Below are 143,703 nucleotides of genomic sequence, written 5' to 3' on the forward strand. Positions count from 1 at the left end.
CACACAGCATCCACCCAAAAGAGATTTCTTAAGTTTGGCCGGGCTGGGGGTGGGGGGGGGTGCAAATTAAGCTATATTAAGCTGCTAGCTGAAGCGAGAGTTACATACGCTTAGATTACTTAGTGAATCACTTCCCACATTCACTGCAGGTGAACGGCCACTCCCCAGTGTGAACTCGCTGATGCACATTTTCGTTGATTTGGCTGAGAGAAACTTTTCCCAAAGACTGACCAGTTGATCGGCCTCTACTCGGTGTGAACTCGCTGGTGTCTCTGTAGTTGAGATGACCGAGTGAATCCCTTCCCACAGTCTGAGCAGGTGAATGGCCGCTCCCCGGTGTGAACTGACTTGTGTACCAGTTGTTCGTGTGACAGAATGAATCCCTTCCCACAGTCTGAGCACGTGAATGACCTCTCCCCAGTGTGAACTCGCTGGTGTATCAGTAGATCAGATGACCGAGCGAATCCCCTCCCACATTCACAGCAGGTGACCGGCCTCTCCCCAGTGTGAACTCGCTGGTGTGCCAGCAGATCACATGACCGAATGAATCCCTTCCCACAGTCTGAGCAAATGAATGGCCATACTCCAGTGTGAACTGACTGGTGGGCCAATAGGGAGGATGACTGAGTGAATCCCTTCCCACAGTCTGAGCAGGTGAATGGCCTCTCTTCAGTGTGAACTCGCTGATGTTCCTTCAGTTTAGATGACTGAATGAATCCCTTCCCACAGTCGGAGCAGGTGAACGGCCGCTCCCCGGTGTGAACTCGCTGGTGTGCCATTCGGTCAGATATGGCCTAGTGAATCCTTCCCGACAATTTCAGCAGATGACCAGCCTCTGCCCAATGTGAACTAACTGGTGTGCCCACAGCTGGAAAGATCGTCTGAATCCCTTCTCACACACAGAACAAGTGAATAGCCTTGTCCCAGTGTGAACTTGCTGACGTACCTTTAGTTGAGATTAACGAGTGATTCCATTCCCAGTCTGAACAGGTGAATGTTACCTGTGTAAAATAACGGGCGTGCCAGTCGGTCAGATGATAGAGTGAATCCCTTCCCACAGTCTGAGCAGGAAGGATGATTGAGGGAATCCCTTGCTCCACTTCTTAAATATCTGGACAGAGACAGTAAAACTGGTGTGTTTTGTTTGAATTCCCATAGCCAATTTCCTTGTCATTTTTAACCTGTAAAAAGATTTACAAAATCCATCAATGGGTGTAGGACAACATTTCAGATGAGATCACGTTAGTTACCAAGGTGTGATCTGGCATCACACTGTTACAGTGAGGTTCAACCCAAGTTGCAGAAAGAAACCATCTTGTAACTGGGCACATGGTTGGTGTCTGGAATGACCATCAAATTCTCTGATACTCTTCCAGTCTCTATAAGAATGGAGCATTTCTGGCATCTCCAATCTGTGAATTGGCTCAGTTTGACTCTCTCCATTGGGGTTATTCCCTGTTCCCACTGAGCTGCATGGGAGCCTGGCCCCACAGGAACTGAAACACTCTCACACAAATACCCTTTGTTGACGTGCAGCTGGGATTTTCTTTTATGTACTGTTAACTTAAAGTGCCACAGTTTTAATGCCATGTAGATATTTCCTACCCAGATGTATGGTTGGTCTGCACAGCTGTTAAAATGAATTAGAGTGAATATTAGTATTGTTTAAGATTCTTGTCACAGTCATAGAAAGATTCAGACACATTGGCCCATCTAGTTGGTGCCAAGCTATTTACGCTTTCCACTCCCATACCCCTACCATCCAGGTACCTATACCGACCTCTAACATGTTGCAATCGTGCAACCACAACATGGCCTCTGGTTGTGGTCCCACCCCATCTCAGTGGAAAAACCCAGCTTGCATTTACCCCATCTATGTCCCTCAAAACTGTGGTATACCTCCATCAGATCTCCCCTCACTCTTCTACTTTCCAAGGAATAAAGTCCAGTCCAGTTCAATGTTTCCTTCTAACCCAAGTCCTCCAGACCTGACAACATCCTTGTGAATTTTCTCTGAACTCTTTCGACCTCTTTTACATCTTTCCTGTAGGTTGGTGACCAAAACTGCACACAATACTCCAAATTAGGCTTCACCAATGTCGTGTACAACGTCAACATAACATCCGTCTATTGTTGACAGTACTTGAGTTTATGAAGGCCAATGGGCCAAAATCTTTCTCTCTGTACCTTTTGAACTGTGACACCACTTTCAGTGAAATAGAGACCTGTATTCCCCGATCCTTTCCTCTACAAGACTCCTCAGTGCCCAACCAGTCACTGTGTGAGAGCTACCCTGGTAGGTCCTACCAAAGTGCAACACCTCACACTTGTCTGCATTAAATTCCATTTTCCATTTCTCAAGCCATCTTTCCAGCTGGTCCAGTTCGCACTGCAAGCCATGATAGCCTGCTCACAGTCCGCTAAACTCCCAGACTTGGTGTGATCCACGTATTTGCTGATTCAGCTAACCACACTATCATCCAGATTACTGATATAGATGACAAACAACAACAGATCCCACACTGATCCCTATGGCACACCACTAGTCACAGGCCTCCGGTCAGATAGGCGACCATCTGCAACCACATTCTGGCTTCTCCCAAAGACAGTGTCTCATCCAATTTACTATCTCATCTTGAAGGCTGAGTGACTGAACCTTCTTGACCAACCTCCAATGTGAGACTTTGCCAAGTGTCTTGCTAAAGTCCATGTAGACAACATCAGCAGCCTTGCTTTCATCCACTTCCCTGACAACTTCCTCGAGAGACTCTATAAGATTGGTTAGACATGACCTACCATGCACAAAGCTATGCTATCTATCCTTAATCAGTCCACATCTATCCAAAAACTTGTATATCCAGTTCCTGCACTTACGTTCCATTAACTTTCCCACCACTGATGACAAGCTCACCAATGTACAATTTTTTAGTTTAAGTTTAGAGGCTTTCTTGAACAGCAGAACAACATTGGCTGTCCTCCAATCCTCCAGTCCCTCACCTGTCACTAAGGATGATTTAAATATCTGTGCTTGGGCTCTGACAATTTCTGCAATTCCAGAGTCCCAGGGAACAACTTGTCAGGCCCTGGGGATTGATCCACCCCAATTTGCCTTAAGACAGCAAACACCTCCACCTCTGTCATCTGTACAGGGTCCATGAAGTTGATGCTGCTTTGCCTCACTTCTGCAGACTCTGTGTCCATCTCCTGAGGAAATACGGATGTAAAACTACTATTTAAAACCTCCCCCATCTACTTTGTCTCCCGTATAGATTACCATTCTGATCACCCAGAGTGGACATGTTTCTGCAGTTGCTGGAAAAAGAGGAATGCAAACACACACAATGCTGGAGGAACTCTGCAGTTCAGGCGGCAACTAAGCAGAGGAGTACACAGTCCAGGCATGCTGAAGGGGCTCGGCTAAAATGCTGTCTATTTATTCCTCTCCACATTTGCTGCCTGATCTGCTGATTACAGGCAATATTTTGTAGAAATTAACCAATTTGTTTTTTCAATTAACCAGTTTCCAAATGTTTCTCATCTTTTATTCATAGCCAGATCCTGCTGGTCTGATTCCTCTTCCCTCCTCCTGCTCAAAACCTCCAGACCCCATCTTTTTCTGGAGCCCCAAAGCCCCGACTGCTGCTGGCAACTCTTTGGATTCTGACTCTGCTCCATCGAAGATTCATTCGCTAGTCTGCTGTCAGACTTGAGAGATGCATTGCAAAAACGCAGCTGTCTGAGGCCTAGTCCTTTGAAATGAGTGAAAATAGTTTAAGGTGCTTGAAATGGTAGAGGCAGATACAATAGGGTCTGTTAAGAGAATCTTAAGAGAATTCATGGAACTTAGAAAATTAGAGGGCTCTGCGGTAGGGTAATTCTAGGCAGCTTCTAGAGTAGGGTACATGGTCGGCACAACATTGTGGGCCGAAGGGCCTGTAATTTGCTGCAGATTTCTATGATTCTATGAAATTCAAGGGAATTCTGTTCTCCCACAGAGTAGTGACTATTTGCAACAGGGAGTGTGAGAGATAAACGGCGGAGATACACTTTAAAATAGTGATATGGAACAGAAACATGGGCTGGGACCAGATGGATTGAGTGGCCTCTCGAGTGTACATTGTGAGCGTAGTAGAGAGTGAGGGTAATATTAAACAGCAGTCTAGTTTAAGGCTAACATCAGCAGAAAAGACTCCTCCAATGCTCAGTGACCAGGGTTCAGTCCTGGGCTGCAATGAGCAGCCGCAAGAACTGTAGAATCCGACAGTAACAGTCCCTCATGAACCTGCAGCTGCCTTCAGTGACCGTGAAGGTTAAACATTTAACACAGAGCTGATTTGAACTTCCTCCCTGATGTGAATTTGCTGGCGTTGCAGCATCTGGGATGATTGAGTAAAACTCTCTGCTCACTCCGGACAGAAATGTGGCCTCTATTTATTGTGAACTCACCGGAGCAACACAAGGTGGGTTAACTGAATGAGTCCCTTCGCACACACGGAGCAGGTGAACGGCCGCCTCCCAGTGCGGAGCTGTTGGTGTATCGGCGATGACCGATTGAATCCCTTCCAAAATGAGAGCCAGTGAATGACGTCACACTGCTATCAACGCCATGGCATATTTCAGGCTTTTTCACTTATTGATTTCAGCGTGCTGTGTGTGTCGGAATGCCTGTATCTATTCAGTAAATCTAATTTGCATGTTTATCCTGTGATATTATATCCGGACAGGATCATGTATCGCCCTATCTCTAATAACGGGTCGGTAGCAATGCAACTGTTTGACTCCGACTCTAAAACTGGATCAGGCTTGTATTGATTGTCATCGATAGTATCTTTCATGATCGTCTCTTAAAGCAGGACTTTGGTGAATGACGCTTGCCACTTGATGGCGCCTGTGTAAGCAATCAAACGGCATGTTCTGCTTTAGAGCCCCGAGAGAGGCACAACACTTCGTCTTGAGTTTGTGACTCTTTTAATGTGCATTTTTGTTATTTCTGTGTCAACCGCCTGGTCCTGTGTTGACACAAGGAACCACGCAGTTTCTGGCAAGAGGTCTCCAGCTTTGAGCCTGACGTTGGACGCTTTCCTCCTTTGCTCACATCGTGGGGATCCCATCCATGGACGATTATGCTCACCTATTGGCTAAATCCTTCTTCTATAGCAGTGTTTCCCAGCCTATTTTAGCCCCAGTGCCGCGAGTCAAGGCGAAATGCCGAGCACCCTCGTTGCTAATCCCCAACGACGTCCGTTAGGTTGGTAAGGTCGGACGAGATCGCCAAGTGTCAGACCCGTTGTGACGATGGATGCTCAAGGCCTGCAGTGCGATGCTTCTTCCTGTGTCCCAGTGCCACATCCTTTTTGGAAGTGCCTGCTCTACTAACGGTCGATCAGGTCTGTTGCCACAAGTTAGAGGCAGCTTATTGCCCCGCCAGGAATCTCGAATGCCCCCCACCCCCGGCGAGTGTTATTTGCTCCTAAAGCCATCTTAGGACACGTAACTGCCCCCAGAGGGAATCACTGTTCCATTGTGATAATTCCTTCATCTTTCTGGGTTGAGCTTTCATTTCAGTTCAGAACGGCACACGCTCACAGCGTGTTGAATCCTGCTTTTGTTGATGCAAATACATCCTTAGAAGAGTTACTGTGAGTGGGACAGAGGAAATGCAACTCCCTCAACACTTGAGTGTGTGCAGCTCCCTCAACATCTTGCTCCTCCCTCTCTCCATAGTGCGCTCACCAGATCTGTCACTCCCTTTCTCCCTATCGCCCACCCTCCTCTCAATCCTCAGCACACATTCCTCTCAGCTTCTCTCCTCTGTCTCCTCTCACTCTCCTCCTCTCCGCTCTTATCTTAATAAACCCTCTCCCACTTCCTCACCTCCCTCTCTTACTCTGCTCACCCCAACTTCCTCTCACTCTCACTTCCCTTCTCCACATTATGTCTGCAAACCACACCCCACCCCGCCTTTACAGACTGACCCTGAACCTCGGCCCATGCTCACTCCATGATAGCACCTTTCAATGTGCGATGGTGACATCGACAGGATAAGTAGCCTTGGTGACATCGGAACATACTGCCGTTTGGAGTTGGATGAAGCAGAGGAGGGAGAGAAAGAGACAGAGAGATAGAGGAAGAGGGAGGAGGAGAGAAGGGGAAGTGGGAGGGAGAGATAGAGAGAGTGGGGGAGAGAGAGGAGAGAGAAAAGAGGAGAAAAGAGGAAGAGACAGGGATCGAAAAGGGCCACTCCTTTTAAATGGAGACACATGGAATTTTCTAAAATTCTAAATCTTCCATGTAAGTTCCTTTAGGATCAATGAAGTGTCTATCTATCTGAGTGTAGGCGGGTGGCTGGGTACATTTGAGCTGGAGATACAGGGGGATGGGCACAGAAGCATAGATCAGACACGGCCATGCTGAATAAACATTATATCATAAGACTTCCTCCTCATCTGAATTGATTTCCCTGTAGTCTGAGGATGTACCCCTGGACCTGGGCTCCGCATTATGTGAAACATGCTCTCCATATTGTCTTTACAGTATTCGGGAAACACGCCTCACCCCAACTCCACACCCCGCCCATAATTCTAAACTCCAGCGGGAACAGCACAGAGACATCAAATACCATGAGCTGGTGTCTTGTTCAGCAGCTTCAGGTGCAGCACCTTGTTCAAAACCATCTGAAAATCCAAACAAACAACACCCACCTCCTTTCGTATTTCAACAAAGAATTCCAACAGATCTGTCTGGGAAGATTTCTCCTGAGGCCGACTTTGGCCGTACAGGGGAGGATTTGAAAGTACTGTCGTGGAACAGAATCACTGGCAGGGTCCAGCCGGCCTGAGTTGACTCTACTGTGCACTAGGTGTGTTATAAATTCACTAAGTACCGGAGACAGAGTTTAAAATAGAACTGATTTACTTGTCTCAGATCCAGAATATTAAACTCCAGTCCCATTAAAGGTGAATGTGCAGCAGAAGAAACTCCTCCTGTGCCCAGTGACCAGGGTGCAGACCTGGGTGTGGTGAGCAGCAGCAATAATTGCAGAGTTCAGCACCGACAGTCACTCTCGAAATTGCATTCAGCAACGGTGATGGACAAATATCCAGCATGCAGCTCATTGAAACTTTCTCTTCAGTGTGAACAGTATGTCACAAGTGTAACATGCTCTAAGGTTTCACTGCTAATGTAATGGCCTCTCTGTAATGTTTCACAGCTGAGGTAATGGTTTCTCTGTAGCAGCAATGTTTATGTTACGACCAGAGATACGGGTTATGGAGTGCGGGGCTATCCGATGATAGAAATGTTCTTTCTTGTGAGTCTAGAAGAGAGATTTTCGTGGTCTTTTGCTGGGGGAGATGAAAAGATGCAAATGGAGACAGTGGGTCCTTTTTCTTCTTTTTTTGTTTAACTTTACTAACCCTATAGTCAAAGTAAGAATTATAAAGCTCAATAGTTTAATCAGATATTGTGTACTGTTTGTTATTTCAGGGAACTGATTTGTAACAGGGAACACATCACACACCATCCACCCAAACAAGATTTCTCAAGTTTGGGCGGGCTGGGGGGCTATCACCCCCTATATTAAGCTGCTAGCCGAAGCGAGAGTTACATAAGCCGAGATGACTGAGTGAATCGCTTCCCACAATCACAGCAGGTGAATGGCTACTCTCCAGTGTGAACTAGCTGATGCATTTGATGGATATGGCTGAGAGAAACTCTTCCCAATGTCTGAGCAGGTAAACGGCCTCTACCCAGTGTGAACTCGCTGGTGTCTCTGTAGTTGAGATGACCGAGTGAATCCCTTCCCGCAGTCCGAGCAGGTGAACGGCCTCTCTCCAGTGTGAACTCGCTGATGTACCTTCAGTTTAGATGACCGAGTGAATCCCTTTCCACAGTCTGAGCAGGTGAACGGCCGCTCTCCAGTGTGAACTCGCTGAGGTACCTTAAGGTTAGATGAACAAATGAATCCCTCCCCGCAGTTCGAGCAGGTGAATGGCTGCTCCCTTGTGTGAACTCGATGGTGAGCCATTAGGTCAGACGACCGAATGAATCCCTTCCCACAGTCTGAGCAGGTGAATGGCCTCTCTCCAGTGTGAACTCGCTGATGTACCTTCAGGTTAGATGAGCAAGTGAATCCCTTCCCACAGTCTGAGCAGGTGAATGGCCTCTCTCCAGTGTGAACTCACTGATGTGTCTTCAGGTTAGATAACTGAGTGAATCCCTTCCCACAGTCTGAGCAGGTGAATGGCCTCTCTCCAGTGTGAACTGACTTCTGTACCAGTCGTTTAGATGACTGAGTGAATCCCTTCCCACAGTCTGAACAGGTGAACGGCCTCTCCCCCGTGTGAACACGCTGGTGTACCTTCAGGTTAGCTGACCGAGTGAAACCCTTCCCGCAGTCCAAGCAGGTGATCGGCCTCCCTCCAGTGTGAACTCGCTGGAGTACCTTCAGGTTAGATGAGCAAGTGGATCCTTTCCCACAGTCCGAGCAGGTGAACGGCCACTCCCTGGTGTGAACTCGTTGGTGAGCCATTATGTCAGATGACCGAATGAATCTTTCCTTACAAATACAGCACATGACCTACTTCTGCCCAGTGTGAACTGACTGGTGTGGCCACAGGTGGGAAGACCGACCAAATCCCTTCTCACACACAGAACAGGTGAATGGACTTGTCCCAGTGTAAACTTGCTGATGTACATTCAGTTGAAATGATCGAGTGAATCCCTCCCCACAGTCTGAGCAGGAAGGATGATCGAGTGAATCCCTCCCCACAGTCTGAGCAGGAAGGATGATCGAGTGAATCCCTCCCCACAGTCTGAGCAGGAAGGATGATCGAGTGAATCCCTCCCCACAGTCTGAGCAGGAAGGATGATCGAGTGAGTCCCTCCCCACAGTCTGAGCAGGAAGGATGATCGAGTGAATCCCTCCCCACAGTCTGAGCAGGAAGGATGATCGAGTGAATTCCTCCCCACAGTCTGAGCAGGAAGGATGATCGAGTGAATCCCTCCCCACAGACTGAGCAGGAAGGATGATCGAGTGAATCCCTCCCCACAGTCTGAGCAGGAAGGATGATCGAGTGAATCCCTCCCCACAGTCTGAGCAGGAAGGATGATCGAGTGAATCCCTCCCCACAGTCTGAGCAGGAAGGATGATCGAGTGAATCCCTCCCCACAGTCTGAGCAGGAAGGATGATAGAGTGAGTCCCTCCCCACAGTCTGAGCAGGAAGGATGGTCGAGTGAATCCTTCCCCACAGTCTGAGCAGGAAGGATGATCGAGTGAATCCCTCCCCACAGTCTGAGCAGGAAGGATGGTCGAGTGAATCCCTTGCTCCACTTCTTCAATATCTGGATGGAGACAGCAAAACTGGTGTGCTGTGTTCGAGATTCCCGTAGACAAATTCCTTGTCATTTTTAACTTGTAAAAAGATTTACAGAATCAATCAATGGGTGTCGGACAACATTTCAGATGAGATCACTTGAGTTGTCAAGGTGTGATCTGGCAACACACTGTTACAGTGAAGTTCAACCCAAGTTGGAGAGAGAAATCACCTTCTAACTGGGCACAGTGCTGGCATCTGGAATGACCCTCAAACTCTCTGATGCTCTTCCTGTCTCTATAAGAATGGGGCATTTCTGCCATCTCCAATCTGTGACTTCGCTCAGTTTCACTCTCTCCATTGGTATTATTCCCTGTTCGCACTGAGCTGCATGGTTTCCTGTTCCCACAGTAACTGAAACACTCTCACACAAAAAGCCAGCAATGCATTCCATGCACCCACCATCCTCTGTGTAAAAAAAGTTACCCCTGACATCCCCTCAGTATCAATTTTCAAGCACCTTAAAACTCTGCTCTCTTGTGCTAGCCATTTCAGCCCTGGGAAAATAACCTCTGGCTATGCACACGATCAATGCCCCTCATCATCTTATACAACTAAAAAAGCTCTTAACATAAACAAGGACATTTTACACATTATACGTTATCGAGTTCATCTGCACTCTCACACAACCTATGTAGCAGGCCTGTAACGGGTAATGAAGGATTTTCTCACCAGAGCTTTTGTACATTGTCCATATGTGGTTTGCTTGCTAAACTACGCTTTAAAAAGTCAGATTTCCAAATATCACTCCACTTCTTCCCACTTGCAAATTCTCCAGCAACTTTTGCATCGCCACAATACACACAGGTAACAGCAGTTTCTATATTGGACATAAATATTTCCCTTGAACCCAGCTGAGGAATTGAGGATATATAAAAAAATCATTTTGAACCTATGTAACCTCTGGCTAAAAGAATAATTGGGACTGAATAGGAATTTTGAACTGAAGTGAACTCCGTTTTCAGCATTTAGCTAAGACAGGCTCATAACCAGTTCTCTGTGGCTTGCAGAGAGACACACTGAGAGCTGATGACATTATACATTGTACTCTCATTAGCTGATAACATTATACACTGTACTCTTGTTTGAGTAAGTGGAGGAGGACTCACTGATAAGGACAGGAATGAACTTCTGTTTGTAATTAAATCAGGGCCTTGCAAAGGGAATAACTGACAAGGATTGGACTGTACATCCATCTGTAATTAAAACCTTGATTTAGTGAACTCTCAATTCTAAGTAATTAAGTTTTGCACCAACAGACTTGGGTGTACCAGTTCAAACAACATATTGCAATTGTAATGTAAGGGCTTACTATGTACAGGTATACGGCTGTAACCTGACTAAGTCAGTCCACTTGTCAAATGGTGGCAGTGCTTACATGCCTTCCCTTTGACAACTGGGTCTCAAACTCCTGCAGGAGAATGCGCAATAAACTGTGGTGATGATAAGAAACCGGACTCCCGAGTTTTAACTGGATTCAACTTTTAACATTTGTCACCACGAACACGATCCCAATACAGGGAGTGCCAAGCAGACGGGCTGAGCAAGTGGCTGGACCACTCTGGGGACTGCGGAGAGTGACCGGGTGCCCAATAGGTATTTTACCTTTTGTCACTCTCCGTTAGTTCATTTGGAGGTACGGTCCCTCGCCCAAGGCTGATTGCTTAGCTTGACGGGATCAGGAAAGAATCTGTCGAGAGGCTCGTATAAGGCAAAATTTTGCTAAGTGGGCAGGAGGCGGTACCAGGTAAATTTTACTAAGTGGGCAGGAGGCTTACATGCCAGGTAATTTCATTAATTGAGCAGGAGGTGCCAGCCGGGTAAATGACAAAGAGAACCTGGGTCAATTGCAGTCGATTGAGACAAGGAAAAAGATTTTCAAATGTTGAGTGCAGCGCTGAATAAGAAATTGGGGAACAAAATGTGGCCACGGACGGGGGAGGGTGCAGGAGCCTGGGATATTACATCATGAGAACAAGCAGTAAATTTGATATGGAAAAAGAACTGTGGAAAGAAGTGGAAATTGTTGAAAAGGGAATGGAAGGAAAAGCAGATATGAAGTGGAACAGTATATTATCAGCAAGTTGGAGGAATAATGCATGTGACAACAGGATAGAGGTATGTAATGCAAAGGTTGGGAGATGCTAAAAGTGAAGAGTGAATGGGTGGATGGATGCCGAAAATGAGAGCAGGAAGAACAACGTAAGCAAACCAAGGCCGGCCCAGATAGGAGAGAAGGGCAGGAACGTCAGACAGACATACTTTATTGACCCCGAGGGAAATTGGGTTTCGTTACATACTGATAGGGAAACGAGGGATCCCAAACCCATGTCTGTCATACCGACCCTGTTTGAGGACAGTGACCGTGATGAGGAGTGGGCACCCACCGTACCTCTCCTACCTTACCAGGGGCCAAGTTCACCCAGTGATCCCAAACCCCAACGGTGGCCGCTCGGGTAAAACAGCGGGACAGGGAAGGGGGGGGGGGTGTCACTTTACCATGTGATCCTGAAAGGGAATACAGAGGTTTATTCCGAGACAGGGAGGGAAGAATCCAATAAAACCCCAGTTAATGGCTCCACAAAGACAATTCCCACCTGAATGCTGCCCAATCCACGAGCAGGAGGAGGGACGGCCCTCAGTGATTCCTGTGTCTGCACCCCGGGAGCCTCAAGAAACGATAATGATCATGAATCAGGCCCCAGATAGAAAAGAAAATCCAGCACAGTGTGTCCGCAATACAAAAATGTTTAATGCAACTCCACAAGATTTATTCAGTCTCTGCTGCATGATTCTCTCAGCTGCTGAGGGGAGGAAATGGAAGGCAGATTTGAAATACCAAACCTATCAGGAGTTACAAGCGGGAAAACATAATGAGAATGAACAGACAGACCAGATTATTCAAGCCTTGGAAAGGGCTCTCCAGCAACCTGTAAACATCACTAAAGTAGTTGAATGCAAACCTAACCCTGGGGAATCGGGACCAGACTATTGGGAGTGATTTGTGGCCTGCTATGGCACTTTCGCAGGAGACCAAGCCTTTAATAATGGGAATCTGTCCCCCCAGTTTAATGCCCTTCTGTTCTGTCGCTTACCAATATAGATAGCCAACAGGATTAAAAATAATATGGATTGGCCTGACAATGACCGAAATGGAATACGTTGAGCTTTGACATATCATTGCGACCCAACTTTCGAATCCCGATCGACCCTGAAGGGAACTAATATTAAAGGAGAATATGTTCAGTGGAAAGAAGGATGCGAGCGGGCTATATCTGGGGATCAGAAATGGGAACAGAAGAACAGAAAGCTGCCACGGGACAGGTGGGGAAAACAAGCCGTTTAGAAATGGACAAGCAAGGATGCTTCCTACTGTGATTTCCGCCCCTCAGGAAGAGCCCAATGTAATATTGCAAGTTGCTGGAATTCCAGTTCCGTTTATGATTGATATGGGGGCAACCACAACCACTCTCGATCAGGAAACAGTATCAGAAAAGGGATTCCATCTATCAGACGCTACAATCACTGTGTCTGGCTTTGAGGGCATAGGATGTACGTATTCACATAACCAGCCACTGCAGGTGGAATTCCAGGGGAACCAGTGTGAGGTTTCATTCACAGTCACCACCAGTCGGGGGTGTAATCTAGCAGGGAGAGACTTGCTCTGTCTGTTGGAAGTCGAGATCCTCTGCAGAGACAATGGTATCACCCTGCAACTAGCGAACAACCGACAGCTTCCCCAATTTCTGCACCCCCCCCCCCCCAGTGGTGGGCACTTAATCCGGACTCCACTGAGTTTGAACCCCTTCTGCCAGCGGCCGACTCTCATGTGACTCTGTACTTTGACCCTACGGGGTGCTCAACTGAGGAAAGCCATATTTACGCAGCCCTCGAGGGACAGAAGTTCCCATTCACGGTGATTGGACAGGTTAAAGGAAGAGAGGGCAGTTCATTACTGTCTGAAGTTCTGGATTCCCTTTGGCGACAGACAGGACTGGTGGCTGCCCATACCAGCATCAGGGTTTGCCCTGGGTTCCCTGCCTACACCCTGACAAAACAAGCCTCCAGCACGAAAGGAGACTGGCAAGATTTCCTGTGGGCCAACTCTGATACTGGAAGGAGTCGGAAGTGAAGACGGGACATCTGGTAAAACTCTCTTTTAATGTTGACAAAACCCAAGATGTTGCACCACATCTCTGGGCAATTTCAGGCCATGAAGTCGGCCGCACCAACTGCCCCCTGTCTGGATCACAGTGAAAGAAGGACAGACTCTCCCATCCATTCTGCAATACCCCCTCAAGCCTGAGGTAACTTTTTACGAGGATGGAAGCTCTTTTGTGGATCCATCAGGAAAACGATATCCTGGCTATGCGATAGTGACGGACAGTGAAGTAATTGAGCAGGCCTCTTTTGAAGCAGCTGTCTCCGCCCAGAAGGCTGAGCTGTTTGCTCTGACTCGTGTCCGTATCCCAGCAACAGACAGAAATGGGAACGTTTACACAGACTCCCGTTATGCGTTTGGAATGGTACATGACTACGGGGCTCTCTGGGAACATGGGGATTCCTGACTTCCTCTGGCCACCCCATTAGTAATGCCACCTTTGTAGACAACTTACTCACCGCTCTACAGCTACCTCGAGTTTCGGCTATTATTAAGTGTGCAGCCCACGTCCGCATGTCTAACCTGGTCACTACGGGCAATGCTTTAGCAGATGAGACAGCGAAAAGTGCGGCACAATCCTCGGTAGTTGTAGTCCGCTCGGGTTCCCGTCAAGCAATCCTCCATGACTCAAGCAGAACGGGTTTGCCAGACATGCGGGAGGTACGTACTTTCCAGGGGGACGTCTCTGAGGATGAGCGCAAACTGTGGTCCCAGATGGGATGCCAGAAAGACCCCGACCTAGGTTTTTGGATCACCCAGTGGGACAGGTTTGTGTTCCTACACAGTCTTTACTAACATTGGTCAATTATGTACATAACTGTACACACTTGGAAAAGGAGGGAATGGTTGGTAACCTGTACCCTGCACACCGGGTACGACTCCCTTGACAGGTGAAACTTTTTCGTGTCTACAAGTTGATTTCATTGAATTGCCTCGAGTACATTGCTATAGATACTGCTTAGTTATTATGGACGTGTTTAGTAGATGGGTTGAAGCTTTTCCAACTACCATTAATACTGCTGACTGTTGTGAAGGTATTATTACGGGAAATAATTCCCAGGTACGGCCTGCCAGAGATGCTGAGCTCTGACAATGGCCCACACTTTGTGGTGAAAGCAAACGAAGGGGTACGTAACAAACTAGCTATCAAGCAACAATTCCACTGTGTACACCACTCACGGGCCACCGGTATAGTGGAAAGAGCCAATGCAACTCTGAAGAGTAAACTGGCCAAACTAACAGCGGAGACTGAACTCACTTGGTTGAAGGTCCGACCATTAGCCCGATTCCACATGACGGTTACCCCACAGGGGAAAACAGGGTTGTCACCAGCTGAAATCATTTCTGGACGCCCCATGAGGACACCCTGGGAACAAAGTCTCAGGATTAAAGGCTAAATGAATATGAATAAGGAACCTTGGTTCTCGAGGGAACTCTGATAAAGAAAACAAGAGATATATGACATGTATAAGAAACAGGGAGCAAATAAGGTACTAGAGGAGTATAAAAAGAGTAAGAAAATACTTAAGAAAGAAATCAGGAGGGCTAAAAGAAGACATGAGGTTGCTTTGGCAGTCAGGGTGAAGGATAATCCAAAGAGCTACATCAGGTATGTTAAGAGCAAAAGGATAGTAAGGGATAAAATTGGTCCTCTTGAAGATCAGAGTGGTCGGCTATGTATGGAACTGAAAGAAATGGGGGAGATCTTAAATGTTTTTTTTGCGTCTGTATTTACTAAGGAAACTGGCATGGAGTCAATGGAAATAAGGCAAACAAGTATTGAGGTCATGGAACCTATACAGATAGAAGAGCAGGAGATGCTTGCTATCTTGAGGCGAGTAGATAAATATCCAGGACCTGACAGGGTATTCCCTCAGACCTTGAAGGAGACTAGTGTTGAAATTGCAGGGGCCCTGGCAGATATATTTAAATGTCGTTATCTACGGGTGAGGTGCCAGGGATTTGGAGGATAGCTCATGTTGTTCCGTTGTTTAAAGCAGGCTCTAAAAGTAATTCTCGAAATTATAGGCTGGTATGTTTGATGTCGGTAGTGGGTAAAATATTGGAGGAGTACTAAGAGACAGGATCGACAATTATTTAGATAGACAGGGTCTTATTAGGGAGAGTCAACATGGCTTTGTGTGTGGTAGGTCATGTTTAACAAATATATTAGAGTGTTTTGAGGAGGTTACAAGGAAAGTGGATGAAAGCAAGGCAGTGGATGTTGTCTACATGGACTTCAGTAAGGCCTTTGACAAAGTCCCGCATGGGAGGTTAGGTAGGAAGATTCAGTCGCTAGGTATAGCTGGTAAGGTAGTAAATTGGACTAGACATTGGCTCAATGGGAGAAGCCAGAGATTGGTAGTGGAGGATTGTTTCTCTGAGTGGAGGCCTGTGACTAGTGGTGTGCCACAGGGATCAGTGCTGGGTCCATTGTTATTTGTCATCTATATCAATGATCTGGATAATAATTTGGTAAATTGGATCAGCAAATTTGCTGATGATACAAAGATCGGAGGTATAGTGGACAGTGAGGAAGGTTTTCAAAGCTTGCAAAGGGATCTGGACCAGCTAGAAAAATGGGCTGAAAAATGGCAAATGGAGTTTAATACAGACAAGTGTGAGGTATTGCACTTCAGAAGGAAAAACCAATGTAGAACAGATAAGGTAAATGGTGGGGCACTGAGGAGTGCAGTAGAAGAGGGATCTAGGAATACTGATACAAAATTCCCTAAAAGTGGCGTCACGGGTAGATAGGGTAGTAAAGAGAGCTTTTGGTACATTGGCCTTTATGAATCAAAGTATTGAGTATAAGAATTGGAATGTTATGGTGAGGTTGTATAAGACATTGGTGAGGCCGAATTTGGAGTATCATGTGCAGCTCTGGTCACAGGAAGGATATTAATAAGGTTGAAAGAGTGCAGAGAAGGTTTACGAGGATGTTGCCGGGACTTGAGAAACTGAGTTACAGAGAAAGGTAGAATAGTTTAGGACTTTATTCCTTGGAGCGTAGAAGAATGAGCGGAGACTTCATAGAGGTATATAAAATTATGATGGGTATAGATAGAGTGAATGCAAGCAGGCTTTATCCACTGAGGCTAGGGGAGAAAAAAACCAGAGGACACGGGTTAAGGGTGAAGGGCAAAAAGTTTAAAGGGAACATTGGGGTGGGGGCTTCTTCACAACTGGTTCTGACAGAGGCATAACTGGTTCTTCTGGGCACATTCTGTCTCACTCCCAACTATTCCCTACCTTCCTTTGTGCAGGTACATAATGTCTAAAGGACCAGTGTTTGAGTAAACGAGACTCACCAAACTTTCTCCTGACTGAATCAATGGAAATCCTGAGTCAGATGGGTTCTCTCTAGTTGGTGCTCTCAGTCCTCGGGCTGGTTCACTTGTTGCTGTTCCCTCGTCTTCAGTCGTGGTTTTTCTTCCAATAAATCTCTCACTGCAGGTCTAACTTTAACATGAAAGATAATGAAGCACATTAACATTACAAAGGAGGACCAAACATTTCTGCTTAATGTTACCAGGAACAAAACTCACTGAAATTTAAATGTTGAAGGCAAATATAATGATCTCAGTGAACAATCTTTTATTGTCCCTCATATGTCACAAAACGATATGGGATAAGAAGGAGCCATCATTCAGTCATGGTAAGACATAAGACGAAGGAACAGAATTAGATGATTCGATCCATCTGGTCTGCCACACCACTCAACCAGGGCTGATTTTTATTCCAACACCATATTCCTGCCTTCCTCCTGTAACCCTGAAGCTACTTAGCAATCATGAATATATTAATCTCTGTCATAAATATACCCAAATGGCAGCCTCAATCAGATTCCGTGGCAACAAATTCCATAGATCAGACATATTTTGGCAAAAAAAAAATTCTCAACTGAATTTTAACAGGAAGCATCTTTATTCTGAGACTCTCCGTCCAATGGAAACATCCTCTCCATGTCCACTGTATCCAGGCTTTTCAGCATTCGGTAAGTTTACTTAACCATACATCCTTCCACCACCCTCACCGTCCCTCTGAACTCCATCGAGCACAGGTCCAGAACCATCAAATGCTCCTCATACATAACGCCGATCATTCCTGAGATTATTCATGTAAACCTTGTTAGCAACAACTGTACTGAACACATTTCCAGGAATAACAGACAAATTGGTACCAGGATAATTTAAAGGCAAACGTTGTGCTTTCTTTACTATTCTACTATCACATGTGCTGGCGCGTGGCCAAGTGGTTAAGGCGTTGGTCTAGTGATTTGAAGGTTGCTAGTTCGAGCCTTGGCAGAGGCTGCGTGTGTGTCCTTGAGCGACGACACCGGTGCCAAGCTGTATGGGACCTAATGCCCTTCCCTTGGACAACATCGCTGGCGTGGAGAGGGGAGACTTGCAGAGACTCTAACGGAGGCCTACAAACTATCACAGCCATTTTCATTTCCAGGTTAAAACAGGTCCATTTCAGGAAATATAAACCAAGAAATAAAAAGAAACTGGAAGTACCAGAAACACTCAGCAGGTAAGGAACAGCTTACAATACAATTCAATTAATAACATTTCATCAGATTGAGTTCAAACATTTTCAGTTTTTAGTGCAGATCTCCAGCACAGCTGCCTGATTTCCACTCTGTGACAGTGGGGGGGGGGTGGGATTTCCAAACACAGTTTGAACACCAGACTCAGGGTCTATTTCTACTGTTGTAAACAGGGAACAGCCCATTTACTCACAGCCTCTCCCTGTGAGGATGAAATGGGAACTCATCCTCTCTCAGATTGGCAGTCATTGCTTCCAAAGGAACTCCAGAAACAAACATCTGATCCCAGACCAGAAATACTCGATCAACACCTCACAAGCCCAAACAGCTCAATCCCGGGTCCACTTTACCTGGATCAAAAACCGTGATCTCCCAGGACCCAACCTCACAGACTCACACAGCTGAATCTGCCACTCACCGACCCTAAGAGTCTCACACATCGTCCCCACATCTCACACTGGGTAGTGCAATCTAAGATTTCACCACAACCAATGTCCAGCTGCTCAAAATTTCTGCTTCATTGCAGGATCTGTATCTTACAGCCCCATCTGTAGAAGCTCAAACCAAAGTTAAAGCCAAAACACCAATAGTTCCATTTGCCTGGAACGCTGATCACAGGATTAGAGCCCAAGCACCAACTCTCCCAGTACTCTTTGCTGCCAGTAAAATGCTGCAGAGTGTCAGCCCGTCACTGTTCATAAACTAGCACCTCCACACCAGTGCACAACAGAACTGGGACCTGATGACCCTCCGAAATTCCAACTAACAATAACCGATTCTGGAAATGACTCAGCGAGGCCAAAGGGACAAAAGAACACTTCACAATGAAGACAAGGGTTGGAAGAAAGTTTGCTGATATATAACATTGAGGAGGTGGGATACAAGGCGGACTGAGGATGACCCAGATGGTTGATGTATATCACTGAAACGGTGTGAGGAGACTGGACAAAGGTTGAACAAGATGAGCAGATGGAACCAGGTGGGAGAAGGGATCAAGGACGATCACCGATGGTCCTCCAGCAACACATAGGTACTGAATGAATAGTACATACTATTGTACAAAAGACTCTAAAATGACAGAATTAGCAAAAATAACAAGAACTTTGCCAGATATACTTTGACCCTCACCAAAATTTTTATCAACACAACATAGAAAGTTTCCCATCCGGACACTTCACGTTTTGCATGGTAACTGCTCTGCCCGTGACTGCGAGGAACTGCAGGGACCTTTGGATCCAGATCAGCACATCACAGAAACCATTCTCCCCCCTAGACTTCCCAGTCCCTCGGTAAAGCAGGCAGTGAAATCAAAGATCCCCACAACCTGGGACGTTCTCCTTTCTCACCCACCCCAGTCCGGGAGAAGACACAACAGCCATAAAGCTCCAGGACAAATGTGAGGAGCCTCAGGAAGCGAGGTGAGTTGGGGGAAGTTAACGGGACTCCGTGGCCAACATCAGATTTCCCAACACAACATGGAGGATGCATGACCACCAATCTGGAGATTGTGAACATGCACAAAGAGATCGTTACATCTGCGGTTAAATGGGAGGGACAATTGGGATCACGTGACCGGTGGGGTCTAACACCCCAGGCATAGTCTCCAGCTTCCCAGCACTCTGTGGAAATAAACAAACTTGCCCCTCACATCTCCTCTCACCTTAAATGTGTCAGACATTTCAAACCCCAGGTAAAACATAACGTCTGTCCACTCTACCTATTCCTCTCGTAATCTTGTAAACGTCCGTCCAGCCTCACCCCAGCCTGCGCCGCTCTGGAGAAAACAACACAAGTTTGTCCAGCCTCTCGTTATAGCTCATGCCCTCTAATCCAGGCAGGGTTCTGGTAAACCTCTTCTGCGCCCTCTCCAAAGCCCCGACATCCTTCCGAGAATGGGGGTGACCAGAACTGTATGAAACACTCCAGATGAGGGCTAACAAGTTTTACAAAGCTGCAACACAACTTCCCGACTTTTGATCTAATTCACCTAATAAAGACAACCACGCCATTTGCCTTCTTAACCACCCGATCAATCTGTGCAGTCTCTTTCAGGGAGCGATGAACTTGGAGTCTGAGATCCCTCTGATCATCGACACTGTTCAGGGTTTTGCATTTAACACTGTACTGTCTCATACATTCAGGGGTGCAGTGCTACCAGAGCTCACCGGAGAGCCGCTCCGACACCTCAGTAAAAAAGTCAAAATAAACAAGCACGGAATTTAACAGCGGCCGCATATTAAATAGAGGGAATTTTACCGAAGAGGGGGTTGGGAAGAGGGGGTGTTGGCTGGTGGGGAAAAATACCACTAATAACATTAGGATATTTGATTGTTTTTTGTGAAATCCTGGAGCTGTGACTGTTTTTTATTTAGGTATTTGTGAAATTCCTTCTCGCTCGACCCGTTGTCCTAGGAAGCTGGGAAATACCTGCACACAAGTGCAAGCATTTTTCCGCTCTTTCCAATGGGTACCATTGGATTCCAGGAAGGAGCTATATTAAGCAAGGAATGAACACAGAAACCCAAGTTTAAAAGTTGAAAACAATGAAAGAAAAATTCACTGCTCGCTCATCTTCTTCCTGATTTTGATCAAATACACAAGCTAATCATCCAAAATCCTCTTCTACACCCGGATAAATTTAGTTTTGTTTTACAAGCTAAATGGAAAAAAAGCATTTCTGGGCTATAAGCTAGTTTTACGTCATTTCAACTATCATTAATAGCGAATCAACCCCTTGGCCTTGCTCCACCAATTGTAGCTGATGGGAAAGAGGCTCTTTTTCTCTTTGTGTTGATAGGAAAAAGAGTAATTTAGGGAGGCAATGAACGAGATGAAATGCATTTCCAAAACTCCCAAATGGTTGCTGTCCTCCCCTGTTAACATTTGTCACCTGCAAACTACGATATTTTCTATTTGTATAAATGCGATAATAATTCATGTAAAGATTCAAGCTTCTTTAACTTTTTATATATTTAAAGACTAAACAGAATCTGTAAAGATCGAACCACGTAACATCCGACGTGTGAGAATATTGTGAGTATCGACACTCACAGGTACACTTCCCATCCAACCATTTCTGTGAGAGAAACAGTACGAGGCAGAGTTGCCAACCTACCACTTTTGAGACTAATATTCAGCAATATTCCTGGCTTTAGCAATAGTTGCTCAGACGTTCTTTTTTCATATTTGATTACTTGGTTCCAATTTAGGTGGCTAAAAGTGTAAAAAAAATGAATGGCTTTATTTCTGTTATTTTTATACCTCTGAGGAACACTGCTAAGTGCTGCGGGCCCTGCCGTCTGCTCCGACTCAGTCGTATTAGTAAGGCTACATCTGTGGTGGTCCGTGGATTACTCGCTAATCCTAAAGTAAATTTTTCTCACTAACAACCCTTTGGCTTCTAAGCAAACAAAGTTATTTTACTTGCTTGATAATTATATTTTATGATAATCAGTTAAGTGCAACCGTGCAATACTTTGTCATATTATTAAGTATTATATGTTTAATTGTACCAGTTATACACTGAAATGTAGTGAGAGGCTGTAATCTTGTTAATGTCTTAGCTATCACTATATTTCTGTGGAGCTCTGGAATTCACATATTTCTTTCATCTTGGTTTACTGCTTGACATTATAAGAAGCCCTATATATGTCACACCCAATTTGTGTACCTGCTCATTACACGAATGGGGCAAGGAAGTTGCCCAGTACATGAAATGAACAGGTAGACAAATTGGGTGTCACACACGAAAGGTGATTGATAACTTCGTGGCCTAAGGTGGAACGAGTCAATTTTACAAAACCGAGCAATTTTGAATGATCTGGAACAGAAATAGCACAAAAGTTATTAATTTCAAACTGTGAGAGCTGAAGCCATAAATTAAGATGTGCGTTTCTGAAAGAGGTTGGGGGGGGTCGGTGCAGTAAACAAATGTGATTTAATTATGTCTGATAAGCAGGAATGCAGAAGCCCTGACGAGATTAATTGCTTGTGGAATCATTGAAGTCCTGAGATATGGACTATTGTTTTACAGAAATGTGTAAAAAAACAACTCCAAATATGGAATGGGATAAGACTATGTACCTCCCGAGTCAGGGAGGGGAGGAGTAATGAAGAAGGATAAAACCTGTTGCCCTGTAAGGTTCGGGGTTCCCTTCTCTGAGGGAACCCAGCTCTGCAGAACTGTTAACAAACTTTGTTTCCTTGAATTTGTCTTGAAGCCATTATTCGGGAGCGTGGCTCGTTTCTGACAAAACTTTATGCATAATCACTCAAAGAGTTGAACCACGTGCTGGTACCGAGAGTTGTATAACTTTAAGCCTGCTAACTTAGGCCACGAACTTATCAACCACCCCCACGCCCCCCCCCCCCCCCGTACAGCTCCGGCACCTAAAAAATTGCCACTGCACCCCTGCTCCAGCCGTCCGGCAGAGCTCGGGCCCGGCCCTTTCCCAATGATGCAACCGACCCACATTTACACAATTTCGGGATCAACCCCGACTCACCCTCGCTCGAATCGGAGAACCGCCAACAGCTGCAGAGAGCACTGCGCATGCGTATAGCAGATGTTTCTCCGCAGCGCCACCCGTGGCCGGAGGCCCGCACAGCGCTACCTGTGGCCGGAGGTCCATGCAGCGCCACCAGTCTCTGGAGGTCCATGCAGCGCCACCTGTGGCCGGAGGCCCGCACAGCGCCACCTGTGGCCGGAGGTCCATGCAGCGCCCCCAGTCTCTGGAGGTCCATGCAGCGCCACCAGTATCTGGAGGTCCATGCAGCGCCCCCAGTCTCTGGAGGTCCATGCAGAGCCACTAGTGGCTGGAGGCGGGAGGGACAACGGAGAGGTAAATCACAAACACCACAAAGTCTGCAGATGCTGGAAATTCAGAGCAACACAAACAAAATGCTGGCGGAACTCAGCAGGCCGGGCAGCATCTATCGAAAAGAGTTTCAGTTGAACCCTCCTTCAGGACTGAGATGCGATGGGAGAAATATCTGAATAAAATCTCGGCGGGTGAGGAAATGTCTCGCTGGAAGGTGATAAGTGAAGCCAGGTTGGTGGGAAAGCTCAAGAGCTGAAGAAAATAGAGTCTAATAGGAGAGGGGAGTGGAGAATAGGAGAAAGATATGGAGCAGTGGACCCAGAGAGAAGTGATACGCAGGTGAGAGGACGTGAAAAGTCAGAGAGGAAGAGAGGGAGTGGGAGGGAGGGGTGTGAGGGAAATTTGTTCACCGGAAGGAGAAATCGATATTCATGCCATCAGGTTGTGGGGGTGGGGGTACATACACGGAATATGAGGTGCTGATCCTGGACCCTGAAGGTAGCCGCATCTTGGCACAAGAGGAGGCGATGGGTTGACACGTCGGAACGAGAATGGGAATCGGAATGAAAATGTTTGGACACCGGGAACTCCCGCTCGGAGCGGATAGTTCAAAGTTTAATTTATTATAAAGCAGGTATCCATAAACAACTCTGAGTTTTTTTTGTTCTTCTCCGGAGAACCACGAAACAAAGAAAGAGCATGAAAGTCGCTCAGGGAGAAAAATCAAACACCCACCCCACCCCCCGCATAAAACAGAACGTCATCCTGATCATCAACCCCCAAACCCACCCCTCCAGACAAAAGGGAACTATAATATTGATGCTCCCCCCAAAAAAAAACAACACTACCCCACATAACTGCGGAGGAGCCAGTGTCACCAGTATCGAGGCGGCCGCATCGGGAGCAGCGGACACAACAGGCGACCCCGGAAGATTCACAGGTGAAGTGTCGCCTCACCTGGAAGGATGTTTGGACAACGGAGAGAGTTCGGCCGTCCGGCCCTTTCACTGTGACACCCCGAACTCCACATCAAATCCGTCCAAACGAATCTGGGTGAACTTTAATGACCAATAAATATAATGCCTCTCAGCGATCAGCTGTCTGAGTGATCCCCTGACTCTGAGAGGAAGGGGTGTCTATGGTCCACACTGTCAGGGTGTTGAGTTTACCAGGAGACAAAGACTGCGGGGACGAGAGGTTTTCTGTTGACCAATACACTGTGTGTGGACCCCGCTGGCAATTCTGGTGTTGCGACCCGAATCGAGACAAACACCACGCTGCCCACTCCACCAACAACACGGCACAGCCGGACACATAACAGGGGACTTTACATCCCACAACACTGGATTCAGTGATGAAACCCGTCATTAATGTTGTTGTCCCACTGAAAGGTCCATTAAATGCCAGCGCTCCCCCACAGGTGACGTCACACAGCTCCTCCCCCCACGCGCCTGACGTCACACACGGGCTCCCGACACCGGGATCTGCCCTCACGTGCGCGGTGTCTCACGTCACCCACGCGCTGCTGCGCTCGAGCTTTATCGGTTGAACGGCTGGGCGAATAATCACGTGACCAGCCCCTCCCGCACCGCTGTCAACAGAGGATTCAGGAGCTGCGCTACTCCCATTGGTGCGAAGCGATGACAATCACCGGTTAGAACCAGTCGCGGAGGCGGACAGGCCGAGTGGGCGTTACCCCGCTGAGTCCGTCTCCCGCTCGGAGAAAAGCTCAAAGTAAATGTCCGCTTTCTGATTTATTTCCATTTCCCTCCGAGGGAAGTTGGGGCGTTTGTGAAGCGTCTCCCGCGGCCGGAGTCCGATGTATCGCCGGGAGGTAGGAGGAGACCGCTCGGCCCGTCGGTTTGATGCCGGCTCCCCGGGGAGGGGGGGGATTTTATTGAGAGGGTGAAGATGGTGAGAGAGGGGGCGGACAGGATGTTTGTCCCGGGGGGGACAGGAGGGGCTCATCTGTGGAAATGTCTGAGCCCACGGTGGTGTCGAGCGGAGGGATTCACCACATTGGGGGGCAAACACCGGCAGACTGTTGCCCTGCAAGCGGGGCAGAGTGACAATTATTTGTGTTTTGTTGGGATTGTACCAGGAGGAGGGTGGAAAAAAAACTAAATGTATCAGGGATGGGGTAAGAAGGGGAGGAGGGTCATTAACTGAAGTTAGAGAATTCAATGTTCATGCCATCAGGTTGGAGGCTACCCAGCCGGTATATGTTATTGTTCCTCCAACCTGAGTGTGGCTTCATCTTGATAGTAGAGGAGGCCATGGATAGACATATCAGAATGGGAATGGGACGTGGAATTAAAATGTGTGGCCACTGGGAGATCCTGCTTTCCTTGGCAGACCGAGCGTAGGTGTTCAGCGAAATGGTCTCCCAGTCTGCGTCGGGTCTCACCAAAGGCCACACCGGGAGCACCGGACACATTATACCACTCCAGCCGACTCACAGGTGAAGTGTCGCCTCACCTGGAAGGACTGTCTGGGGCCCTGAATGGTGGTGAGGAAGGAAGTGTAAGGGCAGGTGTAGCACTTGTTCTGCTTACAAGGATAAGTGCCAGGAGGGAGATCGGTGGGGAGGGATGGGGGGACAAGGGAGTCGCATAGGGAGCGATCCCTGCGGAAAGCAGAAAGGGAATGTGGAGGGAAAGATGTGCTTGGTAGTGGGATCCCGTCGGAGGTGGCGGAAGTTACGGAGAATTATACGTTGGACCCGGAGGCTGGTGGGGTGGTAGGTGAGGACAAGGGGAACCCTATCCCGAGTCGGGTGGTGGACAGATGGGGTGAGGGCAGATGTGCGGGAAATGGGAGAGATGCATTTCAGAGCAGAGGTGATGACAGACAGACATACTTTATTGACCCCGAGGGAAACTGGGTTTCGTTACAGATGCACCACCAAGAATAGTGAAGAAATATTGCAATATAAAACCATAAATAATCAAATAATAATAAGTTAATCATGCCAAGTGGAAATAAGTCCAGGGCCCGCCTATTGGCTCAGGGTGTCTGACACTCTGAGGGAGGAGTTGTAAAGTTTGATGGCCACAGGTAGGAATGACTTCCTATGACGCTCAGTGTTACATCTCGGTGGAATGAGTCTCTGGCTGAATGTAATCCTGTACATTATGGACTGGATGGAAGTCATTGTCCAAGATGGCATGCAACTTGGACAGCATCCTCTTTTCCGACACCACCGTCAGAGCCCCTTTGTTAAAAAAGGAAGACATCTCCTTCGTCCTGGAATGAAAAGCCTCATCCTGAGAGCAGATGCGGTGTAGATGGAGGAATTGTGAGAAGGGACATTTTTGCAAGAGACAGGGTGGGAAGAATAATAGTCCAGGTAGCTGTGAGAGTCTGTCGGCTTATAGTAGATATCAGTAGATAAACCGTCTCCAGAGATGGAGACAGAAAGATCAAGAAAGGGGAGGGAGGTGTCGGAAATGGACCAGGTAAATTTGAGGGCAGGGTGAAAGTTAATGAAGTCAACGAGCTCAGCATGCGTGCAGGAGGCAGACCCAATGCAGTCATCGAAGTAGCGAAGGAAAAGAGGGACACGGAAACCCGTATAGACTTGGAACATGGACTGTTCCACATAACCAACAAAAAGGCAGGCATAACTGGGACCCATGCGGGTGCCCATGGCTACCCCCTTGGTTTGGAGGAAGTGGGAGGAGACAAAGGATAAATTATTGAGAGTAAGAACTAATTCCGCTAGACGGAGGAGAGTGGTTGTAGAGGGGAATTGTTTAGGACTGGAATCCAAAAAGAAGCGGAGAGCTTTGAGACCTTCCTGGTCGGGGGTGGAGGTATATAGGGACTGGACATCCATGGAGAAAATAAGGCGGTGGGGGCGAGGGAACTTAAAATCATTGAAAAAATGCAAAGCGTGAGAAGTGTCACGAACATAGGTGGGAAGGGATTGAGCACGGCGGGGGGGGGGGGAGTGATGGATAAGACAGTATCAAGGTATGCAGAAATGAGTTCGGTGGATATATATCCGCCCACTTACCTGGTGACGCGCATGCTCGGTGGGGCAGGAGCAATCTGAGACAATGGGTCCACCTGGACAGGCAGGTTCAAGGTATCCACTACTTCTGGTAGGCTTTTTCTGTACATTGGTGTTTCCATTCTAGGTCTTGATGCAACCAGTCAATATACTCTTCACCTCACATCTATAGGAGTTTTTCAAAGTTTTAGATACCAATTCTTTGCAAACTTCCAAGGAAGTGGAGGCATTTCTTTGTACTTTGTAATGGCACTGCATGCTATGCTGGACCCAGAACAGATCCTCTGAAATGATAACACTAAGGAATTTGAAGTTGCTGACCCTCTTCACCTCTGATCCTCCAATGAGGACAGGCTCTTGGACATCGGTTTCCTCAGCTCCCTGGTCTTGCTGACGTTGAATGAGAGTTGTTGTTGTGGGCACCAGTCAGCTGTGTCTAATCTCCCTCCTATATGCTGCTTTGCCCAAGGACAGTGGTGTCATCAGCAAACTTAAATCTGGCATTGAAGCTTTACTTGGCCTCCCAGTATAAAGTGAGTAGGGCAGGGAACTAATCATACAGCCTTGAGGTGCACCAGTGTTGATGGTGATTGTGGAGGAGATGTTGCCAATCTGAACTGACTAGGGTCTGCAAGTGAGGAAATTGAGGATTCGATTCAAGTCAAGTCAACTTTTATTGTCATTTCAACCATAACTGCTGGTACAGTGCATAGTAAAAATCAGACAATGTTTGAAGTTAGGGAGAACACTTCTAATGAGGGAAAATATCATAGCTACATAAAGGGAGAGCGACACGAGGCATCATCTACAGAGTCTGTGTGGGTAACAGAACCAGGAATGGAGCAATCATCCTTTTGCAAGTATTCCATAGGTCCCCCAGTAGACACTAAGGAGCAGGTTGGTAGGCAAATTTTAGAAAGATATAAAATTAACAGGGAAAAGTCGTGGGAGAAATCAGATTCCCTCATTTTGATTGGCACTTCTGTTGTAAGAGATGTAGGAGGGGCAGAATTTGTTGGGTATGCCCAGGAAAGTGTTGTGATATGTGGACAGGCCAACTAGAGGAGAGGCCATACTGGATCTAGACTAGGCAGTGAACCTGGTCAGGTGACGACTCTCTTGATGGGTGAGGATTTCAGGAGTGATCACAGCTCTATGACCTTTAGCTGGCCTTGGACAAGAATAGGAGCAGACAGTATGGGAAAGTATTTCATGGGGGAGGGTTGATTACAATGGTATTAAGCAGGTACTTGAGAGCATAAATTGAGAACAGATGTTCTCAAGCAAATGTATATTGAAAATTTGAATATTTTTTAGGGAGCACTTGCGTAGGGTTCTAGATAGGTTTGTCCTTATGAGGCAGGTAAAGGGTGATAAGATGAAAGAATCATGGTTGACAAGAGAAATGAAGCATTTAGTCAAGGAAGAAGGAAGAGTACTTGAGGTTTAGAAAACAAAGATCAGCTAAGATAGCTAAGAAGGAGCTTAAGAAGGGATTTAACAGTGCTAGGAGGGGACTTGAAGGCTTAGGATTAAGGAAAGACTTCAGCTCGAAAGAGGCGTTGGCTCTGGGTAAGCTTCTGTTAAGGTTCCCTTTTTTCCCCTCACTGTACATAGTGTAGTAAATGGCTGTTGTGTGTTCCTGTTAGGTGTTGGAGTCCTGAGAGACTCGATCTCCCAAGGAGCTACTTCTGCATGAAGTGCATCCAGCTGCAGCTCCTTGAAGACCATGCTAGGGATCTGGAACAGCAGCTGGATGACTTGCTTGTATGGGAGAGTGAGAAGATAATCGATCAGATTTGCAGGGAAGTAGTCATTCCAAAGTTGCAGAAGGCAAGTAGTTGGGTGACTATCAGGAGAAATGGAAAAGTGAATAGGCAGTTAGCGCCGAGCACCCCTGTGGCCATTCCTCTCAATGAGTAACACACTTTGGATACTGTTGTGGGGTATGACCTCCAAGGGGAATGCCACAGAAACCAGACTGCTAGCACTGAGCATAGATCTGTGGTGCAGAAGGGAAAGAGGGAGAAGAGAGGAGTGGTGGTGACATGGGAGAGTGTCAGTAGTCAGGAGAATAGGCAAGAGATTCTCTGAGCGTGAACGGGACACCGTAATGGTACGTTGCCTCCCAGGTGCCAGAGTCAGGGATGACTCACATTGCGTCATTTGGAAAGGGAGGGAGAGCAGCCAGATGTCTCGGTATTTATAGGTACCAATGACATAGGAAGGAAAAGCAAAGAGGTCCTGAAAAGAGAATTTAGAGAGCTAGGTGAAAAGCTGACAGGACTTCCAGGGTAGTAATTTCTGAATTGCTGCCTGTGCCACGTGCCAGCGAGCATAGAAACTGGATGATTTGCCAGATAAATTCATGGCTGAGAAGCTGGTTCAGGGGGCAGGGTTAAGATTCTTGGATCATTGGGATCTATTCTGGGGGAGGTATGACCTGTACAAAAGTGACGGGTTGCACCTGGTCATGCACTTTGGTAGAGGAAATAAATGTGCAGAGTGTTTTCTAAATGGGGAGAAAATCCAACCATCTGAGATGCAAAGGGATTTGGGAGTCCTTGTACAGAGCACCCTAAAGGTTAACTTGCAGGTAGTCGGTGGTGAGGAAGGCAAATGCAATGTTAGCATTCATTTCAATAGGTCTAGAACAAGAGCAGGGATGTGATGCTGAAGCTTTATAAGACACTGGTGAGGCCTTATCTTGAGTAATATAAACAGTTCTGGGCTCATTTAAGAAAAGATGTACTGGCATTACAGAGGTTCAGAGGAGGTTCACAAAGGTGATTCCAGGAATGAAGGGGTTATTGTACAAGGAACGTTTGATGGCTCTGGGTCTGTACTTGCTGGAATTTAGAAGGGTGGGGGGGGGGATCTCATTGAATGTTGAAAGACCTTGACAGAGTAGATGTGGAAAGGATGTTTACAATGATGGAGTCAAGGACAAGAGGACGCAGCCTCAGGATAGCTGGGGATCCATTTAAAACCGAGATTCAGAGAAATTTCTTTAGCCAGAGGGTGGTGAATTTGTGGAACTTATTACCACAAGCAGCTGTGGAGGCCAGGTTGTTGGGTGTACAAGGCATCAAAGGTTACGGGGAGAAGGCTGGGGAGTGGGGCGGAGTAGGGGAGAAATAAAAGGATCAGCCAGGATTGAATGGCGGAGAAGGCTCGATGGGCCATATAGCTTAATTCTACACCCGTGTCTTATGGTAAAACCCCATGTTTTACAAGTATATGAAAAAGAGGATGGCTAGAGTGACGGCAGGGCTGATCAGGGAAGAGCGAGGAAACATGCCTGGAGTCAGAGGAGTTGGCGGAGGTCATTAAGTATTTTGCTTCAGTGAGGGGAATCTTGATAAATCTTGATAAATGTGAAGTCAGTGCTGGAACATATGAAGGTTAAGAAAGAAGATGTCTTGGAACTTTTTAAAAAAAAATATATCAGGGTAGGTAAGTCTCTGGGGCTGGATAGATTGTACCACAAGTTACTATGGGAGTGAAAGAGGAGATTCATATCACTGGCAGTGATCTTTGCATCCTCGGCCACTGGCGTAGTACTAGAAGTTGTACCAGAGGGTGGCAAATGTTTCCTTTTCTTCAGGAAAGGTAATAACGATTACCCTGGGAATTGCAGACCAGTGAGACTTGCGTCAGTACTGGGCAAACTAATGGGGGGAGGATTCTTAGAGACAGGATTTGTGAGCATTTGGAGGAGGACAGGCTGATTAGGGATAATCAGCATAGTTTTGAGTGAAGCAGGTTGGAAATCACGAGCTTGATTTACTGCTTTGTGGAAGTTACAAACTGAAGATGGGGCAGTAATTGTGGATATGGATTTCAGTAAGGCATTCAATAGGCTTTCCAATGTTAGGTCAGAAAATCAGTAGGCATGGGATCCAGGGAAACTTTGCATGTATGCAGAATTAGCTTGCCCATGGAAGACAGAGGATGGTAATACACGGAGTGTATTCTGCCTGGAGGTCTGTGACTAGAGGCCTTCCACAGGGATCTATTCTGGGACCCCAGCTCTTTTGTAATTTTTATAAACAACTTGGATGTCAAAGTTGAAGGGTGGGTTAGTAAGTTTGATAACAAGGGTTGATAATGTTGTAGATGGTGTAGAAGCTCGTCATAAAGTACAATGGGCACTGATAGGATGTACAGATGGTCTGAGAGATGGCAGGTGGAATTGAAGCTGGAATTCATCCTTGCCAAGTGTGAAGTGATACAAAGTTGAATTTGTATTACCAGGATTCTTGAGAGCGTAGAGGAAAGAAGGATCTTGTGGTCCGCATCTATAGATCCCTTCAAGTTGCCACACAAGTTGATGAGGTTAATAAGGAGGCATATGGTGTGTTGGCCTTCATCAGCCGGGTGATTTGAGTTCAAGAGCCGTGACGCTGCAGCTCTGTAAAACTATTTAGACTTCACTTGGAGTCTTGTGTTCAGACCTGTCACCTTATCATTAGAAGGATGTGGAAGCCTTAAGGGAGGATGCAGAGGAGATTTACCAGGATGCTGCCTGGATTGGAGCATGTCTAATGAGGAAAGGTTTGGTGAGCTAAGGCTTTTCTGTATGGGGCGAAGGAGGATGAAATGCAATTTGATAGGTGTGTAAGATAAAGGGCAGAGATAGTGGACAGCCAGCGCCTTTTTTAATTTAACACGGTGCTCAGTGCACAGAACACACTGCTGAGGATGATGATAGAGGCTGATACATTCAGGACATTTAAGACATTCATGTGCATAGGCACATGGATAAAAGAAAACTGGAGTGCTATGTGAGAAAGAAGGGTTAGATTGATCTTGGATTGGGTTAAAAGGATTGCGTAACATTGCGGACTGTACTGTGCTGTATTGATCTATGTTCCAATACTTTCAATTCAAGAGGTAACAGTATTTGCTTGAAGGCCTGAAAGAAGAATTAAAAATCTGGTATTTTTTTTTTAATTGTTTATAGCAGAAGCTTCTTTGTTAAGGATAGTTCCTTTTAGAAAGCAGTTTTACAGATAGTCAACAGTTCCTGGTGCCAGCAATGAGTATCCCTTTCTTAGGGAAAAAACATACTCCAATGTGTGCAGATATACTTTTCTCTCCCAGAATGGTAGTGGGATTGATTTACAAGCCATAAGGTTAATGTTCAATTGAATAGTTTTCGAGTGCTGTATTGTACGTCTCAATTTGGCACAACTATAATTTTAATGGCAAGAATCAGTAGAAAGAAGGTTGCTGCTTTTTTTTCTTATCTGAGCAATGTGATTTTCTTTACAGGCAGAGACGATGTCAATGGAGGACTTGGTGAAAACGCTTATGGTCGGAAGTCGCTGGGGCAAGAGCTGAGGGTTAACAATGTGACCACTGATGTAAGCAGCATTCAGCGTGGGAGTCGTACTTTAGCTGCAAAGGAGATGAGGAAATCACAGGGTAAGCTGACTATCCAGATAAACATTAATTTTGCCTAGAAAGGTATTCTGTAAAGCATCCTTAGTGCTGCAGAAATTTAAAGGCTGAAGGGTCTCGACCTGAAGCATCGACTGTCTGTTTCCCTCTATGATGTTAATTGACTCACTGAATTCCTCCAGCATTTTCCGTGTTGCAAGGAGAATTGGAGTTAATGTCCATGTCCTTTGTCAAAACTATGAAACAGAGTAAGCAAGTTAGATTTCAGTAACAGAGGTTAAGAGGATTGAGCAAACAAAATGATAATCTGTTTGAATCAGATCACATCTGGACCAACTGTTACATTCCAAGGACTAGTTTCGTAGAGTGGAACATTGATTCCTTTGTATACAGAAGACTTTCAGGGTGATGTGTTTGACAATGGAAGAGGTGGGCGAGCTACTCAGATGGAAGAGTCTTAACACGTGGATGGTGGAACAAGTCCATTCAGGGGTGATGCCCAATGGCACTTATTTACATAAAGAATAATAGAAGTCATGTCACCAGCCTCATTGAAAGGAATCAAAATTGATACATTTTCTCTAATTCTGTCAAATTGAGTTGGGGATGGCGGGGGGGGGGGGTAACACTGGGGTTGAAAGCACAGGGCAGCCATGGATCTGCAGCTTCGTTCCGAGGCCCCGCCCACTTACCCGGTGACGCGCTGACGACATCGCGCATGCTCAGTCCGGGAAGGGCGGTGTTGTTTTTCGTTCTTTGTTGAAGCGGGATCGGGAGGGGGTCCTCACCCTCGCCCCTTGGGGCGGGGAGCCGGGGACGGGTCATTCTCTTGCGGGGCGACGCCAAGATTTTCCTTTCAGTGAGTATTGAAGCAGGTCCGGAGCGGGGAGGTCTGATGTGAGGCCGTGAAACCCATTAACATGGACTACTTGACAGATAGACCTCAGTATGTGCGGTTGGGAGACTGTAGGTCTGACACGGTGGTCAGCAGCACAGGAGCGCCGCAGGGGACCGTGCTCTCTCCGGTCCTGTTCACCCTGTACACATCAGACTTCCAATACAACTCGGAGTCCTGCCATGTGCAGAAGTTCGCTGATGACACGGCCATCGTGGGGTGTGTCAGGAATGGACAGGAGGAGGAGTATAGGAAACTGATACAGGACTTTGTGATATGGTGCAACTCAAACTACCTGCGTCTCAATATCACCAAGACCAAGGAGATGGTGGTGGACTTTAGGAGACCTAGGCCTCATATGGAGCCAGTGATCATTAATGGAGAATGTGTGGAGCAGGTTAAGACCTACAAGTATCTGGGAGTGCAGTTAGATGAGAAGCTAGACTGGACTGCCAACACAGATGCCTTGTGCAGGAGGGCACAGAGTCGACTGTAATTCCTTAGAAGGTTGGCGTCATTCAATGTTTGTAGTGAGATGCTGAAGATGTTCTATAGGTCAGTTGTGGAGAGCGCCCTCTTCTTTGTGGTGGCGTGTTGGGGAGGCAGCATTAAGAAGAGGGTCGCCTCACGTCTTAATAAGCTGGTAAGGAAGGCGGACTCTGTCGTGGGCAAAGTACAGGAGAGTTTAACATCGGTAGCAGAGCGAAGGGCGCTGAGTAGGCTACGGTCAATTATGGATAACTCTGAACATCCTCTACATAGCACCATCCAGAGACAGAGAAGCAGTTTCAGTGACAGGTTGCTATCGATGCAATGCTCCTCAGACAGGATGAAGAGATCAATACTCCCCAATGCCATTCGGCTTTACAATTCAACCGCCAGGAGTAAGATATGTTAAAGTGCCGGGGTTAGGACTCAATGTATTAAGTAAACTACTTAAGAACTTTTTAAAAGCTATTTATTAATGCTTTTTGAGAGGGTGATTTCAGATGCATATCATATGTTTACTGTTAAGTATTTTTATGTAATTAGTTTTGCTACAATAAGTGTATGGGACATTGGAAAAAATGTTGAATTTCCCCATGGGGATGAATAAAGTATCTATCTATCTATCTGGTGGAGATGAGATCCTGGGCTCCGAGACTCTGCTTGTCCGACCTCCCTCAGCCTGGAGCTGAGACGCTACTGTGTCAGTGTGAGGAGCTCCGACCCACTGTTGCAGTGCACAGGGTGTGGAGGGCAACAGAAACCTCAAATAAAACTCGAGTCCGACACAAGTCAGGAAGATACAGCGGTTTATTGATTTTTTTATGAGAAATATAAATGAAACAATGTGTGAGCTGCTATCGTGCGGGAATAAATAATCTGCTCACAGTCACACACAATTAACTGACCGGCGACAAGGAGTGACCGGTTGAATAATCAGTCCCGTTTCTCACCGTCACTCTGCATCGGGGAACCGATGATTATAAAATCACACTTCAGGGCCGTGTCCGGGATCGCTGCAGATCCAGGGTCACTGCCGAGGGATTTGTCCATTTAACATCATTATGTCGGCCATGCTGCCGAATGCACCGTCCTCAGCAAAGGGGGCAAAAGGATTCTCCCCCGGGATCATCTCCCCCCCACCCCGGGACACCGGTGTCCCAGACTGAGCCCCGGACCCCCGGGCTCTTCCTGTCCGGGTAACTCCCCGTGGTGTCACGTGGGGAGTCTCGAACACGCACATCCGGCGGAAGCTGCCCCGCCGGACAGCAGGCGGAAACACGTCACTGCGGGACCGCTGCGAGCGACGCACACAGCGCGAGGCCCGAGCCGGTTCCGTTAAAACCGTTGGGAATCAGCCCCGGCGCGCGGCCGTTAAAGGTAAGGGCGGGAGTTAAAGGGGAGGGCGGGGAGTCGGCCAAATGTCCCCATCCCGCGGGCGGGGATGTTCACACATTCAGATGTTCACACGGTCCACACTGTCAGTCCGGATCTGGGTTCCTCCAGAGATCTCAGTTCCTTCCTCCCGGTCCAACTGAACCGATTCCAGTCCAGCCTGAAACAGATGGGAGAATAAAGATGAAGTAAACAGATTACACAACAGTGTCAGTAACAGGGGACCGGGGTTAATGTTTCAACAACACTCACAGACAAATATCACCAGAAAACCCGCGGATCCGCTGATATTTTATCACATTGAACACTAACACAAACACTCACCCGATCAGCTTCAGACTCGGGAGGGTCAGTATGAGGCGGCGGAGAGCGGGGACAGATCCGTCTGTCAGAGAGTTTGATGCCAGGTTCAGCTCCGTCAGTGATGGGTTTGTACTGAGAGCGGAGGCGAAATCATCAGCACCAGAATCTGTGAGACCGACATTGTCCAGCCTGGAGATGAGAGAGAGTGAGGGTGAAGGACACAGAGAGACAGGAGACGGTACAAATCCCCAGTGTTTATCAGTAACACAATTACTGATCACATTAATGTTCAGTGTCAGACACCCAGTGACTGTAAACACAATCTCCCACAGTCTGGTACTTACCCCAGTTTCTGTATTTTACACTCCGGGTTCCTCAGAGCCGCAGACACCAGTTTCACTCCTGAATCCCCCAGTTTATTATCACTCAGGTTCAGATCCGTCAGTGATGGGTTTGTACTGAGAGCGGAGGCGAGATCCTCGGCACCAGAATCTGTGAGACCGACATTGTTCAGCCTGGAGATGAGAGAGAGTGAGGGTGAAGGACACAGAGAGACAGGAGACGGTACAAATCCCCAGTGTTTATCAGTAACACAATTACTGATCACATTAATGTTCAGTGTCAGAGACCCAGTGACTGTAAACACAATCTCCCACAGTCTGGTACTTACCCCAGTTTCTGTATTTTACACTCCGGGTCCCTCAGAGCCGCAGACACCAGTTTCACTCCTGAATCCCCCAGTTTATTACCACTCAGGTCCAGCTCCGTCAGTGATGGGTTTGTACTGAGAGCGGAGGCGAGATCCTCGGCACCAGAATCTGTGAGACCGACACGGGCCAGCCTGGAGATGAGAGAGAGTGAGGGTGAAGGACACAGAGAGACAGGAGACGGTACAAATCCCCAGTGTTTATCAGTAACACAATTACTGATCACATTAATGTTCAGTGTCAGACACCCAGTGACTGTAAACACAATCTCCCACAGTCTGGTACTTACACCAGTTTCTGTATTTTACACTCCGGGTTCCTCAGAGCCGCAGACACCAGTTTCACTCCTGAATCTCCCAGTTTATTATCACTCAGGTTCAGCTCTGTCAGTGATGGGTTTGTACTGAGAGCGGAGCCGAGATCCTCGGCACCAGAATCTGTGAGACCGACCTCCCTCAGCCTGGAGATGAGAGAGAGTGAGGGTGAAGGACACAGAGAGACAGGAGACGGTACAAATCCCCAGTGTTTATCAGTAACACAATTACTGATCACATTAATGTTCAGTGTCAGACACCCAGTGACTGTAAACACAATCTCCCTCAGCCTGGAGATGAGAGAGAGTGAGGGTGAAGGACACAGAGAGACAGGAGACGGTACAAATCCCCAGTGTTTATCAGTAACACAATTACTAATTTTTTTTCTTCAGCACGACTGTGCAAGTCGGCCAGAGAGAAGAGCGAGAAGAGTTTAAAAGGAAGACAGATTTACAGAACGAGCGTCAGAGGAGCGGGAGACAGAGTAGGAAGGCTTTGGCTCAACGGGGCTTCGGCGATAAAGGGTCGAGGCGAGGTAGGTTATCTGTTTACAATACAGACAGAGAGTATGTGTGTGAGGCTGGTTTTCTGTGCTCGGTGTCAGATGTGGGAGATCCTGGAGACTCCCAGCCTCCTGGACGGCAACATCTGCACCCGGTGTGTCGAGCTGCAGCTCCTTAGGGACCGAGTTAGGGGACTGGAGATGCAGCTCGATGACCTTCGTCTGGTCAGGGAGAGCGAGGAGGTGATAGAGAGGAGTTACAGGCAGGTGGTCACACCGGGGCCACGGGAGACTGAAGAAGTGGGTCACAGTCAGGAGAGGGAAGGGCAAGAAGCAGGTACTAGAGAGTACCCCTGTGGCTATTCCCCTTGACGATAAGTACCCCTGTTCAAGTACTGCTGGAGAGGGGTGGGGACAGCCTACCTGGTGGAGGCAACAGTGGCCCTGTGGTTCAGAAGGGCAGGGAAAGGAAGAGGAAGACAGTAGTGACAGGTGACTCCGTCGTTTGAGGGCCAGATAGACGATTCTGTGGACGCAGGAAAGAAACGCGGATGGTCGTTTGCCTCCCAGGTGCCAGGGTCCGGGATGTTTCAGAACACGTCCAAGATATCCTGCGGTGGGAGGGAGAACAGCCAGAGGTTGTGGTACATATTGGTACCAGTGACATAGGTAGGAAAAGGGAAGAGGTCCTGAAAACAGACTACAGGGAGTTAGGAAGGAAGTTGAGAAGCAGGACCGGCAAAGGTAGTAATCTCGGGATTACTGCCTGTGCCACGCGACAGTGAGTACAGGAATAGAATGAGGTGGAGGATGAATGCGTGGCTGAGGGATTGGAGCAGGAGGCAGGGATTCAGATTTCTGGATCACTGGGACCTCCTTTGGAGCAGCTGTGACCTGCACAAAAAGGACGGGTTGCACTTGAATGCCAGGGAAACCGATATCCTGGTTTGCTAAGGCGATCGGGGAGAATTTAAACTAGAATTGCTGGGAGGGGGTGGGAACTGAAATGAAGTGATGGTGGAAAGGGAGGTTGGCTCACAAATAGAGAAAATTTGGAGGCAGCACGAGAGGGAGCATAGGCAGGTGATAGAGAAGGGACGCTCTCAGACCGATGGTTTGAGGTGTGTCTATTTTAATGCAAGGAGTGTTGTGAACAAAGCGGATGAGCTTAGAGCGTGGATCAGTACTTGGAGATATGATGTGGTGGCCATTACAGAGACTCGGATGGTGCAGGGACAGGAATGTTTATTTCGAGTGCCCGGCTTTAGATGTTTCAGAAAGGACAGGGAGGGAGGCCACAGAGGTGGGGGCATGGCACTGTTGATCAGAGATAGTGTCACGGCTGCAGAAAAGGAGGAAGTCATGGAGGGATTGTCTGTGGAGTCTCTGTGGGTGGAGGTTAGGAACAGGAAGGGGTCAATAACTCAACTGGGTGTTTTGTATAGACCTCCCATCAGTAACAGGGACATCGAGGAGCAGATAGGGAGACAGATTCTGGAAAGGAGTAACAATAACAGGGTTGTTGAAGTGTGAGATTTTAATTTCCCAAATATTGATTGGCATCTCCCTAGAGTGAGGGGTTTTGACGGGGTGGAGTTTGTTAGGTGTGTTCAGGAAGGTTTCCTGACACAATATGTAGATAAGCCTACAAGAGGAGAGGCTGCACTTGATCCGGTATTGGGAAATGAACCTGGCCAGGTGTCAGGTCTCTCAGTGGGAGAGCATTTTGGAGACAGTGGTCACAATTCTATCTCTTTTACCATAGCATTAGAGAGGGATAGGAACAGGCAAGTTAGGGAAACCTCTAATTGGAGTAAGGAGAACTATGAACATATCAGGCTGGAACTTGTAAGCATAAATTGGAAATTGATGTCCTCAGGGAAACGGACCAAAGAAATGTAGAAAATGTTCAAGGGATATTTGTGTGGGGTTCTGAGTAGATACGTTCCAATGAGACATGGAAAGGATGGTAGGGTACAAGATCTGTGGTGCACAAAGGCCGTTGTAAATCTAGTGAAGAAGAAAAGAAGAGCTTCCAAAAGGTTCAAAAATTAGGTAATGATATGAATCTGGAAGATTATAAGGCTAGTCTGTCAGCGAGTTTGATATCAGGTCCAGCCCCATCAGTGATGGGTTTGTACTGAGAGCGGAGACGAGATCCTCGGCACCAGAATCTGTGAGACCGACATTCTCCAGCCTGGAGATGAGAGAGAGTGAGAGTGAAGGACACAGAGACAGGAGATGCTACAAATCCCCAGTGTTTATCAGTAACACAATTACTGATAACATTAATGTTCAGTGTCAGACACCCAGTGACTGTAATCACAATCTCCCACAGTCTGGTACTTACCACAGTTTCTGTATTTTACACTCCGGGTTCCTCAGAGCCACAGACACCAGTTTCACTTCTGAATCTCCCAGGTCATTCAACCCGAGACTAAACACAAACAGATAGATTGATGAACATAGTGATTAAAACCGTAGGTCTGGGAGAATTTCTCTCACTCGGATATTTCAGCAAATATTAAACCCTTTATTAATTCACTGATCATAGTTCCCATCACTGTCAGTGTCCCTCACTGCCCAACTCCAATGAATTCACTGAATGTCAGTAATTTCGTCTGTCGGTGTGACCCTGTAAACTCCACATATTCTCTCTCATTCCCTGATAGTTAGAAAAGTGTTCCTGACCTGAGACAGTCGGAAAGGGCAGGGGTGAAGGGGAGAAAGTCAAACAGTGAGGAAGATTTGAGAATCGGGGAATGACGATGGGAGATGGAGGAAGAGACGTCACCAAAGGTAAAGGATGGAAGGACACAGAAGGAAGCGGATGTGGAAGAGAGATCCCACAAGAGGGAGGGGGATGGGGGAGAGATCCCACAGGAGGAAGGGGGATGGGGCAGAGAGATCCCACAAGAGGAAGGGGGATGGAGGAGAGAGATCCCACAGGAGGAAGGGGGATGGGGGAGCGAGATCCCACAAGAGGAAGGGGGATGTGGGAGAGAGATCCCACAGGAGGAATGGGGATGGGGGAGAGAGATCCCACAAGAGGAAGAGGGATAGAGATCCCACAGGAGGAAGGGGGATGGGGGAGAGAGATCCCACAGGAAGAATTGGGATGGGGAACAGAGATCCCACAGGCGGAAGGGGGATGGGGGATGGGGGAGAGAGATCCCACAGGAGGAAGGGGGATGGGGGAGAGTGATCCCGCAGCAGGAAGGGGCATGGGGCAGTGTGATCCCGCAGGAGTAAGGGGGAATGGGGAGGGAGATCCCGCAGGAGTAAGGGGGAATGGGCAGTGAGATCCCGCAGGATGAAGGGGGATGGGGGAGGGAGATCCCGCAGGAGGAAGGGGGATGGGGGAGAGAGATCCCGCAGGAGGAAGGGGGATGGGGCAGAGAGATCCCACAGGAGGGAGGGGGATGGGGGAGAGAGATCCCACAGGAGGAAGGGGGATGGGGGAGAGAGATCCCACAGCAGAAAGGGGGATGAGGGAGAGAGATCCCGCAGGAGGAAGGGGGATGGTGGAGAGAGATCCCTCAGGTGGCAGGGGGATGGGGGAGGGAGATCCCGCAGGAGGATGGGGGATGGGGGAGAGAGATCCCACAAGAGGAAGGGGGATGGGGGAGAGATCCCACAGGAGGAAGGGGGATGGGGGAGAGTGATCACGCAGGAGGAAGGGGGATGGCGGAGAGAGACACCTCAGCTGGCAGGGGGATCGGGGAGGGAGATCCCACGAGGAAGGGGGATGGGGCAGAGAGATCCCACAAGAGGAAGGGGGATGGGGGAGAGAGATCCCACAGGAGGAAGGGGGATGGGGAACAGAGATCCCACAGGAGGAAGGGGGATGAGGGAGAGATATCCCGCAGGAGGAAGGGGGATGGCGGAGAGAGATCCCTCAGGTGGCAGGGGGATGGGGGATAGTGATCCAGCAGGAGGAAGGGGGATGGGGGAGAGAGATCCCGCTTGAGGAAGGGGGATGGGGCAGAGAGATCCCACAAGAGGAAGGGGGATGGAGGACAGAGATCCCACAAGGGGAACGGAGATGTGGAATAGAGATCCCACAGGAGGAAGGGGGATGGGGGAGAGAGATCCCACAGGAGAAAGGTGGATGGGGGAGAGAGATCCCACAGGAGGAAGGGGGATGGGGAAGAGAGATCCCACAGGAGGAAGGGGGATGGGGGAGAGAGATCCCACAGGTGGAAGGGGGATGGGGTACAGAGATCCCAAAGGAGGAACTGGGATGGGGACAGAGATCCGACAGGCGGAAGGGGGATGGGGAAATGGGGGAGAGAGATCCCACAGGAGGAAGGGGGATGGGGGAGAGAGATCCCACAGGAGAAAGGGGGATGGGGGAGAGAGATCCCACAGGAGGAAGGGGGATAGGGAAGAGAGATCCCACAGGAGGAAGGGGGATGGGGGAGAGAGATCCCACAGGAGGAAGGGGGATGGAGACAGAGATCCCACAGGAGGAAGGGGGATGGGAGAGAGATCCCACTGGAGGAAGGGGGATGGGGGAGAGAGATCCCACAGCAGAAAGGGGGATGAGGGAGAGATCCCACAGGAGGAAGGGGGATGGGGCAGAGAGATCCCACAAGAGGAAGGGGAATGGAGAACAGAGATCCCACAAGGGGAAGGGAGATGTGGAAGAGAGATCCCACAGGAGGAAGGGGGATGGGGGAGTGAGATCCCACAGGAGAAAGGGGGATGGGAGAGAGAGTTCCCACAGGAGGAAGGGGGATGGGGGAGAGAGATTCCACAAATGGAAGGGGGATGGGGAAGAGATCCCACAGGTGGAATGGGGATGGGGGAGAGAGATCCCACAGGAGGAATTGGGATGGAGGAGGGAGATCCCGCAGGAGGATGGGGGATGAGGGAGAGAGGTCCCGCAGGAGGAAGGGGGATGGGGGAGAGAGATCCCGCTGGAGGAAGGGGGATTGGGCAGAGAGATCCCACAGGAGGAAGGGGGATGTGGAATAGAGATCCCACAGGAGGAAGGTGGATGGGGGAGAGAGATCCCACAGGAGAAAGGGGGATGGGGGAGAGCGATTGAACAAGAGGAAGTGGGATGGGGGAGAGAGATCCCGCAGGAGAAAGGGGGATGGGGCAGAGAGATCCCACAAGAGGAAGGGGGATGGGGGAGAGAGATCCCACAGGAGGAAGGGGGATGGGGAACAGAGATCCTACAGGAGGAAGGGGGATGGGGGATAGAGATCCCACAGCAGAAAGGGGGATGAGGGAGAGATATCCCGCAGGAGGAAGGGGGATGGCGGAGAGAGATCGCTCAGGTGGCTGGGGGATGGGGGAGGGAGATCCCACAAGAGGAAGGGGGATGGGGCAGAGAGATCCCACAAGAGGAAGGGGGATGCGGGAGAGAGATCCCACAGGAGGAAGGGGGATGGAGGAGGGAGATCCCACAGGAGGAAGGGGGATGGGGGAGAGAGATCCCGCAGGAGGAAGGGGGATGGCGGAGACAGTTCCCTCAGTTGGCAGGGGAATGGGGGAGGGAGATCCCGCAGGAGGATGGGGGATGGGGGAGAGTGATCCCGCAGGAGGAAGGGGGATGGGGGAGAGAGATCCCGCTTGAGGAAGGGGGATGGGGCAGAGAGATCCCACAAGAGGAAGGGGGATGGAGGACAGAGATCCCAAAAGGGGAACGGAGATGTGGAAGAGAGATCCCACAGGAGGAAGGGGGATGGGGGAGAGAGATCCCACAGGAGAAAGGTGGATGGGGGAGAGAGATCCCACAGGAGGAAGGGGGATGGGGAAGAGAGATCCCACAGGAGGAAGGGGGATGGGGGAGAGAGATCCCACAGGTGGAAGGGGGATGGGGTACAGAGATCCCAAAGGAGGAACTGGGATGGGGACAGAGATCCCACAGGCGGAAGGGGGATGGGGGAATGGGGGAGAGAGATCCCACAGGAGGAAGGGGGATGGGGGAGAGAGATACCACAGGAGAAAGGGGGATGGGGGAGAGAGATCCCACAGGAGGAAGGGGGATGGGGAAGAGAGATCCCACAGGAGGAAGGGGGATGGGGGAGAGAGATCCCACAGGAGGAAGGGGGATGGAGAGAGAGATCCCACAGGAGGAAGGGGGATGGGAGAGAGATCCCACTGGAGGAAGGGGGATGGGGGAGAGAGATCCCACAGCAGAAAGGGGGATGAGGGAGAGATCCCACAGGAGGAAGGGGGATGGGGCAGAGAGATCCCACAAGAGGAAGGGGAATGGAGAACAGAGATCCCACAAGGGGAAGGGAGATGTGGAAGAGAGATCCCACAGGAGGAAGGGGGATGGGGGAGTGAGATCCCACAGGAGGAAGGGGGATGGAGGAGAGAGTTCCCACAGGAGGAAGGGGGATGGGGGACAGAGTTCCCACAGAAGGAAGGGGGATGGGGGAGAGAGATTCCACAAATGGAAGGGGGATGGGGAAGAGATCCCACAGGTGGAATGGGGATGGGGGAGAGAGATCCCACAGGAGGAATTGGGATGGAGGAGGGAGATCCCGCAGGAGGATGGGGGATGAGGGAGAGAGATCCCGCAGGAGGAAGGGGGATGGGGGAGAGAGATCCCGCTGGAGGAAGGGGGATTGGGCAGAGAGATCCCACAGGAGGAAGGGGGATGTGTAATAGAGATCCCACAGGAGGAAGGTGGATAGGGGAGAGAGATCCCACAGGAGGAAGGGGGATGGAGACAGAGATCCCACAGGAGGAAGGGGGATGGGAGAGAGATCCCACTGGAGGAAGGGGGATGGGGGAGAGAGATCCCACAGCAGAAAGGGGGATGAGGGAGAGATCCCACAGGAGGAAGGGGGATGGGGCAGAGAGATCCCACAAGAGGAAGGGGAATGGAGAACAGAGATCCCACAAGGGGAAGGGAGATGTGGAAGAGAGATCCCACAGGAGGAAGGGGGATGGGGGAGTGAGATCCCACAGGAGGAAGGGGGATGGAGGAGAGAGTTCCCACAGGAGGAAGGGGGATGGGGGAGAGAGTTCCCACAGGAGGAAGGGGGATGGGGGAGAGAGATTCCACAAATGGAAGGGGGATGGGGAAGAGATCCCACAGGTGGAATGGGGATGGGGGAGAGAGATCCCACAGGAGGAATTGGGATGGAGGAGGGAGATCCCGCAGGAGGATGGGGGATGAGGGAGAGAGATCCCGCAGGAGGAAGGGGGATGGGGGAGAGAGATCCCGCTGGAGGAAGGGGGATTGGGCAGAGAGATCCCACAGGAGGAAGGGGGATGTGTAATAGAGATCCCACAGGAGGAAGGTGGATAGGGGAGAGAGATCCCACAGGAGAAAGGGGGATGGGGGAGAGCGATCCGACAAGAGGAAGTGGGATGGGGGAGAGAAATCCCGCAGGAGAAAGGGGGATGGGGCAGTGTGATCACGCAGGAGGAAGGGGGATGTCGGAGAGAGATACCTCAGGTGGCAGGGGGATGGGGGAGGCAGATCCTGCAGGAGGATTGGGGATCGGGGAGAGAGATCCCGCAGGAGGATGGGGGAGAGAGATCCCGCTGGAGGAAGGGGGATGGGGCAGAGAGATCCCACAGGAGGAAGGGGGATGGGGCAGAGAGATCCCACAGGAGGAAGGGGGATGGAGAACAGAGATCCCACAGGAGGAAGGGGGATGAGGGAGAGAGATCCCGCAGGAGGATGGGGGATGGGGCAGAGAGATCCCGCAGGAGGAAGGGGGATGGGGCAGAGAGATCCCGCAGGAGGAAGGGGAATGGGTAAGAGAGATCCCACAGGAGAAAGGGGGATGGGGGAGAGAGATCCCACAGGTGGAAGGGGGATGGGGGAGAGAGATCCCACAGGAGAAAGGGGGATGGGGCAGAGAGATCCCACAAGAGGAAGGGGGATGGGGGAGAGAGATCCCACAGGAGGAAGGGGGATGGGGAACAGAGATCCCACAGGAGGAAGGGGGATGGGGGAGAGAGATCCCACAGCAGAAAGGGGGATGAGGGAGAGATATCCCGCAGGAGGAAGGGGGATGGCGGAGAGAGATCCCTCAGGTGGCTGGGGGATGGGGGAGGGAGATCCCACAAGAGGAAGGGGGATGGGGCAGAGATCCCACAAGAGGAAGGGGGATGCGGGAGAGAGATCCCACAGGAGGAAGGGGGATGGAGGAGGGAGATCCCACAGGAGGAAGGGGGATGGGGGAGAGAGATCCCGCAGGAGGAAGGGGGATGGCGGAGACAGTTCCCTCAGTTGGCAGGGGAATGGGGGAGGGAGATCCCGCAGGAGGATGGGGGAAGGGGGTGAGTGATCCCGCAGGAGGAAGGGGGATGGGGGAGAGAGATCCCGCTTGAGGAAGGGGGATGGGGCAGAGAGATCCCACAAGAGGAAGGGGGATGGAGGACAGAGATCCCAAAAGGGGAACGGAGATGTGGAAGAGAGATCCCACAGGAGGAAGGGGGATGGGGGAGAGAGATCCCACAGGAGAAAGGTGGATGGGGGAGAGAGATCCCACAGGAGGAAGGGGGATGGGGAAGAGAGATCCCACAGGAGGAAGGGGGATGGGGGAGAGAGATCCCACAGGTGGAAGGGGGATGGGGTACAGAGATCCCAAAGGAGGAACTGGGATGGGGACAGAGATCCCACAGGCGGAAGGGGGATGGGGGAATGGGGGAGAGAGATCCCACAGGAGGAAGGGGGATGGGGGAGAGAGATACCACAGGAGAAAGGGGGATGGGGGAGAGAGATCCCACAGGAGGAAGGGGGATGGGGAAGAGAGATCCCACAGGAGGAAGGGGGATGGGGGAGAGAGATCCCACAGGAGGAAGGGGGATGGAGAGAGAGATCCCACAGGAGGAAGGGGGATGGGAGAGAGATCCCACTGGAGGAAGGGGGATGGGGGAGAGAGATCCCACAGCAGAAAGGGGGATGAGGGAGAGATCCCACAGGAGGAAGGGGGATGGGGCAGAGAGATCCCACAAGAGGAAGGGGAATGGAGAACAGAGATCCCACAAGGGGAAGGGAGATGTGGAAGAGAGATCCCACAGGAGGAAGGGGGATGGGGGAGTGAGATCCCACAGGAGGAAGGGGGATGGAGGAGAGAGTTCCCACAGGAGGAAGGGGGATGGGGGACAGAGTTCCCACAGGAGGAAGGGGGATGGGGGAGAGAGATTCCACAAATGGAAGGGGGATGGGGAAGAGATCCCACAGGTGGAATGGGGATGGGGGAGAGAGATCCCACAGGAGGAATTGGGATGGAGGAGGGAGATCCCGCAGGAGGATGGGGGATGAGGGAGAGAGATCCCGCAGGAGGAAGGGGGATGGGGGAGAGAGATCCCGCTGGAGGAAGGGGGATTGGGCAGAGAGATCCCACAGGAGGAAGGGGGATGTGTAATAGAGATCCCACAGGAGGAAGGTGGATAGGGGGGAGAGATCCCACAGGAGGAAGGGGGATGGAGACAGAGATCCCACAGGAGGAAGGGGGATGGGAGAGAGATCCCACTGGAGGAAGGGGGATGGGGGAGAGAGATCCCACAGCAGAAAGGGGGATGAGGGAGAGATCCCACAGGAGGAAGGGGGATGGGGCAGAGAGATCCCACAAGAGGAAGGGGAATGGAGAACAGAGATCCCACAAGGGGAAGGGAGATGTGGAAGAGAGATCCCACAGGAGGAAGGGGGATGGGGGAGTGAGATCCCACAGGAGGAAGGGGGATGGAGGAGAGAGTTCCCACAGGAGGAAGGGGGATGGGGGAGAGAGTTCCCACAGGAGGAAGGGGGATGGGGGAGAGAGATTCCACAAATGGAAGGGGGATGGGGAAGAGATCCCACAGGTGGAATGGGGATGGGGGAGAGAGATCCCACAGGAGGAATTGGGATGGAGGAGGGAGATCCCGCAGGAGGATGGGGGATGAGGGAGAGAGATCCCGCAGGAGGAAGGGGGATGGGGGAGAGAGATCCCGCTGGAGGAAGGGGGATTGGGCAGAGAGATCCCACAGGAGGAAGGGGGATGTGTAATAGAGATCCCACAGGAGGAAGGTGGATAGGGGAGAGAGATCCCACAGGAGAAAGGGGGATGGGGGAGAGCGATCCGACAAGAGGAAGTGGGATGGGGGAGAGAGATCCCGCAGGAGAAAGGGGGATGGGGCAGTGTGATCACGCAGGAGGAAGGGGGATGTCGGAGAGAGATACCTCAGGTGGCAGGGGGATGGGGGAGGCAGATCCTGCAGGAGGATTGGGGATCGGGGAGAGAGATCCCGCAGGAGGATGGGGGAGAGAGATCCCGCTGGAGGAAGGGGGATGGGGCAGAGAGATCCCACAGGAGGAAGGGGGATGGGGCAGAGAGATCCCACAGGAGGAAGGGGGATGGAGAACAGAGATCCCACAGGAGGAAGGGGGATGAGGGAGAGAGATCCCGCAGGAGGATGGGGGATGGGGCAGAGAGATCCCGCAGGAGGAAGGGGGATGGGGCAGAGAGATCCCGCAGGAGGAAGGGGAATGGGTAAGAGAGATCCCACAGGAGAAAGGGGGATGGGGGAGAGAGATCCCACAGGTGGAAGGGGGATGGGGGAGAGAGATCCCACAGGAGGAAGGGGGATGGGGGAGAGAGATCCCACAGGAGTAAGGGAGATGGTGGAGAGAGATCCCACAAATGGAAGGGAGATGGGGAGAGAGTTCCCACAGGTGGAATTGGGATGGGGAACAGAGATCCCACAGGCGGAAGGGGGATGGGGGAACGGGGGAGAGAGATCCCTCAGGAGGAAGGGGGATGGGGGAGAGAGATCCCACAGGAGGGAGGGGGATGGGGGAGAGTGATCCCGCAGGAGGAAGGGGCATGGGGCAGTGTGATCCCGCAGGAGGAAGGGGGAATCGGGAGTGAGATCCCGCAGGAGGAAGGGGGAATGGGGAGAGAGATCCCGCAGGAGGAAGGGGGATGGGGGAGGGAGATCCCGCAGGAGGAAGGGGGATGGGGGAGAGAGATCCCGCAGGAGGAAGGGGGATGGGGCAGAGAGATCCCACAAGAGGAAGGGGGATGGGGGAGAGAGATCCCACAGGAGGAAGGGGGATGGGGAAGGGAGATCCCACAAGAGGAAGGGGGATGGGGAACAGAGATCCCACAGGCGGAAGGGGGATGGGGTAGAGAGATCCCGCAGGAGGAAGGGGGATGGCGGGGAGAGATCCCTCAGGTGGCAGGGGGATGGGGGAGAGAGATCCCGCAGGTGGATGGGGGATGGGGGAGAGAGATCCCGCAGGAGGAAGGGGGATGGGGGAGAGAGATCCCGCTGGAGGAAGGGGGATGGGGCAGAGAGACCCCACAGGAGGAAGGGGGATGGGGGAGAGAGATCCCACAGGAGGAAGGTGGATGGGGGAGAGAGATCCCACAGGAGGAAGGGGGATGTGGAATAGAGATCCCACAGGAGGAAGGTGGATGGGGGAGTTAGATCCCACAGGAGGAAGGGGGATGGGGGAGAGAGATCCCACAGGAGGAAGGGGGATGGGGGAGAGAGATCCCACAGGAGGAAGTGGGATGGGGGAGAGATCCCACAGGAGGAAGGGGGATGGGGGAGCGAGATCCCACAGAAGGGGGATGGGGGGGCGAGATCCCACAAGAGGAAGGGGGATGGGGGAGCGAAATCCCTCAGGTGGCAGGGGGATGGGGGAGGGAGATCCCACAAGAGGAAGGGGGATGGGGCAGAGAGATCCCACAAGAGGAAGGGGGATGGGGGAGAGAGATCCCACAGGAGGAAGGGGGATGGGGAACAGAGATCCCACAGGAGGAAGGGGGAAGGGGGAGAGAGATCCCACAGGAGAAAGGTGGATGGGGGAGAGAGATCCCACAGGAGGAAGGGGGATGGGGAAGAGAGATCCCACAGGAGGAAGGGGGATGGGGGAGAGAGATCCCACAGGTGGAAGGGGGATGGGGTACAGAGATCCCAAAGGAGGAACTGGGATGGGGACAGAGATCCCACAGGCGGAAGGGGGATGGGGGAATGGGGGAGAGAGATCCCACAGGAGGAAGGGGGATGGGGGAGAGAGATCCCACAGGAGAAAGGGGGATGGGGGAGAGAGATCCCACAGCAGAAAAAGGGATGAGGGAGAGATCCCACAGGAGGAAGGGGGATGGCGGAGAGAGATCCTGCAGGAGGAAGGGGGATGGCGGAGAGAGATCCCGCTTGAGGAAGGGGGATGGGGCAGAGAGATCCCACAGGAGGAAGGGGGATGGGGCAGAGAGATCCCACAAGAGGAAGGGGAATGGAGAACAGAGATCCCTCAAGGGGAAGGGAGATGTGGAAGAGAGATCCCACGGGAGGAAGGAGAATGGGGGAGTGAGATCCCACAGGAGAAAGGGGGATGGGGGAGAGAGATCCCACAGGAGGAAGGGGGATGGGGGAGAGAGATCCCACAGGAGGAAGGGGGATGGGGAAGGGAGATCCCACAAGAGGAAGGGGGATGGGGAACAGAGATCCCACAGGCGGAAGGGGGATGGGGTAGAGAGATCCCGCAGGAGGAAGGGGGATGGCGGGGAGAGATCCCTCAGGTGGCAGGGGGATGGGGGAGAGAGATCCCGCAGGTGGATGGGGGATGGGGGAGAGAGATCCCGCAGGAGGAAGGGGGATGGGGGAGAGAGATCCCGCTGGAGGAAGGGGGATGGGGCAGAGAGACCCCACAGGAGGAAGGGGGATGGGGGAGAGAGATCCCACAGGAGGAAGGTGGATGGGGGAGAGAGATCCCACAGGAGGAAGGGGGATGTGGAATAGAGATCCCACAGGAGGAAGGTGGATGGGGGAGAGAGATCCCACAGGAGGAAGGGGGATGGGGGAGAGAGATCCCACAGGAGGAAGGGGGATGGGGGAGAGAGATCCCACAGGAGGAAGTGGGATGGGGGAGAGATCCCACAGGAGGAAGGGGGATGGGGGAGCGAGATCCCACAGAAGGGGGATGGGGGGGCGAGATCCCACAAGAGGAAGGGGGATGGGGGAGCGAGATCCCTCAGGTGGCAGGGGGATGGGGGAGGGAGATCCCACAAGAGGAAGGGGGATGGGGCAGAGAGATCCCACAAGAGGAAGGGGGATGGGGGAGAGAGATCCCACAGGAGGAAGGGGGATGGGGAACAGAGATCCCACAGGAGGAAGGGGGAAGGGGGAGAGAGATCCCACAGGAGAAAGGTGGATGGGGGAGAGAGATCCCACAGGAGGAAGGGGGATGGGGAAGAGAGATCCCACAGGAGGAAGGGGGATGGGGGAGAGAGATCCCACAGGTGGAAGGGGGATGGGGTACAGAGATCCCAAAGGAGGAACTGGGATGGGGACAGAGATCCCACAGGCGGAAGGGGGATGGGGGAATGGGGGAGAGAGATCCCACAGGAGGAAGGGGGATGGGGGAGAGAGATCCCACAGGAGAAAGGGGGATGGGGGAGAGAGATCCCACAGCAGAAAGGGGGATGAGGGAGAGATCCCACAGGAGGAAGGGGGATGGCGGAGAGAGATCCTGCAGGAGGAAGGGGGATGGCGGAGAGAGATCCCGCTTGAGGAAGGGGGATGGGGCAGAGAGATCCCACAGGAGGAAGGGGGATGGGGCAGAGAGATCCCACAAGAGGAAGGGGAATGGAGAACAGAGATCCCTCAAGGGGAAGGGAGATGTGGAAGAGAGATCCCACGGGAGGAAGGAGAATGGGGGAGTGAGATCCCACAGGAGAAAGGGGGATGGGGGAGAGAGATCCCACAGGAGGAAGGGGGATGGGGGAGAGAGATCCCACAGGAGGAAGGGGGATGGGGGAGAGAGATCCCACAGGAGGAAGGGGGATGGGGGAGAGATCCCACAGGAGGAAGGGTGATGGGGGAGCGAGATCCCACAGGAGGAAGGGGGAGAGAGATCCCACAGGAGGAAGGGAGATGGGGAGAGAGATCCCACAGGTGGAATTGGGATGGGGAACAGAGATCCCACAGGCGGAAGGGGGATGGGGGAATGGGGGAGAGAGATCCCATAGGAGGAAGGGGGATGGGGGAGAGAGATCCCACAGGAGGAAGGGGGATGGGGGAGAGTGATCCTGCAGGAGGAAGGGGCATGGGGCAGTGTGATCCCGCAGGAGGAAGGGGGAATCGGGAGGGAGATCCCGCAGGAGGAAGGGGGAATGGGGAGTGAGATCCCACAGGTGGATGGGGGATGGGGGAGAGAGATCCCGCAGGAGGAAGGGGGATGGGGGAGAGGGATCCCGCTGGAGGAAGGGGGATGGGGCAGAGAGATCCCACAGGAGGAAGGGGGATGTGGAATAGAGATCCCACAGGAGGAAGGTTGATGGGGGAGAGAGATCCCACAGGAGGAAGGGGGATGTGGAATAGAGATCCCACAGGAGGAAGGTGGATGGGGGAGAGAGATCCCACAGGAGGAAGGGGGATGGGGGAGAGAGATCCCACAGGAGGAAGGGGGATGGGGGAGAGATCCCACAGGAGGAAGGGGGATGGGGGAGCGAGATCCTACAGGAGGAAGGGGGATGGGGGGGCGAGATCCCACAAGAGGAAGGGGGATGGGGGAGCGAGATCCCTCAGGTGGCAGGGGGATGGGGGAGGGAGATCCCACAAGAGGAAGGGGGATGGGGCAGAGAGATCCCACAAGAGGAAGGGGGATGGGGGAGAGAGATCCCATAGGAGGAAGGGGGATGGGGAACAGAGATCCCACAGGAGGAAGGGGGATGGGGGAGAGAAATCCCACAGCAGAAAGGGGGATGAGGGAGAGATATCCCGCAGGAGGAAGGGTGATGGCGGAGAGTGATCCCTCAGGTGGCAGGGGGATGGGGGAGAGAGATCCCGCTGGCGGAAGGGGGATGGGGGACAGAGATCCCAAAGGAGGAATTGGGATGGGAGAGAGATCCCACAGGAGGAAGGGGGATGGGGGAGTGAGATCCCACAGGAGGAAGGGGAATGGGGGAGCGAGATCCCACAGGAGGAAGGGGGATGGGAGAGAGAGATCCCACAGGAGGAAGGGGGATGGGGGAGAGAGATCCTACAGGAAGGGGGATGGGGGAGAGAGATCCCACAGGAGGAAGGGGGATGGGGGAGAGAGATCCCACAGGAGGAAGGGGGATGGGGGAGTGAGATCCCACAGGAGGAAGGGGGATGGGGGAGAGAGATCCCACAGGAGGAAGTGGGATGGAGAAGGGAGATCCCACAAGAGGAAGGGGGATGGGGAACAGACATCCCAAAGGAGGAAGGGGGATGTGGAATAGAGATCCCACAGGAGGAAGGTGGATGGGGGAGAGAGATCCCACAGGAGGAAGGTGGATGGGGGAGAGAGATCCCACAGGAGAAAGGGGGATGGGGGAGAGAGATCCCACAGGAGAAAGGGGGATGGGGGACAGAGATCCCGCAGGAGAAAGGGGGATGGGGCAGTGTGATCACGCAGGAGGAAGGGGGATGTCGGAGAGAGATACCTCAGGTGGCAGGTGGATGGGGGAGGGAAATCCCGCAGGAGGATTGGGGATCGGGGAGAGAGATCCCGCAGGAGGATGGGGGAGAGAGATCCCGCTGGAGGAAGGGGGATGGGGCAGAGAGATCCCACAGGAGGTAGGGGGATGGGGGAGAGAGATCCCACAGGAGGAAGGGGGATGGGGGAGAGAGATCCCACAGGAGGAAGGGGGATGGGGGAGAGAGATCCCACAGGAGGAAGGGGGATGGGGGAGAGTGATCCCGCAGGAGGAAGGGGCATGGGGCAGTGTGATCCCGCAGGAGGAAGGGGGAATCGGGAGGGAGATCCCGCAGGAGGAAGGGGGAATGGGGAGTGAGATCCCACAGGTGGATGGGGGATGGGGGAGAGAGATCCCGCAGGAGGAAGGGGGATGGGGGAGAGGGATCCCGCTGGAGGAAGGGGGATGGGGCAGAGAGATCCCACAGGAGGAAGGGGGATGTGGAATAGAGATCCCACAGGAGGAAGGTTGATGGGGGAGAGAGATCCCACAGGAGGAAGGGGGATGTGGAATAGAGATCCCACAGGAGGAAGGTGGATGGGGGAGAGAGATCCCACAGGAGGAAGGGGGATGGGGGAGAGAGATCCCACAGGAGGAAGGGGGATGGGGGAGAGATCCCACAGGAGGAAGGGGGATGGGGGAGCGAGATCCTACAGGAGGAAGGGGGATGGGGGGGCGAGATCCCACAAGAGGAAGGGGGATGGGGGAGCGAGATCCCTCAGGTGGCAGGGGGATGGGGGAGGGAGATCCCACAAGAGGAAGGGGGATGGGGCAGAGAGATCCCACAAGAGGAAGGGGGATGGGGGAGAGAGATCCCACAGGAGGAAGGGGGATGGGGAACAGAGATCCCACAGGAGGAAGGGGGATGGGGGAGAGAAATCCCACAGCAGAAAGGGGGATGAGGGAGAGATATCCCGCAGGAGGAAGGGTGATGGCGGAGAGAGATCCCTCAGGTGGCAGGGGGATGGGGGAGAGAGATCCCGCTGGCGGAAGGGGGATGGGGGACAGAGATGCCAAAGGAGGAATTGGGATGGGAGAGAGATCCCACAGGAGGAAGGGGGATGGGGGAGTGAGATCCCACAGGAGGAAGGGGAATGGGGGAGCGAGATCCCACAGGAGGAAGGGGGATGGGAGAGAGAGATCCCACAGGAGGAAGGGGGATGGGGGAGAGAGATCCTACAGGAAGGGGGATGGGGGAGAGAGATCCCACAGGAGGAAGGGGGATGGGGGAGAGAGATCCCACAGGAGGAAGGGGGATGGGGGAGTGAGATCCCACAGGAGGAAGGGGGATGGGGGAGAGAGATCCCACAGGAGGAAGTGGGATGGAGAAGGGAGATCCCACAAGAGGAAGGGGGATGGGGAACAGACATCCCAAAGGAGGAAGGGGGATGTGGAATAGAGATCCCACAGGAGGAAGGTGGATGGGGGAGAGAGATCCCACAGGAGGAAGGTGGATGGGGGAGAGAGATCCCACAGGAGAAAGGGGGATGGGGGAGAGAGATCCGACAAGAGGAAGTGGGATGGGGGACAGAGATCCCGCAGGAGAAAGGGGGATGGGGCAGTGTGATCACGCAGGAGGAAGGGGGATGTCGGAGAGAGATACCTCAGGTGGCAGGTGGATGGGGGAGGGAAATCCCGCAGGAGGATTGGGGATCGGGGAGAGAGATCCCGCAGGAGGATGGGGGAGAGAGATCCCGCTGGAGGAAGGGGGATGGGGCAGAGAGATCCCACAGGAGGTAGGGGGATGGGGGAGAGAGATCCCACAGGAGGAAGGGGGATGGGGGAGAGAGATCCCACAGGAGGAAGGGGGATGGGGGAGAGAGATCCCACAGGAGGAAGGGGGACCGGGGCGAGAGATCCCACAGGAGGAAGGGGGAAGGGGCAGGGAGATCGTGCAGGAGGAAGGGGGAAGGGGGAGTGAGATCCCACAGGAGGAAGGGGGATGGGGAACAGAGATCCCGCAGGAGGAAGGGGGACCGGGGCGAGAGATCCCACAGGAGGAAGGGGGATGGGGGAGAGAGATCGTGCAGGAGGAAGGGGGAAGGGGGAGTGAGATCCCACAGGAGGAAGGGGGATGGGGGAGAGAGATCCCACAGGAGGTAGGGGGATGGGGGAGAGAGATACCACAGGAGGAACGGGGATGGGGGAGTGAGATCCCGCAGGAGGATGGGGGAATGGGGAGGGAGATCCCGCAGGAGGATGGGGGAAGGGGGTGAGAGATCCCACAGGAGGAACGGGGATGGGGCATTGTGATCCCGCAGGAGGAAGGGGGATGGGGGAGCGAGATCCCACAGGAGGAAGGGGGATGGGGGGGCGAGATCCCACAAGAGGAAGGGGGATGGGGGAGCGAGATCCCTCAGGTGGCAGGGGGATGGGGGAGGGAGATCCCACAAGAGGAAGGGGGATGGGGCAGAGAGATCCCACAAGAGGAAGGGGGATGGGGGAGAGAGATCCCACAGGAGGAAGGGGGATGGGGAACAGAGATCCCACAGGAGGAAGGGGGATGGGGGAGAGAAATCCCACAGCAGAAAGGGGGATGAGGGAGAGATATCCCGCAGGAGGAAGGGTGATGGCGGAGAGAGACCCCTCAGGTGGCAGGGGGATGGGGGAGAGAGATCCGGCTGGCGGAAGGGGGATGGGGGACAGAGATCCCAAAGGAGGAATTGGGATGGGAGAGAGATCCCACAGGAGGAAGGGGGATGGGGGAGTGAGATCCCACAGGAGGAAGGGGAATGGGGGGAGCGAGATCCCACAGGAGGAAGGGGGATGGGAGAGAGAGATCCCACAGGAGGAAGGGGGATGGGGGAGAGAGATCCCACAGGAAGGGGGATGGGGGAGAGAGATCCCACAGGAGGAAGGGGGATGGGGGAGAGAGATCCCACAGGAGGAAGGGGGATGGGGGAGTGAGATCCCACAGGAGGAAGGGGGATGGGGGAGAGAGATCCCACAGGAGGAAGTGGGATGGAGAAGGGAGATCCCACAAGAGGAAGGGGGATGGGGAACAGACATCCCACAGGAGGAAGGGGGATGTGGAATAGAGATCCCACAGGAGGAAGGTGGATGGGGGAGAGAGATCCCACAGGAGGAAGGTGGATGGGGGAGAGAGATCCCACAGGAGAAAGGGGGATGGGGGAGAGAGATCCGACAAGAGGAAGTGGGATGGGGGACAGAGATCCCGCAGGAGAAAGGGGGATGGGGCAGTGTGATCACGCAGGAGGAAGGGGGATGTCGGAGAGAGATACCTCAGGTGGCAGGTGGATGGGGGAGGGAAATCCCGCAGGAGGATTGGGGATCGGGGAGAGAGATCCCGCAGGAGGATGGGGGAGAGAGATCCCGCTGGAGGAAGGGGGATGGGGCAGAGAGATCCCACAGGAGGTAGGGGGATGGGGGAGAGAGATCCCACAGGAGGAAGGGGGATGGGGGAGAGAGATCCCACAGGAGGAAGGGGGATGGGGGAGTGAGATCCCACAGGAGGAAGGGGGATGGGGGAGAGAGATCCCACAGGAGGAATGGGGATGGGGCAGTGTGATCCCGCAGGAGGATGGGGGAAAGGGGAGGGAGATCCCGCAGAAGGAAGGGGGAATGGGCAGTGAGATCCCGCAGGAGGAAGGGGGAATGGGCAGGGAGATCGTGCAGGAGGAAGGGGGACGGGGGAGAGAGATCCCACAAAAGTAATGGGGATGGGGGAGAGAGATCCCACAAGAGGAAGAGGGATAGGGGAGAGAGATACCACAGGAGGAAGGGGGATGGGGGAGTGAGATACCAGAGGAGGAAGGGGGATGGGGGAGAGAGATCCCACAGGAGGAACGGGGATGGGGCATTGTGATCCCGCAGGAGGAAGGGGGATGGGGCAGTGTGATCCCGCAGGAGGATGGGGGAATGGGGAGGGAGATCCCGCAGGAGGAAGGGGGAATGGGCAGTGAGACCCCGCTGGAGGAAGGGGGAATGGGCAGGGAGATCGTGCAGGAGGAAGGGGGACGGGGGAGAGAGATCCCACAAAAGTAATGGGGATGGGGGAGAGAGATCCCACAAGAGGAAGAGGGATAGGGGAGAGAGATACCACAGGAGGAAGGGGGATGGGGGAGTGAGATACCAGAGGAGGAAGGGGGATGGGGGAGAGAGATCCCACAGGAGGAACGGGGATGGGGCATTGTGATCCCGCAGGAGGAAGGGGGATGGGGCAGTGTGATCCCGCAGGAGGATGGGGGAATGGGGAGGGAGATCCTACAGGAGGAAGGGGGATGGGGGGGGCGAGATCCCACAAGAGGAAGGGGGATGGGGGAGCGAGATCCCTCAGGTGGCAGGGGGATGGGGGAGGGAGATCCCACAAGAGGAAGGGGGATGGGGCAGAGAGATCCCACAAGAGGAAGGGGGATGGGGGAGAGAGATCCCACAGGAGGAAGGGGGATGGGGAACAGAGATCCCACAGGAGGAAGGGGGATGGGGGAGAGAAATCCCACAGCAGAAAGGGGGATGAGGGAGAGATATCCCGCAGGAGGAAGGGTGATGGCGGAGAGAGATCCCTCAGGTGGCAGGGGGATGGGGGAGAGAGATCCCGCTGGCGGAAGGGGGATGGGGGACAGAGATGCCAAAGGAGGAATTGGGATGGGAGAGAGATCCCACAGGAGGAAGGGGGATGGGGGAGTGAGATCCCACAGGAGGAAGGGGAATGGGGGAGCGAGATCCCACAGGAGGAAGGGGGATGGGAGAGAGAGATCCCACAGGAGGAAGGGGGATGGGGGAGAGAGATCCTACAGGAAGGGGGATGGGGGAGACAGATCCCACAGGAGGAAGGGGGATGGGGGAGAGAGATCCCACAGGAGGAAGGGGGATGGGGGAGTGAGATCCCACAGGAGGAAGGGGGATGGGGGAGAGAGATCCCACAGGAGGAAGTGGGATGGAGAAGGGAGATCCCACAAGAGGAAGGGGGATGGGGAACAGACATCCCAAAGGAGGAAGGGGGATGTGGAATAGAGATCCCACAGGAGGAAGGTGGATGGGGGAGAGAGATCCCACAGGAGGAAGGTGGATGGGGGAGAGAGATCCCACAGGAGAAAGGGGGATGGGGGAGAGAGATCCGACAAGAGGAAGTGGGATGGGGGACAGAGATCCCGCAGGAGAAAGGGGGATGGGGCAGTGTGATCACGCAGGAGGAAGGGGGATGTCGGAGAGAGATACCTCAGGTGGCAGGTGGATGGGGGAGGGAAATCCCGCAGGAGGATTGGGGATCGGGGAGAGAGATCCCGCAGGAGGATGGGGGAGAGAGATCCCGCTGGAGGAAGGGGGATGGGGGAGAGAGATCCCACAGGAGGAAGGGGGATGGGGGAGAGAGATCCCACAGGAGGAAGGCGGATGGGGGAGAGAGATCCCACAGGAGGAAGGGGGATGGGGGAGAGAGATCCCACAGGAGGAAGGGGGACCGGGGCGAGAGATCCCACAGGAGGAAGGGGGAAGGGGCAGGGAGATCGTGCAGGAGGAAGGGGGAAGGGGGAGTGAGATCCCACAGGAGGAAGGGGGGGTGGGGAACAGAGATCCCGCAGGAGGAAGGGGGACCGGGGCGAGAGATCCCACAGGAGAAGGGGGATGGGGGAGAGAGATCGTGCAGGAGGAAGGGGGAAGGGGGAGTGAGATCCCACAGGAGGAAGGGGGATGGGGGAGAGAGATCCCACAGGAGGTAGGGGGATGGGGGGAGAGAGATACCACAGGAGGAACGGGGATGGGGGAGTGAGATCCCGCAGGAGGATGGGGGAATGGGGAGGGAGATCCCGCAGGAGGATGGGGGAAGGGGGAGAGAGATCCCACAGGAGGAACGGGGATGGGGCATTGTGATCCCGCAGGAGGAAGGGGGATGGGGGAGCGAGATCCCGCAGGAGGAAGGGGGAATGGGCAGGGAGATCGTGCAGGAGGAAGGGGGACGGGGGAGAGAGATCCCACAAAAGTAATGGGGATGGGGGAGAGAGATCCCACAAGAGGAAGAGGGATAGGGGAGAGAGATACCACAGGAGGAAGGGGGATGGGGGAGTGAGATACCAGAGGAGGAAGGGGGATGGGGGAGAGAGATCCCACAGGAGGAACGGGGATGGGGCATTGTGATCCCGCAGGAGGAAGGGGGATGGGGCAGTGTGATCCCGCAGGAGGATGGGGGAATGGGGAGGGAGATCCCGCAGGAGTAAGGGGGAATGGGCAGTGAGACCCCGCTGGAGGAAGGGGGAATGGGCAGGGAGATCGTGCAGGAGGAAGGGGGACGGGGGAGAGAGATCCCACAAAAGTAATGGGGATGGGGGAGAGAGATCCCACAAGAGGAAGAGGGATAGGGGAGAGAGATACCACAGGAGGAAGGGGGATGGGGGAGTGAGATACCAGAGGAGGAAGGGGGATGGGGGAGAGAGATCCCACAGGAGGAACGGGGATGGGGCATTGTGATCCCGCAGGAGGAAGGGGGATGGGGCAGTGTGATCCCGCAGGAGGATGGGGGAATGGGGAGGGAGATCCTACAGGAGGAAGGGGGATGGGGGGGCGAGATCCCACAAGAGGAAGGGGGGATGGGGGAGCGAGATCCCTCAGGTGGCAGGGGGATGGGGGAGGGAGATCCCACAAGAGGAAGGGGGATGGGGCAGAGAGATCCCACAAGAGGAAGGGGGATGGGGGAGAGAGATCCCACAGGAGGAAGGGGGATGGGGAACAGAGATCCCACAGGAGGAAGGGGGATGGGGGAGAGAAATCCCACAGCAGAAAGGGGGATGAGGGAGAGATATCCCGCAGGAGGAAGGGTGATGGCGGAGAGAGATCCCTCAGGTGGCAGGGGGATGGGGGAGAGAGATCCCGCTGGCGGAAGGGGGATGGGGGACAGAGATGCCAAAGGAGGAATTGGGATGGGAGAGAGATCCCACAGGAGGAAGGGGGATGGGGCATTGTGATCCCGCAGGAGGAAGGGGGATGGGGCAGTGTGATCCCGCAGGAGGATGGGGGAATGGGGAGGGAGATCCCGCAGGAGGAAGGGGGAATGGGCAGTGAGACCCCGCTGGAGGAAGGGGGAATGGGCAGGGAGATCGTGCAGGAGGAAGGGGGACGGGGGAGAGAGATCCCACAAAAGTAATGGGGATGGGGGAGAGAGATCCCACAAGAGGAAGAGGGATAGGGGAGAGAGATACCACAGGAGGAAGGGGGATGGGGGAGTGAGATACCAGAGGAGGAAGGGGGATGGGGGAGAGAGATCCCACAGGAGGAACGGGGATGGGGCATTGTGATCCCGCAGGAGGAAGGGGGATGGGGCAGTGTGATCCCGCAGGAGGATGGGGGAATGGGGAGGGAGATCCTACAGGAGGAAGGGGGATGGGGGGGGCGAGATCCCACAAGAGGAAGGGGGATGGGGGAGCGAGATCCCTCAGGTGGCAGGGGGATGGGGGAGGGAGATCCCACAAGAGGAAGGGGGATGGGGCAGAGAGATCCCACAAGAGGAAGGGGGATGGGGGGAGAGAGATCCCACAGGAGGAAGGGGGATGGGGAACAGAGATCCCACAGGAGGAAGGGGGATGGGGGAGAGAAATCCCACAGCAGAAAGGGGGATGAGGGAGAGATATCCCGCAGGAGGAAGGGTGATGGCGGAGAGAGATCCCTCAGGTGGCAGGGGGATGGGGGAGAGAGATCCCGCTGGCGGAAGGGGGATGGGGGACAGAGATGCCAAAGGAGGAATTGGGATGGGAGAGAGATCCCACAGGAGGAAGGGGGATGGGGGAGTGAGATCCCACAGGAGGAAGGGGAATGGGGGGAGCGAGATCCCACAGGAGGAAGGGGGATGGGAGAGAGAGATCCCACAGGAGGAAGGGGGATGGGGGAGAGAGATCCTACAGGAAGGGGGATGGGGAGACAGATCCCACAGGAGGAAGGGGGATGGGGGAGAGAGATCCCACAGGAGGAAGGGGGATGGGGGAGTGAGATCCCACAGGAGGAAGGGGGATGGGGGAGAGAGATCCCACAGGAGGAAGTGGGATGGAGAAGGGAGATCCCACAAGAGGAAGGGGGATGGGGAACAGACATCCCAAAGGAGGAAGGGGGATGTGGAATAGAGATCCCACAGGAGGAAGGTGGATGGGGGAGAGAGATCCCACAGGAGGAAGGTGGATGGGGGAGAGAGATCCCACAGGAGAAAGGGGGATGGGGGAGAGAGATCCGACAAGAGGAAGTGGGATGGGGGACAGAGATCCCGCAGGAGAAAGGGGGATGGGGCAGTGTGATCACGCAGGAGGAAGGGGGATGTCGGAGAGAGATACCTCAGGTGGCAGGTGGATGGGGGAGGGAAATCCCGCAGGAGGATTGGGGATCGGGGAGAGAGATCCCGCAGGAGGATGGGGGAGAGAGATCCCGCTGGAGGAAGGGGGATGGGGGAGAGAGATCCCACAGGAGGAAGGGGGATGGGGGAGAGAGATCCCACAGGAGGAAGGCGGATGGGGGAGAGAGATCCCACAGGAGGAAGGGGGATGGGGGAGAGAGATCCCACAGGAGGAAGGGGGACCGGGGCGAGAGATCCCACAGGAGGAAGGGGGAAGGGGCAGGGAGATCGTGCAGGAGGAAGGGGGAAGGGGGAGTGAGATCCCACAGGAGGAAGGGGGGTGGGGAACAGAGATCCCGCAGGAGGAAGGGGGACCGGGGCGAGAGATCCCACAGGAGGAAGGGGGATGGGGGAGAGAGATCGTGCAGGAGGAAGGGGGAAGGGGGAGTGAGATCCCACAGGAGGAAGGGGGATGGGGGAGAGAGATCCCACAGGAGGTAGGGGGATGGGGGAGAGAGATACCACAGGAGGAACGGGGATGGGGGAGTGAGATCCCGCAGGAGGATGGGGGAATGGGGAGGGAGATCCCGCAGGAGGATGGGGGAAGGGGGAGAGAGATCCCACAGGAGGAACGGGGATGGGGCATTGTGATCCCGCAGGAGGAAGGGGGATGGGGGAGCGAGATCCCGCAGGAGGAAGGGGGAATGGGCAGGGAGATCGTGCAGGAGGAAGGGGGACGGGGGAGAGAGATCCCACAAAAGTAATGGGGATGGGGGAGAGAGATCCCACAAGAGGAAGAGGGATAGGGGAGAGAGATACCACAGGAGGAAGGGGGATGGGGGAGTGAGATACCAGAGGAGGAAGGGGGATGGGGGAGAGAGATCCCACAGGAGGAACGGGGATGGGGCATTGTGATCCCGCAGGAGGAAGGGGGATGGGGCAGTGTGATCCCGCAGGAGGATGGGGGAATGGGGAGGGAGATCCCGCAGGAGGAAGGGGGAATGGGCAGTGAGACCCCGCTGGAGGAAGGGGGAATGGGCAGGGAGATCGTGCAGGAGGAAGGGGGACGGGGGAGAGAGATCCCACAAAAGTAATGGGGATGGGGGAGAGAGATCCCACAAGAGGAAGAGGGATAGGGGAGAGAGATACCACAGGAGGAAGGGGGATGGGGGAGTGAGATACCAGAGGAGGAAGGGGGATGGGGGAGAGAGATCCCACAGGAGGAACGGGGATGGGGCATTGTGATCCCGCAGGAGGAAGGGGGATGGGGCAGTGTGATCCCGCAGGAGGATGGGGGAATGGGGAGGGAGATCCTACAGGAGGAAGGGGGATGGGGGGGGCGAGATCCCACAAGAGGAAGGGGGATGGGGGAGCGAGATCCCTCAGGTGGCAGGGGGATGGGGGAGGGAGATCCCACAAGAGGAAGGGGGATGGGGCAGAGAGATCCCACAAGAGGAAGGGGGATGGGGGAGAGAGATCCCACAGGAGGAAGGGGGATGGGGAACAGAGATCCCACAGGAGGAAGGGGGATGGGGGAGAGAAATCCCACAGCAGAAAGGGGGATGAGGGAGAGATATCCCGCAGGAGGAAGGGTGATGGCGGAGAGAGATCCCTCAGGTGGCAGGGGGATGGGGGAGAGAGATCCCGCTGGCGGAAGGGGGATGGGGGACAGAGATGCCAAAGGAGGAATTGGGATGGGAGAGAGATCCCACAGGAGGAAGGGGGATGGGGGAGTGAGATCCCACAGGAGGAAGGGGAATGGGGGAGCGAGATCCCACAGGAGGAAGGGGGATGGGAGAGAGAGATCCCACAGGAGGAAGGGGGATGGGGGAGAGAGATCCTACAGGAAGGGGGATGGGGGAGACAGATCCCACAGGAGGAAGGGGGATGGGGGAGAGAGATCCCACAGGAGGAAGGGGGATGGGGGAGTGAGATCCCACAGGAGGAAGGGGGATGGGGGAGAGAGATCCCACAGGAGGAAGTGGGATGGAGAAGGGAGATCCCACAAGAGGAAGGGGGATGGGGAACAGACATCCCAAAGGAGGAAGGGGGATGTGGAATAGAGATCCCACAGGAGGAAGGTGGATGGGGGAGAGAGATCCCACAGGAGGAAGGTGGATGGGGGAGAGAGATCCCACAGGAGAAAGGGGGATGGGGGAGAGAGATCCGACAAGAGGAAGTGGGATGGGGGACAGAGATCCCGCAGGAGAAAGGGGGATGGGGCAGTGTGATCACGCAGGAGGAAGGGGGATGTCGGAGAGAGATACCTCAGGTGGCAGGTGGATGGGGGAGGGAAATCCCGCAGGAGGATTGGGGATCGGGGAGAGAGATCCCGCAGGAGGATGGGGGAGAGAGATCCCGCTGGAGGAAGGGGGATGGGGGAGAGAGATCCCACAGGAGGAAGGGGGATGGGGGAGAGAGATCCCACAGGAGGAAGGCGGATGGGGGAGAGAGATCCCACAGGAGGAAGGGGGATGGGGGAGAGAGATCCCACAGGAGGAAGGGGGACCGGGGCGAGAGATCCCACAGGAGGAAGGGGGAAGGGGCAGGGAGATCGTGCAGGAGGAAGGGGGAAGGGGGAGTGAGATCCCACAGGAGGAAGGGGGGTGGGGAACAGAGATCCCGCAGGAGGAAGGGGGACCGGGGCGAGAGATCCCACAGGAGGAAGGGGGATGGGGGAGAGAGATCGTGCAGGAGGAAGGGGGAAGGGGGAGTGAGATCCCACAGGAGGAAGGGGGATGGGGGAGAGAGATCCCACAGGAGGTAGGGGGATGGGGGAGAGAGATACCACAGGAGGAACGGGGATGGGGGAGTGAGATCCCGCAGGAGGATGGGGGAATGGGGAGGGAGATCCCGCAGGAGGATGGGGGAAGGGGGAGAGAGATCCCACAGGAGGAACGGGGATGGGGCATTGTGATCCCGCAGGAGGAAGGGGGATGGGGGAGCGAGATCCCGCAGGAGGAAGGGGGAATGGGCAGGGAGATCGTGCAGGAGGAAGGGGGACGGGGGAGAGAGATCCCACAAAAGTAATGGGGATGGGGGAGAGAGATCCCACAAGAGGAAGAGGGATAGGGGAGAGAGATACCACAGGAGGAAGGGGGATGGGGGAGTGAGATACCAGAGGAGGAAGGGGGATGGGGGAGAGAGATCCCACAGGAGGAACGGGGATGGGGCATTGTGATCCCGCAGGAGGAAGGGGGATGGGGCAGTGTGATCCCGCAGGAGGATGGGGGAATGGGGAGGGAGATCCCGCAGGAGGAAGGGGGAATGGGCAGTGAGACCCCGCTGGAGGAAGGGGGAATGGGCAGGGAGATCGTGCAGGAGGAAGGGGGACGGGGGAGAGAGATCCCACAAAAGTAATGGGGATGGGGGAGAGAGATCCCACAAGAGGAAGAGGGATAGGGGAGAGAGATACCACAGGAGGAAGGGGGATGGGGGAGTGAGATACCAGAGGAGGAAGGGGGATGGGGGAGAGAGATCCCACAGGAGGAACGGGGATGGGGCATTGTGATCCCGCAGGAGGAAGGGGGATGGGGCAGTGTGATCCCGCAGGAGGATGGGGGAATGGGGAGGGAGATCCTACAGGAGGAAGGGGGATGGGGGGGCGAGATCCCACAAGAGGAAGGGGGATGGGGGAGCGAGATCCCTCAGGTGGCAGGGGGATGGGGGAGGGAGATCCCACAAGAGGAAGGGGGATGGGGCAGAGAGATCCCACAAGAGGAAGGGGGATGGGGGAGAGAGATCCCACAGGAGGAAGGGGGATGGGGAACAGAGATCCCACAGGAGGAAGGGGGATGGGGGAGAGAAATCCCACAGCAGAAAGGGGGATGAGGGAGAGATATCCCGCAGGAGGAAGGGTGATGGCGGAGAGAGATCCCTCAGGTGGCAGGGGGATGGGGGAGAGAGATCCCGCTGGCGGAAGGGGGATGGGGGACAGAGATGCCAAAGGAGGAATTGGGATGGGAGAGAGATCCCACAGGAGGAAGGGGGATGGGGGAGTGAGATCCCACAGGAGGAAGGGGAATGGGGGAGCGAGATCCCACAGGAGGAAGGGGGATGGGAGAGAGAGATCCCACAGGAGGAAGGGGGATGGGGGAGAGAGATCCTACAGGAAGGGGGATGGGGGAGAGAGATCCCACAGGAGGAAGGGGGATGGGGGAGAGAGATCCCACAGGAGGAAGGGGGATGGGGGAGTTAGATCCCACAGGAGGAAGGGGGATGGGGGAGAGAGATCCCACAGGAGGAAGTGGGATGGAGAAGGGAGATCCCACAAGAGGAAGGGGGATGGGGAACAGACATCCCAAAGGAGGAAGGGGGATGTGGAATAGAGATCCCACAGGAGGAAGGTGGATGGGGGAGAGAGATCCCACAGGAGGAAGGTGGATGGGGGAGAGAGATCCCACAGGAGAAAGGGGGATGGGGGAGAGAGATCCGACAAGAGGAAGTGGGATGGGGGACAGAGATCCCGCAGGAGAAAGGGGGATGGGGCAGTGTGATCACGCAGGAGGAAGGGGGATGTCGGAGAGAGATACCTCAGGTGGCAGGTGGATGGGGGAGGGAAATCCCGCAGGAGGATTGGGGATCGGGGAGAGAGATCCCGCAGGAGGATGGGGGAGAGAGATCCCGCTGGAGGAAGGGGGATGGGGCAGAGAGATCCCACAGGAGGTAGGGGGATGGGGGAGAGAGATCCCACAGGAGGAAGGGGGATGGGGGAGAGAGATCCCACAGGAGGAAGGGGGATGGGGGAGAGAGATCCCACAGGAGGAAGGGGGATGGGGGAGAGAGATCGTGCAGGAGGAAGGGGGAAGGGGGAGTGAGATCCCACAGGAGGAAGGGGGATGGGGGAGAGAGATCCCACAGGAGGTAGGGGGATGGGGGAGAGAGATACCACAGGAGGAACGGGGATGGGGGAGTGAGATCCCGCAGGAGGATGGGGGAATGGGGAGGGAGATCCCGCAGGAGGATGGGGGAAGGGGGAGAGAGATCCCACAGGAGGAACGGGGATGGGGCATTGTGATCCCGCAGGAGGAAGTGGGATGGGGGAGCGAGATCCCACAGGAGGAAGGGGGGATGGGGGGGCGAGATCCCACAAGAGGAAGGGGGATGGGGGAGCGAGATCCCTCAGGTGGCAGGGGGATGGGGGAGGGAGATCCCACAAGAGGAAGGGGGATGGGGCAGAGAGATCCCACAAGAGGAAGGGGGATGGGGGAGAGAGATCCCACAGGAGGAAGGGGGATGGGGAACAGAGATCCCAGAGGAGGAAGGGGGATGGGGGAGAGAAATCCCACAGCAGAAAGGGGGATGAGGGAGAGATATCCCGCAGGAGGAAGGGTGATGGCGGAGAGAGACCCCTCAGGTGGCAGGGGGATGGGGGAGAGAGATCCCGCTGGCGGAAGGGGGATGGGGGACAGAGATCCCGCTGGCGGAAGGGGGATGGGGGACAGAGATCCCAAAGGAGGAATTGGGATGGGAGAGAGATCCCACAGGAGGAAGGGGGATGGGGGAGTGAGATCCCACAGGAGGAAGGGGAATGGGGGAGCGAGATCCCACAGGAGGAAGGGGGATGGGAGAGAGAGATCCCACAGGAGGAAGGGGGATGGGGGAGAGAGATCCCACAGGAAGGGGGATGGGGGAGAGAGATCCCACAGGAGGAAGGGGGATGGGGGAGAGAGATCCCACAGGAGGAAGGGGGATGGGGGAGTGAGATCCCACAGGAGGAAGGGGGATGGGGGAGAGAGATTCCACAGGAGGAAGTGGGATGGAGAAGGGAGATCCCACAAGAGGAAGGGGGATGGGGAACAGACATCCCACAGGAGGAAGGGTGATGTGGAATAGAGATCCCACAGGAGGAAGGTGGATGGGGGAGAGAGATCCCACAGGAGGAAGGTGGATGGGGAGAGAGATCCCACAGGAGGAAGGTGGATGGGGGAGAGAGATCCCACAGGAGAAAGGGGGATGGGGGAGAGAGATCCGACAAGAGGAAGTGGGATGGGGGACAGAGATCCCGCAGGAGAAAGGGGGATGGGGCAGTGTGATCACGCAGGAGGAAGGGGGATGTCGGAGAGAGATACCTCAGGTGGCAGGTGGATGGGGGAGGGAAATCCCGCAGGAGGATTGGGGATCGGGGAGAGAGATCCCGCAGGAGGATGGGGGAGAGAGATCCCGCTGGAGGAAGGGGGATGGGGCAGAGAGATCCCACAGGAGGTAGGGGGATGGGGGAGAGAGATCCCACAGGAGGAAGGGGGATGGGGGAGAGAGATCCCACAGGAGGAAGGGGGATGGGGGAGTGAGATCCCACAGGAGGAAGGGGGATGGGGGAGAGAGATCCCACAGGAGGAATGGGGATGGGGCAGTGTGATCCCGCAGGAGGATGGGGGAAAGGGGAGGGAGATCCCGCAGAAGGAAGGGGGAATGGGCAGTGAGATCCCGCAGGAGGAAGGGGGAATGGGCAGGGAGATCGTGCAGGAGGAAGGGGGACGGGGGAGAGAGATCCCACAAAAGTAATGGGGATGGGGGAGAGAGATCCCACAAGAGGAAGAGGGATAGGGGAGAGAGATACCACAGGAGGAAGGGGGATGGGGGAGTGAGATACCAGAGGAGGAAGGGGGATGGGGGAGAGAGATCCCACAGGAGGAACGGGGATGGGGCATTGTGATCCCGCAGGAGGAAGGGGGATGGGCAGTGTGATCCCGCAGGAGGATGGGGGAATGGGGAGGGAGATCCCGCAGGAGGAAGGGGGAATGGGCAGTGAGACCCCGCTGGAGGAAGGGGGAATGGGCAGGGAGACCCCGCAAAAGGGAGGGGGAATGGGCAGTGAGATCCCGCAGGAGGAAGGGGGATGGGGAACAGAGATCCCATAGGAGGAAGGGGGATGGGGCAGAGAGATCCCACAGGAGGAAGGGGGATGTGGAATAGAGATCCCACAGGAGGAAGGTGGATGGGGGAGAGAGATCCCATAGGAGGAAGGGGGATGGGGGAGAGAGATCCCACAGGAGGAAGGGGGATGGGGGAGAGATCCCACAGGAGGAAGGGGGATGGGGGAGCGAGATCCCACAAGAGGAAGGGGGATGGGGGGGCGAGATCCACAAGAGGAAGGGGGATGGGGGAGCGAGATCCCTCAGGTGGCAGGGGGATGGGGGAGGGAGATCCCACAAGAGGAATGGGGATGGGGCAGAGAGATCCCACAAGAGGAAGGGGGATGGGGGAGAGAGATCCCACAGGAGGAAGGGGGATGGGGAACAGAGATCCCACAGGAGGAAGGGGGATGGGGGAGAGAAATCCCACAGCAGAAAGGGGGATGAGGGAGAGATATCCCGCAGGAGGAAGGGTGATGGCGGAGAGAGATCCCTCAGGTGGCAGGGGGAGAGAGATCCCGCTGGCGGAAGGGGGATGGGGGACAGAGATCCCAAAGGAGGAATTGGGATGGGAGAGAGATCCCACAGGAGGAAGGGGGATGGGGGAGTGAGATCCCACAGGAGGAAGGGGAATGGGGGAGCGAGATCCCACAGGAGGAAGGGGGATGGGAGAGAGAGATCCCACAGGAGGAAGGGGGATGGGGGAGAGAGATCCCACAGGAAGGGGGATGGGGGAGAGAGATCCCACAGGAGGAAGGGGGATGGGGGAGAGAGATCCCACAGGAGGAAGGGGGATGGGGGAGTGAGATCCCACAGGAGGAAGGGGGATGGGGGAGAGAGATCCCACAGGAGGAAGTGGGATGGAGAAGGGAGATCCCACAAGAGGAAGGGGGATGGGGAACAGACATCCCACAGGAGGAAGGGGGATGTGGAATAGAGATCCCACAGGAGGAAGGTGGATGGGGGAGAGAGATCCCACAGGAGGAAGGTGGATGGGGGAGAGAGATCCCACAGGAGAAAGGGGGATGGGGGAGAGAGATCCGACAAGAGGAAGTGGGATGGGGGACAGAGATCCCGCAGGAGAAAGGGGGATGGGGCAGTGTGATCCCGCAGGAGGAAGGGTGATGGCGGAGAGAGATCCCTCAGGTGGCAGGGGGAGAGAGATCCCGCTGGCGGAAGGGGGATGGGGGACAGAGATCCCAAAGGAGGAATTGGGATGGGAGAGAGATCCCACAGGAGGAAGGGGGATGGGGGAGTGAGATCCCACAGGAGGAAGGGGAATGGGGGAGCGAGATCCCACAGGAGGAAGGGGGATGGGAGAGAGAGATCCCACAGGAGGAAGGGGGATGGGGGAGAGAGATCCCACAGGAAGGGGGATGGGGGAGAGAGATCCCACAGGAGGAAGGGGGATGGGGGAGAGAGATCCCACAGGAGGAAGGGGGATGGGGGAGTGAGATCCCACAGGAGGAAGGGGGATGGGGGAGAGAGATCCCACAGGAGGAAGTGGGATGGAGAAGGGAGATCCCACAAGAGGAAGGGGGATGGGGAACAGACATCCCACAGGAGGAAGGGGGATGTGGAATAGAGATCCCACAGGAGGAAGGTGGATGGGGGAGAGAGATCCCACAGGAGGAAGGTGGATGGGGGAGAGAGATCCCACAGGAGAAAGGGGGATGGGGGAGAGAGATCCGACAAGAGGAAGTGGGATGGGGGACAGAGATCCCGCAGGAGAAAGGGGGATGGGGCAGTGTGATCACGCAGGAGGAAGGGGGATGTCGGAGAGAGATACCTCAGGTGGCAGGTGGATGGGGGAGGGAAATCCCGCAGGAGGATTGGGGATCGGGGAGAGAGATCCCGCAGGAGGATGGGGGAGAGAGATACCGCCTGAGGAAGGGGGATGGGGCAGAGAGATCCCACAGGAGGTAGGGGGATGGGGGAGAGAGATCCCACAGGAGGAAGGGGGATGGGGGAGAGAGATCCCACAGGAGGAAGGGGGACCGGGGCGAGAGATCCCACAGGAGGAAGGGGGAAGGGGCAGGGAGATCGTGCAGGAGGAAGGGGGAAGGGGGAGTGAGATCCCACAGGAGGAAGGGGGATGGGGAACAGAGATCCCGCAGGAGGAAGGGGGACCGGGGCGAGAGATCCCACAGGAGGAAGGGGGAAGGGGCAGGGAGATCGTGCAGGAGGAAGGGGGAAGGGGGAGTGAGATCCCACAGGAGGAAGGGGGATGGGGGAGAGAGATCCCACAGGAGGTAGGGGGATGGGGAGAGAGATACCACAGGAGGAACGGGGATGGGGGAGTGAGGAGGGAGATCCCGCAGGAGGATGGGGGAAGGGGGAGAGAGATCCCACAGGAGGAACGGGGATGGGGCATTGTGATCCCGCAGGAGGAAGGGGGATGGGGCAGTGTGATCCCGCAGGAGGATGGGGGAATGGGGAGGGAGATCCCGCAGGAGGAAGGGGGAATGGGCAGTGAGATCCCGCAGGAGGAAGGGGGAATGGGCAGGGAGATCGTGCAGGAGGAAGGGGGACGGGGGAGAGAGATCCCACAAAAGGAAAGGGGATGGGGGAGAGAGATCCCACAAGAGGAAGAGGTATGGGGGAGAGAGATCTCACAGGAGGAAGGGGGATGGGGGAGAGAGATCCCACAGGAGGAAGGGGATGGGGGAGAGAGATCCCACAGGAGGAAGGGGGATGGGGGAGTGAGATCCCACAGGAGGAAGGGGGATGGGGGAGAGAGATCCCACAGGAGGAACGGGGATGGGGCAGTGTGATCCCGCAGGAGGATGGGGGAAAGGGGAGGGAGATCCCGCAGAAGGAAGGGGGAATGGGCAGGGAGATCGTGCAGGAGGAAGGGGGACGGGGGAGAGAGATCCCACAAAAGTAATGGGGATGGGGGAGAGAGATCCCACAAGAGGAAGAGGGATAGGGGAGAGAGATACCACAGGAGGAAGGGGGATGGGGGAGTGAGATACCAGAGGAGGAAGGGGGATGGGGCAGTGTGATCCCGCAGGAGGATGGGGGAATGGGGAGGGAGATCCCGCAGGAGGAAGGGGGAATGGGCAGTGAGACCCCGCTGGAGGAAGGGGGAATGGGCAGTGAGACCCCGCAAAAGGGAGGGGGAATGGGCAGTGAGATCCCGCAGGAGGAAGGGGGATGGAGAACAGAGATCCCATAGGAGGAAGGGGGACCGGGATTAGAGATCCCACAGGAGGAAGGGGGATGGGGCAGAGAGATCCCGCAGGAGGAAGGGGGAAGGGGAATAGAGATCCCGCAGTAGGAAGGGGTATGGTGGAGAGAGATCCCGCAGGAGGAAGGGGATGGGGGAGAGAGATCCCACAGCAGGAAGGGGGATGGGGGAGAGAGATCCCACAGCAGAAAGGGGGATGAGGGAGAGATCCCACAGGAGGAAGGGGGATGGCGGAGAGAGATCCTGCAGGAGGAAGGGGGATGGCGGAGAGAGATCCCGCTTGAGGAAGGGGGATGGGGCAGAGAGATCCCACAGGAGGAAGGGGGATGGGGCAGAGAGATCCCACAAGAGGAAGGGGAATGGAGAACAGAGATCCCTCAAGGGGAAGGGAGATGTGGAAGAGAGATCCCACGGGAGGAAGGAGAATGGGGGAGTGAGATCCCACAGGAGAAAGGGGGATGGGGGAGAGAGATCCCACAGGAGGAAGGGGGATGGGGGAGAGAGATCCCACAGGAGGAAGGGGGATGGGGGAGAGAGATCCCACAGGAGGAAGGGGGATGGGGGAGAGATCCCACAGGAGGAAGGGTGATGGGGGAGCGAGATCCCACAGGAGGAAGGGGGAGAGAGATCCCACAGGAGGAAGGGAGATGGGGAGAGAGATCCCACAGGTGGAATTGGGATGGGGAACAGAGATCCCACAGGCGGAAGGGGGATGGGGGAATGGGGGAGAGAGATCCCATAGGAGGAAGGGGGATGGGGGAGAGAGATCCCACAGGACGAAGGGGGATGGGGGAGAGTGATCCCGCAGGAGGAAGGGGCATGGGGCAGTGTGATCCCGCAGGAGGAAGGGGGAATCGGGAGGGAGATCCCGCAGGAGGAAGGGGGAATGGGGAGTGAGATCCCACAGGTGGATGGGGGATGGGGGAGAGAGATCCCGCAGGAGGAAGGGGGATGGGGGAGAGAGATCCCGCTGGAGGAAGGGGGATGGGGCAGAGAGATCCCACAGGAGGAAGGGGGATGTGGAATAGAGATCCCACAGGAGGAAGGTGGATGGGGGAGAGAGATCCCACAGGAGGAAGGGGGATGTGGAATAGAGATCCCACAGGAGGAAGGTGGATGGGAGAGAGAGATCCCACAGGAGGAAGGGGGATGGGGGAGAGAGATCCCACAGGAGGAAGGGGGATGGGGGAGAGATCCCACAGGAGGAAGGGGGATGGGGAGCGAGATCCCACAGGAGGAAGGGGGATGGGGGGGCGAGATCCCACAAGAGGAAGGGGGATGGGGGGAGCGAGATCCCTCAGGTGGCAGGGGGATGGGGGAGGGAGATCCCACAAGAGGAAGGGGGATGGGGCAGAGAGATCCACAAGAGGAAGGGGGATGGGGGAGAGAGATCCCACAGGAGGAAGGGGGATGGGGAACAGAGATCCCACAGGAGGAAGGGGGATGGGGGAGAGAAATCCCACAGCAGAAAGGGGGATGAGGGAGAGATATCCCGCAGGAGGAAGGGTGATGGCGGAGAGAGATCCCTCAGGTGGCAGGGGGATGGGGGAGAGAGATCCCGCTGGCGGAAGGGGGATGGGGGACAGAGATCCCAAAGGAGGAATTGGGATGGGAGAGAGATCCCACAGGAGGAAGGGGGATGGGGGAGTGAGATCCCACAGGAGGAAGGGGAATGGGGGAGCGAGATCCCACAGGAGGAAGGGGGATGGGAGAGAGAGATCCCACAGGAGGAAGGGGGATGGGGGAGAGAGATCCCACAGGAAGGGGGATGGGGGAGAGAGATCCCACAGGAGGAAGGGGGATGGGGGAGAGAGATCCCACAGGAGGAAGTGGGATGGGGGAGTGAGATCCCACAGGAGGAAGGGGGATGGGGGAGAGAGATCCCACAGGAGGAAGTGGGATGGAGAAGGGAGATCCCACAAGAGGAAGGGGGATGGGGAACAGACATCCCACAGGAGGAAGGGGGATGTGGAATAGAGATCCCACAGGAGGAAGGTGGATGGGGGAGAGAGATCCCACAGGAGGAAGGTGGATGGGGGAGAGAGATCCCACAGGAGAAAGGGGGATGGGGGAGAGAGATCCGACAAGAGGAAGTGGGATGGGGGACAGAGATCCCGCAGGAGAAAGGGGGATGGGGCCGTGTGATCACGCAGGAGGAAGGGTGATGTTGGAGAGAGATACCTCAGGTGGCAGGTGGATGGGGGAGGGAAATCCCGCAGGAGGATTGGGGATCGGGGAGAGAGATCCCGCAGGAGGATGGGGGAGAGAGATCGCGCTGGAGGAAGGGGGATGGGTCAGAGAGACCCCGCAGGAGGAAGGGGGATGAGGGAGAGAGATCCCGCAGGAGGATGGGGGATGGGGCAGAGAGATCCCGCAGGAGGAAGGGGGATGGGGCAGAGAGATCCCGCAGGAGGAAGGGGGAAGGGGAAGAGAGATCCCGCAGTAGGAAGGGGGATGGTGGAGAGAGATCCCGCAGGAGGAAAGGGGATGGGGGAGAGAGATCCCACAGCAGGAAGGGGGATGGGGGAGAGAGATCCCACAGCAGAAAGGGGGATGAGGGAGAGATCCCGCAGGAGGAAGGGGGATGCGGCAGAGAGATCCCACAGGAGGAAGGGGGATGGGGCAGAGAGATCCCACAAGAGGAAGGGGAATGGAGAACAGAGATCCCTCAAGGGGAAGGGAGATGTGGAAGAGAGATCCCACGGGAGGAAAGAGAATGGGGGAGTGAGATCCCACAGGAGAAAGGGGGATGGGGGAGAGAGATCCCACAGGAGGAAGGGGGATGGGGGAGAGAGATCCCACAGGAGGAAGGGGGATGGGGGAGAGAGATCCACAAATGGAAGGGGGATGGGGAAAGAGATCCCACAGCTGGAAGGGGGATGGGGAAAGAGATCCCACAAGAGGAAGGGGGATGGGGGATTGAGATCCCACAGGAGAAAGGGGGATGGGGGAGAGAGATCCCACAGGAGGAAGGGGAATGGGGGAGAGAGATCCCACAGGAGGAAGGGGGATGGGGGAGAGAGATCCCACAGGAGGAAGGGGGATGGGGGAGAGATCCCACAGGAGGAAGGGGGATGGGGGAGCGAGATCCCTCAGGTGGCAGGGGGATGGGGGAGGGAGATCCCACAAGAGGAAGGGGGATGGGGCAGAGAGATCCCACAAGAGGAAGGGGGATGGGGGAGAGAGATCCCACAGGAGGAAGGGGGATGGGGAACAGAAATCCCACAGGAGGAAGGGGGATGGGGGAGAGAGATCCCAGAGCAGAAAGGGGGATGAGGGAGAGATATCCCGCAGGAGGAAGGGTGATGGAGGAGAGAGATCCCTCAGCTGGCAGGGGGATGGGGGAGGGAGATCCCGCAGGAGGATGGGGGAGAGAAATCCCGCTGGCGGAAGGGGGATGGGGGACAGAGTCCCAAAGGAGGAATTGGGATGGGATAGAGATCCCACAGGAGGAAGGGGGATGGGGGAGTGAGATCCCACAGGAGGAAGGGGAATGTGGGAGCGAGATCCCACAGGAGGAAGGGGGATGGGAGAGAGAGATCCCACAGGAGGAAGGGGGATGGGGGAGAGAGATCCCACAGGAGGAAGGGGGATGGGGGAGAGAGATACGACAGGAGGAAGGGGGATGGGGGAGAGAGATCCCACAGGAGGAACGGGGATGGGGCATTGTGATCCCGCAGGAGGAAGGGGGATGGGGCAGTGTGATCCCACAGGAGGATGGGGGAATGGGGAGGGAGATCCCGCAGGAGGAAGGGGGAATGGGGCAGTGAGATCCCGCAGGAGGAAGGGGGAATGGGCAGGGAGATCGTGCAGGAGGAAGGGGGACGGGGGAAGAGAGATCCCACAAAAGGAATGGGGATGGGGGAGAGAGATCCCACAAGAGGAAGAGGTAAGGGGGAGAGAGATCTCACAGGAGGAAGGGGGATGGGGGAGAGAGATCCCACAGGAGGAAGGGGGGATGGGGGAGAGAGATCCCACAAGAGGAAGAGGGATAGGGGAGAGAGATCCCACAGGAGGAAGGGGGATGGGGAGTGAGATCCCAGAGGAGGAAGGGGGATGGGGGGAGAGAGATCCCACAGGAGGAACGGGGATGGGGAGAGAGATCCCACAGGAGAAAGGGGGATGGGGGAGAGAGATCCGACAAGAGGAAGTGGGATGGGGGACAGAGATCCCGCAGGAGAAAGGGGGATGGGGCCGTGTGATCACGCAGGAGGAAGGGTGATGTTGGAGAGAGATACCTCAGGTGGCAGGTGGATGGGGGAGGGAAATCCCGCAGGAGGATTGGGGATCGGGGAGAGAGATCCCGCAGGAGGATGGGGGAGAGAGATCGCGCTGGAGGAAGGGGGATGGGTCAGAGAGACCCGCAGGAGGAAGGGGGATGAGGAGAGAGATCCCGCAGGAGGATGGGGGATGGGGCAGAGAGATCCCGCAGGAGGAAGGGGGATGGGGCAGAGAGATCCCGCAGGAGGAAGGGGGAAGGGGAAGAGAGATCCCGCAGTAGGAAGGGGGATGGTGGAGAGAGATCCCGCAGGAGGAAGGGGATGGGGGAGAGAGATCCCACAGCAGGAAGGGGGATGGGGGAGAGAGATCCCACAGCAGAAAGGGGGATGAGGGAGAGATCCCGCAGGAGGAAGGGGGATGCGGCTGAGAGATCCCACAGGAGGAAGGGGGATGGGGCAGAGAGATCCCACAAGAGGAAAGGGGAATGGAGAACAGAGATCCCTCAAGGGGAAGGGAGATGTGGAAGAGAGATCCCACGGGAGGAAAGAGAATGGGGGAGTGAGATCCCACAGGAGAAAGGGGGATGGGGGAGAGAGATCCCACAGGAGGAAGGGGGATGGGGGAGAGAGATCCCACAGGAGGAAGGGGGATGGGGGGAGAGAGATCCCACAAATGGAAGGGGGATGGGGGAAAGAGATCCACAGCTGGAAGGGGGATGGGGAAAGAGATCCCACAAGAGGAAGGGGGATGGGGGATTGAGATCCCACAGGAGAAAGGGGGATGGGGGGAGAGAGATCCCACAGGAGGAAGGGGAATGGGGGAGAGAGATCCCACAGGAGGAAGGGGGATGGGGGAGAGAGATCCCACAGGAGGAAGGGGGATGGGGGAGAGATCCCACAGAGGAAGGGGGATGGGGGGAGCGAGATCCCTCAGGTGGCAGGGGGATGGGGGAGGGAGATCCCACAAGAGGAAGGGGGATGGGGCAGAGAGATCCCACAAGAGGAAGGGGGATGGGGGAGAGAGATCCCACAGGAGGAAGGGGGATTGGGGAACAGAAATCCCACAGGAGGAAGGGGGATGGGGGAGAGAGATCCCAGAGCAGAAAGGGGGATGAGGGAGAGATATCCCGCAGGAGGGAAGGGTGATGGAGGAGAGAGATCCCTCAGCTGGCAGGGGGATGGGGGAGGGAGATCCCGCAGGAGGATGGGGGAGAGAAATCCCGCTGGCGGAAGGGGGATGGGGGACAGAGATCCCAAAGGAGGAATTGGGATGGGATAGAGATCCCACAGGAGGAAGGGGGATGGGGGAGTGAGATCCCACAGGAGGAAGGGGAATGTGGGAGCGAGATCCCACAGGAGGAAGGGGGATGGGAGAGAGAGATCCCACAGGAGGAAGGGGGATGGGGGAGAGAGATCCCACAGGAGGAAGGGGGATGGGGGAGAGAGATACGACAGGAGGAAGGGGGATGGGGGAGAGAGATCCCACAGGAGGAACGGGGATGGGGCATTGTGATCCCGCAGGAGGAAGGGGGATGGGGCAGTGTGATCCCACAGGAGGATGGGGGAATGGGGAGGGAGATCCCGCAGGAGGAAGGGGGAATGGGCAGTGAGATCCCGCAGGAGGAAGGGGGAATGGGCAGGGAGATCGTGCAGGAGGAAGGGGGACGGGGGAAGAGAGATCCCACAAAAGGAATGGGGATGGGGGAGAGAGATCCCACAAGAGGAAGAGGTAAGGGGGAGAGAGATCTCACAGGAGGAAGGGGGATGGGGGAGAGAGATCCCACAGGAGGAAGGGGGATGGGGGAGAGAGATCCCACAAGAGGAAGAGGGATAGGGGAGAGAGATCCCACAGGAGGAAGGGGGATGGGGGAGTGAGATCCCAGAGGAGGAAGGGGGATGGGGGAGAGAGATCCCACAGGAGGAACGGGGATGGGGCATTGTGATCCCGCAGGAGGAAGGGGGATGGGGCAGTGTGATCCCGCAGGAGGATGGGGGAATGGGGAGGGAGATCCCGCAGGAGGAAGGGGCAATGGGCAGTGAGACCCCGCAGGAGGAAGGGGGAATGGGCAGTGAGACCCCGCAAAAGGGAGGGGGAATGGGCAGTGAGATCCCGCAGGAGGAAGGGGGATGGGGAACAGAGATCCAATAGGAGGAAGGGGGACCGGGATTAGAGATCCCACAGGAGGAAGGGGGAAGGGGCAGGGAGATCGTGCAGGAGGAAGGGGGACGGGGTAGAGAGATCCCACAAAAGGAATGGGGATGGGGGAGAGAGTTCCCGCAAGAGGAAGGGGGATGGGGGAGAGAGATCCCACAGGAGGAAGGGGGATGGGGGAGAGAGATCCCACAGGCGGAAGGGGGATGGGGGAATGGTGGAGATTGATCCCACAGGAGGAAGGGGGATGGGGGAGAGAGATCCCACAGGAGGAAGGGGGATGGGGGAGAGTGATCCCGCAGGAGGAAGGCGCATGGGGCAGTGTGTTCCCGCAGGAGGAAGGCGCATGGGGCAGTGTGTTCCCGCAGGAGGAAGGGGGAATCGGGAGGGAGATCCCGCAGGAGGAAGGGGGAATGGGCAGTGAGATCCCGCAGGAGGAAGGGGGACGGGGTAGAGAGATACCACAGGAGGAACGGGGATGGGGCATTGTGATCCCGGAGGAGAAAGCGGGATGGGGCAGTGAGATCCCGCAGGAGGAAGGGGGAATGGGCAGTGAGATCCCGCAGGAGGAAGGGGGATGGGGAACAGAGATCCCACAGGAGGAAGGGGGACCGGGGTGAGAGATCCCACAGGAGGAAGGCGGAAGGGGCAGGGAGATCGTGCAGGAGGAAGGGGGATGGGGGAGTGAGATCCCACAGGAGGAAGGTGGATGGGGGAGAGAGATCCCACAGGAGGAACGGTGATGGGGCATTGTGATCCCGGAGGTGGAAGGGGTATGGGGCAGTGTGATCCCGCAGGAGCATGGGGGAATGGGAAGGGAGATCCCGCAGGAGGAAGGGGGATGGGGAACAGAGATCCCACAGGAGGTAGGGGGACAGGGGTGAGAGATACCACAGGAGGAAGGGGGAAGGGGCAGGGAGATCGTGCAGGAGGAAGGGGGACGGGGGAGAGAGATCCCACAAAAGGAATGGGGATCGGGGAGAGAGATCCCACAAGAGGAAGAGGGATGGGGGAGAGAGATCCCACAGGAGGAAGAGGGATGGGGGAGAGAGATCCCACAGGAGGAAGAGGGATGGGGGAGAGAGATCCCACATGAGGAAGGGGGATGGGGGAGAGAGATACCACAGGAGGAACGGGGATGGGGCATTGTGATCCCGGAGGAGAAAGGGGGATGGGGCAGTGTGATCCCGCAGGAGGATGGGGGAATGGGGAGGGAGATCCCGCAGGAGGAAGGGGGAATGGGCAGTGAGATCCCACAGGAGGAAGGGGGAATGGGCAGTGAGATCCCGCAGGAGGAAGGGGGATGGGGAACAGATAGCAGGAAGGGGGACCGAGGTGAGAGATCCCACAGGAGGAAGGGGGATGGGGGAGAGAGATACCACAGGAGGAACGGGGATGGGGCATTGTGATCCCGGAGGAGAAAGCGGGATGGGGCAGTGAGATCCCGCAGGAGGAAGGGGGAATGGGCAGTGAGATCCCGCAGGAGGAAGGGGGATGGGGAACAGAGATCCCACAGGAGGAAGGTGGACCGGGGTGAGAGATACCACAGGAGGAAGGGGGAAGGGGCAGACAGATCGTGCAGGAGGAAGGGGGACGGGGGAGAGAGATCCCACAAAAGGAATGGGGATCGGGGAGAGAGATCCCACAAGAGGATGAGGGATGGGGGAGAGAGATCCCACAGGAGGAAGAGGGATGGGGGAGAGAGATCCCACAGGAGGAAGGGGGATGGGGGAAAGAGATCCCACAGGAGTAAGGGGGATGGGGGAGTGAGATCCCACAGGAGGAAGGGGAATGGGGGAGCGAGATCCCACAGGAGGAAGGGGGATGGGAGAGAGAGATCCCACAGGAGGAAGGGGGAATGGGCAGTGAGATCCCACAGGAGGAAGGGGGAATGGGCAGTGAGATCCCGCAGGAGGAAGGGGGATGGGGAACAGATATCCCACAGCAGGAAGGGGGACCGGGGTGAGAGATCCCACAGGAGGAAGGGGGATGGGGGAGAGAGATACCACAGGAGGAACGGGGATGGGGCATTGTGATCCCGGAGGAGAAAGCGGGATGGGGCAGTGAGATCCCGCAGGAGGAAGGGGGAATGGGCAGTGAGATCCCGCAGGAGGAAGGGGGATGGGGAACAGAGATCCCACAGGAGGAAGGGGGACCGGGGTGAGAGATACCACAGGAGGAAGGGGGAAGGGGCAGAGAGATCATGCAGGAGGAAGGGGTATAGGGGAGAGAGATCCCACAAAAGGAATGGGGATCGGGGAGAGAGATCCCACAAGAGGAAGAGGGATGGGGGAGAGAGATCCCACAGGAGGAAGAGGGATGGGGGAGAGAGATCCCACAGGAGGAAGGGGGATGGGGGACAGAGATACCACAGGCGGAAGGGGGATGGCGGAATGGGGGAGAGAGATCCCACAGGAGGAAGGGGGATGGGGGAGAGAGATCCCACAGGAGGAAGGGGGATGGGGGAGAGTGTTCCCGCAGGAGGAAGGGGCATGGGGCACTTGTGTTCCCGCAGGAGGTAGGGGGAATCGGGAGGGAGATCCCGCAGGAGGAAAGGGGAATTGGCAGTGAGATCCCGCAGGAGGAAGGGGGATGTGGCAGAGAGATCCCACAGGAGGAATGGGGATGGGGAAGGGAGATCCCACAGGAGGAAGGGGGATGGGGAAGGGAGATCCCACAAGAGGTAGGGGGTTGGGGAACGGAGATCCCACAGGAGGAAGGGGGATGGGGGAGACAGATCCCACAGAAGAAAGGAGGATGATGGAGAGAGATCCAGCAGGAGGAAGGGGAATGGCGGAGAGAGATCCCTCAGGTGGCAGGGGGATGGGGGAGATCGATCCCGCAGGAGGATGGGGGAGAGAGATCCTGCTGGCGGAAGGGGGATGGGGCAGAGAGATCCCGCTGGAGGAAGGGGGATGGGACAGAGAGATCCCACAAGAGGAAGAGGGATGGAGGACAGAGATCCCACAGGGGGAAGGGAGATGGGGGAGAGAGATCCAACAGGAGAAAGGGGGATGGGGGAAAGAGATCCCACAGGAGGAAGGGGGATGGGGGAGAGAGATCCCACAGGAGGAAGGGGGATGGGGGAGAGAGATCCCACAGGAGGAAGGGGAATGGGGATGAGAGATCCCACAGGAGGACGGGGAATGGGGAAGAGAGATCCCACAGGAGGAAGGGGGATGGGGGAGAGAGATCCCACAGGAGGAAGGGGAATGGGGTAGAGAGATTCCACAAGAGGTAGGCGGATGGGGAACGGAGATCCCACAGGAGGAAGGGGGATGGGGGAGAGAGTTCCCACAGCAGAAAGGGGGATGAGGGAGAGAGATCCCGCAGAAAGAAGGGGGATGGCGGAGAGAGATCCCTCAGGTGACAGGGGGATGGGGGAGGGAGATACCGCAGGAGGATGGGGGATGGGGGAGTTCCCGCAGGAGGAAGGGGGATGGGGGAGAGAGATCCAGCTGGAGGAAGGGGGATGGGGGAGAGAGATCCCACAAGAGGAATTGGGATGGGGCAGAGAGATCCCACAAGAGGAAGGGGGGATGGGGGAGAGATATTCCACAGGAGGAAGGGGGATGGGGGAGAGAGATCCCACAGGAGGAAGGGGGATGGGGGAGAGAGATCCCGGAGGAGGAAGGGGGATGGGGGAGAGAGTTCCCACAGGAGGAAGGGGGAATGGGGAGCGAGATCCCACAAGAGGAAGGGGGATGGGGGAGAGTGATCCCACAAGAGGATGGGGGATGGGGGAGAGTGATCCCACAGTGGGAAGGGGGATGGGGAACAGAGATCCCACAGGAGGAAGGGGGATGGGGGGGGGGAGTGATCCCGCAGGATGAAGGGGGATGGGGCAGTGTGATCCCGCAGGAGGAAGTGGGAATGGGCAGTGAGATCCCGCAGGAGGAAGAGATTTGGGGGAGGGTGATCCCGCAGGAGGAAGGGGGATGGGGGAGAATGATCCCGCAGGAGGAAGGGGGACCGGGGAGAGTGATCCCACAGGAGGAAGGGGGATGGGGCAGGGAGATCCCACAGGAGGAAGGGGGATGGGGGAGAGAGATCCCACAGGAGGAAGGGGGATGGGGGAGAGAGATCCCACAGGAGGAAGGGGGATGGGGGAGAGTGATCCCACAGGAGGAACGGGGATGTGGGGGAGAGATCCCACTGGAGGAAGGTGATGGGGAAGACAGATCCCACAGGAGGAAGGGGGATGGGGAAGAGTGTTCCCACAGGAGGAAGGGGGATGGGGAAGAGAGTTCCCACAGGAGGAAGTGGGATGGGAGAGAGAGATCCCACAGGAGAAAGGGGGATGGGGGAGAGAGATCCCACAGGAGGAAGGGGGATGGGGGAGAGAGATCCCACAGGAGGAAGGGGGATGGGGGAGTGAGATCCCTCAGGAGGAAGGGGGATGGGGGAGAGAGATCCCACAGGAGGAACGGGGATGGGGCATTGTGATCCCGCAGGAGGAAGGGGGATGGGGCAGTGTGATCCCGCAGGATGATGGGGGAATGGGGAGGTAGATCCCGCAGGAGGAAGGGGGAATGGGCAGTGAGATCCCGCATGAGGAAGGGGGAATGGGCAGTGAGATCCCGCAGGAGGAAGGGGGATGGGGAACAGAGATCCCATAGGAGGAAGGGGGACCGGGGTGAGAGATCCCACAGGAGGAAGGGGGAAGGGGCAGGGAGATCGTGCAGGAGGAAGGGGGATGGGGGAGTGAGATCCCACAGGAGGAAGGGGGATGGGGGAGAGAGATCCCACAGGAGGAACGGTGATGGGGCATTGTGATCCCGGAGGTGGAAGGGGTATGGGGCAGTGTGATCCCGCAGGAGCATGGGGGAATGGGGAGGGAGATCCCGCAGGAGGAAGGGGGATGGGGAACAGAGATCCCACAGGAGGAAGGGGGACCGGGGTGAGAGATACCACAGGAGGAAGGGGGAAGGGGCAGGGAGATCGTGCAGGAGGAAGGGGGACGGGGGAGAGAGATCCCACAAAAGGAATGGGGATCGGGGAGAGAGATCCCACAAGAGGAAGAGGGATGGGGGAGAGAGATCCCACAGGAGGAAGAGGGATGGGGGAGAGAGATCCCACAGGAGGAAGGGGGATGGGGGAGAGAGATACCACAGGAGGAACGGGGATGGGGCATTGTGATCCCGGAGGAGAAAGGGGGATGGGGCAGTGTGATCCCGCAGGAGGATGGGGGAATGGGGAGGGAGATCCCGCAGGAGGAAGGGGGAATGGGCAGTGAGATCCCACAGGAGGAAGGGGGAATGGGCAGTGAGATCCCGCAGGAGGAAGGGGGATGGGGAACAGATATCCCACAGCAGGAAGGGGGACCGGGGTGAGAGATCCCACAGGAGGAAGGGGAATGGGGGAGAGAGATACCACAGGAGGAACGGGGATGGGGCATTGTGATCCCGGAGGAGAAAGCGGGATGGGGCAGTGAGATCCCGCAGGAGGAAGGGGGAATGGGCAGTGAGATCCCGCAGGAGGAAGGGGGATGGGGAACAGAGATCCCACAGGAGGAAGGGGGACCGGGGTGAGAGATACCACAGGAGGAAGGGGGAAGGGGCAGAGAGATCGTGCAGGAGGAAGGGGGACGGGGGAGAGAGATCCCACAAAAGGAATGGGGATCGGGGAGAGAGATCCCACAAGAGGATGAGGGATGGGGGAGAGAGATCCCACAGGAGGAAGAGGGATGGGGGAGAGAGATCCCACAGGAGGAAGGGGGATGGGGGAAAGAGATCCCACAGGAGTAAGGGGGATGGGGGTGAGAGATCCCACAGGTGGAAGGGGGATGGGGGAGTGAGATCCCACAGGAGGAAGGGGAATGGGGGGAGCGAGATCCCACAGGAGGAAGGGGGATGGGAGAGAGAGATCCCACAGGAGGAAGGGGGATGGGGGAAAGAGATCCCACAGGAGGAAGGGGGATGGGGGAGAGAGATCCCACAGGAGGAAGGGGGATGGGGGAGTGAGATCCCTCAGGAGGAAGGGGGATGGGGGAGAGAGTTCCCACAGGAGGAACGGGGATGGGGCATTGTGATCCCGCAGGAGGAAGGGGGATGGGGCAGTGTGATCCCGCAGGATGATGGGGGAATGGGGAGGTAGATCCCGCAGGAGGAAGGGGGAATGGGCAGTGAGATCCCGCAGGAGGAAGGGGGAATGGGCAGTGAGATCCCGCAGGAGGAAGGGGGATGGGGGAGAGAGATACCACAGGCGGAAGGGGGATGGGGGAATGGGGGAGAGAGATCCCACAGGAGGAAGGGGGATGGGGGAATGGGGGAGAGAGATCCCACAGGAGGAAGGGGGATGGGGGAGAGAGATCCCACAGAAGAAAGGAGGATGATGGAGAGAGATCCAGCAGGAGGAAGGGGAATGGCGGAGAGAGATCCCTCAGGTGGCAGGGGGATGGGGGAGATCGATCCCGCAGGAGGATGGGGGAGAGAGATCCCGCTGGCGGAAGGGGGATGGGGCAGAGAGATCCCGCTGGAGGAAGGGGGATGGGACAGAGAGATCCCACAAGAGGAAGAGGGATGGAGGACAGAGATCCCACATGGGGAAGGGAGATGGGGGAGAGAGATCCAACAGGAGAAAGGGGGATGGGGGAAAGAGATCCCACAGGAGGAAGGGGGATGGGGGAGAGAGATCCCACAGGAGGAAGGGGGATGGGGGAGAGAGATCCCACAGGAGGAAGGGGAATGGGGATGAGAGATCCCACAGGAGGACGGGAAATGGGGAAGAGAGATCCCACAGGAGGAAGGGGGATGGGGGAGAGAGATCCCACAGGAGGAAGGGGAATGGGGTAGAGAGATTCCACAAGAGATAGGCGGATGGGGAACGGAGATCCCACAGGAGGAAGGGGGATGGGGGAGAGAGTTCCCACAGCAGAAAGGGGGATGAGGGAGAGAGATCCCGCAGAAAGAAGGGGGATGGCGGAGAGAGATCCCTCAGGTGACAGGGGGATGGGGGAGGGAGATACCGCAGGAGGATGGGGGATATGGGAGTTCCCGCAGGAGGAAGGGGGATGGGGGAGAGAGATCCAGCTGGAGGAAGGGGGATGGGGGAGAGAGATCCCACAAGAGGAATTTGGATGGGGCAGAGAGATCCCACAAGAGGAAGGGGGATGGGGGAGAAATATTCCACAGGAGGAAGGGGGATGGGGGAGAGAGATCCCACAGGAGGAAGGGGGATGGGGGAGAGAGATCCCAGAGGAGGAAGGGGGATGGGGGAGAGAGTTCCCACAGGAGGAAGGGGGATGGGGGAGCGAGATCCCACAAGAGGAAGGGGGATGGGGGAGAGTGATCCCACAAGAGGATGGGGGATGGGGGAGAGTGATCCCACAGTGGGAAGGGGGATGGGGAGATAGATCCCACAGGAGGAAGGGGATGGGGGGGAGAGATCCCACAAGAGGAAGAGGGATGTGGGAGAGTGATCCCACAGGAGGAAGGGGGATGGGGGAGAGTGATCCCGCAGGAGGATGGGTGAATGGGGAGGGAGATCCCGCAGGAGGATGGGGGAGCGAGATCCCGCTGGCGGAAGGGTGATGGGGCAGAGAGATCCCGCTGGAGGAAGGGGGGATGGGGCAGAGATATCCCACAAGAGGAAGGGGGATGGAGGACAGAGATCCCACAAGGGGAAGGGAGATGGGGGAGAGAGATCCAACAGGAGAAAGGGGGATGGGGGAAAGAGATCCCACAGGAGGAAGGGGGATGGGGGAGAGAGATCCCACAGGAGGAAGGGGGATGGGGGAGAGAGATCCCACAGGAGGAAGGGGGATGGGGGAGTGAGATCCCTCAGGAGGAAGGGGGATGGGGGAGAGTGATCCCACAGGAGGAACGGGGATGGGGCATTGTGATCCCGCAGGAGGAAGGGGGATGGGGCAGTGTGATCCCGCAGGATGATGGGGGAATGGGGAGGTAGATCCCGCAGGAGGAAGGGGGAATGGGCATTGAGATCCCGCAGGAGGAAGGGGGAATGGGCAGTGAGATCCCGCAGGAGGAAGGGGGATGGGGAACAGAGATCCCATAGGAGGAAGGGGGACCGGGGTGAGAGATCCCACAGGAGGAAGGGGGAAGGGGCAGGGAGATCGTGCAGGAGGAAGGGGGATGGGGGAGTGAGATCCCACAGGAGGAAGGGGGATGGGGGATAGAGATCCCACAGGAGGAACGGTGATGAGGCATTGTGATCCCGGAGGTGGAAGGGGTATGGGGCAGTGTGATCCCGCAGGAGGATGGGGGAATGGGGAGGGAGATCCCGCAGGAGGAAGGGGGATGGGGAACAGAGATCCCACAGGAGGAAGGGGGACCGGGGTGAGAGATACCACAGGAGGAAGGGGGAAGGGGCAGGGAGATCGTGCAGGAGGAAGGGGGACGGGGGAGAGAGATCCCACAAAAGGAATGGGGATCGGGGAGAGAGATCCCACAAGAGGAAGAGGGATGGGGGAGAGAGATCCCACAGGAGGAAGAGGGATGGGGGAGTGAGATCCCACAGGAGGAAGGGGGATGGGGGAGAGAGATACCACAGGAGGAACGGGGATGGGGCATTGTGATCCCGGAGGAGAAAGGGGGATGGGGCAGTGTGATCCCGCAGGAGGATGGGGGAATGGGGAGGGAGATCCCGCAGGAGGAAGTGGGAATGGGCAGTGAGATCCCACAGGAGGAAGGGGGAATGGGCAGTGAGATCCCACAGGAGGAAGGGGGATGGGGGAGAGAGATACCACAGGAGGAACGGGGATGGGGCATTGTGATCCCGGAGGAGAAAGCGGGATGGGGCAGTGAGATCCCGCAGGAGGAAGGGGGAATGGGCAGTGAGATCCCGCAGGAGGAAGGGGGATGGGGAACAGAGATCCCACAGGAGGAAGGGGGACCGGGGTGAGAGATACCACAGGAGGAAGGGGGAAGGGGCAGAGAGATCGTGCAGGAGGAAGGGGTACGGGGGAGAGAGATCCCACAAAAGGAATGGGGATCGGGGAGAGAGATCCCACAAGAGGAAGAGGGATGGGGGAGAGAGATCCCACAGGAGGAAGAGGGATGGGGGAGAGAGATCCCACAGGAGGAAGGGGGATGGGGGAGAGAGATACCACAGGCGGAAGGGGGATGGGGGAATGGGGGAGAGAGATCCCACAGGAGGAATGGGGATGGGGGAGAGAGATCCCACAGGAGGAAGGGGGATGGGGGAGAGTGTTCCCGCAGGAGGAAGGGGCATGGGGCAGTGTGTTCCCGCAGGAGGAAGGGGGAATCGGGAGGGAGATCCCGCAGGAGGAAAGGGGAATGGGCAGTGAGATCCCGCTGGAGGAAGGGGGATGGGGGAGAGAGATCCCGCAGGAGGAATGGGGATGGGGAAGGGAGATCCCACAAGAGGTAGGGGGATGGGGAAGGGAGATCCCACAAGAGGTAGTGGGTTGGGGAACGGAGATCCCACAGGAGGAAGGGGGATGGGGGAGACAGATCCCACAGAAGAAAGGAGGATGATGGAGAGAGATCCCGCAGGAGGAAGGGGAATGGCGGGGAGAGATCCCTCAGGTGGCAGGGGGATGGGGGAGGGAGATCCCGCAGGAGGATGGGGGAGAGAGATCCCGCTGGCGGAAGGGGGATGGTGCAGAGAGATCCCGCTGGAGGAAGGGGGATGGGACAGAGAGATCCCACAAGAGGAAGAGGGATGGAGGACAGAGATCCCACAAGGGGAAGGGAGATGGGGGAGAGAGATCCAACAGGAGAAAGGGGGATGGGGGAAAGAGATCCCACAGGAGGAAGGGGGATGGGGGAGAGAGATCCCACAGGAGGAAGGGGAATGGGGATGAGAGATCCCACAGGAGGACGGGGAATGGGGAAGAGAGATCCCACAGGAGGAAGGGGGATGGGGGAGAGAGATCCCACAGGAGGAACGGGGATGGGGCATTGTGATCCCGCAGGAGGAAGGGGGATGGGGCAGTGTGATCCCGCAGGATGATGGGGGAATGGGGAGGTAGATCCCGCAGGAGGAAGGGGGAATGGGCAGTGAGATCCCGCAGGAGGAAGGGGGAATGGGCAGTGAGATCCCGCAGGAGGAAGGGGGAATGGGCAGTGAGATCCCATAGGAGGAAGGGGGACCGGGTTGAGAGATCCCACAGGAGGAAGGGGGAAGGGGCAGGGAGATCGTGCAGGAGGAAGGGGGATGGGGGAGTGAGATCCCACAGGAGGAAGGGGGATGGTGGAGAGAGATCCCACAGGAGGAACGGTGATGGGGCATTGTGATCCCGGAGGAGGAAGGGGTATGGGGCAGTGTGATCCCGCAGGAGGATGGGGGAATGGGGAGGGAGATCCCGCAGGAGGAAGGGGGATGGGGAACAGAGATCCCACAGGAGGAAGGGGGACCGGGGTGAGAGATACCACAGGAGGAAGGGGGAAGGGGCAGGGAGATCGTGCAGGAGGAAGGGGGACGGGGGAGAGAGATCCCACAAAAGGAATGGGGATCGGGGAGAGAGATCCAACAAGAGGAAGAGGGATGGGGGAGAGAGATCCCACAGGAGGAAGAGGGATGGGGGAGTGAGATCCCACAGGAGGAAGGGGGATGGGGGAGAGAGATACCACAGGAGGAACGGGGATGGGGCATTGTGATTCCGGAGGAGAAAGGGGGATGGGGCAGTGTGATCCCGCAGGAGGATGGGGGAATGGGGAGGGAGATCCCGCAGGAGGAAGGGGGAATGGGCAGTGAGATCCCACAGGAGGAAGGGGGAATGGGCAGTGAGATCCCGCCGGAGGAAGGGGGATGGGGGAGAGAGATACCACAGGAGGAACGGGGATGGGGCATTGTGATCCCGGAGGAGAAAGCGGGATGGGGCAGTGAGATCCCGCAGGAGGAAGGGGGAATGGGCAGTGAGATCCCGCAGGAGGAAGGGGGATGGGGAACAGAGATCCCACAGGAGGAAGGGGGACCGGGGTGAGAGATACCACAGGAGGAAGGGCGAAGGGGCAGAGAGATCGTGCAGGAGGAAGGGGTACGGGGGAGAGAGATCCCACAAAAGGAATGGGGATCGGGGAGAGAGATCCCACAAGAGGAAGAGGGATGGGGGAGAGAGATCCCACAGGAGGAAGAGGGATGGGGGAGAGAGATCCCACAGGAGGAAGGGGGATGGAGGAGAGAGATACCACAGGCGGAAGGGGGATGGGGGAATGGGGGAGTGAGATCCCACAGGAGGAAGGGGGATGGGGGAGAGAGATCCCACAGGAGGAAGGGGGATGCGGGAGAGTGTTCCCGCAGGAGGAAGGGGCATGGGGCAGTGTGTTCCCGCAGGAGGAAGGGGGAATCGGGAGGGAGATCCCGCAGGAGGAAAGGGGAATGGGCAGTGAGATCCCGCAGGAGGAAGGGGGATGGGGGAGAGAGATCCCGCAGGAGGAAGGGGGATGTGGCAGAGAGATCCCACAGGAGGGAGATGGGGGAGAGAGATCCCACAGGAGGAATGGGGATTGGGAAGGGAGATCCCACAAGAGGTAGGGGGATGGGGAAGGGAGATCCCACAAGAGGTAGGGGGTAGGGGAACGGAGATCCCACAGGAGGAAGGGGGATGGGGGAGACAGATCCCATAGAAGAAAGGAGGATGATGGAGAGAGATCCCGCAGGAGGAAGGGGAATGGCGGAGAGAGATCCCTCAGGTGGCAGGGGGATGGGGGAGGGAGATCCCGCAGGAGGATGGGGGAGAGAGATCCCGCTGGCGGAAGGGGGATGGGGCAGAGAGATCCCGCTGGAGGAAGGGGGATGGGACAGAGAGATCCCACAAGAGGAAGAGGGATGGAGGACAGAGATCCCACAAGGGGAAGGGAGATGGGGGAGAGAGATCAAACAGGAGAAAGGGGGATGGGGGAAAGAGTTCCCACAGGAGGAAGGGGGATGGGGGAGAGAGATCCCACAGGAGGAAGCGGAATGGGGATGAGAGATCCCACAGGAGGACGGGGAATGGGGAAGAGAGATCCCACAGGAGGAAGGGGGATGGGGGAGAGAGATCCCACAGGAGGAAGGGGAATGGGGTAGAGAGATCCCACAAGAGGTAGGCGGATGGGGAACGGAGATCCCACAGGAGGAAGGGGGATGGGGGAGTGAGATCCCTCAGGAGGAAGGGGGATGGGGGAGAGAGATCCCACAGGAGGAACGGGGATGGGGCATTGTGATCCCGCAGGAGGAAGGGGGATGGGGCAGTGTGATCCCGCAGGATGATGGGGGAATGGGGAGGTAGATCCCGCAGGAGGAAGGGGGAATGGGCAGTGAGATCCCGCAGGAGGAAGGGGGATGGGGAACAGAGATCCCACAGGAGGAAGGGGGAAGGGGCAGAGAGATCGTGCAGGAGGAAGGGGTACGGGGGAGAGAGATCCCACAAAAGGAATGGGGATCGGGGAGAGATATCCCACAAGAGGAAGAGGGATGGGGGAGAGAGATCCCACAGGAGGAAGAGGGATGGGGGAGAGAGATCCCACAGGAGGAAGGGGGATGGGGGAGAGAGATACCACAGGCGGAAGGGGGATGGGGGAATGGGGGAGAGAGATCCCACAGGAGGAAGGGGGATGGGGGAGAGAGATCCCACAGGAGGAAGGGGGATGGGGGAGAGTGTTCCCGCAGGAGGAAGGGGCATGGGGCAGTGTGTTCCCGCAGGAGGAAGGTTGAATCGGGAGGGAGATCCCGCAGGAGGAAAGGGGAATGGGCAGTGAGATCCCGCAGGAGGAAGGGGGATGGGGGAGAGAGATCCCGCAGGAGGAAGGGGGATGTGGCAGAGAGATCCCACAGGAGGAAGGGAGATGGGGGAGAGAGATCCCACAGGAGGAATGGGGATGGGGAAGGGAGATCCCACAAGAGGTAGGGGGATGGGGAAGGGAGATCCCACAAGAGGTAGGGGGTTGGGGAACGGAGATGCCACAGGAGGAAGGGGGATGGGGGAGACAGATCCCACAGAAGAAAGGAGGATGATGGAGAGAGATCCCGCAGGAGGAAGGGGAATGGCGGAGAGAGATCCCTCAGGTGGCAGGGGGATGGGGGAGGGAGATCCCGCAGGAGGATGGGGGAGAGAGATCCCGCTGGCGGAAGGGGGATGGGGCAGAGAGATCCCGCTGGAGGAAGGGGGATGGGACAGAGAGATACCACAGGCGGAAGGGGGATGGGGGAATGGGGGAGTGAGATCCCACAGGAGGAAGGGGGATGGGGGAGAGAGATCCCACAGGAGGAAGGGGGATGCGGGAGAGTGTTCCCGCAGGAGGAAGGGGCATGGGGCAGTGTGTTCCCGCAGGAGGAAGGGGGAATCGGGAGGGAGATCCCGCAGGAGGAAAGGGGAATGGGCAGTGAGATCCCGCAGGAGGAAGGGGGATGGGGGAGAGAGATCCCGCAGGAGGAAGGGGGATGTGGCAGAGAGATCCCACAGGAGGGAGATGGGGGAGAGAGATCCCACAGGAGGAATGGGGATTGGGAAGGGAGATCCCACAAGAGGTAGGGGGATGGGGAAGGGAGATCCCACAAGAGGTAGGGGGTAGGGGAACGGAGATCCCACAGGAGGAAGGGGGATGGGGGAGACAGATCCCATAGAAGAAAGGAGGATGATGGAGAGAGATCCCGCAGGAGGAAGGGGAATGGCGGAGAGAGATCCCTCAGGTGGCAGGGGGATGGGGGAGGGAGATCCCGCAGGAGGATGGGGGAGAGAGATCCCGCTGGCGGAAGGGGGATGGGGCAGAGAGATCCCGCTGGAGGAAGGGGGATGGGACAGAGAGATCCCACAAGAGGAAGAGGGATGGAGGACAGAGATCCCACAAGGGGAAGGGAGATGGGGGAGAGAGATCAAACAGGAGAAAGGGGGATGGGGGAAAGAGTTCCCACAGGAGGAAGGGGGATGGGGGAGAGAGATCCCACAGGAGGAAGCGGAATGGGGATGAGAGATCCCACAGGAGGACGGGGAATGGGGAAGAGAGATCCCACAGGAGGAAGGGGGATGGGGGAGAGAGATCCCACAGGAGGAAGGGGAATGGGGTAGAGAGATCCCACAAGAGGTAGGCGGATGGGGAACGGAGATCCCACAGGAGGAAGGGGGATGGGGGAGTGAGATCCCTCAGGAGGAAGGGGGATGGGGGAGAGAGATCCCACAGGAGGAACGGGGATGGGGCATTGTGATCCCGCAGGAGGAAGGGGGATGGGGCAGTGTGATCCCGCAGGATGATGGGGGAATGGGGAGGTAGATCCCGCAGGAGGAAGGGGGAATGGGCAGTGAGATCCCGCAGGAGGAAGGGGGATGGGGAACAGAGATCCCACAGGAGGAAGGGGGAAGGGGCAGAGAGATCGTGCAGGAGGAAGGGGTACGGGGGAGAGAGATCCCACAAAAGGAATGGGGATCGGGGAGAGATATCCCACAAGAGGAAGAGGGATGGGGGAGAGAGATCCCACAGGAGGAAGAGGGATGGGGGAGAGAGATCCCACAGGAGGAAGGGGGATGGGGGAGAGAGATACCACAGGCGGAAGGGGGATGGGGGAATGGGGGAGAGAGATCCCACAGGAGGAAGGGGGATGGGGGAGAGAGATCCCACAGGAGGAAGGGGGATGGGGGAGAGTGTTCCCGCAGGAGGAAGGGGCATGGGGCAGTGTGTTCCCGCAGGAGGAAGGTTGAATCGGGAGGGAGATCCCGCAGGAGGAAAGGGGAATGGGCAGTGAGATCCCGCAGGAGGAAGGGGGATGGGGGAGAGAGATCCCGCAGGAGGAAGGGGGATGTGGCAGAGAGATCCCACAGGAGGAAGGGAGATGGGGGAGAGAGATCCCACAGGAGGAATGGGGATGGGGAAGGGAGATCCCACAAGAGGTAGGGGGATGGGGAAGGGAGATCCCACAAGAGGTAGGGGGTTGGGGAACGGAGATGCCACAGGAGGAAGGGGGATGGGGGAGACAGATCCCACAGAAGAAAGGAGGATGATGGAGAGAGATCCCGCAGGAGGAAGGGGAATGGCGGAGAGAGATCCCTCAGGTGGCAGGGGGATGGGGGAGGGAGATCCCGCAGGAGGATGGGGGAGAGAGATCCCGCTGGCGGAAGGGGGATGGGGCAGAGAGATCCCGCTGGAGGAAGGGGGATGGGACAGAGAGATCCCACAAGAGGAAGAGGGATGGAGGACAGAGATCCCACAAGGGGAAGGGAGATGGGGGAGAGAGATCCAACAGGAGAAAGGGGGATGGGGGAAAGAGATCCCACAGGAGGAAGGGGGATGGGGGAGAGAGATCCCACAGGAGGAAGGGGAATGGGGATGAGAGATCCCACATGAGGACGGGGAATGGGGAAGAGAGATCCCACAGGAGGAAGGGGGATGGGGGAGAGAGATCCCACAGGAGGAAGGGGAATGGGGTAGAGAGATCCCACAAGAGGTAGGCGGATGGGGAACGGAGATCCCACAGGAGGAAGGGGGATGGGGGAGAGAGTTCCCACAGCAGAAAGGGGGATAAGGGAGAGAGATCCCGCAGAAAGAAGGGGGATGGCGGAGAGAGATCCCTCAGGTGACAGGGGGAATCGGGAGGGAGATCCCGCAGGAGGAAAGGGGAATGGGCAGTGAGATCCCGCAGGAGGAAGGGGGATGGGGGAGAGAGATCCCGCAGGAGGAAGGGGGATGTGGCAGAGAGATCCCACAGGAGGAAGGGAGATGGGGGAGAGAGATCCCACAGGAGGAAGGGGGATGGGGAAGGGAGATCCCACAAGAGGTAGGGGGATGGGGAAGGGAGATCCCACAAGAGGTAGGGGTTGGAGAACGGAGATCCCACAGGAGGAAGGGGGATGGGGGAGACAGATCCCACAGGAGGAAGGGGGATGGGGGAGAGAGATACCACAGGCGGAAGGGGGATGGGGGAATGGGGTAGAGAGATCCCACAGGAGGAAGGGGGATGGGGGAGAGAGATCCCACAGGAGGAAGGGGGATGGGGGAGAGTGTTCCCGCAGGAGGAAGGGGCATGGGGCAGTGTGTTCCCGCAGGAGGAAGGTTGAATCGGGAGGGAGATCCCGCAGGAGGAAAGGGGAATGGGCAGTGAGATCCCGCAGGAGGAAGGGGGATGGGGGAGAGAGATCCCGCAGGAGGAAGGGGGATGTGGCAGAGAGATCCCACAGGAGGAAGGGAGATGGGGGAGAGAGATCCCACAGGAGGAATGGGGATGGGGAAGGGAGATCCCACAAGAGGTAGGGGGATGGGGAAGGGAGATCCCACAAGAGGTAGGGGGTTGGGGAACGGAGATGCCACAGGAGGAAGGGGGATGGGGGAGACAGATCCCACAGAAGAAAGGAGGATGATGGAGAGAGATCCCGCAGGAGGAAGGGGAATGGCGGAGAGAGATCCCTCAGGTGGCAGGGGGATGGGGGAGGGAGATCCCGCAGGAGGATGGGGGAGAGAGATCCCGCTGGAGGAAGGGGGATGGGACAGAGAGATCCCGCTGGAGGAAGGGGGATGGGACAGAGAGATCCCACAAGAGGAAGAGGGATGGAGGACAGAGATCCCACAAGGGGAAGGCAGATGGGGGAGAGAGATCCAACAGGAGAAAGGGGGATGGGGGAAAGAGATCCCACAGGAGGAAGGGGGATGGGGGAGAGAGATCCCACAGGAGGAAGGGGGATGGGGGAGAGAGATCCCACAGGAGGAAGGGGAATGGGGATGAGAGATCCCACAGGAGGACGGGGAATGGGGAAGAGAGATCCCACAGGAGGAAGGGGGATGGGGGAGAGAGATCCCACAGGAGGAAGGAGAATGGGGTAGAGAGATCCCACAAGAGGTAGGCGGATGGGGAACAGAGATCCCACAGGAGGAAGGGGGATGGGGGAGAGAGTTCCCACAGCAGAAAGGGGGATGAGGGAGAGAGATCCCGCAGAAAGAAGGGGGATGGCGGAGAGAGATCCCTCAGGTGACAGGGGGATGGGGGAGGGAGATACCGCAGGAGGATGGGGGATGGGGGAGTTCCCGCAGGAGGAAGGGGGATGGGGGAGAGAGATCCCACAAGAGGAATTGGGATGGGGCAGAGAGATCCCAGAGGAGGAAGGGGGATGAGGGAGAGTGATCCCACAAGAGGATGGGGGATGGGGGAGAGTGATCCCACAGTGGGAAGGGGGATGGGGAGATAGATCCCACAGGAGGAAGGGGATGGGGGGGAGAGATCCCACAAGAGGAAGAGGGATGTGGGAGAGAGATCCCACAGGAGGAAGAGGGATGGGGGAGAGAGATCCCACAGGAGGAAGGGGGATGGGGGAGAGCGAACCCACAAAAGGAAGGGGGATGGGGAACAGAGATCCCACAGGAGGAAGGGGGATGGGGGAGAGAGATCCCACAGGAGGAAGGGGGATGGGGGAGAAAGATCCCACAGGAGGAAGGGGGATGGGGGGGGGGGAGTGATCCCGCAGGATGAAGGGAGATGGGGCAGTGTGATCCCGCAGGAGGAAGTGGGAATGGGCAGTGAGATCCCGCAGGAGGAATCGGGATGGGGGAGGGTGATCCCGCAGGAGGAAGGGGGATGGGGGAGAGTGATCCCGCAGGAGGAAGGGGGACCGGGGAGAGTGATCCCACAGGAGGAAGGGGGATGGGGCAGGGAGATCCCACAGGAGGAAGGGGGATGGGGAAGAGAGTTCCCACAGGAGGAAGGGGGATGGGGGAGAGAGATCCCACAGGAGAAAGGGGGATGGGGGAGAGTGATCCCACTGGAGGAAGGGGGATGGGGGAGAGTGATCCCACAGGAGGAAGGGGGATGGGGGAGAGTGATCCCACAGGAGGAATGGGGACGGGATAGAGAGATCCCACAGGAGGAAGGGGAATGTGGAAGGGAGATCCCACAAGAGGAAGCGGATGTAGAAGTGAGTTCCCATAGGAGGAAGGGGGATGGGGAAGAGCTATCCCACAGGAGGAAGGGGGATGGGGAAGAGAGATCCCACTGGAGGAAGCGGGATGGGGAAGAGAGATCCCACTGGAGGAAGGGGGATGGGGAAGAGAGATCCCACAGGAGGAAGCGGGATGGGGAAGAGAGATCCCACAGGAGGAAGGGGGATGGGGAAGAGAGATCCCACAGGAGGAAGGGGGATGGGGGAGAGAGATCCCACAGGAGGAAGTGGAATGGGGAAGAGAGATCCCACTGGAGGAAGGGGAATGGGGATGAGAGATCCCACAGGTGGAAGGGGAATGGGGAAGAGAGTTCCCACAGGAGGAAGGGGGATGGGGAAGAGAGATCCCACAGGAGGAAGGGGGATGGGGAAGAGAGATCCCACAGGAGGAAGGGGGACGGGATAGAGAGATCCCACTGAAGGAAGGGGGATGGGGATGTGAGATCCCACAGGAGGAAGGGGGATGGGGAAGAGAGATCCCACGGGAGGAAGGGGAATGCTGAGGAGAGATCCAACAGCAGGAAGGGGGAGTGGGAACAGAGAGCCCAGAGGATGAATGGGGGATGGGAAAGTGAGATCCCACAGGAGGATTGCTGCCCATGCCACGTGCTAGTGAGGCTAGAAATAATGCAGCTAAATACGTGGCTGAGGGGATGGTGCCTGAGGGAGGGGTTCATGTTTCTGGACAATTGGGCTTTCTTCCAGGGGAGGTGGGACCCGTTCGAATTGGGCAGTTTGCACCTGAACTGGAGGGGGACTAACATCCTTGCCGGTGGGTTAGCAAGTTCTGCTCCGGGGGTTTTAAACAAGGTTGCAGGGGGAGGGGGCAGAGTGTTAGAGCAGATAGTGATGTGGAGGAGGATAATGGTCATGTGAGGACTGCCTGTATAGACAGATCTCAATGGTTTGTACGTGATAGAAATGTTCTCAGGTGCATCTATTTCAATGCAAGGAGTATTGTAGGGAAGGCAGATGAGTTTAGGGCGTGGATTGGCACATGATGATTTCGACATTATTGCTATTAGTAAGACTTGCTTTGCAGGAGGGGCAGGACTGGCAGCTTCATGTTCCGAGGTTCAGTTGTTTCAGACGTGATAGAGGGGTAGGGGTGAAAGGGGGAGGAGTGGCATTACTAGTCAGGGAGAATCTCACAGCTGTGCGTAGACGGGACAGCCCGGAGGGCTCGTCTACAGAGGCCGTATGGGTGGAGCTGAGGAACGGGAAAGGAGTGACCACACTAATAGGGTATTATTATATACGGCCCAATAGTCAGAGAGAATTGGGGGAGCAAATCTGTAGAGAGTTAGCACACCAATGTAAGAAACAGAAAGTTGTAATCATAGGGGATTTTAACTTCCCACATATTGACCTGGACTCCCACTCTGTGAAAGGGTTAGATGGCGTGGAGTTTGTCGAATGTGTTCAGGAAAGTTTTCTAAATCTATATATTGAGGTACCAACGAGAGAGGGTGCAGAACCTGACCTATTAGGGAATCAGACAGGTCAGGTGACAGAAGTATGTGTAAGCGAACATTTTGGGTCCAGTGACCATAATGTCATTAGTTTCAAGATAATTATGGATAAGGATAGGACTGGTCCACCAGTTGAGGTTCTGAACTGGAGAAGGGCCAATTTTGTGGAAATGAGAGAGGATCTGGGAAGAGTGGATTGGGATAAGTTGTTTTCTGGCAATGATGTATTCAGTAAGTGGAGTTACTGAACTGCGCTTACATCCGGAGTTTGCATGTTCCTGCCAGGATTAAAGGCAAAGTTAACAGGGATAGGGAACCTTGTTTTTCAAGGGATATTGGCGATCTGGTTAAATAGGTGTTTAGCAGGTACAGGCAACAAGGAACAAATGAGATACTTGAAGAGTATAGAGAATGTAAGGGAATACTAAAGAAGGAAATCAGGAAGGCAAAAAGAAGACATGAGGTTGTGTTGGCAGATAATGTGAAGGTAAACCCGAAGGGTTTCTACGAGTATATTAAGAGTAAAAGGATAGTAAAGGACAAAATTGGTCCACCAGAAGATCAGAGTGGTTGTCTATGTGTGGAGCATCACGAGATGGGGAAGATCTTAAACAGTTTTTTTGCGTCAGTGTCTACTCAGGAAACAGGCATAGTGGATATGGAATTACAGGAAACAAACAGTAGAGTCATGGAACGTGGCCAGTGAGTGAGTGGGCCAGTGAAAGAGTGGAAATTTGAGGCTTTGACTCGAGGGATTCTGGCAGTTTTGGCAGTTGGACTGTGCAAATCAAGACAACCAAGATTTGAATAGCTCAGACTCAGCAGAAAGCAGCTGATTGACCAAGCAGTTTGAAAAGCTCAAACAAATAAATAGAGGGGTAGCTCAAGCTGAGCGGCCTGTGGAAAGCGGCCTGAGTGAGTGGAGATTTGAGGCTTTGACAGGTCTTTACAATGCCTCCTGAGACGGTGATGTGCCTCTCCTGTGAGATGTGGCAGTCTTGGGGGAACTCCCCTCTCCCGCAGAGTCACATCTGCCAGAAGTGCTTGCGGCTGGGCGATCTGGAAGACAGTGTGAGGAATCTGGAGCAGCAGCTGGATGACCTTCGACTCATAAGGGAGAATGAGGCAGACATAGATGAGAGCTACAGGGAGGTAGTCACACCGAGGCTGCCGGAAGCAGGTCGTTGGGTGACAGTCCGAGGGGGGAAAGCGAAGGAGAGTAGACAGGAGGTGCAGAGCACCCCTGTAGCCATTCCCCTGAATAATAAGTTTACCGTCCTGGATGCTGTTGGTGAGGACGACCGACCAGGTGTGAGTCACGGTGGCAGGGCCTCTGGCACTGAGTCTGACCCTGTGATGCAGAAGGGTGGGACGGAGAGGAGGAGAGCTGTCGTCATTGGAGACTCTATAGACAGGGGAGCAGACAGGAGATTTTGTGTACATGAGAAGGAAACCCGCAAGGTTTGTTGCCTCCCGGGTGCCAGGGTCCGGGATGTGTCTGACTGGGTACATGGCACTCTGGTACGAGAGGGAAAGCAACCAGAAGTCGTGATACATGTTGGGACCAATGACATAGGCAGGAAGAGGGATGAGGTCCTGAAGGGTGAGTTTCGGGAACTAGGCAGAAGGCTGAAGAACAGGACCTCAAGGGTGGTGTTCTCAGGATTGCTGCCAGTGCTACGTGATAGTGATGGTAAGAATTGGAGGAGATGGCAGTTGAATGCGTGGCTGAGGAGTTGCTGCAGGGGCAGAGTTTTAGATTTTCGGACCATTGGGATCTCTTCTGGGGAAGGTGGGACCTGTACAGATTGGATGGGCTGATTTGAACTCGAGGGGGAGCAATATCCTTGCTGGTAGGTTTGCTAGCATGGTTCGGGAGGGTTTAAACTAATTTGCAAGGGGGATGGGACCCAGAGCGATAGAGCAGTGAAAGAAGTGCATGGAGTAAAGCCAGATCTAACACATAGAGAGGCTTTGAGGAAAGAGCAGCAGAATAAAGGGCATAAAGGCAGTAAGGTAGAAGGGCTAAAGTGCCTGTACTTCAATGCAAGAAGCATCAGGAACAAAGGTGATGAACTGAGAGGTTGGATACAAACATGGAATTATGATGTAGTGGCCATTACGGAGACTTGGCTGGCACCAGGACAGGAATGGATTCTCAATATTCCTGGATTTCATTGTTTTAAAAGGGATAGAGAGGGGGGAAAAGGGGAGGACGGGTGGCATTACAGGTCAGGGATACTATTACAGCTACAGAAAGGGTGGGTAATGTAGCAGGATCCTCTTTTGAGTCAGTATGTGTGGAAGTCAGGAACAGGAAGGGAGCAGATACTCTACGGGGGTATCCTATAGGCCCCCTGGTTGCAGCAGAGATACCGAGGAGCAGATTGGGAGGCAGATTTTGGAAAGGTGCAAAAATAACAGAGTTGTTATCATGGGTGACTTTAACTTCCCTAATATTGATTGGCACTTGATTAGTTCCAAGGGTTTAGATGGGGCAGAGTTTGTTAAGTGTGTCCAGGATGGATTCCTGTCTCAGTATGTTGACAGGCCAACGAGGAGGAATGCCATACTAGATCTAGTATTACGTAACGAACCGGGTCAGGTCACGGATCTCTCAATGGGTGAGCATCTGGGGGACAGTGATCACCGCTTCCTGGCCTTTAGCATTATCATGAAAAAGGATAGAATCAGAGAGGACAGGAAAATTTTTAATTGGGGAAGGGCAAATTATGAGGCTATAAGACTAGAACTTGCGGGTGTGAATTGGGATGATGTTTTTGCAGGGAAATGTACTATGGACATGTGGTCGATGTTTAAGGATCTCTTGTAGGATGTCAGGGATTAATTTGTCCCGCTGAGGAAGATAAAGAATGGTAGGGTGAAGGAACCATGGGTGACAAGTGAAGTGGAAAATCTAGTCAGGTGGAAGAAGGCAGCATACACGAGGTTTAGGAAGCAAGGATCAGATGGGTCTATTGAGGAATATAGGGTAGCAAGAAAGGAGCTTAAGAAGGGGCTGAGAAGAGCAAGAAGGGGGCATGAGAAGGCCTTGGCGAGTAGGGTAAAGGAAAACCCCAAGGCATCCTTCAATTATGTGAGGAACAATAGGATGACAGGAATGATGGTAGGACCGATTAGAGATAAAGGTGGGAAGATGTGCCTGGAGGCTGTGGAAGTGAGTGAGGTCCTCAATGAATACTTCTCTTCAGTATTCACCAATGAGAGGGAACTTGATGACGGTGAGGACAATATGAGTGAGGTTGATGTTCTGGAGCATGTTGATATTAAGGGAGAGGAGGTGTTGGAGTTGTTAAAATACATTAGGCCGGATAAGTTTCTGGGGCCTGTCGGAATATTCCCCAGACTGCTCCACGAGGCAAGGGAAGAGATTGCTGAACCTCTGGCTAGGATCTTTATGTTCTCGTTGTCCACGGGAATGGTACGGGAGGATTGGAGGGAGGTGAATGCTGTCCCCTTGTTCAAAAAAGGTAGTAGGGCTAGTCCAGGTAATTATAGGCCAGTGAGCCTTACATCTGTGGTGGGAAAGCTGTTGGAAAAGATTCTTAGAGATAGGATCTATGGGCATTTAGAGAATCATGGTCTGATCAGGGACAGTCAGCATGGCTTTGTGAAGGGCAGATCGTGCCTAACAAGCCTGATAGAGTTCTCTGAGGAGGTGACCAGGCATATAGATGAGGGTAGTGCAGTGGATGTGATCTACAAGGATTTTAGTAAGGCATTTGACAAGGTTCCACACGGTAGGCTTACTCAGAAAGTCAGAAGGCATAGGATCCAGGGAAGTTTGGCCAGGTGGATTCAGAATTGGCTTGCCTGCAGAAGGCAGATGGTCATGGTGGAGGTAGAACAATCAGATTGGAGGGTTGTGACTAGTGGTGTCCCGCAAGGATCTGTTCTGGGACCTCTTCTTTTTGTGATTTTTATTAACGACATGGATGTGGGGGTAGAAGGGTGGGTTGGCAAGTTTGCAGACAACACAAAGGTTGGTGGTGTTGTAGACAGTGTAGAGGATTGTCGAAGATTGCAGAGAGACATTGATAGGATGCAGAAGTGGGCTGAGAAGTGGCAGATGGAGTTCAACCCGGAGAAGTGTGAGGTGGTACACTTCGGAAGGACAAACTCCAAGGCAAAGTACAAAGTAAATGGCAGGATAATTGGTAGTGTGGAGGAGCAGAGGGATCAGGGGATACATGTCCACAGATTCCTGAAAGTTGCCTCACAGGTAGATAGGGTAGTTAAGAAAGCTTATGGGGTGTTAGCTTTCATAAGTCAAGGGACAGAGTTTAAGAGACGCGATGTAATGATGCAGCTCTATAAAACTCTAGTTAGGCCACACTGGGAGTACTGTGTCCAGTTCTGGTCACCTCACTATAGGAAGGATGTGGAAGCATTGGAAAGGGTACAGAGGAGATTTACCAGGATTCTGCCTGGTTTAGAGAGTATGGATTTTGATCAGAGATGAAGGGAGCTAGGGCTTTACTCTTTGGAAAGAAGGAGGATGAGAGGAGACATGATAGAGGTGTACAAGATATTAAGAGGAATAGACAGAGTGGACAGCCAGCGCCTCTTCCCCAGAGCAACACTGTTCAGTACAAGAGGACATGGCTTTAAGGTAAGGGGAGGGAAGTTCAAGGGGGATATTAGAGGAAGGTTTTTCACTCAGAGAGTGGTTTCTGCGTGGAATGCACTGCCTGAGGCAGTGGTGGAGGCAGATACACTAGTGAAGTTTAAGAGACTACTAGACAGGCATATGGAGGAATTTAAGGTGGGGTTTATTTGGCAGGCAGGGTTTGAGGGTCGGCACAACATTGTGGGCCGAAGGGCCTGTAATGTGCTGTACTATTCTATGTTTTATGGAACATATAGAGATTAAAGAGGAGGAGGTGCTTACTGCCTTACAGCAAATAAAGGTAAATAAATCCCCCAGGCCTGACATGATATTTTCTCGGACCTTGAGAGAGACTAGTGTAGAAATTGCAGGGGTCCTGGCAGAAATATTTAAAATGTCCTTCGCCACAAGTGCGGTGCCCGAGGATTGGAGGGTAGCTCATGTTGTTCCGTTGTTTGAAAAAGGCTCCAAAAGTGCACCAGGTAATTACTGGCCAGTGAGCCTGACATCGGTATTAGGTAAATTATTGGAAGGTGTTCTGAGAGACCGGATATACAAGGATTTGGACAACCAAGGGCTGATTAAAGATAGTCAGCATGGCTTTGTTCATGGTCGATCGTGTTTAATGTATCCTGTAGTGTTTTTCGAGGAGGTTACCAAGAATGCACATGAAGGAAAGGCTGTGGATGTTGTCTACATGAACTTTAGTAAGGCTTTTGACAAGGTTCCACATGGGAGGTTAGTTCAGAAGGTTTAGACAGTAGGTATCCATGGAGAGTTTGTAGATTGGATTCGAAATTGGCTGTGTGTGAGAAGACAGAGAGTGGTAGCGGATCATTGCTTCTCAGACTGGAGGCCTGTGACTAGTGGTGTGTCTCAGGGATCTGTGCTGGAACCATTGTTGTTTGTTGTCTATATCAATGATCTAGATGATAATGTGATAAATTGGATCAGCAAGTTTGCTGATGACACTAAGATTGGAGGCGTTGTGGACAGCGAGGAAGGCTTTCAAAGCTTGCAGAGGGATCTGGACCAACTGGCAACATGGGCCAGAAAGTGGCAGATGGAATTTAATGCAGACAAGTGTGAGGTGTTCCATTTTGGAAGGACAAATCAAGGTAGGACATACACAGTAAATGGTAGGGCACTGAGGAGTGCGCAGGAAGAAAGGGATCTGGGAGTTCAGATACATAATTCCCTGAAAGTGGCGTCACAGGGAGACAGGGTTGTAAAGAAGGCTTTTGGCATCCTGGCATTCATAAATCAAAGTTGAGTATAGGAGTTGGAATGTTATGGTGAGGTTGTATAAGACATTGGTGAGGCCAAATTTGGAGTATTGTGTGCAGTTCTGGTCACTGAACTATAGGACGGATATCAGTAAGACTGAAAGTGTGCGGAAAAGATCTGCGAGGATGTTGCCGGCTCTTCAGGAGTTGAGTTACAAGGAAAGATTGAACAGGTTAGGACTTTATTCCTCGGAGCGCAGAAGCATGAGGGGAGATTTGATGGAAGTTTACACAATTACGAGGGGTATAGACAGGGTAGATGTGAATGGGCTCTTTCCACACGGATTAGGAGAGATAAATTACAAAAGGACTTTGCTTCAGGGTGAAAGGGGAAAGGTTTAGGGGGAACGTCCTCACTCAGAGAGTTGTGAGAGTGTGGAACGAGCTGCCATCTGATGTGGAAAATGCGGACACACTCTGAAGATTTAAGAATAAATCTGATAGATGCATGGATGGGAGAGGTCTGGAGTGTTATGGACTGGGTGCAGGTCAATGGGACTAGCGGAATAAAGTTTTGGCACAGAGCAGAAGGGCCGAATGGCTTGTTTTCTATGCTGTAGTGTTCTATCATTTTACGATTCTATGAAGGAATATGGGGAGGTCAGTTCCCACAGGAAGGAGGAGGATTGGGAAGAGAGATCCCACAGGAGGAAGGGGGATGGTGTAGAGAGATCCGACTGGAGGAAGGGGAATGGGGAGGAGAGATCCAACAGGAGGGAGGCGGATGTGGAAGTGAGATCCCACAGGATGAAAGGGGAATGGGGAAGAGAGAACCTAGAGGAGGAAGAGGAATGGGGAAGAGAGATCCCACAGGAGGAAGGGGGATTGGGAAGAGAGATCCGAAGGAGGAAGGGGAATGGGGAGGAGAGATCCAACAGGAGGGAGGGGGATGGGGAAGTGAGATCCCACAGGATGAAGGGGGTTTGCGAAGAGAGATCCCGTAGGAGGATGGGAGATGGGGAAAAGAGATCTGACAGGAGGAAGGGGGATGGGGCAGGGAGATCCCACAGGAGGAAGGGGGATGGGGAAGAGAGATCCGACAGGAGGAAGGGGAATGGGGAGGAGAGATCCAACAGGAGGGAGGGGGATGGGGAAGTGAGATCCCACAGGATGAACGGGGTTTGCGAAGAGAGATCCCATAGGCAGATGGGGGATGGGGAAAAGAGATCTGACAGGAGGAAGGGGGGATGGGAAGGGATACCACTGGAGGGAAGGGAACGGGGAAGCGAGAACCCACAGGAGGAAGTGGCATGGGGAAGAAAGATCCCGCAGGAAGGGGGGTGGGGAAAAGACATTTCACTGGAGGATGAGGAAAGGGTAATAGAGTGTCCACAGGAGGAATGGGGATGGGGACGAGATCCCTAAGAATCGAAGGGGGATTGGGATAAAAAGTCCCACAGGAGGATTCCAAAGGTAAACGATAATCCTACAAGACGAGAGGATGCAGAAAATTTTTGTACGTGTGTGTTGGGTCTGAACAGAGACCCAGAGGAGATGCGGCCTCGCTCTCTGTGTATCTGATAGTGAGCAAAGTCACACACTATCAAGGGCAGTGGAGGACAATCTCACAATGGTATTTCTTTCCTTCTCACTGGGACAGTCTGCTGACGGTTTCTTGTCCCTCACCGGGAAGGGGGTGTGAATCTCTGACCCACCTGCTGCAATCAGTGTCGGTCTGGGTGTCAGTAACAGTGAGAAGGAACATTGTCAATGGACGTGTCACAGGCAGCAGGAAACACGGCCATTCCTGTGATTTACTACCATTAAACCAATGGTCGTTATTCACTGATCTGATGAAGTCTCCAACATCTCTTCACAAGGAACCACAGAACCCTCCCGTCCTTGGGGAATTACTGACCGATCCCCTGGGCATTTGTCACAATTCTTCACAATCTGATTTATCACAGTTTAACCCAAATCCCTTTTCATTGAAATGACACAATAGAACAGTTTCACAGTTCAGAGTGAGAGATAAATCAAGTTACCTCAACTCCTGGCACTTGTGCAGCCCGGGTCCCAGCCGCTGGATTCCTTCACACTGAATGTGGCAGTCCTCCAGGTCGAGGTGCTTTATTGTATCACAGAGTCCGATGACATGAGACAGGACCGCGCAGTCAATCGGGGTCAGTGTCATTCTACTGAATGAAAGTGTTTTCACAGATCCCAGTGCGGCCTGAGCCAGTCCACGATTCTGAGACTCAAACAAGTAGTGCAATGTGTTCAGGAGCCTCCTTTTACCAGCTTCACTCCATGTGTTTCCACTCTGGCGTTTAACCTCCTCCTTCACCCAGTCAATCACCCGGCAGGTTGTTGCATTAGGAAATGGACCCAGAAACTCCTCCAGGCCCCGAGCTGTCATTGGGGAGGACAGACCAGCAACAAAACGGAGAAACACCTCAAATCGCCCATCTGTCGTGTTGTGGGCTTCAGTGAGGAATTTCAGGATTTCCCCGGGATGTGGATTCAGGAATTGTGCGACTGCAGCTACAAACTCTTGGATGGTGAGGTGTGGGAATGTGTACACCACGCTCTGGGCAGAATCCTCTCTCTCCAAAAGCTCCATCAGGAACCCGGACAGGAACTGGGAAGGCTGCAGATTGTAGTTGATCAAATCTCCATCTGTAAACACAATCTTCTTCTCGGACACTCCTCTGAAGGCCATCTGACCAACCCTGAGTAACACATCACGGGGGTTCTCAATCTCACGGCCGTGGTTTTTCAGGATGTTGTAAATATAGTAGGAGTACAGTTGGGTGATGGTCTTGGGAACTCGCTGTGGGTCCCTGACTCTTTGTGTGAAGAAGGGGCCCAGTGTCAGAGCGAGGATCCAGCAGTAGGAGGGGTTGTAGCTCATGGTGTACAGGATCTCGTTCTCCTTCACGTGTTTGAAAACAGCTTCGGCCACCGTCTGATCTTCAAAATGTCTGATGAAATATTCCTTTCGTTCCTCATCAACAAATCCCAGGATTTCAGCCCAGACACTGATATCCGCCTTTTCCAATAAATGTAACGCAGTGGGACGGGTGGTCACCAGCACTGAACACCCTGGGAGCAGCTTGCCCTGGATTAAACTGTACACAATGTCAGACACTTCACACCACCACTCGGGATCTGGGCACTGGTGCTTTGGTTCCGTATCTCTCCGACTGTCCGCAAAATCGATTTTGTGTTTGAATTCATCTAAACCATCGAATATAAACAGTAATCCCTCTGGGTTCTTCCAGACTTCTCTCAGGATATTCCCAAAGTAAGGATACTGATCCAGAATCAGTTCCTTCAGGTTTATTCTACAATTAATGGTGTTTGAATCTCGGAATTTGAAACTGAAGACAAACTGAAATTGTTGGTATATTTTCCCCATGGCCCAGTCATAAACAATCTTTTGTACCATCGTTGTTTTCCCGATCCCTGGGACTCCGGCCACTGCTGCTGAACTCCCAGATTTGGATTTACTCCGGGAAAAGCTGCTCTGGAATAACTGATCAGTACGGATTTTTTCCAGCTGTCTGCGGAGTTGTTTCTCTCTATAATCCTCATGGTCTCTGCCTCTTGCCAGCAGCTCATGTTCCACCAGTGTCCGATCTCGAACAGTAGAAATGACCGTGAGCTCAGCGTATCGATCAGCTAGCTGGAAAACCTTCACCTTCTCCGTCATCAGGATCGTGTTCACTCTCAGTGTTTCAGTTTGTGCCCGCAGAGTCTCCTTGTGTTTCTGTTGAACATCTTCCATGGGAACAGAGAACATATTCAAAACGTTAAATGGCTCATCTGACAAAGAACTTTATAACGGTATTTCAGCATTCAGTGTTTGAGATTACATGAATAAATTCAATGCTTCCATGGATATTAGGACAGAAAGTAAAATTCTGTTCGCAGACACGGAATTGACAGCAATGGATGTCCCTGAAAATGTCCAATCCTCATGTTCTGGTTCTAGTTATTTGTGAAGGTGAACATTCCCCTGATTGCACTTTCTGAGGAAGCTTAAACAAGCATCACTCCCCACTAACATCTTAACTACATTCTACAGAGGCGTGGTTGAGAGTGTGCTGACCTTTTGCATCACAACCTGGTACTCCAGCTGCAGTGCTGCCGACAAAAAAGCCTTGCAGAGGGTGGTTAGGGGAGCAGAGAAGGTTATTGGGGTCCCCCTACCTTCTGTCCAAGACCTCTTTCAACGTCGATGCCTCCAGAAGACACGGTACATCATTAAAAACCCCTCACACCCTCTCCATGAACTGTTTGTTCTTCTGCCATCAGGCAAACGGTACAGGAGCATCAAAACTAAAACCACAAGGCTACTAAACAGCTTCCTCCCACAGGCAGTCAGACTGCTAAATAGCTGCTCTACCTGACTCTGCTTTGGACGCTTCTAACTTGCACTGGGCACTTACAACTTGATTTAAAGCGACATGTGGCTGTTGTGTTTTATTATTTATTGTTGTGTTTATTATTTAGTGTTGCGTTTGTTATGTTATGATTGCACTGCTCCTGGGAAACGCTGTCTCATTCTACCCTGCAGAGCTGATGTACGGTTGGAACGACAATAAAGTTTTTGAATCTTGAATATCCTATTGCAATCCTGACTGCATTCCCGTTACAACAACATTTCACTATATTTAAAGCATTGTTTGCCTCATTAACAGAGGATGTTAATGTTGATCTGGTGTGGAACTATGGAGAGCAGGACAATGTGCATTTTGGCCAATCTACACACTGGGGAGTCACAGGTGTCCACTGCTCTTGCATCAAAACAGAGGCAGAATACGCGGGAAATACTCAAGTCGGGCAGCGTCTGGGGGAAATTCACAGTGAAGTTGCGGATCGATAACCCATTGGAATGACAGGAATGAAAATGGGTCGTTTTCAATTGCAGTGATGGAGGATTGGTGGAAAGATGGAATCTGTGTTAATGGAAGAAGCCACAAGGGTCTGTCTCAGTGATGTACATCGTGTCTGTGGGAGAGGGTGGTGAGGTCTTGGCAACTGATACTCATCAGTCTTGCTGTGGGGTGTGGGGCTCTGTCTAATGAGGCCTCCGTCTGTCAGAGTCGACCATGGATGTCCTGCCCCTGCAAGCCGGAACACTCTGATATGGAGAGGAAGCTTCTGCCGATGTAGCAAGCTCCCTCTCTCCATGCATCTGATGTACACAAAGGAACGGCAGAGACTGACACAGCTTGGCACCAGAGGTGTCGCAGGAGATGCCAGTCTGCGTTGAACACCATTTAACACTGACTCAGGGACTCCAGCTCCAGGCTTTTCCCACTGGGTTTACTCCCAAACTCTTCCCCATGAGGGGTTACAGTTACAAGGCAGTGGAGTTTTGAGATCAGAGTTTTCTTGTTCCTGGGTGAGCTGCCAATCACTGCCGACAAGCCTCATCTGCCCAAAGCGACTGGTTGTAAGGCACCAGTAACCCACCTCTGCCCCTTCTCCTGTGGGAAGAAACGCTTCCACCGGGATTAGTGGCTAAACCGCACGTGAAGGCCAAGAGCTGGACAGAGGCTACTCGCCACTGGGAGCATTTAATAGGTCGTGGCAGCTCATCCGCACTGTCACCCCCCCCCCCCACCCCCCGATTATAACAATCTTAAGCAACCAATGGGCGCTGTATTATTGACAATGAATCGGTAAATTGGTTTATTATTGTGACATGCACCTCTGTAAAATGGAAAACTTTTCTGCATGCGATCCAAATAGATCATTACATCACATCGGTGCAATGAGGTTGTACAAGGAAAAATGGAACAGAATAGTTCAGGGAAACAGTGTTTCAGTTGCCGAGAAAATGCAGTGCAGGCAGACAATAAAGTAGAAGGCCAAAGGATCATTGGGAGGTCAGCGTTGAGTTTTATTGGGACTATGTTCCTAAACTGTAGAATTCAACACCTTAAACTACAGTACTGTGCAGAAGTCTGAGGTGTATATTAGGACTGACACATTGTCTTTTATTTTCTAGTTTGCACTTTATCCCGTTGTGATGCGGTTTGAACGGCATCGTCTGGATGAAAGGTGCTTTATAAATAAGTCATTGTTGTTGTTGTTGTTGTTGTTGTTGTTGTTGTTGTTGTTGTTGTTGTTGTTGTTGTTGTTGTTGTTGTTGTTGTTGTTGTTGTTGTTGTTGTTGTTGTTGTTGTTGTTGTTGTTGTTGTTGTTGTTGTTGTTGTTGTTGTTGTTGTTGTTGTTGTTGTTGTTGTTGTTGTTGTTGTTGTTGTTGTTGTTGTTGTTGTTGTTATCTTAGCCTAAACTGGTAAAACTTGAGGTACAGGCATAGCCAAGCACACTCATGTCTCAATTGATAGGAGATTTCAGACTATTCTTGTGGTGTATAGTGTTATGGGTTTTCGAAGATTTACACAAGTATCGCCGTGTGGGCCTAATTTATTAATACTGTTCTGTAAAGCCTTTAGGATGATACCAGTTCTTGATATTACGATTGGGATAAATAATACCCTGTTCGTGTTCCATAGTCTTTCATTTTGCCCTTTCAATTCAACATATTTCTGGTATTTTATTTTACTAATTCATTTCTGTAAGTTATGTGTGTTTGGAATAGCTATATATATTTAAAACGTTGCTTTTGCTTGTTTATCCTGTAAAATTACATCCGAACGCAGATCATGTATTATCCTATCCGAAATAATGATCGGACGCAGTATGATATGAAGGACTCTAACTCTAAAAGTGGAAGAGGCTTGTACGTTTAGTAAATTATGGTGTTTTTCATCAGTTGGAGTTTAAGCAATGTTTTTGTGAATGTTGTCCGCCATTTTATTGTGCTTGTGCAAGTCATGAGATTCAGTTGAACTACTGCAGGATCTTGTAAAGTCAGATTGTTTGTAGTTACACTTATAATTTTCAGCATATATCGTCTTGGACCTATTAGTCGTTTATTCTGTATTATTGATAACTACATGTGTCAACAACCTTGTCCTGTATTGCTACAATGATCCCTTCTGTTTCTCGGAAGAAGTCTCCAACTCTGAGCCAGGGGCTGGATGCTTCCTTGTCGACATCTATGTCAATAGAGCTAATTGTGGATTTCAGAAAAGGTGAGATGAGGGAGCACGACACACCAGTCCTCACAGAGGGATCTGATGTGGAAAGAGTGAGCAATTCTATATTCCTGGCTGTCAGTATCTCCGAGTATCTAACCTGGACCCAATATATCGATGCAACTACAGAGAAGGCACAACAGTGGCTATATTTCATCAGGAGTTTCCAACATCACTTGAATATTTCTACAGATGTAACTTGCAGCATTGTAACTGGCTGCATCACCGTCTGGTTCACGAGGAACGGAGTAAGGCGCACACTCAACGATTCAGGAGCAACTTCTCCTCTACCATGTAGTTTCCGAATGGACATTGAACTCATCGATACTGCCTCACTAATCTCTTTTTAAATTTCTATTTCTGCACTACTTATTTAGTTTAATATTTCATATAATCACACAGACATGCACAGCTATATATGTTCAACTTCCAGGCCCTGAAGCCACTTTGCTGCTCAGCCAGATCCACCGTCTGACAGGCCACATGTCTCGCATGGATAACTCCAGGTTACCGAAAGCAGTACTCTACGGAGAACTCTCTCAGGGCAAGAGAGATCATGGTGCCCCGCGCAGGAGGTACAAGGACCAAATTAAGCAGAGGCTCTCTCAGGTAAATATGGAGGTCAACGAGTGGCAGCCGCTGATCCACGGAAAAGCCAAGAATTTTGAAGAACCCAGAAGAGCGACTGCTGAAAAGAAGAGGGGATGCAAGAAGGATCCAACTGCTCAAGCGCCTGCATCCCAGCTGTCCCTCTGTCCCAACTGCTTCCGAGTCCACAGATCCAGAATTGGCCCCTACCGTCACCAACAATTGTGTCGTCATCCAGTACCACCACCACCCCCCACCCCCCACTACAGACACACACACACACACACACACACACACACACACACACACACACACACACACACACACACACACACACACACACAAAATTTGGGAAGAGAACAGGATTTAGGGTATGTTTCATGATCATTAATGCTTGGTGGAACCCCGGAATGTCCATGCCCTCAAACCCTTTTGTTCCCCGGATCTGGAGTACCTGGTGCTGCTGTGTAAACCTTTCCGGCTGCCAAGGGAGTTCCCAGCTGTTATTATCACAGCTGTGGAATAACAACATCCCCCAGTTGTGTGTTATTGTTACAGAGGGGAGATGATTTCCTTCAGAAATCGGTCAGTACTTCCCAAACCACAAAATTTGTATCAACAGTTCCGTGTGAACAGCACTTGCCGTGTGACCGACTGCTTACATTGCCGGTGATCAGCAGGAGCTCAAGAAATTCAGCTCCGATCTGTGCAAAGTCATCCAGGCAGCGAAACCACAATACAGAGATCGTATTCAGGCACAGCTCTCCACCAACAACACACACAGCTTATGGCAAGCTCTGCACCCCAATGCAGACTTCAGAGCTAAGTGCAGTGGTGCTGCCAACATCGCTGCCTGTCTCCCAGAGGATCTAAGTCTCTTTACGCTCGGTTCGATATCGCCAACACTGAGACCCCGAGGAGAGCCGACAAAGCGACCTGCACATTGGTCATCTCTGAGGCTGAAGTTCGCAAGTGTTTCCAACGAGTGGACAGTCACAAGCCTGCGGGACCGGACGGCGTCCCAGGGCGGGTACTCAGGATGCGCGAGGCACAACTGGCAGGTGTATTTACGGATATTTTTAATCTCACCCTCTCCCAGTGTAGAGTTCCCTCCTGCTTCAAATCATCCACCATTGTTCCTGTACCTAAAACAACTAAGGCAACATGCCTGAACGTCTGGCGTCCTGTCGCACTCACCTCAATAATAAGCAAATGCTTTGAGAGACTGGTCAAGGACTGCATCTGCAGCTTGTTACCACCCACACTGGACCCCCTACAATTCACCTACTGACACAACCCATCAACAGATGACACAACCGATCAGCAGATGACACACCCGATCAACAGATGACACAATAGCCACTGTTCTGCATGCCTCTTTAAACATATGGAGAAGAGGGATGCTTATGTGAGAATGATGTTATTAGACTACAGTTCAGCATTCAATACCATCATTCCCTCCAGGCTTGACAAGAAGCTCAGAGACCTCGGCCTTCACCCTGCCTTGTGCAGCTGGGTCCTGGATTTCCTGTCAGATCACCAGCAAGTGGTAAGAGTGGGCTCCCTCACCTCTGCCCCTCTGACCCTCATCACAGGAGCCCCTCAGGGCTGCGTCCTAAGCTCCCTCCTTTACTCTCTGTATGCACATGACTGTGTCGCTACCCACAGCTCCAATCTGCTGATTAAATTTGCTGAGGATACTATATTTATTGGCCAAATCTCAAATAATAACGAGGCAGCCGACACAGAAGAAGTCACCACCCTGACACAGTGGCGTCAAGAAAACAACTTCTCCCTCAATGTCGCAAAAACAAAGGAGCTGGATGCAATGTTGCAAAGACAAGAGGAATGGAGACGGGCTAACCCCTATTGACATCAATGGATCTGGGGTTGAGAAAGTGAACAGCTTTAAGTTCCTCGGCATTCACATCACTGAGGACGTGACATGGTCTGTACACATCAATTGTGTGGTGAAAAGGGCACAACAGCACCTCTTTCACCTCAGACAGAACCATGGAACCGTAGAACATTACAGCACAGAAACAGGCCTTTTGGCCCTTCTTGGCTGTGCCGGACCATTTTTCTGCCCAGTCACACTGACCTGCATCTGGCCAATATCCCTCCATACACCTCTCATCCATATACCTGTCCAAGTTTTTCTTAAATGTCAAAAGTGAGCCCGCATTCACCACTTCATCTGGCAGCTGATTCCACACTCCCCCCACTCTCTGTGTGAAGAAGCACCTTCCCCAATGTTCCCTTTAAACTTTTCCCCCTTCACCCTTAACCCATGACGTCTGTTTTTTTTTCTCCCCTAGCCTCAGTTGAAAAAGCCTGCTTGTATTCCCTCTATCTATACCCATCATCATTTTATACACCTCTATCAAATCACCTCTCATTCTCCTACATGCCAGGGAATAAAGTCCTAACCTATTCAAACTTTCCCTGTAACTCAGTTCCTCAAGTCCCGGCAACATCTTTGTAAACCTTCTCTGCACTCTTTCAACCTTATTAATATCCTTCCTGTAATTAGGTGACCAAAACTGCACACAATACTCCAAATTCAGTCTCACCAATGTCTTATACAACCTCACCATTACATTCCAACTCTTATACTCAATACTTTGATTTATAAAGGCCAATGTACCAAGAGCTCTTTTTCCGACCCTATCTACTTGTAATGCCACTTTTAGGGAATTATGTATCTGTACTCCCAGATCCCTCTGTTCTACTCCCCTCCTCAGTGTCCTACCATGTACCTTGTATGTTCTAACTTGGTTTGACCTTCCGAAGTGCAATACCTCACACTTGTCCACATTAAACTCCATCTGCTGTTTTTCAGCCCATTCCTCCAACTGGTCCAAATCCCTGTGCAAGCTTTGAAAACCTTCCTCACTGTCCACTACACCTCCAATCTTTGTATCATCAGCAAATTTGCTGATCCAATTTGCCACATTCTCATCCAGATCATTGATATAGATGACAAATAAAAATGGACCCAGCACTGATCCCCGTGGCACACGACTAGTCACAGGCCTCCACTCAGAGTAGCAGTCCTCCACTGCCACTCTCTGGCTTCTTCCATTGAGCCAATGTCTAATCCAATTTACTGCCTCTCCATGTATACCTAGCGACTGAATCTTCCTAACTAACCTCCCATGCGGGACCTTGCCAAAGGCCTTACTGAAGTCCATGTAGACAACATCCACTGCCTTCCCTTCATCCACTTTCCTGGTAACGTCCTCGATTAACTCTAATAGATTGGTTAAACATGACCTACCACGTGCAAAGCCATGCTGACTGTTTCTAATAAGTCACTGTCTATCCAAATACCTGGAGATCCTATCTCTTAGTATTCCTTCCAATAATTTACCTACTACCGATGTCAAATTTACCGGCCTATACTTTCCCGGATTACTTCTTGAGCCTTTTTTAAATAACGGAACTACATGAGCTATCCTCCAATCACTTGGCACCTGACGCATGGATATCGACATTTTAAATATTTCTGCCAGTGCCACTGCAATTTCAACATTAGTCTCCTTCAAGGTCCAAGGGAATACCCTGTCAGATCCTAGGGAATTATCTGCTCTGATTTGCCTCAAGACAGCAAGCACCTCCTTCTCTTTAATCTGTATAAGTTCCATGACCTCCCTACATGTTTGCCTTGTTTCCTTAGACTCCATTCCAGTTTCCTCATTAAATAAAGATGCAAAAAATCCATTTAATATCTCTCCCATTTCATCTGGTTCCATACACAGCCGACCACTCTGATATTCAAGAGGATCAATTTTATCCCTTACTATCCTTTTGCTCTTAACATACCTGTAGAAGCTGTTAGGATTATCCTTTACCCTGACTGCCAAGGCAACCTCATGTCTTCTTTAGCAATCCTGATTTATTTATTAAGTATTTTCTTACTCTTTTTTATACTCCTCAAGCATCTTATTTCCTCCTTGTTGCCTGTACATGTTATACATCTCTCTCTTCTTCTTTATCAGAGTTCCAATATCCCTCGATAGCCAAGGCTCCTTATTCTTATTCATTTTGCCTTTAACCCTGACAGGAACATACAAACTCTGCACTCTCAAAATTTCTCCTTTGAAGGTCTTCCACTTACCAATCACATCCTTGCCAGAGAACAACCTGCCCCAATCTACGATTTTTAGATCTCTTCTCATTTCTTCAAACTTGGCCCTTTCCAGGTTTAGAACGTCAACCCGAGGACCAGATCTATCTTTATCCATGATTAAGTTGAAACTAATGATGTTATGATCACTGGAACAAAAGTGTTACCCTACACACTGTTCCATCACCTGCCCTAACTCATTTCCTAATAGGAGATCTAATATTGCATTCTCCCGAGTTGGTACAGCTATATATTGATTTCGAAAACTTTCCTGAACACATTTTACAAACTAGACGTTTAACAGTATGGGAGTCCCAATCAATGTGTGGGAAATTAAAAACCTCTGCAATCACAAATTTCTGTCTCCTGCAGTTGTCTGTTATCTCTTTGCAGATTTGCTCCTCCAATTCTCGCTGACTATTGGGTAGTCTATAATACAACCCTACTAATGTGGTCATACCTTCCTGTTTCTCAGCTCCACCCATATGGCCTCAGTAGACAAGCCATCTAATCTGTCCTGCCGAAGCACTGCTGTAACATTTTCCCTGACTAGCAAAGCCACCACCCACCCTTCATCCCTCTGTCTCTATCACGTCTGAAACATTGGAACCCTGGAACACTGAGCTGCCAGTCCTGCCCCTCCTGTTGCCAAGTTTCAGTAATGGCTATGATGTCATAATTCCACGTGTCAATCCAGGCACTCAGCTCATCTGCCTTTCCCACAATACTCCTCACATTAAAATATACACACCTCAGAAGATTGTTACTACCACATCCAACCTTACTATTTATGACTTTGCATGAACAACCAACATCATTTATTTTTACCCTCGTTCCACTATCTACTCTGGCACTCTGGTTCCCATCCCTCTGCCAATCTAGTTTAAACCCTCCCCAATAAAACTAGCAAACCTCCCTGCAGGTATATTGATCCCCTTGTAGTTCAGGTGTAACCCGTCTCTCTTGTACAGGTCCCACCTGCCCCAGAAGAGGTCCCGATGATCTAGAAATCTGAAACCCTGCCCGCTACACCAGTTTCTCAGTCACGTGTTCATCTGCCAGAGCATCGCACTCTTACCCTCACTGGCACGTGGCATAGGCAGCAATCCGGAGATTACTACCCTCTATGTCCTATTTTTCAACTTCCTACCAAGCTCTCTGTACTCACTGTTCAGGACATCCTGACTCTTTCTACCTGTGTCATTGGTACCGATGTGTACCACGACATCTGGCTGATCACCCTCCCACCTCAGAATGCTGTGCAGGCGATCAGAGACATCCCTGACCATGGCACCCGGGAGGCAACAAACCATCCGGGAGTCTCTGTCACAACCACAGTATCTCCTGTCTGAACACCTGACTATGGAGTCCCCTATCACTACCGCTCTCCTCTTCCTCCTCCCTCCTTTCTGCACTGCAGAACCAGACTCAGTGCCAGAGATCTGGCTGCCGCAGCTTGTCCCAGGTAAGTCATCCTCCCCCCCAACAGTATCCAAATTAGTATACCTATTTTAGAGGGGAATGGCCACAGAAGAACCCTGCATTAACTGCCCTATCCCCTTCCCTTGCCCGACGGTAACACAATTACCTGTGCCCTGTTTCTTAGGAGTAACTACCTCCCGGAAGCTACTATCTATAATCTGCTCAGTCTCCCGAATGATCCGGAGGTCATCCAGCTCCTGCTCCAGTTCCCTAACGTGCTATGTTAGGAGCTGCAGCTGGATGCACTTCTTGCAGGTATCGTTGTCAGGGACACTGGATGTCTCCCTGACTTCCCACATCCTGCAAGAGGAGCATTCCGACATCCTACCTGGCATATTCTCTAGTCTGAACAAAAAAAAAGAAAAACAGAAAAACAGATGGTTGAGGACGTTTGGGATGGGCCCCTAAATGCTAACGATTTTCTATAGGGGCACAATTTTGTGCATCCTGACTGGCTGCATCACTGCCTGGTATGGGAACTGTACTTCGCTCAATCGCAGGACTCTGCAGAGAGTGGTGCGGACAGCCCAGTGCATCTGTAGATGTGAACTTGCTACTATTCAGGTCATTTCAGAGATAGGGGGTAAAAAGTGCCCGAAGGATCATTCTGGACCCAAGTCTCACCAAGCACAAACTGTTCCAGCTGCTATCATCCGGGAAATGGTACCGCAGCGTAAAAGCCAGGACCAACAGGCTCCGGGACAGCTTCTTCCACCAGGCCATCAGACTGATTAATTCACGCTGATACAGTTCTACAATTTCCACAATTGTATACATAAATACAGACTCACTGCACACACTTTACTGTAATCGTGCTGCTGGCGCAGAAAAACAATTTTCACGACATGTGTCCATGATATTAACCCTGATCCTGAAATTTTTTATCTGGCTGTTGTCTCATTTTTTAGATCTGTTATTCATCATCCTCATACTGTCCTCGTTCATATCAATCCAAGTGCGCTCCAGTGCACATGGGGTTTTCCAGAAATTGCTATTTAAGTTCTTATCTTTTTGCATATTTTCCAGATCTGTTTCAGACCAGGGTATTTTACCAAAATTATACGTCAATATGGGCACAGTGAGTGTTTACTACCTTCGTTATATTTTTACTGTTCAGTTCTGTTTGGCAGATTTTCTTGATCCCTGATGTAAATTCAAAGTTTGTTCAGCCTTGCAGTAAATTCAGATTTTCTTCAGCCTTGAAGTAAATTTTGTTGGAAGGTTTTCCTTTATCACACTATTGTCTATTTGCTTTGCTTATTGATATCCTAAATATCCATTTCATATTCTGTTGCATTGTATCCTGATGCTCTGTTTGATATTCTACCGGCTCTATTGCTCCTTTCTTTATGTTTAATCATGTTCTGTACTTTCCTAGTCTAAAGTTCATGCTTATATATTTGGAAATTAGTTCCATTATTTGAATTATTTGTTTCAGCTTTACTGATGCAAGAGCAAATAATTTCAAATCATCAATGTATAGCTGTATCAAGGTATAATTCATATTTTTTTCTGATTAGATACTTGATTTTTATCTGTTTCAGTAAATTATGAGTAGGATTAAAGCTAGACAAAACCATAGTGGGCTGAGTGAGTCACTCTGGAAAATCCCTCCATTTATTTTGATAATGGTCGTTGTTCTTCTGTGGTTGTTAATAGGATGATTATTTTACGCGAATGCTTCATCAGTTGTAGAAATTTCACAAATATTGTATGAATTTTATATATATTTAGAACTTCTCTTAAACACACGAGGAACAGAATCAGATGTGTTTTTTTTTGATAGACAATATAACACTGAACGTTTTCTGCTTTCCACAGGGTTTGAAATAGAATTAGATAATCTGTTATCTGTTGTTCAAACCCGAACGGTATTCTGTCTGCTCTCCTGTGAGTATATTGTGGTTATCTAAGTTGTTACCTGAGTTGTTATTAGTTACGAGATGTACGATGCTATAATTTTAGATATAAAATTGTCTTATTATTATTAAGAGCCAATAATAACATAGTAGGTGACCATTTAGTAGTCTTATAAATGCAGAATACAGCTGTCGTTGAGACTGGTGGTACATACCTTCTGCCTTTTATATGTTCTGCCCCATGGGAGTAGGGCGGAGAGGATGTATGAGGTGATTTGTGGTTCAGTAGCAATGCTTTGTGTCGGGTTTGTGTCATGCCAGCTTGATTGAGTTCCTCCAGGAGGTGTCAAAGGTGATGGATGAAGTTACACATGGATATTGTCTACTTGTATATTGGTAGAGTGTTTGACAAGGTCCCAAATAGGAGGCTCATACAGAATATTAACATGCTTGAGAACTGTGGGGAACTGTCCTGGCTGCCGGGGACACAAACTGGGAGAAATTTCTTGGCTGGCAAGTGGTGAATTTGTGAAATTATTGTCATAGACGGCTGAGGAAGACACTTCATTGGATATATTTAAAATGCAGGTCGATATCTGTCTGATTAGGAAGAGAGTCAACGTTTACTTGGATAATGGGGTAGAGAGGAATTGAAGAGCAAATTCACTGAGCCGAATGGCTTAATTCTGCTACTAGGTCTTATGGTTTTAAGGAGCATCTGGAGTATTGTGTTCACTTCTGATTGTCCAGCTCTTGGAAGGATTGGAGAGGGTGCAGAACAGGTTCATCAGGATGTTGCCTGGATTCGGTGACATGTGCTACAAGTAGAGGTTTGATAAACCTGGTTTGTTTATTCTGGAGTTAGAATAGAGATCTGATTGAGGTGTACAAGTTTCAGAGATATGAGTCTGGGTCGACAGCCTGCATTTTGTTTGGTTTTTTTTTACATACGACTGTTGTCTGATACCAGAGGGCATTTGATTAAGGTGAGATGGGGTAAATTTACAGCAATTGTGGGTAGTTTTTTAACAGAGTTCTGGGTGCCTGGAATTTACTGTCTGAGTCAACATGGCTTTGTGACGGGAACGTCGTGCCTCACGAGACTAATTGAGTTTTTTGAAGAGGTAACAAAAAGCAATTGATGAAGGTACGGTAGTAAATGTGGTCTACATGGATTTTAGCAAGGCATTTGACAAGGTCCCTCACGAGAGACTCATCCAGAAAATCATGAGGCACGGGATAAGTGGAACCTTGGCTGTTTGGATAAATAATTGGCTTACAGGAAGAGAGCAGAGGGTAGTAGTGGAAGGAAAGTATTCTGCCTGCAGGTCGGTGACTAGTGGAGTGCCGCAGGGATCTGTCCTGGGACCCCTGCTATTTGTGATTTTTATAAATGACCTGGATGTAGAGGTGGAAGAATGGGTGAGTAAATTTGTGGATGACATGAAGATTGGAGGAGTTGTGGATGGAGCTGTAGGTTGTCGAAGGTTACAAGAGGATATAGACAGGGTGCAGATTTGGGCAGAAAAGTGGCAGATAGGGTTCAATCCAGATAAGTGTGAGGTGATGCATTTTGGAAGGACAAACCAGAATACTGAGTACAAGTTTAATCGTTGGTTACTTTAGAGTGTGGATGAACAGAGGGATCTTGGGGTTCAAATCCATACATCCCTTAAGGTCGCTGCACAGGTTGATAGGATAGTTAAGAACTCCTATGGGAGGCTATGCTTCATTAATATGGGGATTGAGTTCAAGAGTAGAGAGGCCAAGTTGCAAATCTACAAATCTCTGGTGAGACCGCACTTAGAGTATTGTGTTCAATTCCGGTCAGCTCATTATAGGAAGGATTTGGAAGCTATGGAGAGGGTGCAGAGGAGATTTCCCAGGATGTTGCCTGGTTTGGAGAACAATTCATGTAAAGCAAGGTTAGCAGAGCTGGGACTTTTCTCTTTGGAGCGTAGAAGGATGAGAGGGCACTTGATAGAGGTCTAGAAAATTATGAGAGGCATAGATAGGGTGGATTGCTAGTACCTGTTTCCCAGGGCACCAATAGCAAACACTAGAGGGCATATGTACAAACTTAATCGAGGGAAGTTTATCGGAGACATCATGGGCAAGTTTTTTACAAAGGGTTGTGGGTGCCTGGAACAACTTGCCAGGGATGGTGGTGGAGGCTAAAACATTAAGGGTATTTAAGAACCTCTTGAACAGACACATGGATGAAAGAAAAATAGAGGGTCACGTGGTACTGTGGGTTTAGTACTCTTTTAAAACGAATATATGTGTCGACACAACATCCAGGGCGGAAGAGCCTGTACTGTGCTGTAGTATTCTAGTGTCTAGAGTCTAGTGACTAGGGTCATGTCGGAGGCAACTATGTTATAGATGCTCCTAGTTGTACATAAATGTGCAGGAAATGCAAGGAAATCGTCAATAATATAAGAAAGGATACCAAAGTTCTTTTTTTCCTTCCCCAGATATACAAAGATTGAAAAAAAGCGATAGGGTCGATATCGGGCCACTAGAAACTGCTGTTGTAGTTGCTGTAACGAGTGAAAAGGAAATGCCAGACAAACTCTGGGCAAGTCACCAGCAGAATTCCAAAAGGTAAAGAACATCAGCGAACAGAATTGCGTGTAGTGCTATTAGAAAGGAAAAGGGGCTTGGAAGATGAAAGGTCTGAAGATAGAAAAGTCACCTGGACTGGGTCATACAGTGTATCAGGAGCCTGCCTAGGATGTGTTGGGATTCCTAGAGCGTTAGGACCTGGAGTGAAGGCTTCAGCAGAACCAACAGCTGGATTAGTAGAAAAATATATTGTAGAATATTCAGGCTGCAAAGAGAGTTTTGAATTGTTACTTGATTCTAGAGATCAGCGAATGTTTAACGGCGAATTTTGATTACCAGGTTTTGCCAAGTCACAGACTAACACTTGAGATGTGGTTTGAACTGTGCATTTCATCACTCACCGATCAGCTGAGTGGGTAATTCAGATAAACCTTGGCCGATGTTCATGTATTCCTGTGGATCAGGACCTGTTTAAATATTTTAAAAAATCCATGAAAACAGAGCAAAAATAATTAAAATAACTAAAATGTTTATCCCAATGTGCCTTTGTGTTCAGTGCGTGTTTTTAACATACCGAGTTCCTGTATTTCCCTCAGTATTCTGTCCAACTTCGGTAACTCAGTCCTCCATGTCTCAAAGGATTCCCACATCGCCCTCCGGGCCCGGGAGCCTTTGCCCATCACCAAACTGAGGAAGAGTCTGGAACTCTCTGCCCGGTTTCCCTTCTCTGTCAGCTCAGTGACTTTCTATAAAAGCAAACAATGGACTTATTGTGGAGCAGACAGACAGACATGGAGAATGTGCAGGAAAGTATCTGTTCATGGCCCCGGTAGCTTCAGAACAGATGCAGTCACTGGGCTGTTGCCTCATCCTCTCTGGGTTCAGTCATTAACAGAGAAACAGTAACTGAAGGAAATTCTAAATCAATAGTGTGTAAGAATAAGGATTTTCTGACACCCTACAGTAGATGCAATGTGATTAATTTCCTCGATCTGTCAATGTGCAGCATTACATCAACAAGATGTGACAACAAGAACGGAAGAGAGGGGAGAGAGAGAGAGCAAAAACAAATGGATGGCGGGCATCACTGAATCTTGGCTGACAAAAGTTTATAGTTGGGTGCTTAAATCCAAGGATAAATATTGTATCGAAAGGATACGCAGGTAGGTGAAAGTGTTGGGTCGAAGCTGCTGTCATTAAAAATGAAAAGTCCTGAGAAAGAGGTGATGTCGGATTAGACGATGTGGATATTAAGAAACTGCGTAGGTAAAATGACCCTGATGGAAATTATATACAGGCATGTTAACAGTAGCCAGGATGTGGGCTACAAATTACAACGGGGGAGAGAAGAGACATGGAAAAATGTCAATGCTAAAATTGTCACGGGGAGTTTCAATATCCAGGTAGCTTTGGAAAATCAGGTCAGTACTGAATCCCAAGTGAGGGAATTTATAGAATGCCTATGAGATGGCTTTTGAGAGAAGCCTATGGTTGAGCCCGCTACAGGAAAGGCGGATCTGGATTCTGTGTTGTGTATTGCACCAGATTTGATTAGGGAGCTTCAGCTAAATAAACCCTTAAGAGGCAGTGATCATAAAATAGCAGAACTCAGCCAGCAGTTTGAAAGGGAGAAGGTAAAGTTAGAGTGCTACAGTAGAATAAATGAATTACCTCGGTATAAGAGAGCAGCTGGGCAAAAATAAATTCGGAAGTGACACTAACAGGGACAATAGCAGAGCAGGGATGGCTGATTTTTCTCGGAGCAATTCAGAAGGTGCGGGACAAATGATCTCAATGATGAAGAATTATTCTAAAGGGAGGATGATCAACTGTGGCTGACGAGGTAGTCAAAGCAGCATAAAAGCAAAGGAGAGGGCACAGAATATTACAAAATATAGTAGAAAGCTGGAGGACTGGGATGTTTTTACAAATCAACAGAAGGCAATTAAAAAGCCGTAAATAGAGAAAATATGAAATAGGAAGGCAGGCTAGAGAATAATGTAAAATATCTTAACAAAACGTCCGTCTGATATATGAAGATTGAAAGAGAGGAGAGTGGATATTGGGCTGCTTGAAAATGACAGTGGAGAGGTACTCTCAGGGGACAAGGAAATGCCGCAAGGTATTAGTCGGTATTTTGCGTCAGTCTTCACTGTAAAAACACTAGAACGTGCCAGATATTTGAGAATGTCGCGGCAGAAGTGAGTGTATTTGCAATTATTGCGGAGAAGGGACTTGGTAAGCTGAAAGTTCTGAAGATAGAGAAATCCAGACTAAATGCACCCGATTGCTTCTGAAAGAGCAGGCTGAAGAGATTGTGGAGAAATTAGTAATGATCGCTCAAGAATCACTAGATTTTGTAATGGTTCCGGAGGACTGATCATTTTAAACTATAGGCCAGTTAGTCTGATCAGCGTTTGGGAAGATGTCAACAGTCGATAATTGAGGATAAGGTTTCGGGGTATTTGGACGCACATGATAAGAAAAAGGCCAACATCCATGGAAGGGAATCTTGCCTGACAGAAGTGTTGGAATTTTTTGAGAGAACAGCATGCTGGGTCGACAACGGAGAGTCAGTGCAAGTTGTTTACTTGGACTTCCCAAGGACCTTTGACCAGGTGTCCCACATAGACCGATGAAAAAATGGACACATCAGTGGCAATTGGAATGTAGTATAGTGAGGTACGTGGCCATATACTTTAGCAGAAATAATGAAGACGTAGACTATTTTTGAATCTGGGAGAAAATTCAGAAATCGGAGTTGTAAAGAGTCTCTGGAGACCTAGTGCAGGATTCCTTGAAGTTTGAGTCTGTGTCTGGAAAGGCAAATACAATGCTAGCATTCATTTCGAGAGGATCAGAATATAAGAACAAGCACTGGCCAGACCGCACTCGCATATTTTGATCCCCTGATCAGAGAAAATATGTGATGGCGTTGTGAAAAATCCAGAGAGGAATCTAAACGAACAGAACCAGTGATGTTAAACCAGATTTTGATGGGAATGGATCCTGGATGCACCTGTACTGGCTGGAGTGTGGAAGGATGAGGGGGAATCTAATTGTAACCTGTGGAATATCGAAAGGCATTGAGAGGACTTAGAGATGATGTTTCTAAGTGCGGGAGTCTATTACCAGACGGAACAGCCTCAGTTTAGAGGGACGTCCATTTAGAACAGAAATGAGGAGATTATTTAGCCGAGGAGCAGTGAATCTGTAGAATCCATTGGAACTGACAGCTGCGGAGACCAGGTCATTGGGTGTATTTAAATCAGAGGCTTGTACCTTGTGGACTAGTCAGGTCAGCAAAGTTCACTGGGAGAAGGCAGGAGAATGGGGTTGAGAGGGGTAGTAAATCACCCATGATGTAATGGCGGAGCAGAATCGATGGGCCTAATGGCCAATTGTGCTCTGATGCCTTATGGTGTTATGATGTGTAAAGACAAAAGAAGATTAAGGAATGTCAGTGTGGTTATCTGATAACGGAGATGGTTACTGCCTGGCACGCATACCGTAAAATGGTAATGACTTCCTGAAAGCAGGCATGGGCTTCGTGATTAACTGATGAATTATGAATGAAACATTGAATAGTCTTCAAGCAACATACACCTATGATGGAATTAAGGTAACTGAATATGGCTGGACTTAGGACATCGCTCTGAGATCGTTTCAGGATCGGCACAACATTGTGGGCTGAAGGGTCTGTACTGTGCTGTATTATTCTATGTTCTATGTTCTATGTCCTGGATCTGAATGATTGATCTCCTGGAACAGTTACCAGAAGGGAATTGGAAAGCTTTTCCATAACATGAATAATGGACAACAATTATGAAATAAATCAGCATCATTCCCTGATGGCCCACTGCACTGTGAAATTGTCCCTCAGTTTCACTGCTACCAGGTCTGAGGAGTTACAGTTGTGAAAGAAATTTAACCAGTAAAGCAGACGTCTCCAGATGATGAATTTATAGATGAGCAACATATTTACAGATTACCTCATGCCTTTGGATAATGCCTGTGTGATTCATTACATATAACGCCAATGAATCCCAAAGAGAACAGAGTCACTAACGGGTGTAACGCACTTCGTTTTCGAACACCACTCATGGCTGAATAGGTCAGATCTAGGACAAGACAATCACTGTTTGTGAGCTCCAAGGAGAGTGACCTGAAATGGTGTGTCCCTGTCTCTCATTAGTCAGATATTCAGCAAGTTAGCAGATTTTTTTTGGTTTGTCCCTTCCCTTTCAGGAAAACCTATTGATCTTCTTCCCTTTCAGGACAACCTGTTGAATTTTTGGGATCATGAGATATCAGCTAGATCACCAGATTTATGTTTTGTACTTTCTTCTGCCCTTTTAGACCAAACTATTGATGTTTGTGGTCATAAGATATCAGCTTTGTGCGTGATTTTCACATCCAATCAATCTCAAAGTTTTTCGAGGAAGTTACCAGGAAAGCTGATGAAGGCACAGTTGTGGATATTGTCCACATGGACTTCAGCACGGTATTTAACAAGGTCCTGTATAGGAGGTTGGTCTAGAAGATTCAGTTGCTTAGCATTCAAGATAAAATAGTAAACTGGATTAGACAGTATCTTTTTTGAAAGAATCCGGAGTGTCACTATAGACTGTTGCATTTCTGTTTGGCGCCTGTATCTCGTGCAGTGTCACGGGGATCGGTGCTGTGCCTGTTGTTGTTTGTCATCTATATCAATGATCTGGATGAAATTACGGTTAACAGCATCAGCAAATGTGTTGATGAATCCAACATTGGGAAGGTGCAGTGGACAAAGAGGAAGACTACACGAGCTTCCAGTGAGATCTGGACCAACTGGAGAATGAGCTTAAAAGGGGCCGATGCAATTTAATGCAGACAGGTGCAAGATGTAGCACTTTGGATGGACCAATCAGGGCAGATCTTACAGAGAGACCGGTAGAATAAAGTGATCTGGGAATACAGGTACATAAGCCATTGAAAGTGGCAGCAAATGTTGATCGGCTCTGAAAGAAAGTTTCTTAGCACATTAACCTTGGTAAATGAAAATATCGTGTACCATATGATGTTGTATAAGATGTTGGGGTGGCCTAATTTGGATATTATGTGCAGTTCTGCACACCTACCTGCAGGACAGATGGAAATAAGTTAGAAAGTGTACAGAAAAAAACATTACAAGGATGTTACCTGGACTGGAAGACCTAAGTTATAAGAAAAGAGTGAACTGATTAGGACTTTATTCATTGGAACATGAAAGATTGAGCGGAGATTTGATAGAAGTGTAGACAATTACATTGGGATATAGATAGGATAAATGCAAGCAGGCATTTTGTACTGAGGTAAAGAGGTACTACAAAAAGAGGTTATCACCAAAGGGTGAAAGGTGAAAAGTTCAAAGGGTACAAAGGTGAAACCTGTTTACTCAGAGGGTGGTGAGAGTGTGAAACTAGCTAGCAGGGCAAGTAGTGCAAGTGGTTAAGAGAATTCTGAATAGATGCTTGCGTAATGAGCGTATAGAGCGCCATGGCCCGGTGCAGGTCAATGGGAATAAGTAGATTCTGTAGTCTGGCATGGAATAGATGGGCCAAAAGGCCTGTTTCTGCACTGTACTTTGCTGTGACTATGACAAGTCAGCCACACATTGTTTGGGAACTCACTGAACCAAGACAAGCTGTGGTTAGCTGGTTTCCCTCCCTCAGGTACCGCAGTGAAGCCGGTTGGCCCAATTGACAGTTTAATACTCATCCTGGATTAATGAGATGAGGTGAAGCTACCCGACGGTTCAGCCAAGATTTGAAATTAGTTTCAGACTGAATGCCTTTTGGAAGTCCAGATATGCAGCCACTGCTCTTACTTCACACTGATAAATACAGCAGGTGATACAAGAAAAGGTGATGCTAAACCTGCAGTTCCCAGTGCTCCCCACCTTAAAAACTGAAACCAGATCTGCGAGAGACGAGTCGGAGATCAAAGCCTCCATTCCCAAGTCGATCTCCTAAAACGTGCAGGAGATTAATGTTGATCACTATTCCCCCTGATACCAGCAGATCAGTGACAATACACGAACTGCACTCACCTCATTTTCTTGTCGACTGAAATGTCCCTCCTCTTTCAACTTCAAACCCAGTCTCTCAACCTTTTCTTCAATTGCTTGTTTGAGTCTGTCCCTGTAGAACTTTGTCAGTTGGTACAGTCGATATTCCTCCCCCTGTGCCAGGAGGTCGGAGATTATAAACTCTGGCTCTGTGAATATAAAAAGGAAAATGTAGGCTTGAACTCAGATATCCCTCGTCTCCACCGCTCTTACCCAACTCAACAAAAAACCGTGTCTTGAACCTGCCTACAGATACAAAATTGGATTAATTCTCCATCTCCAACACCATCACACTGAGCACGGAGACCCCTACGGCTGTGTGCACAGGCCACTGCTGTTCACTCTGCTGACCTACGACTGTGCTGCAACACACAGCAAGAACGACGAGTCAGCTTACAGAGAGGAGGTGCAGCGGCTAACGGACTGGTGCAGAGCCAGCAGCCTGTCTCTGAATGTGAACAAAACAAATTTCTTGGTGTGCATCTAGCGGAGAATCTCACCTGGTCCCTCAACACCAGCTCCATAGCAAAGAAAGCCCAGCAGCGTCTCCACTTTCTGCGAAGGCTGAGAAAAGTCCATCTCCCACCCCCCATCCTCATCACATTCTACAGGGGTTGTATTGAGAGCATCCTGAGCAGCTGCATCATTGCCTGGTTTGGAAATTACACCATCTCAGATCGCAAGACCCTGCAGCGGATAGTGAGGTCAGCTGAGAAGATCACCGGGGTCTCGCTTCCCGCCATCACGGACATTTACACCACACGCTGCATCCGTAAAGCCAGCAGCATTATAAAGGATCCATGCACCCCTCATACAATCTCTTCTCCCTCCTGCCATCTGGGAAAATGCACCGAAGCATTCGGGCTCTCACGACCAGACTATGTAACAGTTTCTTCCCCCAAGCTGTCAGAATCCTCAGTACCCAGAGCCTGGCCTGACACCTTACTGCCCGATCGTCACGTATATTATTTATTGTAATGTCTGCACTGTTTTGTGCACTTTATGCAGTCCTAGATAGGTGTGTAGTTTAGTGTAGTTGTTGTGTGTTTTTTTTTTCTTTTCCTCTGTTTTTTTTTTACGTAATTCAGTCTAGTTTTTGTAATGTGTCATGTAACACCATGGTCCTGAAAAACGACTCATTTTTCCTATGTACTGTATCAGCAGTTATGGTCGAAATGGCAATATAAAAGTGACTTGACTTGACTTGAATCTAACACTTGCCTGAAAGCCTACCCAACAATGTTCTAGGCATTACGTAATAGAAGGACCACATTTAATATAAACCAGTCCATCCCCCATCAGACCCATTCACCTATTTAAATTTGGATGGGCATAAACGTTGGGACTGTTGGTAATATTCGCTTCCCAGAGATACTCTCTCCATCCTGGCGAATACATTTCCCCTGATACACATCCCGGAAACACTCTCCTCATCTGGACAGCTGCATTTCCTCCAATTCACATCCTGGAAATCCTCAGAGCAGGTAGTACATTTCCTGTAGTGGGGTAACGGCTGCCCAGTGCACCACATGTACCACACCCACACCTTTTCCCTCTCCTCTGACCAACCCTCTAACAAGGCGTCACCTTTACCCTCCACCCTGCCGCATTCTGTGAGCACATTACCCTCATATTTCACTCACCCACTCCTTCTTGGGGACTTGACAGTTCTGTGTTCAATGAGTTCCCGAGCTGACAGACAGTCGCCTCACTTGTGCCGGTTCCAGGGTCCTGATCGGTGTCTCTGACACCACTGTCTCTGGGCTGACAGGCAGTCGTCTCACTTGTGCCGGTTCCTGGGTCCTGATCGGTGTCTCTGACGCCACTGTCTCTGAGCTGACAGGCAGTCGCCTCACTTGTGCCGGTTCCATTGTCCTGATCGGTGTCTCTGACGTCACTGTCTCTGGGCTGAATTTTCTCCTCCTCCTCTGCGGCCGGACCGCATTCCATTGGGACATCGCTCTCAATCTGACCCTGCTTTGGTACCTTGCTTCCCGTGTCCAGATCATCTTCCCTCGATGATCCGCCTGGTAAAATCCTCTTCAGTCTTTTCGCTGCTCGTTTCAATTTCCCACCTGAAATAAGTGATGAATTGCAGGTTATACAAGTATGATTTAGATCTGAGCAAAACTGATTCAGATTACAATGGAGCCGAGATTCTGGCTGACCAGATTTGGAGGGGGACTGTGCTGGTTAATGTGAACCGTACATCCTGTCAGGTGATCATCCCGTTAAGCCGGTGACCGGACACATTTACTCCCAGTAAAATAGCAGGATCGGCACAGTAATACTAATCACAGCAGTTGAACGCACGGATGACCACGGGATCATAATGCACCGGTGTCCGGTGATACCGGGAAATATCACTGTGATTATCTTCCACAAGCTGAAATCTCCCTCGGTCACTAACTGTCCAGTAGTCTGTGTCACACAAAGACCAGCAACGGGATTACACATGGTCCAGTCCGCTGGATCACACATTCTCCAGTTGCTTTGTCACACGAGGAGCTGGAGACTGGACAAGGGGACTTGAGTTGCTTTCTCCAGTCCCCTTGGTCACCGACTGACCATTCCCTTGAGACGCACGTCGTCCGGTCCCCTGGGTCGCAGGCTGACCATTCCCTTGCGATCTATGCTGTCCTCTCCCCTGGTTCCCACCTTATCCCCCACCTGCTGATCATCATGTAACAACTATGCATGTCATTGGCAAAGTCTTGGTTATAGAGCTTTGTGTGTAGTTGCAGTTGCTAATCTATAGGATGGAGGTGATGAAGCTGGAAAGTGTGAAGTGAAGAATGAACACTACGGTACTGGGCTAGGGTGTTGTTTTTTGTGTTATATGGTTGGGCTGGGACAGCTTGCCCTGGAGCTCAGGAGCTTGAAGGGAAACCTTACACACACACATACAGTAATCAGGGGTGCAGATAGGACAGATGGTCACAGTCTTTTTGCCCGGGTAAGGAGGTCTGAGACTCGAAGGCAGAGATTTAAAAGGGACCAAAGGGGCATTTTTCCAGGTGGTTGCTGATGGGTATAAATTACATGCATCCAGAGGAGGCCGCTAACACAAATAAAATTACAAAATTGAGAGCATGTGGGCAGGAAAAAGGGGAGAAGAAGTTTACGAGGGAAATTTGGGAAAACGGCAGGAAAATGGGACATTTAGATCAGCATGAATTATATGGGCCGAAGGACCCGTTTCCAGGCTGGAGCATCGTTTTTATTCCAGCTGGAATCTCAGATTTGAGCACAATCACAATGTCTACAGGTGACACAGACATTTGGTCATTGGTTATGCCGGGTTTCCCAGCCAAGATCCTGGGAATTTAAATTCAGGTAGAAGATCATATCAAGAGGGAAATATTTAGAAACTCAGGTTCACCATTTCTCCACAGCCCAGACATTCACTGGGGTGTTAAAACTCCGAAGCAGATCACAAATGTATCTAGAATGAGCTGCCTCCTGTTCCTCAGCCATTCCCAGCACCGGCAATGATCTCCGCTCCGCTACAGAAAACAGATTTCGGTGACACCCCTCCTCCTTTGCGTAGCAGGCAAGAAAAACCAGGGGGGGGGGGGAGTTGGTAGCTTTCCTTCCAAAACCTGAAATGCTGTGTTATCATAGAATCTCGGAAATCCCGGAAATGCTCCTTTCATCTGCTTCTGAATTTTATAAATGAAAGTTGAGGATGTCTTACACATCAGGGCCTGTCTGGAGGTGAAATGGACCCTGACCCTGAACATTCACATAAACAACAAGATCGCTGTCACATTCCTGTCTGTGTTTCACCCACAACCACCTGATTCAGGAGCCCCTGCTCCTTTCACTCAGCTGAAGCTTTGTATGATGAGCGGAGTGATTCGACCATTACTGGTGTCAGGTCCCTGCGCTGGAACTGTTGGGTTGATCAATTACTCAAGGCCGCTTTACCAGTGGGATAAATGACACTGCTGGATGAAACTTTTCTATGCACTGTTAACACCTCTGTCAGTTTTTTAATCTGAACTATTGTGTACAAATGCGACAAAAGTTTAATTCAAAGATCCCTGTGATCATACCTTTGTCCATTCTGATTTTGACTGGCGATTGTTGATTGTCGTCGTCTGATAACACTTTGGTCGCTCTGCAGGACAGCTCCACCTGCTGGTGAGGCTCTAAATTTCAGAACAAGCAGACAGTCAGACAGAGAGTACGACTACTTTGCAAATATGACAGTATTTCCATCCCCTGTAGCATTTGGCATGGGGACCAAACATTCCCTGTTAGTAACCACTTCCACACCATATCTGTCCACTGATACCTGGCGCATCTACTGACAGAGTCACAGAGCAATACAATCCAAATTCAGAGCGTTCAGCCCAACGAGACAATGCCAACCACAGTGCCCACTGAGATGGTCACAATTTCCTGTGATGGGGCCATCTCCCTTCTGGCCTCTTCACTCCATCTACACACCCCAACTGCTTTTTGAATTATGCAACTGCACCTGGCTCATCCACTTCCTCTGGCTGTTTCCTCCACATGATCCCCAACATCTGCATGAATCCGCTGCTGATCAGATTGGCTTTGCAATCTCTTTACCAGCCCCTGTCCATTTAGATCCCCTAGATGCTACGATAATCTTCTCTGTGAACAGAACTACTAATGTTGTGCATTCTGCAAACTTACCAGTCAAGTAATCCTTGTGCAACCGCATCCAAATCATTGCTATAAAATAACGAATATCAAAGGTCCCAACTTGTAACCTCACGGCACACCGCTAATTACTCGCCTCCATTGCGAGGAGAAACCTTCAACCAGCACTCTTTGCTTGCTACCTTGAAGCTAATTTTGAATACATCCAATTTGCTCTCTCTGGACAGCATGGAACCTGATCATCGAGACCAAGCTGCCACGTGACACCTTGTCAAAGGCTTTACCGAAGTCCCATGCACAACGTCCATTGGAACATAACTTTGAATTCCCACCTCTGCTTAATGTCACGTTCACAGGTTCTGACAATGTAATTAGCAGAAAAGTACTTGATGAGGCCAAGGTATGTCAATGTAAATTATGGGTTGCCATGTGCTAGTTAGGACTGAATAAAATGCAGTGTTGGGATATTTTGCTTTATAAATGGTCTGTTCTCAGCAGAGGCCTACGTGACGATATATTCGAGGGTAAGTATACCACTGCAGATTGCAATAGCCAATGGGATCAAGGGCATGTTGCTACAGTTCATGGTAATTCCACATTTCTACAATCACTACAACATGACACACTTGGGGCTTCTTATAAAGGGAGGAAATTGTCAACGCATTTTAAGATGATTATAACGTAACAAGGAAACATCAGAACTAACCAAAAGCTACTTCAGATGATGCAGCACCTTGAAATGAGCAAACACTCAGAGAATGTGAGTGACTGTAAAGAGCTGGGCTTCTGAAAGCACATTACAAGAACCTGGAGTGATTGCAACTTGGTCTGACCGAGGCATTCCACCTATTTCGTACCTTCCTTTGTAAAGATATGTAATGTTTACAGGACCAGTGTTCGAGTGAATGAGACTCACCAAACTTTCACCTGACTGAATCAATGAAAACTCTGAGTCAGAGGGTTCTCTTCAGTTGGTACTCTCAGTCCTCGGGCTGGTTCACTTGTCGCTGTTCCCTCGTTCTCAGTCCTGGCTTCTTTCCAGCTGTGGGCTTTTCTTCCAATAAATCTCTCACCGCAGGTCTAACTTTAACCAGAGAGATAATGAAGCACATTAACAATGCAAAGGAGAAAAAATATCTGTGCTCAATTTTTTCAAAAGCTAATCTCACTGAAATTTAAACGCTGAAGACAAATAAAAGAATCTCATGGAACAAATCTGTAATTGTCCCTCACACGTCACAAATCCTGATACGGGATACGAAGGACTCATCATTCAGTCATGATAAGATATCAGAGCAGAATGAAGTGATTCAGTCCATCGAGTCTCCTCCATCATTCAATCATGGCTGATTTTTTTTCCGCCCCAATGCCATATTCCTGCGTCCTCTTATAAAGTGCTGGAAACTCGGTACAGCAGATTGCATCTGTGGAAAAAGACACTGTGGAAGACCCAGTATCAGAACTGGGATTATCCAGGATGATGCGTGATATGCTGAACGCTTAATTGCGCAATTTGGCCCAGATCACATCCTTGCTCAGACCTATAATGGGGGAGGTACTACACCCAGTGTTCTGAAAAGGTAGTAAAAGTGATTATCGGGGCATTAATAGTGATCTTTCGAGAAACGAAAACGAAAAGCTCTTGAATTTATAGTAAATGGACCGTCTAGTTATTCGCGGCTCAATATTAGTTCTATATCATTCAGCACCTGAGTGTCTTTGCCTCACAGTACGCTCCCACGGACAAGGCGAAACTATTATTAATTTTTCTTGCGTTATTCATTACTATTTCCTGGATACCAGAGAGGCTCCCGGTGAAACTGTTTTGTCCACTCTATTGACTTTTAACATCTCCTCGATAACAGGAAGCACGATAATGTACCATATTCAATCGTGATTAATATGCATAGAATGTAACGTGGTTCGGTCTCCAATGTTCCCTCTAATTACTATTTCTGCAGCTACATGGATCAACCATTGCTCTGAGCCGGAAATTTTCACACGGACTGAGAAAAGCACAACATCGTAGATGTGTCCTCTTTTGTAAAATGCATCTATGAATATTTTAGGATGAAGACAGACAAGAGAAAAAAAAAACATTTTTTTGATCTTACTTACTAATTAAAGGACAGGATAAAAATGCAGTACAACAAAGAAAAACGTCCAGGTTTCATAAACGTTTGTCCGGCAGTGTTTAATTCCATCTGCGCTGCAACAAAGGCTCCGTTCGTGGGAGCATTTTGCTTCTGCAGACTAAAGTCCCTTCCCGTACTGAGCATGCGCGATGTCGTCAGCGCGTTATCGGAGCTGTGAGCGGGGCCTCGGAAACGGACCTGCAGATGCTGCAGCCCTGCGGTACAACGGGATCACATGACGGGTGGACGGTCTCCCACGTGACTCGGTGACTCCGCTCCTCGCTCCTCACACGCTGCCCGACACCCCCCCCCCACCGCATTTCAAACATCATCTCATAATTACACTGGATATATTTTAAAATTTCCCTCTGCATCTTCCCCGTCCACATCCCTCCACCCCCCGGGTCACAGTTACGGGTCTGAATCCCATCCCGGTCCGGCACACATTTTAGACCCAATCCAGAATTGTGCAGGTTTTATTTAAATCAGTCTATGTTTCTATTCACATTTCCCCGGCCGCACTGAACAGGATCACTGAAACATCAAGCGAGAAGCAACAGGAGGTGGCCATTCAGCCCCTCCAACCATCAACAAGATGGCGGCTGCTCTCCCATCTCAGCCACATGTTTCTGCCCGATCCTCATTTCCTCCATCCCTTCGGTCTCCACACATCTGCCGGCCTCTGTTTTATGTGAGGACGATCACCGAGTCTTCACCGCCCTCTGTGGAGGGGATTTACAGACATTCACCACCCTCGGAGTGGAGACATTTCCCCTCATCTCAGTCTCGGACAGTCCACCCCCTTTTCCAGAGACTGGGATCGCTGTTCAACCGGTAATGATGTTGTGCATTTCAATGTGTTCACCTCTCAGTCCTCGATTCTCTAAATGAAAGGGCTATCACATTTGATCTTTCTTCATATGATGACCTCACCACTCCAGGGATCAGTCTGCTGAATCTTTGTTGCACTCTCTACAACAAATACTCTCTAACCTCTTTGTTCATCCTCTATAGAATTAATTTCCATCTTCTGCAGCCCCGTGTTGCCCCAACCACTCACCTCCCACCCCTGTCACTATTTCCACCTTCCCACCTCCCCCCTCACCTGGATCCATCTCTCTCTCTCCCCAGCTCTTGCCTCATCCCCACCCCTCACCTCTTTTCTCGGACTATTTCCCGTCCACTCTCAGGCCAGAGGGAGGGTCTCGGCTCGAAATGTTGACGGTCCATTTCCCTCCACAGATGCTGCCCGACCCACTGAGTTCCTCCGGCAGTTTGTTCTTTGGTCTATATAACCCGTGTTAGTATTGAGGTGGGGCAGGATTTTACACCATATTCCAGGTACAATCTCAACAAAGTCCAAATAATCGTTAAAGTCATTTTCATTCTTATACCTGATAACTCTTACAATAAATACAATGTACTTTCTACCTCCCTCCCTAGTCACTGCACCTCAGTCCCTCATTACATAACGCACAGATGGTGCAGAAGAGGTTTACCAGGATATTGCCTGGATTAGAGGGCATGAGCTATAATGAGAGGTTGGACAAACTTGGGTTGTTTTCTCTGGAGCCCTGCAGGCTGGGGTGAGACGATGGAGGTGTATAACATTATGAGAGGCAGAGATAGAGAAGACAGACAATATTTTTTATCCTGGTTAGACATGTCTAATAAAAGAGGCCATGTATTTAAAGTGAGGGGGAGTAGTTTGAAAGGAGATGTGAGGGGCAAGTGTTATTACCAGAGAGAGTGGCGGGTTGCTAGGATGTGTTGCCCGGGGTGCTGGTTCTGGGAGACACAGCGGTGACTTTTAAGAGATATTTAAATCAGCACATGAGTGTGAGGGACGTGTGGACATTGTGTTGGCAGAAGGGATTAGTTAGCCATTTGATTCCTAATTTAATTAGCAGAGCAAAACGTTTTGGGCCGAAGGGCCTGTTCTGGTTCTGTACTGTTCAATGTTCTGTGTCTCTTGTCAAGAGGTTTCAGGGAAACTGAGGTAAAAGGAGTGAGTTGGAGAAACAGGTCAGCTGGAGCCCAATGTGGGAACTGTGAGATCACCCACTTCTGCAGCAGAAACAAATATTGAATTTATTGCCAAGTGCACAATATGGGAAGGTACAGGGACAGATAAACACTGACTTGTAGCAGCATCACAGGCAAGTACATTCAGATGACAGATTATACAATTCTGCGCCATTATCAATATAGAAATACAAGTTTTATGTCATTAACAATATACAAATATATATGTTGTGTCAATAATCATAAATATAGATTTTCTGTCATTAACAATGTACAAATATACATTTTTTTCAAGAGCAGTCTAGAAAATGTTAAATTTGTTCCCTCAGCCAAGTTGTTGACACAGTTTGGAAACGACTGGGCTCCAAGCACCGGTCCCTAAAACACCCACTGGGACATCATGCAGACCCAAGAAGGGTCTGGTTATTCATTCCCTTTTAACACCAAGACACCAGAAACAGGAGCAGGCCACTCAGCCCGTTCAGTTCATCCTGTCATTCAATAAGACTCAAGACCAGTTCATTCTTGCCCCCCCAACACGACTCCAAACCACTTTGCCCGGACCATCGGCCACACTTGCAGATCAACAGTGTGCCGGTGTTTGCCTCCCAATGTGGTGAATCCCTCTGCTCGCCTCTGTATCCTGTCCGACCCCTCTCACACCATCTTCATCCTTTCAATAATATACCCCCCTTCCCCACTGTCAATGGGCTCCTTCCTCACCCTGCTCCTTGATCCGCCAAACAACCTCTCAGACTCACACTCCTCTCACACCATCTTCACCCCCCTTCCCCACTGTCAGTGGGCTCCATCCCCAGAGACAAACAACCTCTCAGACTCACCCCCCTCTCACACCATCTTCACCCCCCTTCCCCACTGTCAATGGACTCCTTCCCCAGAGACAAACAACCTCTCAGACTCACCCCCCTCTCACACCATCTTCACCCCTTCCCCACTGTCAATGGGCTCCTTCCCCAGAGACAAACAACCTCTCGGACTCACCCCCCTCTCAGACCATCTTCACCCCCTTCCCCACTGTCAATGGGCTCCTTCCCCAGAGACAAACAACCTCTCAGACTCACACCCCTCTCACACCATCTTCACCCCCCTTCCCCACTGTCAATGGGCTCCTTCCCCAGAGACAAACAACCTCTCTGACTCACACCCCTCTCACACCATCTTCACCCCCTTCCCCACTGTCAATGGGCTCCTTCCCCAGAGACAAACAACCTCTCAGACTCACACCCCTCTCACACCATCCTCACCCCCCTTCCCCACTGTCAATGGGCTCCTTCCCCAGAGACAAACAACCTCTCAGACTCACACCCCTCTCACACCATCCTCACCCCCCTTCTCCACTGTCAATGGGCTCCTTCCCCAGAGACAAACAACCTCTCAGACTCACCCCCCTCTCACATCATCTTTATCATCTCAGTAAAATTCTGCCAGATCACTCACTCTGCGAGTAGCCTGCATCAAGCCAATGGGCCGAGCGGTCTCCTCCTCTCTGTCAGCAATACATTATAATCCGGCCACAGAAGTCACTTCACGTGGAGGGAAATGTAAATAAATAAAAAGGCTGGACATTTACTTTGAGATTTGTTCTGTTTTGAATGGGAGTTTCAGGACGGGAGCGGAAGTCGGTATCAGCAGGTCCATCTCTATTATTGGGTGTAAGCAGTGATTGATATCACTTCTCACCAATGTGAAGAGGGTAACGCCTCTGTTGTCTGTCGGGTGGGGTGGGTGGGTCAGGTAGCTGTTACCTTAGCCGGTAAAATTCAACCGTCTCAGCACCAGTGTGACGTAAGGAAGTGCGCACGTGACGTCAGATCCTAGTGTGGGGGAACTCACACGTGACGTCAGGCATGAGGGGACGCAGAGTGATATCAAATCCCAGTGTGGGGAATGTGAGTGACTTTAAAGAGCTGGGATACTGACAGCACATCACCTGACCTGGAGTGATAGTAACTGGTCTGACAGAGGCATAACTGGTACTTCTGGGCACTTTCAGTCTCATCCCAACTATTTACTACCTTCCTTTGTGCAGGTATGTAATGTCTAAAGGACCAGTGTTTGAGTAAATGAGACTCACGAGACTTTCTGCTGACTGAATCACTGGAAACTCTGAGTCAGATGGGTTCTCTCCAGTTGGTGCTCTCAGTCCTCGGGCAGGTTAACTTGCTGCTGTTCCCTCGTCTTCACTCGTGGTTTGCTTCCATTTGGGGCATTTCTTCCAATAAATCTCTCACCTCAGGTCTAACTTTAACACAACGGGTTCGACGGACTCGGAGTCCGCTGCGGTCGGGGCGCTTTCACTGTGTGCTGCGTCTGCGAGGCTGGGTCTGACAGAGCTTTCATTGTCTGTGAAGCTGAGTCCACAGGCGCCTTGGAAGTCCATAGCGGGGGTAATCCCTTCTGCCGACTGCGTGGGATGACGAGTCTATCGGGACCCTGAGGACTTGTGGAAACTGTGTCATGGTTTCTTTCGAACTTAGAATCTTTTAACATCTTTGGACTATTTTTTACTGTGCCCATGGTTTTGTTTTTAATCAGTTATGGTATTGGCTGCACTGTTGTAACTATACGTTAACTGTAACTATGTGGTTTTGTGTAGGTCTTGTAGCTTTAGTTTTTGGTTTGTTGGGTGGTAGAGTTGGTCTCCTGACTTGGTGTGTCTGGGTAGTCTTGCTTTGTCTGGTGGGTTTGGAGCTCCTTTCCGGGGAAACACATTAAGATCGTAGCGCATTCCGGTTCACAGTCCGGTCCATGTTCCTTAGTCCAGGTTTTCCCCAGTTTCTGTTGAGGAAGCTGATTCTTGTCCATACCCCCTGTCTGTATCCCTTCCCTTCACCTTCATCCTGGAGCCTGCGTCGCCTGCAGCCTTGCCTTGCCTTGAGCCTTGCCTTCACCGCTGTCAAGTCCAACCACCGGAGCAAGATAAGGAACTGTCTTTCATTGTTTTCAGCTGGAGTTCCAAGGTTTGCCCACCCCGATGTAACACTCACTGGTCTATAATCCCCAGGATTAAACCCATTGGGTTTATTGATGTGGCACAGAGCGACTGAGCAGAACCCAAGTGCAGGACACCGGCGTGGAGATTGAGTTGGGGATGCGGGCGCAGGCGTGAACGTTGGACAGCAAACCGGAGGAATCTTGACACGGAGCTCTGACATGGAGTCATGACACGGTGACGCGGTTTTCATGGAATATCTTGAGACTGGAGTTGAACTTAGAACAAACAGTTCTAAGCAGTCGAGAAACAAAGTATCACATGGGAATAGACCAACAAACTGGCAACCTGTGATCGTGTCGCCATCGTATTTATTTCACAGTCTCTGATGAAAACCAGGTGTATGGTAATTGAGTAAACTAGCAGCAATGGAGATCTAATGACTGAAATTAGGGCATAATTAGGAAGAAAGGAGCGTTAAAGGGGAACAGCCAACCGGAACCATGACAATTGAATTATGGAACAACATTTGACAGCCTCCAATCATGTGTTACTATCCCTGTGGCCAGAGAGGATACAATGATCATTGTCAATGCCCGGTAACCTCCCCCCTCACTTCCTGTAGTAATGTGGTGTATATTGGTAGATTGAACATCTCTTTCTTAATATTGCCATGCTGCTATTCTATCATCACAATCACTGTCCACCTCATTGGTAACTGAAGCAAAGCATTCATTAAGCACCTCACCTATCACCGCATCCTCCAGCCACGTTTCCACCTTTGTTCCTGAGTAGTCCTAGTCCTACCCTCAATCTATTCACCCTCCTCTTCTTCACCCACATGTAGAATGCCTTGGGTTTTCCTTCGTCCTACTTCCCAAGGACTTCACAAGTTGCCTTCGACCTCCAAGTCGCTTCTTAAGTTCCTTCCAGGATACCATATAATTCTCTAGAGCCTCGCTTGAATGTTGCTTACTGTACCTAAATAATGCTTCATTTTCCCTCTTGCTGAAATGTTCTCATCCCTTGTGAACCACGGTTCGTTTATATAAACATTCTTTCACTGTGTGTGGAACAAATCTACCCCGAACCGCATTCAAGTGTTCCTGAAACAAACTTCACAGTTGCATCTGGCATTTCCCTTTGAAAATGTTTTCCCAATTTACACCCCCAAGATGCTTCGAATACCATTGTAACTATCCATCCACTGGTTAAATACTGCCTCGTATCGTCTGCTACTATCCTTGTCCATGACAATGATAAAAGTTGGGGTGTTGTGGTCTCTATCTCAAAAGGGTCACCCATCGTGACATTTGTCGCCTGACCAGCATCATTGCCTCATACTAGATACAGTATGGCAAATCCTCCAGTTAGCCCATCCACATACCATGTCAAGAATCCTTCCTGGACACACAACACATTCTGCCCCATTGACACATTTTGGAACAAGGAGGTGGGATCAACATCAGGAAAGTTGAGATCAATAATGATAATAACCTTGTTGTTTTTGCACCTTTCCCAAATCTGCCAAGTTATCTGCTCTCATTATCCCAGTGGCTTTGGGGGAGGCCGATAGAATACTCACAGAATGATAGCTCCCTTCCCTTTTCTGATTTCCACCCACATTGATGTCCACTGTTTATGTAACTGTCATATGATTCCTAATTAGTAAAGACAATTCTCCGCCTTTCACCCCCCCCACCCCCCCTCCCATATGTATTATGAAACAAGTAAAACCTGGAGCATCAAACACCAATCCTGCCCTTGTAACAGTCCTGTCTGTGTAATGGTGATAACATGTACCATCCATGTTCTAAGTTACTCGTATTCTTAATACATATTGTATTGAATTAAAGACATTTCCAACTGACTACATGATGCCCTGTCCACATCCGATCCTTCCACAGTCTCTGTGAACTCGCATCTACCTTTATATCAACCCTTCTATTATCTGACCAAACACTCTGGTTCCCATCCCGCAGCGACTGAGTTTAAACTCACCCCGGCAGCTCCAGAAGTCCCGGCTGCAGGGACATCTCAAGTACAGATATAACCCATGCCTTTGGTACAGGGCCAAATGGGAACATAACTTCATTATAAAACCTAAATATGCTTAATCACAGGTTCGTAGGTTCTGACAATTTATTAGCAGAAAAGCATTTGATGGCGACAGGGTATACAAATGTAAATTATTGGTTGGCATTTGCTGGTTAAGACTGAAATGTGGTGCTGGGACATTCGGCTTCAAGAGGGTTTGCGGAGGCTTGTGCGACAACATACTCGAGGGCAAGTATATCGTTGCAGCTTGCAATAGACAGAGGAGTCAATGACATGTTGCTGTAGTTCACGGTAATTCCACATTTCTGCAATCACTAGAGCAGGAGAAAACTGCGGCCTCTTATAAAGAGAGGAAATTCTCAATGCATTTTGAGATTATTGTGACCTAACACAGCCAAGCAAGGAAACAGCAGAACTGATAAGAGTTTGAAATGAGCAAACAATATGAGGGAATTTGCGTGGCTTCTCAGAGTAATTAGCAAATCTGCAGTGAGTGCAAATGGGTCTGACAGACGCATACTGGTATTCCGAGGCTTATTCAGTCCCACTCCAGCTATTTCCTACCTTCCTTGGCACAGAAATGTAATGTCTAAAGGACCAGTGTTTGGGTAAATAAGACTCACCAAACTCTCTCCTGACTGAATCAATGGAGACGCCAAGTCAGATGGGTTATCTCCATTTGCTGCTGTCCGTCTTCGGGCTGGTTCATTGTTGCTGTTCACTCGCCTTCAGTTGTGATTTTCTTCCTGTCGTGGTCTTTTCTTCCAATACATCTCGCAGGTCAGGTCTATCTTTAACCAGAGAGATAATGAAGCATGTTACTCATACAAAGTAGAACAAAGAAGTAAACTTATTGGAACTTAAACTTGAACTCATATATAATGATGCGAGTGAAGAAATCTGTAACTGCCCCTCACACTTTCTAAAGCCTGACATGGGATACAAAGAAACACACACAAAATTGCTGCAGGACCTCATCACACCAGGCAGCATCTGTATGTCGACTCTACTCTCTTCCATAGATGCTGCCTGGCCTGCTGAATTCCTCCAGCATTTTGTGTGTGTTGCTTGGCAGCATCTGAAGAGTTTCTCTTCTTTGTGATGGGACACAAAGAACTCATTACTCAGTCATGGTATAAGATACAAATCATAATGCACAGGAGTAGAATTAGGTGATTCGGTCATTCTAGTCTGCTCCAAAATCAATCATGGAGATTTTTTTTTCCAACACCGTATTCTTGCTTCCCTGCTATAGCACGCAACCTATTTAGCAATCCAGAACATGAATATACCCAACGACAGCCTCCACCACCCTCTGTGGCATAAAATTCCACAGATCAACCAACACTTGGCTAAAGTAATTGCTCTCATCTCAGTTTTAAAGTGAAGCTTCTTTATTCTGAGGCGGTACTCTCAGATCCCAGACTCTCCGTCTAATCAAGACACCCTTTCCATTCTCACTGCAACCAAACTTCCTGTCATTCAGTCGGTGTAAATAATCACCCCTGTCCTAACCCGCCAACCATGTGAACTCCACTGAACACAGGCCCAGGGCCATCAAATGCTCCACATGCATAATGCTTATCATTCCTCGGATTATTCTGGCAACAAAGAGCCCTGGGAGAGCTGGTGCTTGAGATACAATCTTGGGATGGGGGCTCCAGGAATATGGAACTGTCAGTGTTTGGGCTTCAGTCTCCGTTGGTGCTTTTACAGATGCGGCTGGATGTTCCTCCTTCCGCAATGAAGCAGACGTCTCCGGGGGCTGGATCTTGGTAGCGTGAATCTCTCAGTGTGAGATGTGGAAAAGATGTGCGAGGCTCTGGGTGCGGGCTGTGACCCTCTGAGGTTGCATCCTGGGATACCACACATGTCTTGACCCAGATAAAATGAATCAGGGAATCAAATTGTCCGCGTTTATGAGATGTTGAGCGAGTATTTCTGTTCTGTGCTCAGATGTTTGGTTCTGAAGTTCCTTTGGAAGCAAAGCAGAGAATGAGTTCCCACTCCATCTCTCACAGGGAGAGGCTGTGATTAAATACCCTGTTTTGTGTTTGCACCGGTAGAAATAGACCGGGGTTTCAGAACTGAATTCACATTTGGAAATTCCCCCTTACTCTCACCTGTCTATCTGCCAGTGGAAGTCAAAGAGAAACTCTAGATGCTGAAGATAGAACAGAACATGGAACAGTACATCACAGGAACACAATAGTGTGCCAAACCAGCTGAAAAGTAAATCAAACCCCCCCAAAAAAACTACACTACATTTTCTCTGTAGCCATGTACATTCATATACAAATCAAGGGCATGAATAGTAAATTACAGAGATCTCAACACTGACACTCACATCCCACTCGTCACAGGCCTCCATTCGTTAGAACCATCTACATTCATCCCCCTCTCCTTCTTGTTCTCTAGCCCGGTGTGAATCCACCTCGCCAGCCCCCTGTGAATCCCACGTGACCGAACCTCCCCGATCAGCTGCCATGCAGGATCTTGTTACAGACTTTACCAAAGTTCAGATGAACAACGTCACTGCCCAACTTCACCTAACGCCCTAGTTCATTCTTAAATAATCTCCAAAATACTTGACAGATATGATATCCTATTGGACAGTATTGACTGTGATTTCCCCATAACCAATGCCCAACCGCCCGGGATTTCAGCTTCACTGCAGACTGAGAAAATTCCGATCCCAGCTGCAGAATTACCAACCTGGACTGTAGCCCGTATACTGCCAATTCCATATCATCAGAGTCACCAGCCCAATATTATCACCCATACAAAGACGCCTTGGTGCCGGCAATTTGCCGTGGGGTTCCTGCCATTTCCGATTCACAAACTAAGGTGGAATTGGAACCTAATGACCCTCTGCCGGGGCCGGTGCTCAGGCTGGTTCCCCGGTCTGTATAGAGGATGCGGATACACTTCAGCCTGACCCCAGCAGCTAAACCGAGCACATTTGATCTCTATGTCATCGCTGTGTGGGATCTTGCACAGCAGAGCGGGCTGCCATGTTTCCTGCAGTGCAGCAGGAACAAAATGTAAAATTATAAAGTAGAAAATGCTGGGAGCTCAGTACATCAGACTACGTCTCTGAAAGGAGAAATGGTGGAAGACCCAGTTCCAGAGCTGAGACTGTCCAAGATGCTGCCGATCTGCTGAGCGTCTCCAGTATTTTCCCTTCCTTACTTTAAATTTCCTGCAACTGTAGTATTTACTCCCTCTTCATTTTAATGCACAGATAGTAACAGATTGCCACCCTGAACTGTAAATGCCACCCCACCCCAACCACTCTGTTAGTTCTGAGTTCATTCTGACCCTGGTGTAACACATCCCACACAGCCAATGCTCACAGCATCCTTTCCTCCCACTATCACTCTGTTACATTTGCTCCCGAGGCCACTGTCTCTACACTGAGAGGCGGTGACCACAGAGCGATAAAAACTGCAACACTTGCTGCAGCTCTGACGGACCGTTACCCTGGAAACAGAGGAAGTGGCTCACTGAAAATAACCGAAAAAGGAAATAACAAACTCAACATCAGATGCTGTGAGTTCCGTTATGACAAAGATTAACAGTGCAGCCATTTTGTAACGGTGAAACTAAAATTGAAATGGTTGCTTTTACCCTGTCACGTGTTGTGTCCAACTAAACCTCTGGTATTCCTAGCGAACAATAACTAACTAACTAACCAACTAACTAACGAACTAACTAACTAACTAACTAACTAACTAACTGACTAAATAAATAAATAAACAAACAAACAGGCACACAAATAAATAAATAAATAGAAAGGTGCAATACTAAACTTCACAATGAAGACAAAGTTAAGAAGAGAGATTGCTGAAATATATCATTGCGGCATTGGGATACAGGCTGGACA

General features: G+C 52.3%; 2 protein-coding genes and 2 long non-coding RNA genes across 4 annotated transcripts in view; all 4 read right to left on the bottom strand.

The window, feature by feature from the left end:
* LOC140721182 (uncharacterized) overlaps positions 1-1,125 on the bottom strand; it is a 1,670-nt gene extending 545 nt beyond the window's left edge. The window contains exon 1 of the long non-coding RNA XR_012097333.1: positions 947-1,125. This is a non-coding gene — a long non-coding RNA (uncharacterized lncRNA). The remainder of the gene's footprint in view (positions 1-946) is intronic.
* Positions 1,126-34,503: 33,378 nt separating this feature from the next.
* Positions 34,504-106,235, bottom strand: LOC140721180 (NACHT, LRR and PYD domains-containing protein 3-like). Its single transcript, XM_073036044.1, has 7 exons — positions 104,225-106,235; positions 39,283-39,369; positions 36,406-36,576; positions 36,080-36,250; positions 35,754-35,924; positions 35,431-35,598; positions 34,504-35,266 (listed from the first exon to the last, which is right to left on the bottom strand). The coding sequence occupies exons 1-7, from the start codon at positions 105,982-105,984 to the stop codon at positions 35,176-35,178; spliced, it is 2,619 nt and encodes an 872-aa protein (XP_072892145.1). The 5' UTR covers positions 105,985-106,235; the 3' UTR covers positions 34,504-35,175.
* Positions 106,236-115,836: 9,601 nt separating this feature from the next.
* LOC140721207 (uncharacterized) overlaps positions 115,837-143,703 on the bottom strand; it is a 135,271-nt gene continuing 107,404 nt past the window's right edge. Inside the window, exons 5-7 of the mRNA XM_073036064.1 lie at positions 120,498-120,669; positions 120,325-120,390; positions 115,837-115,841 (exon numbers count right to left, since the gene is read on the bottom strand). Coding sequence (XP_072892165.1) covers positions 115,837-115,841; positions 120,325-120,390; positions 120,498-120,669 — 243 coding nt within the window. The remainder of the gene's footprint in view (positions 115,842-120,324; positions 120,391-120,497; positions 120,670-143,703) is intronic.
* The window catches only part of LOC140721183 (uncharacterized), a 17,004-nt gene continuing 1,067 nt past the window's right edge, over positions 127,767-143,703 (bottom strand). The window contains exons 2-5 of the long non-coding RNA XR_012097334.1: positions 140,441-140,608; positions 131,563-131,730; positions 130,070-130,165; positions 127,767-128,086 (exon numbers count right to left, since the gene is read on the bottom strand). This is a non-coding gene — a long non-coding RNA (uncharacterized lncRNA). The remainder of the gene's footprint in view (positions 128,087-130,069; positions 130,166-131,562; positions 131,731-140,440; positions 140,609-143,703) is intronic.

This window comes from Hemitrygon akajei, unplaced genomic scaffold (genome assembly GCF_048418815.1).
Source record: "Hemitrygon akajei unplaced genomic scaffold, sHemAka1.3 Scf000052, whole genome shotgun sequence".
NCBI lineage: Eukaryota > Metazoa > Chordata > Chondrichthyes > Myliobatiformes > Dasyatidae > Hemitrygon > Hemitrygon akajei.

Coding starts and splice junctions, on each gene's coding strand:
- LOC140721180 (XM_073036044.1), bottom strand. CDS start 105,984: ATGTTCTCTGTTCCCATGGAAGATGTTCAACAGAAACACAAGGAGACT. Junction 36,251..36,405: donor TGTAAAATACAGAAACTGGT/GTAAGTACCAGA, acceptor TCTCATCTCCAG/GCTGGCCCGTGTCGGTCTCA. Junction 35,925..36,079: donor TGTAAAATACAGAAACTGGG/GTAAGTACCAGA, acceptor TCTCATCTCCAG/GCTGAACAATGTCGGTCTCA.